This window comes from Leptosomus discolor, chromosome 1 (assembly GCF_034619465.1).
Source record: "Leptosomus discolor isolate bLepDis1 chromosome 1, bLepDis1.hap2, whole genome shotgun sequence".
NCBI lineage: Eukaryota > Metazoa > Chordata > Aves > Leptosomiformes > Leptosomidae > Leptosomus > Leptosomus discolor.
The window spans coordinates 75023438-75167616 of NC_141391.1; the positions used below are offsets into that span (position 1 = coordinate 75023438).

At 38.4% G+C, this 144179-nt stretch overlaps 1 protein-coding gene across 1 annotated transcript; it reads right to left on the minus strand.

The window, feature by feature from the left end:
- Positions 1-704: 704 nt before the first annotated feature.
- Positions 705-114542, minus strand: HERC2 (HECT and RLD domain containing E3 ubiquitin protein ligase 2). The gene is made up of 92 exons (XM_086477113.1): positions 114471-114542; positions 103406-103520; positions 95742-95879; positions 85201-85420; positions 83387-83487; positions 82429-82585; positions 81521-81631; positions 81040-81211; positions 80306-80479; positions 79506-79694; positions 78742-78893; positions 77742-77899; positions 77154-77267; positions 75524-75775; positions 74368-74561; positions 73618-73818; positions 72768-72996; positions 72569-72693; positions 71071-71249; positions 69909-70093; positions 69415-69570; positions 68977-69162; positions 67707-67877; positions 67497-67600; positions 67233-67383; positions 66427-66641; positions 65400-65532; positions 65159-65286; positions 64841-65036; positions 63698-63834; positions 63010-63183; positions 62798-62934; positions 62557-62708; positions 61922-62113; positions 60332-60519; positions 59635-59827; positions 58859-59041; positions 58095-58279; positions 56274-56421; positions 55985-56181; positions 55517-55747; positions 54698-54833; positions 53999-54142; positions 52404-52546; positions 51933-52200; positions 51628-51770; positions 50120-50218; positions 49856-50024; positions 49619-49744; positions 48579-48687; positions 48293-48432; positions 47394-47584; positions 45461-45566; positions 45199-45290; positions 44442-44617; positions 43835-43946; positions 42777-42858; positions 42537-42680; positions 41864-41954; positions 40263-40440; positions 39584-39665; positions 39330-39501; positions 37241-37385; positions 36336-36561; positions 35275-35446; positions 34527-34713; positions 33850-33990; positions 33385-33576; positions 31545-31698; positions 30741-30848; positions 29288-29419; positions 28620-28778; positions 28422-28540; positions 27902-28027; positions 26815-26970; positions 26552-26667; positions 26221-26419; positions 24807-25021; positions 23856-24033; positions 21964-22125; positions 20695-20786; positions 19661-19800; positions 18430-18617; positions 17558-17755; positions 15694-15777; positions 8439-8580; positions 7464-7658; positions 7245-7357; positions 6162-6352; positions 4220-4325; positions 2313-2525; positions 705-1703 (listed from the first exon to the last, which is right to left on the minus strand). The coding sequence occupies exons 1-92, from the start codon at positions 114540-114542 to the stop codon at positions 1431-1433; spliced, it is 14520 nt and encodes a 4839-aa protein (XP_086333239.1). The 3' UTR covers positions 705-1430.
- Positions 114543-144179: the final 29637 nt, after the last annotated feature.

A 144179-nucleotide genomic window follows, 5' to 3' on the forward strand; every position in this document is an offset into this window, starting at 1 on the left:
GAAGCTGGAATGGAAGTCAAATGCAGACACTATAAAAATGAATCAACTCCGATTTGTGAAACATTAAATATTCACATATACCTACTCTAACAAACTATTGAAGAAATGGTATGACATTACCTTCTACTGGATTTAAAGTAAAATATTAGAGCTTTGGCACAACTAAATCTTATTTTCCTACTTTGAAAAACTAGTGCATACGCTGTGTAGTAAACACGTAATACCTGCTCTAACGCCACTTGACTTCAATGAGTTACTCAAACAGGCTACTCTGGATGCACAATGTTTCGTGATCAAGCCTTGTAAAATGATCTGATTTTCTCAGAGACAATATGTTATACAAGGGTCATCATACTCTTATTCCTCTTATATATGGGCAATTCAAGACATCTGTGCCTTACACCTCCTCAAAAGCCTTTTTTTCCCCAGGTGTCCAAGAACAAATTTACCATTACTGACAATAGTAGCATTAGGAACAACTGCATACACAGAGTGCACCTAATCACTGCCACCAACGTGTTGTGTGGACTTGCTCTGAGTTTACTACAGCTCATGTTCTGTCTATGGCAATGCATCTACTATCGGTGGAGCAGCACCAGCAATGTTCGGTCAACAGCTGTAAATCGCAGAAACATTTCTTAGTAGAGCCCTTGCAATGTTCATCCCATGCAACGGCTACATTACTGTTAAAAACTACATACTACTTGTTTCTGTGGCAGAACTTTTATTTGGAGGGAAATTATAACTTTTGCATTTACATGGCACAAATTATATACAGTACACTTTCCATGAGAAGAGTTATGATGCTGTTCACAGAAAGGTATCAAATTTGAGATAAATAATGCATAAGCTAAAATATACAAACCAGGGGTGGAGGTGAAACTATTGGCCATTTTTATTATCTGTAGAAGAATTTCAAGGAATAATGTTAATTCAATGTTCAAAAATTTTTAACAAACTTCTAGTAAAGTTAATTGAAATATTTATAATACTATTCCATTGTTGCACAGTATTTCCAATATACAATCAAGAAGATGCACAGAACACAACACTTAATATGAAAAAACCTATTGCACCCACAATTTAAAGGTTTCACTGCCTTTTGGATGCTGCACTACCATATTTATATAAACATTTACAACACTTCAGTAAACACAAAGGTTCTAAATGTAGTGCAGCATTATGGGGGGGCACTTTCAGCTCTTAAAATAAATGTTAAATGCCCATGTGCTGTGCCATTTATTCTAAGCTGATGGTTTAAGCTGTAACCCTTAAATCCTACCGTGAGTAGCAAACACACTTCCCCCACGTTCAGAAGATTACCATCCCCCCGACTACATACTCTATAGAGACCTAAACTGTCCTTGGCTTCATTGTCATTTTGGCGTTTTGCCTCAGTGCTTGTGACAACTATCCCTTATATTATTTTTTTAATGTCCTGTTAAGTAGTCCTGTGTGGAATCTGAAGCAAAAGAATCTGCATCTTCGTTATCAGAATCATCACTACTGTCATCAGCCGCTGGCTCTCCTGTCAGCGCTATCCGGGCATAATCATCAGTGTCTATAGACTTGCAGAAGTGAATGGCATACTTCAGTTTTTCCTCTAGTACTTGCTTACAGGAATACCTGGGCAGCTTCAGGAGAAAGAAGCAAGTGTATGACTCAGGAAGGAAGTGGTCCGGAGGATTGTATTTATCCAATACCTGTTGAAAACAAAAACCGCAATATTTTTGATTTACTGTCCAAACCACAAATAAATATCAAAATAATACCTGAGGGTTTTTTAACAGCGTGTTAGATTTGTGAGTCTGCAGCTGAAATTTCTTAAAAGAACAATGAAGAGACCAAATACGTTTTCCCCTACACTAAGTAAACAAAGAAAGACAGACATATATGAGCTACTTTGATTATGAATATGCGGTTGGGAACAATCTAAAAAAGACTGTATTACTTCAGCAAATACTAAAATACGATTTGAAGACTGTGGTTTTTTAATTTAGCTGAAATGATTAACTGAGCTGAATGAAATGCTAAATAAATGCCAGCAAAAACAGCTGACGACTGACAGTGGAAAACTATCAAAATCCGGAGAAGCAAATGGCTGAGAAATGCAATGAATATCCACCTGCTCAAGTCAAGAGAGAAAAATATTCATAGACATTATAGGTGTCTGTCGCCCTGTGGAATCTACATTGCAATGCTGCATAAACAGTTTAATGAAATCAGCCTGTTCTCTTGTCATGTCATGCTAATACTTCTCCACTACTAGCTTTTTAAAATAAAACCCCCACACCCCATCCCATACACTTTACCTGAATAACAAAGTCCCTCCCTCGAAAGTCTGCAATAGTCCTGGGCAGCCTTGTTCTGCCCCACACAAAACGCAGGAAGAGAGATCGCTCTGTATTGGAAAAGGACTCCATCACTTCCCAGAACCACTGTATCAAGGAAGCAGTTGGTTCAATGCCTTTGTAAGTTGCTACAGATTTCAGAAGGTGAAGCGGAATATCTGGGCTTCCACACACCTGCAAAATAAAATATAGTGACAGGCTACAAAGGTCTGATCAAATCAATTACAGGTGATTTGTTCCCTCCATTCCCTTAAAATATTTAATCAGCTTTTACACTGACAAAACGAACATTCAAATACTTGAAGTGCTGTGCATAGTCTCCTATTACAATAATTCTAAATATACGTCTTCCCATCACAGGTCAGTAGCAAACTTTCTTTCATATTCCTGAATCATGTAAAAATCACATAGCATCTGATGTCATCTACCTGGACTTGTGCAAAGCATTTGATACTGTCCCACACAACAGCCTTGTCTCTAAATTGGAGAGACACAGACTTGACAGATGGACCACTCAGTAGATAAGGAATTGGATGAACGGTTGCACTCAAAGAGTCACGGTCAACGGCTAGATGTACGAGTGGAGACCAGCGACAAGTGGTGTTCCTCAAGGGTCAGTACTGGGATCAGTGCTGTTTAACATCTTTGTTGGTGACAGGGACAGTGGAATTGAGTGCACATCGACACGCTGGAGGGAAGTGATGCCACCCAGAGGGATGGGATCTTGACAGGCTGGAGAGGTGGGCCTGTGCAAACCTCATGAAGTTCAACAAGGCCAAGTGCAAGGTCCTGCACCTGGGTCAGGACAATCCCAAGCACAGAGACAGGCTGGGGGATGTGGGGATTGAGAGCAGTGATGTGGAGGAGGACTTGGGTGTGCTGGTGGGTGAAAAACCAAACATGACCCAGCAATGCGCGCTTGCAGCCCAGAAAGCCAACAGCATCCTGCGCTGCATCAAAAGCAGCATGGCCAGCAGGTTGAGGGAGGTGATTCTCCCCCTCTACTCTGCTCTCATAAGACACCACCTGCAGTGCTGTGTTCGGCTGTGGGGCCCCCAGCACAAGGAAGACACGGATCTGCTGGAGCAGGTCCAGAGGAGGGCCATGAAGATGATCAGGGGTCTGGAGCACCTCCCCTGTGAGGACAGGCTGAGAGAGTTGGGGTTGTTCAGCCTGGAGAAGAGAAGGCTCTGGGGAGACCTTATAGCAGCCTTCCAGTGCTTAAAGGGGGCCTGCAGGGAAGGTGGGGAGGGACTCTTGATCAGGGAGGGTAGGGATGAGGGGTAATGGCTGCAAACTGGAAGAGGGGAAATTTAGATTAGATATAACGATGAAGAAACTCTTTACTATGAGGGCGGTGAGACACTGGCACAGGTTGCCCAGAGAAGCTGTGGCTGCCCCCTCCCTGGCAGAGTCCAAGGCCAGGTTGGATGGAGCTTTGAGCAACCAGGAAGGTGTCTCTGCTCACGGCAGGGAGGCTGGAACCAGGTGACCTTTAAGGCCCCCCCCAACCCAAACCATTCTATGGTTCTATAAACTAAACATTTTACTGGGCGTGAATAGCTCAAATTTACCTCCTAGGTCCTTTTTTTTTGTGGGTTTTTTTTTGTTGTTGGGATTTTTTTTTTATTCATTTGTTTGTTTCTTCCAGAAATAATTCATTGCATCACTGCTCAGCTACATCAAAATAACCTTACTAACACCAAGAGAGCAAATAAAGAGTTTTTAGTCTTTCCTTGGACAAAACGTTTGACTCATAAAGCAATCACTGTGAACAGTATTTAATGTGGGGTTTGGATTAGTAAAATGTAAGTGAAGAATCTCACTCCAAGTTAGTTTGACAGAGGTAGCAAAGCAGAAATTCATACCATAGTTTCCAGTTCATATCCTGTAAACAGTGAAAGTAGAGGAACTGGATCAACACGGGCCATCCCCTCACGAACTGCTGCAACTTGTTCATCAAATTCATGAAGTCTGCAGAAACACAGAGTTTCCGTGAATGCCATTTCTAACAGTTATTTACAGCAATTACCGTAATATCAAGGAAACTTTAATCACTCTCCTCAAGTCTCCAGCTATGTACCAAGGAACATTTATAAACATTTATCACACAAGATACTTGACTTATAACAGTTTCTACACCAATTCATATTGCACAGCAAGCTCAATATGGAGAGGTATCTCCCAACGTTTAGGATATTTTGTTTCCAGTATTATTCACGTGCTGTGCCTGGCATGAACAACCAATATGCCATTTGGAAACAACATGATCTTGGGAAAAGAACAGCTGTGCTTTGAAACTCTGCCCTCATTTTACCACATTATGGTAAAAGAAAAATGGATCTGAACTAAAACATGATGTCTGAGGGGACAGTTGTTGTTGTATTTGTTGTATTTCAAGGTAGACACAGATAAGTCCTAATGTTTTGCTGCTCCAGCTGCCACCCAAGATTTGTCTTCTGCCTTTTTTTTTTTCCTGTCAAATAATTTCTGAGATGTTTTACAGAACTATCCAGAGCAGAGATTCATATCATTGACAAGTCCTGTCCTCAGGCTTGTCATCACCAAAATAAACAAAAATGTCACGACAAACTTAGTCTTTCGCATCTGCCTTTTCATACGGATCCTATACAGGTGTTAGTTTTTCTCTCAAGGGCCTCATATAATTAAAAAACTTGATATTTAATCTAAACGTTTAAATGTTTCTCCTAAAGGCCTTTTATAAGTGTAAAATGCTTTAGAATTGCTTGTGTCCTTTGAGGATAGCCAGAACTGTCAAGAGAACAAAACCGTTTCTTCAAAGGAATGTAACATTTTATATAGATACATCATTTATCCATTCCAAACAAAATTTCCCTCCACTGTCAAAAATACATTTAAGTCTTGGTTCATAAACATTGCGGGGGGGGCGGGGCGTGGAATGAAGACTGTAATTCAGTAGTTGTTGGAAGACACTATAACTACAAACTAATAAGCAAGTATATAGTGACAATATAGTCTTGCTCAAGGACTCTCTAAAGCAGCTAACTACGGAGAAGAGACTAAAACAACTATGAATTTGTTTCTCATCCAAATTATCCAAGTTCCCACATTTCAGCAGGCACTAGGCCCACTGCTTCACATAACAAGATGCCTACAGTTGCTTCTTAGATGTACTTGCCTAGATTAGCTATCTAGGTATTTAAATAACCAAAGGCCTGTCTTCTCAAATACTTAGTAATTATTTCCCACTGATTTCAGTCCAATGTTCAGCTTCTGGCACCTGTGGGTGAACTTACTTGTCTGCATATAGGTGTCAGACTTATTTTACGGTGTCCAAGGAACCAACATTCTGTTTTGTGTATTGTAACTGACATAAGAATAGAGTAAAAATTCAGCTGGGACTGCTCTTGACTGCAATCGATGATATGAAAAACTCTGGAAGCAGTAGTACTAAACCCAAGCTCTCTTCACAAACAACTTAATGATCAAGTTACTACTTTATTGTGTAGGAAGAACTAGATGGATGGGGCATTTCTCCACCTGCAAAACTGGCTGCCAAAACTGCTCTGTCACAACAGCTATTCAAACCTAGAGCCATACCTGCTAGTTTATTTTGTTTCCTAAAAATTAAGTTTAATCTTTTCTGCTTGGACAGATTAAAAAAATAATTAAAAAAAAATCAGAAAATCAACACTGTAATCGCATGAAAATATTAAAACACTTTTCTATACAAGAGGTTAAAGAAGTATATTGTTTAAAAGCTTTTATGTATTCTTTAAAAGAAAATGTTTATTCGTGTCAATAATTTGAATGACTTATTCAACAAACCTGTAGTTTATTGCCAGCCTCACATACTCGGCTCTATTATCCAGTGTAATATGGGTGTACTTGGAACTCAGCTGAATATCTTGACCACTTGCATTAGGCACAGTGAATGGGAGGCTCATAGCTTCAAACTCTTCTGAAGTAGCTTCGTTGTCTCGAATGTACATAAGCCCAGGAATAAAATCTTTATCAACCTTTTGAAAATAACAAGTCCAAGTTTACTATCACTATACGACAGCATCTCTTACATATCAAAAGCAGTGCATCATGTGTCATCTAGCAAAAGCATTGTCCAATGTCTGACCAAAACCCATCTAACAATTTCAAAGCCATAAAATAGCTTAGTATTTTACATAAAATTTCTTTATGCTGGGATGTGGGATGGTGTATGTGTTCTAGATTTCAATCCTTTTAGGGAGCATTTGTCAAGAAACTGTATTATACAAGAAAACGGATTTAAAGCTTACAAACATAATCATCTCTACCAAGTCCAATGCTGGTTTTGGTACAAATGGAATCCCCTTCTTGATAAATAAATAACTCTGCTTTCACATTAAGTACATTTCTACATAACACTATTTGGGAAGGAACTCTTCTTGATAGCTAAGATGTAACTCTCATTCCACATCTACTGAGCTCGCTAAGCAGAAACTGAAAGTTTCTGATGCTCAGTACATGCACACAAAATATTTTCAGTGTTAGTTTGAACTCATTTTCTTTTACTCCAAAACAGTGTAGGTGTGTGCACCCAATCAGTTACTGCATCTTGGCACCACAGACAGTAAAAGCTACAGAAAGATCTACTGGAAAGTAGGAGTTCAACGACAAAACATTTGTCTAATCAAATCCATGAGAAGACTGCAGAATGCTCTAGAATTCAAATATCTTATTTAACTACTTTTGAACAACTTAAATTTACAGTTTTAACATTGAGTACAAGTCATCCTTATATATTGGCTCAAAATGTGAAGGGACAGTCAAAATACAAGTATATAGAAACCAGGGAAGTCAACCACCGAAGAAAAATTTATGCTAGAGCCTGCTTGTCTTCTGTAAGTTATACGTACTCAGGACCTTCATACTTACCTCACTGAGATCAGCAATTGTTAGGTTCATTCCTGCAAGCTGTTTCCACACTGGCTCAGCCAGGTTGAGGCTCAGAGGGCTGCCAGTCCTGATAGCAATGCCCAGAAGCACACCTGTAAGTTCAAACATAAATATTTTGAATTATTTTTTTTGGTTAAGATTCCCAATATTCAGATTATGTAATGCAAGTAGAATGTCACAGTGTTGCTAGGAAATTACCAAGAAAACGAAACATGTTCATATGCAAGAGTGACTTGGCAGCAGGATTTAATAAGAAACAATCTCTGTTTGCTCCAGATTCATCTCTTCCATTTGGTGTCACAATTAACAGAGGGGTCAGCCCATTCTGAAGCTCCTCACACATTTCTGCTATTGATTCACTATATCCTCCGCCGCAGTCATCCACAGATTCACCTTGGAGAAGAAAAAAGGCTCAACATTAAATGTTCTTTCAAAAATAAATGAAGTATTGAAAGAAATTGTATTTCCTTCCACAGGGATGACTAAATAAACAAAAGTTTACTAAAAGCTACACTGTCATATCTGTTCATATGAAAACCCTTTATGTTTTGCTTTATATTTGGGTATTTACAGTTCATTGTAAATCGTATTATCTAGAATATTATACAATATATCACAGTGTCAAAAATACTATTTTGCCAGAGTGTGTAACTAACATATTTGTGTTATACACTAATCAAAATAAAATAGAATAGAGATAGAAAAAGTGAAAGCAATGTGATTCCTAAGTGACACTTGAAAGTCAATATATTTTATATATCTTGTTTACGGTAGATAGACTGGCTCTTCAATCTAAAATATTTTTCATCAAAAAGCTCAAAGTGATATGTGAATTGTAAAAACAATCCTATCCGTAAAACCAGCTAGCCAGGATTATTTACCAATTCAGACAGCTGAAAAACAGGTTTAGGTTTTGCAGAATGTTTGTTGTAAGCAGAAGAGTTGCCCCTGGAATCTGAGGAGAATTACAGACACACTTCCACTAATCTCGATTTTTTTTTTTTTTTATGAAATCATTTTAACAGGTTTTTTTTAATTTCTAACATTCCTCTGCCTACGCAGACAGATTGTTCTCCTCTATCCCCTCCTCCCTTCAGGTCCTCCAAAAAATTAAATCTCAAACAAATCTGTAAATTTAAGTGCAAACTACGGGGAGGTGGAGAATCCTCTTACCAACAAACTTGACTTTCCAAACACGATGAGGAAGCAGAAGGCTATCAGGGCTAAAGGAACTCATTTTAGCACACATTTGTCCAAACACTGACTTTGTACCATCAGGCCCAGCCAGTCCTCCTTTACTCCTAGAACGCTTTACCTATGGAGTAAGCACAGTATAAAAGTCACTGTAACGTATTTCAGCTGGCATTGCAGTGCAGATAAGACCATAAGATTCACATTTACAAAATACTAATGTGTCCAGTGAAACATCTGCAGAAGTCCCCAGCATGTCTTGTATATGTGTGACATATACAGAACCACCACCAAATGTCAAGTTACAGCACTACAGTATTTTTCATTACCTTCTAATATCCATTCCTAGATCTAGATTATCACAGACTCCTATTACATATCCCTATCCTCTCCAGGAGGATGAAAGCACTTAAAATCTCCGTCTATTAGGAGCCTATAGCTATTTCAGAATTACAGGATGGCTGAGGTTAGAAGGCACATCTGCAGGTTATCTGGTCCAACCCCCCTGGATCAACCTAGGCCACCTAGTGCCAGCTGCCCAGGACCATGAACAGATGGCTTTCAAATGTCTCCCAAGGATGGAGACTCCACAGCCTCTCCAGGCAACCTGTGCCAGTACTCAGTCACTCTCACAGTGAAAAAGTTTTTCCTGATGGTCAGAGGGAACCTCCTGTCTTTCCATTCGTGCCCATTGCCTCTGGTCCTGTCACTGGGCACCAGTGAAAAACGCCCGGCTCCATCTTCTTTGCATCCTCCCTTCAGGTATGCAAAAATATGCATTAATGACAAGCCTGCTGAGCTTTCTCTTCTCAAGGCTAAACTGCCCCAGCTTTCAGCCTTTCCTCATAGGAGAGATGTTCAAATCCCTTAATCATCTTAGTGGCCCTTCACTGGACTCTCTCAGTATGTCCATGTCTCTCTTGTACTGAGGAGACCAGAACTGGACCCAACGCTCCAGATGTGGCCTCACCAGTGCTGAGTAGAGGGGAAGGATCACCTCCCTTGACCTGCTGGCAACACTCCTCCTAATGTAGCCCAGGACACCCGTTAACCTTCTTCATGGCAAGGGCCCGTTCCTGGCTCATGATCAACTTGGTGCCCACCAGAATCCCCAGGTCCTCTTCTGCAAAGCTGCTTTTCAGCTGGGTTACCTCCAGCATGTACTGGTGCATGGGGGTTGTTCCTCCCCAGGTGCAGGAGTTCACACCTCTCCTTGTTAACTTCATGAGGTCCCTGTCAGGCCATTTCTCCAGCCTGTAGAGGTCCCTCTGGATGGTAGTATGACCCTCTGGTGTATCAACCACTCCTCCCAAACTTGCCAAAGGTACACTCTACCCCATCATCTAGATAATTAATGAAGATGTTGACCAGGACTGGACCCAGTATTGACCCTTGGTTACTGGCCTCCAACTAGACTTTGTACCACTGATCACTATCCTCTGGGCCCGGCTGTTCAGCCAGTTTTCAACTCACCTCACTGTCTGCTTATCCAACCCATGCTTTGTTGGCTTGTTTCTGATATAAATACAGGACACAACTAAACCTTAAGGAGAAAAAATTACTGGTTCCAGGACAGGCTGCACTGCAACTTCTGCAAAAGGTCCTATCTCTATGACATAGCTGTTCAACTGTCAGCGATTACTATGATTATCACTATTTATAAGCACTGCAAATTCCAGCGCCTCTAAAGAGAAGAAATTTTTCAACTAATGCTTAGATTTGCACAGACATGAAAAACAGTATCTGGTTATCCAGATGCTTCCGCTGCATGTCCTGAACTGATCTCACAATGCTGAATGATTGTTCTAGGTAATTTTTATGACCTGACGTAGTTACAACTACTTGAGGCAATCTTAGTTCAAACACAGCTGACCACAATGATGATGATTTTATTTTTTTTTAATAAAACTAAAAATTTGGAGGCTGATTATGCCTTAGTAATTTTACTATTAGAGCTGGAAACATGCAAAAACAATAGGTGTGTTCATTGCAGCTAGACTGAATGATTCAGTTGACAACCCTGGAGGCTTTCTTCCCTAGAAAAGGAATTTGATGTTCCCTCAACTACCAATACCTTACTTATCTTTAATTTCAAAGAGTTCATTGTTCATCTGTCTCTACTCAGCATTTTATCTGTTCATCTTTAAAGGAAAACGCAAACAGATGGGTATCAACGATAAAATTCATTGACAAAGTTTTCTCCCCCTATTTCTGAAGAGGCAGCCAATGCCTTAGTAAATTCAGTTTTTCTGGATTACAATCCACTTAGTTAATGCATCCTACCTCTACTCATACATTCGATTGTAACGTCTGTGTAAGTTTTTCATACCTAAGACAGATCAGAGGCTGTGCTGTTGGCCGGAAAACCAAATACTTGTTATTCTTATATTCATTAATGATAACATTTAAATATGCATCTATAATACTTACTAGAAGTCTCTAAAAATGAGCAAGTACTACCAAAATACATATGTATATATGCACAGAGCAATGTGTCTCTTAGGCACCTACAGAAAAAGTATATTTTAAGATTTGATTTAGATCTGTAAGAAATGGCACGCAGGGAAAATCCAACGTATTTTGCTGCAAGAAATGCATACAAAGTGCATAATAATACAAAAAGCATTTCGCTATTATACAGAGGAAAGAAATGGAAAGTAAACAGAAGGCTAGAGAAACACAAGACTTTTTTCGTCCTTGGTGTTCTGCAATTTATATTCTCAACCTGCCCTGACTGCAAAGGAACTCCTACAGTGCACACAGTTCACCAGTATCTGTCAGTCTGTTCATTCAGAAATAACCCAGACTTATCCCACTAATCTGTATTTGGTCCCATTTCAAGCTATAGTGCACCTCAAAATCCAGTTGCTGGGATGCTGCATACATCTGATGCTTTGGATAAAACATCCACCAGATTTCTTTCAGGTATTATTGAAAGGCTGTCAGTCTCAAGTCCTCCTTGTGTTTAAGAAGTTCTGTTATCAACACAAGCTGGTTTTAATTCAATAGATTACTAAGAAATTTGGATGCCCAAGAAGTTCAAAGCTGAGAAATAACTGAATCTTCTCATAAAAAGAGGAAAGTATGAGTAGAAGGTCTACGAAACCAGTAGTTAATTCACTGTTTTTTCAAACCTCAGACCTAAAATACAAATTAATCAAGTGACAATAAAAAGGCAAGCAATCCTGCCTGAACTGAACAGGATGGCATGTACATTTGCTATTATACATTTAATTTAGTATTTATTTAACAGCAACACGGAATTTTCATTTACTCTAATCATTTAAATGCAGGAATGGTTACAATTTGACTTTTAACAATGCAATGTAAGAACACCATGAAGGATTATTGGCATTTCTGTGAGCACCTTAACATATTGTTTGCTGACAAAGACAGATGCACATATTAAAATGTATTAGGTTATTAGCAAAGAGTAAAACACTTCACTGAAAAATGGCAAAAATTCATACAAATATGTTTAGGCCACAATCCACCACAGCTGTTCTAGCTTTTTATTGTAAAGGTCTGGAGCACAGCATCTAGCTTATGGTTCCACATTATCCCCTTTAGAGATGCAGTAAGTATCCTGTGAAACCTACTCTACTGAATAGAGTCAGATATAACCTTCACTGAATACACGCCTTATTAAAAACAGATTATGCAGCATCTCAAGATTTTACAATACAGTTCTAGCCTTCTTGCTGATAACTTTTTAGCATAAAACAAGTTACTATGTTGATTAGAGCCCAAGAAGGATTTTCATAAAACAGTCTGCCATCAGAAGATATCAGCTTGTGAAAAAACAACTATTTTTGGACCAGAGAGAAATGCAGCAGTTTAAAAGCAGCATACAGTGAAGTGTGGAAGAATCAAGTTCAAGAACTTGCCTCAGTGAATAACCACTTATTGTGAGCAGAAAGATTCCAACAAAGGGGCAGAGGCACTCAAGTCAAACTGTAATCTGGTTAAACCATTCTGAAGTGATGAAGATCAAAATTTAAGTTCTTTCTCTGAATCTGAAGAGTAAAACCTTGTATTTGTCTCAAGTAGCCTGAGAGTACCCACTGAAATTCTGGCCATCCTGCGAGACTCTCTCCAACCCACCAGAACTTAGCAGAAATGTAGTATATAAAGCCATGCACTCAGATACTGACTAAAAAGTTTGCAAAAAGATGACAGCTTATTAGTTGGAATCAGCTAAGAAAGAGAAATACGTACAGTTAATACAGAAGACAGATCTATGAAGAAGAAAACCACAATTCAAGGGTATGTCATGAAATCAATCTCCAGAAGCAGTAGAGAAGTATCAGTGCGGTAATTACAAGGGCATAGTCTCACCTGTACCTTGAGGTTTCAGTTATCTATGCTCAAACTGAAATACTACATAAAAAATACAGTATAAAGATACGAGGAGTAGAGAAAGACTATTCTACATAAGCAGGAAAAAAAAAAAAGCTTTGTTTGATCAGTGTAGGAAAGTGAAGGCTGTCACGAAACAAGTGTTCTTTAAAAGCACATTTGATAAGGGAGAAGACAATAACCAGGAAGAAGGAATGTGTTTAAACTGAAGTATAACAGTCACAAAAGAACAAATAATTAATTCATCGATACGCTTTGCCAGCTTTAAGATTAGATCATTTTTAATCATCATGCTAGTGAGATTTCTGTAACCTATATTTAATAAGGAGCCCTAGTGAGGAGGAAGAAGCTATTCTTAAAGTGGGATTTCATATATCCATACGTGTGACACTCCTCCCATGACAGTAGAGAACACTGAACCAGGACATCATTTGCAATATTACATTCCTGAAAGCAGACGTTCTCCTTACTAACTGAAATTTGTTTCCCTTTTAAAAGAAGGAAATTCTTTTCAACTGCTGTGATAATCTCATTCATCTAAAGGCAAAGATATGATTTAACAAAACTACGAATTTGTCTACCTATAGGTCATAACACGCTGTCCATTTGACACCACATGAGCTACACCCATACTTAGATACTAGGTAAACATGACCTGCTAGTAAGAGGGTCAGCAAGTAAACCTGAGTACCAGAGCCCTGTCTAGACATGTAACTGTTAGTTCACTTTCTGGCTCAGTCTTCGGCTGCTTCCATTACACCCTTCCAGAACAAGGCCCAGGTGCTATTCTGGAACATTTCACTTAACAACCACTCCCCAAAAGTAATATGGATAAAAGTGCATCAAGTTTAGTTTCTTTTACCCTACGTGGTCCTCCAACAGTGCCCCAAACTGTCTCTGTGTGTTCAAGCTTGCCCTCATGCTACATCTCAAAGCATAAAACATACTCAATTTTATGCTGTAGAAATACCAGGTGAGCTGCAGCACAGCCATCACATTGTATTTCACACGTCTTGAGCAAGAAAACTACATAAAACTACTGTGTCCTACTATCACAAGGCTCCCAACAGAAAAGATCCAGGGCCAAGCAGTAAATAAGGTGAATGTGATCTACTCTAAAGGAATGTGGCTCATGCAAAACTTGACTTCAGAACAAAAAAGTGGTGTTTGGCCTACTTTTATGCTGCAAATTAGACAGCTGTTAAGTCCAGTTCTGGTACTCTGAAAGAAACCACTGAACAACAAGGTAAGCTGAGGAAATATTTTTAAAAAACAGGTGAGTATCTGGAAAACATCTTTAAATTAAAAACTCATCTGTTTATTTTATATGAAGGAAGATTATGAAGTGAATTGACCACACCATATAATAAATAAACTGTAAGAAGAGCCTTCTGAAAGCAGAGGGATCTTAAAGCCTAGCTGTAGTTAAACTCACAACTGCAAATAAGATGAAAATTCTTAACATTGACAATTAGCTGTTTGACACTACGTAAAGCAGCTTTGAATCTTCAATTAAATATTATAAAGGGTCAAACAGTTTAAGAATCCACATTTTCATTCTCTGCAAAAGCTAACTCAAGAAATTGTGACCCGTACTTGATACTGTGTAATAAGGCCAGATCATGAACACCATCTTTTTTAACCTTCACTTGGCTAAACCTAGGACAGATTTGTGTTACAGCAATATTTCATTTCCCCCAGAAGCTATGAAGAAGGGAAGCCCTGCAGCTACCGTTCTTTTCTAGAGTTCAAGACAGATTCAAGTAACGAACTGGAATACAAGAGAAAGCCTATCTTAACTCAACAGTAGGAGGACACTAGGAAATGAGCCCAAAACCTACTCAGTAGTTTGCTGCTTAAAGTTAAATACTCACACTGCTTTATTGGACTTTACGATTTCACACACACACACAAAAAGTAACGAGAAAATCTCCACCGCTCTCTTCAGCTTCAACTTCCCAAATAATAAACTAAAACAAAACATTTAATCACATAATATTACCACAAGAAATTTTAAGTGCCCACATAAAATGGCAAAGAAGCAGAAACAGGGTCCAGCCACAACAGGATGTACTTCTGTTCACCAAGACAAAAATAGTTGGTCAAAATTTTCACAATTTCTCCATTCTAACCTTACAAACAGTAGGTTTTCTTACTTTTTTCAATATACAAAAAACCAAAACCATCACTAAAGGAAAGAAATGCATGAGGACTCTGTAAGACCAGGCTTCAGTCCATTTAAACAAAAACAATGTTTCACTATTCTACGTTACAGAAATGTCTATGGAAAAAAGACATATCTAGCCTAAGGCACAACATTACATTTTATAACGTCAGTGACAAGGAAAAAAGCCCTTTTGTATCAAAGAGTTCTGCAATCAATATGACCACATGTGATGACCAGCAAAGGACAAGAGTTTATCAGCCTGATTTTTAATTATATTCAAGTGCGCTTTTTTCTTTCTTGTCCCCTTTTCTTTTTTCCTGCATGTTCTCGGTTATGAAAGCAACAGCTGAATAATCCCTCTGACCATCTGGAAAGGTAATAAAGGCATCAGAATCACTACTCTCTCAAATTATCTAATGTAGTGAGTTTTGAAAAAGCAGTCCTTTGTCAAACAGGACATCTTTCGCTCGTTAGAGCCTGAATAATTCGCTTAGTATTTCAGCAAGTGTCGCCCACCCCCTAAACAACTACAGTGTGGATGAAAACATACTGAAAAGAAAATGAGCAGCCCTTGCTGCATTCACTTCTTCATTGTTTGATTCTCTGATAAAAATTCAACTCTTCAGTACTCTGGACGCCAAACAGCTGAAGCAAAGGGACTTGACAAATGTATAGCACTCTGGGCTAAATCAAAACTTCAACTTAAGATACCTGTATTCTGTTGAGCTCCACGACTGGCCCATGCTGACGATCTCTCACCATAGTTGCTTGCACAACTTTTCTGAAAGCTGCCTCCTAAAAAAAGGAAATAAAAAAGAAAAGTTACAATAGCAGCAATCGAGTAAGAACACTTCACATATTTCATAGATAAACACATACTTAGTCAACTCAGGGAGGAAAAAAAAAACCCGACTCCTCAGCACAATAAACTGATGCTGCATTATCCTTCAGGAATTTCCTTCTGAGAACATCACAGAACACTAGACACCTCTGAGTCTTTCTTTAGAAGTGCTAATACAATTCAAGTCTGAAACAGCTGGGATACTAAAATAAGTAAAGAACAAAGTCACCCCTCTATCACTCAAAACCATGACTTGAAAGGTTGTACTGCACCCAGATCCAGTTATTATGAAGCAACAAACATGCTACTGAGCGCAGGTACAAATTAGTCTACACCAGAATAATATATGTATATGGAGAGTAACTAAGGTCAGAGAAAAACAAACAAAAAAGCCAAAGATGAGATCACCTTGCTATGGTAGGCAGTAAATAAAAAATAAACTAAAAAAATGAACTTTTCCTGCAAATTCAAGTATCTGAGGTCCTCTCACTAAATATTTAGATCTAATTTTATACTGTCAATTTCAAGGAAGCTTTAAAAATATTTTCAAGTCTTTAGGATTTCTGAAGATAAGCCTGACTTAAACACCGAGATATAAATATGGCATCACAACTTCCCGTACTTCTGACGAACGCTTCTGACATAAAATGTGCCTGATATCACATTTTGTCTTATATCTGAAGCCCTTCTGTAACTGCTTGGCAGACTCTTGAAGTAAATTATGTTTAATGTGCTCCTGCATACCCATTCCTATACTTAACATCATATACCTAAAGTCTCCCTATTAATAGCACTAATACACAAGTGTCATGAACAGAACAGCTAGGACTTCCCTTTCTTTTTTTTCCAATTCAAGTTTTAATTAAAAATATGTGGTATTCTCCTGGTCTGTGAAGCACGTATTCTGCTGGATTTCTCTACTGCACAAGAGACCCTGACATAATACACGCTATGGAGTCTAGTTACAGGCCATGTGTCTTGCTTAAAAACATAGAACAGCACTGCAGAGGGAAACTTAACTGCTTCTCTTTAAAAATATATCTCCCAGCAGATTTTGTCTGTTTATATAAGGTTATCATCTTTTGTTAGACGAGTTACTATGACAGTGAGAAAATTCAGATACAAAACTGATGATTATACTGAAGGCAAGTCATGTTCTTAAAGGTTTTCCAAATCTGAAGTTCAGCGTAAGTGTTGTAGCCTTGAAGCATTATAATCAGCTAGATTTTCTGATGACTGACTTTACTTACAACTACAAAAATGCACTTCCTTTACCGGTTTGAGATTGAACTCCTAGGTATTTTGTCTTCACTTTTAGCCCAGTCTAAAACTCATTTGTACCTGCATAGAGCTTTGGATAAACTAATATATCACCTGATGATGACAACTGAAATAGAAAAAGCAGACAATGACCATTTCATACCTATCTCACATTTTTTTCCAGGATAGCATCTACTGAATACTCTAGAAGAATTCAGCTATACTACAAACTGAAGACTTATAGTGTAAAGTTATTTTCAAGATCAAGACAAGGAAGTGCTCCAATGAAAAACTGAGGTAAACATAAAAAAAAGAAAACATTCACAAAGCAAGAAATTTGCATAATCAGAACGCAATATTTGACACAGACAAAACAAATTGAGACATACAGTTCTATTTTCTTCAGAAACAGTTTAAACAGTACAATTCACTTAGAGTTACAAATCACTCCCTTAAAAACATTCTGATAAATACCTTTCCCTGTGATATCAGTATTCCCCGTAATGTGTCAAACCCAACTGAGGGTCCTTGGCCAGTTTCATCAAGTCTTCCTTCAAGATCAAACATTGGAATGCAAGGACAGAACAGTTCAGAAATGTGATGCAACAGCAGAAGCCTGTTTCTCAATGAAATGATGGGAATTTCCTGCAGATGATTGTACTCCATAGGAACCTGTGATAAGTCAACGACATCCAAATGTAATATAAATTTATTATATATTTACTTTAGTAAACAGAACAACAATTTATAAGATTTGCAGGTAAACTTGTATTAGAAATTCAGGTATTTGCTTATTCACACTGTCAAAACTTAATACGTGGAGTTCAGTTGTTTATAAAAGATACTAACAGTATCCATCTAAACTGAAACAAGTATTAAAAACATGACAGACTATTCTTGCTATTCTATATTTTACAATTCTGTGTATGGATAAACATAGGCAAAAAAATGGGTACATCCTGTCATCACTACACCCAGGCATTACAGCTGAAAGAATATTCAAAAAACAATCTTCTCAATGTAAAGCAAGTAATGAAAAACACCCTTGGAAGGCATAAGATTTTTCATACCTGGAATACAGAACTAAAATTCCTGCCAATTTGCAAACTGAGTTACTGTTCTGCATTGGATTAACAACTGAAGGAAGAGGCTTTCTCACCTCAGAAAACTGGAATCCTTCCTTGGAAATATGGAAGTAAAACAAAATAACTGGCTGAAACTCAAAGCCAAATCGAAGCACACCAAGCTTATGCAGGGATTTAGAAACAAAAGGTACCTACTGAAAGATGAGCAACAAGCATACTAAGTATGCTTAAAATCCAAACACCATAAGCCAAAAATATTACCTGTGTAGGGAGCTTGCCAGCATTAGCAGGTTTACTGGTTGACCAAGCTAAAGTATGTGCTGAGCCGCAGGCCACTCTGTTGATCTTTTTACCCTGAAGTGCTGCAACCAAGCGAGGTCTTTGGATGGCATTAGTCGTTCCATCTCCAAGCTGCCCTTCATCATTATCTCCCCATGTATACACTTCCCCTAAACCAATAAAGATAATTAAATGTTCTGAAGCTAAGATAGAAGCTTTTTGCCTTTTTTTTTTTTAATTAGTATTTATAAATCCTTTAACCAAATGAGGCCTTGGACTGTAATCAAGATTTCTAGGACTGATGACCATCCCGAAATCCACTATCTAGTGCACATAAATCTTGAATAACATGGTTAGGCCCATGGTCTATGTAGAGCAGCCAGTATAAGATGCATTTATTTCCTCATAGTTTTTATAACTTTAAAGTTCTGTTCCGGAACAGGAGGGAGTGGTGGAGCCCAAAAATAACAATAGACACACCAGAAACAGCCTGTATTTGGTAGTTTCACAGCAAAAAAAAGCTGGTAATAAAAAAAGAACTAGAAAAGGCTTAACGTTTTGTATGAGACAAAAGAAAAAACCCTATAATAGCTTGTATTACTAGAGAGGACATTAAAATGGGTGCTTACTGTTGCAAGATAATTAGAAAACACTTTTAAAATAGCAACCTGGTTTCCGAGCATTCATTTTTCTGCAGCTATATCCTATTTTACTAGCACCTATGAAACACTCAGTTATTGTGCAGACTTGTTAATTACATGTGGGAGTGAGTCTGCTACAAAGAACATGCAGTATCTCAACCCGCTCTGTAAGAAGCAATATTGTTTGTGTAGCGCTTCATTTAGCAAGTTAAACACGTCAGCAGGCTCAGAAGACCCTGTAAAACTAAAAAAGCAGCTAAATCCACTCATTCTACTACATAACCAATCTGTAATTACTCTGAGAGCTCTATATTTTTCTTTGACCATTGGCATTTATGAAACTTAAATTCTTTGTTTTTTATTAATTAGAAACCTTCAGTTGGTTGTATGTGATCATTTTAAAATCGGCGACATGCTTGCTGCTCAAGAAATCGCAACATCTGCAAACACAAAATATGTCTGTGCTGAAAATGTGCTGAAAACCTACCAGCAGCTGACTAAAAAATAAAGCTTAATATTTTTTTTTTTCAAATTCAGTACTGAGAATTAAGTAAATTATTTTATTTTTATACCATCTTCAGTGCAGCAAACACAATGCAAAGACCCAGTAGCAATTGCAATGACTTTCTTTCCTTGCAGTCCCTGCACTTGTCGTGGTCTTCTAACGTGGTCATCAGATCCATGGCCTAACCGATGATAATCTCCTTTGCCCCTGCACAGAGAAGGTAAAACATTTCAAAACTGTGTTTTAATTGTGGAAAAAATGGAACGACAGACTGTGTCTGATATTTGATCTGTAAATGTACTGATAAACAGTCCAATAACAAAATATTCTCCAAATATTCAACATTAATCATCCCTAGCTTCTATGACATGGATGTGATTCTGCTGATATAATAAAAATTCTTGAATCTCCAATACGCTGCTCCTACTTATTCTGTGTAGGTCCTTCTACCACTTTTGCAGGGGGTTGTTTGTTTTTCTCCCCTCTTAAAAGGGTCAAGTACAAAAAGCATTCACCTGCAGAAAAAGAGTACGTTTCCTGACCTCAGAGACTAGAACTTTGTACAGTTTAAGGATATCTCTAATGCCATGCAAACAAGGGGGCAGAAGGATGTTGGGAAGGTATTCTGCTTACTCTTTTTAAACACGTGCCTAGCAGTTTAAACTATAATATTTGGAAGAGTAGGAAAATTAAAACAATGAATGAAAATCAAATTCTCAGACTACAGCTACCACAAGCTAGACACAATTTTGATAATATATGAGAATGTTATTTATACTAGCATCTTCCACCCTGCACGACACTTCAGGCGTATACTTCTACTGACCTCCTTGGAACTTCTGCATCAGGCAGTGGTCAATGGCTGGAACGTCAGCTCTGTGCTTAGGTTTCCAAGACAAAATACTTGGATTTTTCATTCAAATAGCACTACAAAATGTTTCCCAGAGTGACAGATTTTATTACTAATCAAGACAGAGGAACTCGAAAAAAGTTTTGATGGGTGGGGCGCAGATCAAAACAGTGAAGGCAGTGTAACACTAATACCTGTTGCAGACAAGGTTACATCTAACACTGTCAAAATAACTACTATAAAGCACTTACCATGTATATACTGCTCCAGATTTAGTAAGAGCCACAGAAAATTGTGATCCACATTCTACTTTAACCACTCCAAGGCCTGTCAGGGAATCAATCTAGGAAAATAATATCAAATTAAATCGAAGTTAATTAAAGAGGCTGTAGTTTCATAGACTGCACTATCTTAAGTAAGATGTAATGTGCAAGTGTCTAAGTGTCTATATATATATTTATAAATTAAAATGTGTATGTAGATCATTTAGCAGAATTTTATTCCTTTCACCTTTCTACCATTTACCACTTAAACATGAAGTAGAAGCTCAGATTTGGCAAACTCTGGAAGATCATCTCTACTATCGCGGTTAAGAATGAACTTTGTTTTGCCAGCAGTTACTCAGCAACTGCCCCTTAGTAGAAACAGTAAGGCTCCATCTCCAAATACTCAATATTTATCATCCCTAGCTCATATGATATGGATATGATTCTGCCAACATAGTAAAAATATTTAAACTTCCAGTACACTGTTCCTATTTATTCTGTGTAGGTCCTTATGGCATTTTACAATCAATCATACAGGACTAATGATTGATGAAACATAAACAAACTGTTTTCATAATGTGTTACATCACACAATAAAAAACCCCGTTATTTGGGACAGGCTGGTAGACTTCGTCCATTCAGAAACAGAATGGGGATATTTGTATCCAGGTAATAAAGTGTGATTCCGGACTAAGAATCTAAAATCCACTGTGCATAGGTATACACAGTGACACTCGTGCACATTCCTCAAACACAAACAACGTTCATCTTCATAACAAGTGTTGGAATTCAAATTAGATGGCTACATGGATTTCATCTGTAACGTGAAGAAATTCCAAGTCAATCATGCATTCACACAAAATGTTTAATATAAAGGAAGATTACTTTTTAATCAATTAATACCCTTTTCTGGAATGAAGTTACAACTTTAGCAGTATTATGGAAATTTATTAACACAGGTAATACAAAGATTTCTTGTCAAATCTAACATTTTGACAGGAACCAAAATAAATGAGAAATATTGCTGGAACCAGCAATGTTCTCCTAAGAAAAAATCTTCAAGTGCAACTTTAGCAGTCAGCACAAAATTTAAAGACTCATCATTGTAGCCTACAAAGTTCATTCTTAACAACCATTAGAAGAATTCTGATGTCCCAGGACAGGTGCAAATTCGCACGTACTGGTAAATCTGTCTTCAGCATTCACCATCAACCTCACGGTTTCTAAAACAATGAAAAATTTACATTCAACTACCTTCATTGGTACTTTACAGCCATCGCTGCCTCCTCTCCCAAGTTTCCCATAATCTCCATCACCCCAGGACCAGACAGTATCATCATCAGTCAGGCACAATGTCTGTGCATCTCCACTGCCACAGGCGATGTCAATCACACGGTAGCCCTGGAGAGCTTCCACCTGTAAAGAAATCATCTATTTTTGTTAACAGTAAGAGACTCAGTCTTTTAGTTCCAGAAAAGATGACAGACCAAACTTGGAGAGGTGCTTCACTACAAGTCTGAAACACCACAGGAACAAGCAAATAAAGGCAACTCAAAGGGCTTTGCTCTTTTCAAACTAGCAAAATTATAACTATGTATTTTAAATACTAGATTAATCTTTTTAACTGGTTTACTAGTTAAGTTCTCCTGACTTAATAAGTCAGGGAAAACAATTCATAGAAAACACATAAGGTTATCAAAGACTATATTCTGTTGAAATAATTTCAGGCTCTCTGGGTGAGTACTGTATACATTAAGAAGAAAAAAAGACTTATTTTCAAACATTGTTTTACTAGTTTACAATTTTTTAGCACTTGTATCATAATTTAATTTAATCAACATCTTTTGATATGCTGCCATCTAGTGATGAAGTATAGGATTTGGATTCACAAAGTAAAAGGATGGTGACCCACATATATCACATCGTCCCCATCCTCACACCTACTTGAAATAGATTACAGGTATGATAATCCATCATCCAAAACAGCATGGAACGTCACATACTTCAACTCATCTACAGATTATTATTTTCATACTAACCAAGAACATGGAGGGGGAAAGATGTATAAAGATGTATAGGAAAGGTGGGTTGACCTTGGTTTTTTGGGGGACAGGGGAAGGGGGACATCTGGATATAGGTGATTAGGTCCCAAAGTGGACTAAGAACATATGATACCTCGTTCCACAAATCCAAGCACTGAAAAAAGTTAACGTTTGCGTGAATAGAAATACATGCACAGAGCTATGAATAAAAATAACAAACTAACATTCAGTATTAGGTCAACAGTTTGACTTGATCTCAGAGGTCTATTCCAACCTTATGATTCTATGATTCAACTACTGTAATCTTATTTGCTGAACTTTCAGCAAGATAACACAGGTAGCAAAATGAACTCTCATTTCAAAGGCAGAGCAGTTTTTCTTAATACCACTAGTCTAACATAAAGCTCTTACAGTCTAGTCCACAGGTCTGAACTACTTGTCAGCTAATTAGTATACTCATTCTTCCTACACTCCATACTGTCCAAGTTCTCAGATTTACCATCTAAGAATCAAATGGAAACAGTTAGCTGTTTCATCAATAATTGCTTAACTCAAATTTCTTTAGCAAATAGCAATGAAATACTTCATAATCACTTAGGTTAAATTCTTATTAACTTAGTATATACTTCAGTTACATCTCAGTATTCAACCAGGATAATTAAGAATATAATTACTACATCAGGACAAAAAGCAGTTTGTAAGTGACTTAAGTGGCTGTCACTGTAATCGCTGATATATTTTCCAGGAAGTAAACAATGAGGGGACCCAGCAGACAAGTTGCTCACCTGTTACTTTCAGAGCAAACTACTCTTGTGAAGGGGTTGAATTTACTTACTGGGGGGTGGGGTGTCTGATTTTGGGTTTTCTTTAAGTTTTCTCAAACAAATTCCTTATAAGCTGTTTAGTGACCTCTAGCAACGTTCTGCAGCTCTGCTTTCTTTTTATTCCTCCAATCCATCCCTGTTTTCTAAAGCAACTATTAATTTCTTACAAACACATGCCAACATTTTGCGCTTTCCTTCTCCATAAGCAGAAATGCAAAATATTACGAATCAGAAGGTAAGAACTGGAATAAGACTGTAAAGAACTCCAAAGATTTCTTACCAGTTTAGGTTTTAGTTGGTCCTCACTATCTCCATGCCCAAGGCGTCCATATCTTCCCTTTCCCCATGTAAAAAGGTCTCCTGCAGCTGTAATGCATGCACTGTGTGCTCCCCCAGCAGCAATGTCAACCACTTCTATACCTCTCAGAGACTCAATTACACGAGGACGATCACAAGGGCTGAAATGAAAATATTTGTGTTGACAAAACTTTTAGACTGGACCATTTATGTTCACCAATGTATGGAGAGAGATTTTTAAAATGAGTACAAGGACATCTAAAATAACTGAGTATTTGCTTTTGCTCCAGTTTAATACCATAAAGATTTATGTCTAAATAGTCATTCAGAAATATTTTGAGAGGCCTATAAAAGCTAGAAGTATTTTACCATACATTATACTACAGCATTACCGATAAGCTGAAACTACAAAACCACTTCCATTAAAATCAAGTCAAAGTTAAGCATTTACCCTCGAAAATTACTCCAATTTAAGATACGTTATCAAAATTTCTAGCATAAAATGTACGGCTTTCCCCCCTGGACTTCAGCATTCCTTTTTCTTTTTGAATCAGAACATTGTTATCTCTAACACAACAGAACTTCTCCTTTAATGTACGCAACAACGGACGTGAAGATCAGAAGTAGAAGGGCAGTTTTGTTCCCTGAAGTGCCTTGAAGTTCCACATACCTACAAGACAGATCCCAAAGGAAAGCCACTAGACTTCAGCATCCGCAGATAAGTAAGAACACAAAATCTAACTACAGAAATCAGCGTAACTGTTTATCTGAAAAGTATTTTGGGGTTCTCCAATTTAAAAACGTAATTTCCACATCACTACCTAACACTGACTTCCATAAACAGGCAGTACTCAAACAACACTTCAAACACGTAACAGCTATAGATAAGTTTCCATTAATAGTTTTTAAAAGTAACATTTCAGTGTTAACTTACCTTCGGTTTCCATGACCAAGTTTACCATCTTCTGCTTCACCCCAAGAATAAACTTCTCCCTCAGAAGACAGTGCCAAACAGTGCTTTCCCCCTGAGTTCACTGCAACCTTCTTTATAAACACATGTTGAATGGATTCCAGTAAAGTTGGAGTAGAAACTGACTCTGTTCCTCCAATTCCAAGCCTACCACCTGCTCCATATCCAGTGGCATACAGCTTCAAAGTGAAGAATAAAATTTAGTTCTGTTTGCCTCTTGAAGAATATTCACTATAGCTATAGAGTTCTTAATCCACATATACTACAATACAGTTAAAGGAAAGCCTGAAAATAAAGTTTCTTACATGCCTCTACACCCTCTTCCAAAAAAATAAGAAATATTTTGGAATATTTCACAAAAAAAATTGTGAAAAATATGGCTACATTCAAGTCAATATGAATTGTCACTGGCTTAATGGATTTCATTTTAAATCCTAAGGCTGGTTTTGTAAAAGTATCAAGAAACATTAGCTTTGTGTGATAACATTACAAAATCATCTATCACCTTTCAAGCAGCACTACTCTAGTTTTCTTTCTTCTGTGGAATATAGACACCTAAATACAGTTGCTTTTTACCCTTCCATCCTGTAAATACGGTTTTAAGTACTGCTTTCACTCTCTTTTTGTCTATCTGTATATCGTATCTATGTGATTTCTCTCAACAGAATGATGTCAAGCAATGTCGTTAATCCGTCCCTTACCCTTCTGTGAACCATTAACAAAGACAATACTGCCTGCTGAGGAATCATTACAGTAGCTCACTAGATGAATCTAACTGTTGCATAAAACTCTAGCTAAAATTCTCAATCGCATCCTTAACACAAAGCTGCCATCTGTATCAAAATTAAGACTTTTTCAAATTTGTGATTTTTTTTTTCCTCCTTTCCCCTATACCTTATGCTAAACCTCTGCATGGTGCTCCTTTTCCCGCAGGATTTAAGTGCCTGCAAATTAGATCCTGCAATATCTAACTTACAAGCACTTAGTCTACTGTGAACCATCTCAGATTCCAACTACACCTCTCCCCGTCAGAGAGCCACAATCACCATCACATTTTACTGTGCTGTTTCATGGGACTCTGTGGGCATGTTACTTGTATTCAGCTTTGTTTTCCAAAGTCTGATCGCAGTTTTGAATGGAGAACTAAAATACATGTCTTGTTTCATGCATTTAATGCTATAATACACTCAACTCCTAGACTGCACTGGGGCAGTTGCTACAGCCCAGTTTCTTTAAAAACATAAAGTAAAAACACTACTACTAACAACAATAATAAATCTGTGATAGGCACATTATTTTTTATTTAGCCAAACCCATTCTGACCGACGATGAACTATTTCAAGGGAGTCTAACAAACAGTCATTTATTGTATCCTTACTTTCCCATCAGCAGTCACTGCAAACAGAGTCTGTTCACCACCAATTAACTGCACGGGTCTAAGGGTAGCAAGAGCTTCACATGGAGTTGGGACTTTGACTTTTGCCCCTTCAATCCCACCAAGCTGCCCCCTGTGATTATGACCCCAACCATAAATAGTTCCGCTGCCTCCAGCTGAAAGTGTCCAATCATCAGGTCGTCTGCAGAAAATGCAAAACAAACAAAATTTTAAGACAGCTTTTAAGAATTCACAAAAAAAACCCAATGCAGCTTATCACTATACAACAACGAAACATCACAAGACCAAACCAATGACAGTTGAAAGAAATAACCTGTTCATCCACTGGACAAGCTGCTCATCCTGTTCTCTCTTAAAGACATCATGGCACTCATGAAGAACATCCATATTTTCACTATCTGCCATTAATTCTCGGATTTTCTTTGCCACCTGTAAAATATTTTCAATTAAACAACATTATTCGAACTATCAGTTACTCCTATTTCAGTTGGCATGATATACTTCAAACTCAGTATATTTTGTTAAGTGAAACAGTTTCATGTGTTCCATGAACCATTTAAAATATTCCTGCAGTACCTCATCAAGGAAAAGGCGAGGTAACGGTGTCCTTTTATCAAGAGCCACGGCAACCCTGGATGCCATACAGTATCTCCTGAACCAGGCCCACTTGTGCGTCTCTGCACAGCAAGGGAGAGTGTCCAACTCCAGATCACAAGCAAGAGCCACAAGCACCTGCAGACAATCAAAAACCATTTTAGAGATGTACCGAAAATGTGTAATAAGAAGTAACGTGCATTTGATGCAGTGGAACAGCTCATAGACCAGTAGGGCCTGAACATGAATCTGAGACATGTAAAGTGAAAGGGACATTAAGAGCCATCTTCATTACCCTCACTGAGGGGGCAGCATCAAGTGTACCCACACTATCTCACATGGTTATGTATCTAATTTCCTCTTCCAATCCAGAAATCTTCACAAATCCCCTGTGAAAAACATTCTTAGATTAAGTTTTCTACATCAAGTACCATGTGATGAACATTTTACCTTCTACTTCTAAACTAAGTCTCCTTCCTACAATTAGATCAATTTTCAATTTGATTCAATTTCAAATGAATGTTACCGATGAAGATTGTGAACAATGCATTACTCTGTCCCTGTATAAACTTTTACGTATTTAAAGACACATAAGCCCTCTTAGTTTAACTTTTACTACACAGGAGGCTTTTTCAGCCTTTTATTCTTCTTGCTCTTCTATAGATTTCCTCAGCTTGTTTATTTTTACTTTGACATGCAGGGTCCAAAACTGAATAGCCTTCCTTTTAAGGCCATTCTCATTTGTTCCAACTAGATGTAAATAAAACCTTCAGAGTACTTAAATAAATAAATAAATAAATAAATATGTAGAACACTGCTATTTGGACAACTCTGAAATCATTTATCAAATGTGTAGTCTGCTATACTTCCAAGATGTTTTTCTGACCTACCTACCTCTGCCTAGCTAGGTAATCCTTATTCTTTATTTGTATATTTGATTCTCCTTTTAGAAGTAGTATTCTGATTTTTTCAGAAAATGTTTCTGATAGGACTAGGTGAGCTTACCACACCTCACAAAAATAAATCCAGACCTATACTAATGAATTCTTTACTGATTGTACCCCATTACCTTAAAGAAAGGGCTGTGGAGCAATTGTTTGCCACCTCTCACAATGGGGTCTTCATAGTCAAACTGTCGCTGCAAAGCTTCTGGAAGACCTTTAACCAAAGCAGCTAAAGCACTCCCTGTGAAACTCTAGAGAAACCACAGAACTAGAAAGTTAGTCTTACTGTACAAATTACAAAGAGTACGTTATTTAGATGACTGTGACAAAATATTAATAACTTCTCAAACTACCGATAGTAACGAGAAGTATCATCATTTCCATCTGTTTCCTAATACAAAAGTATTTCTATCACTTTTTGGCAATTCCAAAACTACATCTATACAGTATTGGAATTAGCCTTTTTTTTTTTTCTAAAACAGAGTACCTTTACAGACTTGCAGACCTGTGTAAGAAGGCTATTCATTTGCATATTTCCTATTTTGCTATTAAAGACAAATGTTGTACATCAGGGCTAGCATTTTAATGCTTCACAAACATCTTAATGTGAAAAATATGAAGATAAGAGCGCCATTGCCTTCTTACCAAAGCTCGTGTTTCTCCATCATTATCCCCTAGAATCCGGTTGATGTTAATAGACTGGCCAAACTCTGTTGTGAGCAGTTTCCGTAGTCTCTGCAAGGCCCACATTCTGTGGCCAGCAGCTGAGGAAACAGAAGTTATTAAAAAACCCAACCATTTTAACTTCAAACAAATAAGACTTAATTTTAATACTACACCTACCTAAGGCACTCAGTTGAGCACAAGCTGCAAGAGAAGCTGCCAAGCGAGGAACTATACTCCTGTTGGAAGCAAAATTTAAGCGAAAATCCAACAAACACGTAACCAAATCCATTGAGGGACATGAAAGAATGCAACGATCTGAGAGAAGGTCTTTGGGGCCTGCAAGAAACAAAAAGCAAAACCAACAAAAAGGTGGGGAAGATTTATCCTCAGACTGAAATAAGAACAGAACATAGGCATGATTCAGCTGGCCACATAGAGCAGTCTAGAGTGCCAGTCTGCATCTGAGTTGGTCCATTCAACCTGCCTTTGATGGCATTAGAAGAGGCACTTTCATGACATAAATCACTTAATTCCAAAATAGATGCATAAAAAAAAAAAATAAATTTCAGGTTAACTGTGCCTCCAAAGTATCCTCTCTTCATTGATGAAGACGCAAACTAGAGTGATTACAAAATATTTTTATCTCTTCCCTATGCACAAGTGCACCTCTCAGGACCCTATTGAAAATGTTACCTAAGCATGAACAAAAATGTTTTCTTAGTATGAATGTAAATGAATTACTGAACTGTGGCATGTAAACATTATGCAATAAAAGCAACTGTAAAAAAACAGAAAAGTAAACCTACTCTCTCGCCCTTCTGTAAACATCGTATATGATACCTTACCTGCAGCTGGCATGATAGGGTAAACAGTGAATCGCCATCCCCAACCATTCACAGAGCCATCACTGATGAATTTCCACTTTAGTTCATCCCCTGGAATCCGCAATTCACTAGACCAATCTGACCACTCACGACCTGTTACAGTAGGTAATAAGAACATATTCATCTATACCTGTCCAAGCCAATATGCAAGCCATTCATCAACAGCAATTTCCCTCCATGGTTAGGTACTATAAACATCACAAAGTTATTCAAGAAAAAAAGCTATGTAAAGCACATGAACGTAACTATAAAGATACTACATCAACAAAACTTACACGTCTTAAAACAGTTCTACTTATTAGCACTGCTCAGAGATACCCTCGGTGCTTTTAATACCGCATTCAAAAGACAATTATGAGATCTTACTAAAATCCATTGTCCTATTTTCAAATTACCTTTTCATACTACAAAAATATATAACACACACCTTAAATAAAGTTTTACAGCTTTTTCCAACCAAGAATCCAACCACAAACATCTCAGTAATGAAACACACAAGCATCTGAAACTTGTCTGGGAAAAAACGGGTTAATGATAAAATCCCACATCATGACTGCTCAGAAACGTTAAGCACAAGCAGAAACTACTGAGACCTTTGCACAAGATGTAACGTATGGATAGGTTCAATGTAAAATTTGATGAGATTAAAAATATTCCTCTAAAAATTACTGCAAATTAATAGTGCTTAAAAATGAAATCTGAGATAACAGGATTTTAAAAGTGAAGATTTCATGTAGTGTCACATACATAGGCCAGAGTAGAAAACAGAGAGAGCCTAGCTATTATTTCGGGCATTCATCAGCAGAAGAGCTTTTGTCTTGACTGTATGCAAGCTCAGGTTTCTTTAAGGATTACTTGAAACAGAAAAAAGCTAACAAAAGAAGTATCCTTTTCCAATTGTGTTCCAATTTGTTAAAATATACTTTGATTACACAGAAATTCACACATGTTGGCAGGGGTGCTAAACACTGAATTTTTACACTCTAACTGCTCTTAGGAAGAGAATGACAACATGCTCTTCTGAGAGATTCTCTACATTCAAAAGTGCAAGATCACTCCTACATGTCGGCGTCTAGATCCTACATCTTTTTTTGGTTTAAAACAGAACAGGTTGCCCAGAGCAGCTGTGGCTGCCCCCTCCCTGGCAGTGTTCCAGGCCAGGCTGGATGGGGCTTTGAGCAACCTGGTCTGGTGGGAGGTGTCCCTGCCCACGGCAGGGGGGTTGGAACTAGGTGGTCTTTAAGGTCCGTTCCAACTCAAACCATTCTATTATTCTATGAATTTACATAGGTTTTCCTCTTTTTTGTATTGTCATAACCCTCACAATAAGTCAGTCACAAACAGTGGTACATTTCCTTCAGCATTTAACGGTAAATCATGCAAGACATTTTCGAAAAGCTCTAGTTCTCATCACCTGATCGGACAGAAACAATTCTGTTGACACCATCCATTATGGTGAGTGGATCATGACGCCGCTCTGTAGAACACTGGCGATCAAATTCTACCCTCAGTCCCTCAGCACCTAAACAGCAACAAAGAGTTTATACATTTCTACAGACCAATCAATACCACAGACAAATGCAGTATTTTAGAAATCCACATGAAGTCACACACAGTTGTTTGGAAGCCATAGTGCTCATTAATAAAAATAATTTCCATTGCTTTAATGGCATTATTTGTCTGCAATTTCTTCTCTTTGAAAGGTTACATCATAGCAAGCTCATGTCAGAATGGGCTAGCAGACAGAAAACTCTATCTAGAACATTCCAAACTAAGCTGACAAAAATATATCTACAGTTAAGGCAAATAGCTCTTTGTTGCCTGTAACTTTTGATAAGTACTAGGTAACATACTCAAGGAAGCACTAAGTGAAAAGACAGTGTTAAAACAAAAAAGCATTTTCCTAATGGTCAAGACTAGAAGACAGGTGTTCAATTACTGACCCTGAAAAAGACTCAGTCCTCCTCAGCTTTGCAACTAAACAGAATACAGCAATGATATGCAGCTGCAGTCACAGTCAGTGAATCCAAAAATGCATATTTCACAAGACTGAGACGTTCATACTGTTCATGCAGTACGTGTTTTAAGAAATAATTTATTATAGCAACAGGATACATAACATGGCTTTAAAAGTTCAATACACAATTTTGCAAGCTAAGAAAAAATTTTATGCATGCAGGCTTGAAATTAACTGAATTTTAGTCGAAGAATCCTATACCTGGTATTTTAACTGTGCCACTAGAAGATGTATCATCAGTGTATGGATGGCTGCTTTCTACCACCACTGGTTGTGATGAGAGGCGACCACTTTGTGAATCAGTTGCTACATCTTCTAGTTCAGTAACACACAGCTCCAACAACATATCAGCAACCTAAGAAAAGGAAAATATACACTTTACAAAAAGTAAGTTTGGTTAGTCCAAAAAAAAAAAAAAATCTAAGCCAACTACCATTCTTTCCAAATTCAAAATAAATCATTTCTTTCTGAATTCTGATTCAGAAACAGTCAAACACATTCAAACATATTTTTTGGTGTTCTTAAAGCTAGAAAAACTCCTAAAACTAAAAGCCAAACAACATAAGCTTCCAGTAAGTAAATGACAACACAAAAAAATTGTTTTCCCTTACAGAGAAAACAAACTGTAAAATCTAAACTGTAAAGCATAGGTCAAGAGATTAATGAAAGGTGTAAATATTTAACCAGTATGTAATACTGCAAAACACTGTTTAGAGAGAAAATTTTTATAGTACTTATTTTTAAAAAGCAGTTTCAAATAGAAATTGAGTCTCGAGGTTTAAAAAAAAAAAAACCCATGAAAACAAACCACAAGAAACACTCACAAATACAAAGTTGTTCAGCTACTCATTATTAATGCTAGAAGCAAAAAAAAAAACAAAACACAATTAAAGTATATGTGCATATATAGCATGCATCTAATTGGAGTGGGAGGGGGACAACTACATCTCCAACCCAGAACATGAATACACATAGCTGATCATTGCAAACTTGGGTTAAAGAAAAGAAGAAGAACAACGAAAAACAGTTTGAGTAATACCACTCAACTGCCTCTACATGAAGAGCATCAATTGGGCTCTCCCACAATACTAGTCTACTCAGACACAGATACCATAAGTTTTCATTGTTTAAATCTGAAGCTGTCCTGTCATTTATACCTTTAAAAAAAAAAATTTCCCTCAATTCAATGCACACTCCTTAGCAAAGTCATTATTCATCTTTTTAGTTAGTGAAGCCAAGTTTAATAAAAGAATACAAAAATCAACTTTGCATAATCACTTCTGATGTTTCAAATCCGTCTTTAAGCAGTGCAAAGCCATAAACTAACTACATCGTGTGAGTATCGTAAAAGAAATGCATTGTTACTCATTAGAAAAAAAATATTTAAAGGGTAAAGCTACAGGACACATTAAACAATTTTCAGTTCATTACTGTAAGCAGATATTCTATAAATAAGTTACAATTCTTTCATATAGCTGCTGGTATCCAGTATTAGAGCATTTATTATTTCTGTTTGTCAGTTGTCCCCAAAACACTCACACCAATGGATACTCTGTAAATAGCTAGAAACTTCAAAGTATCACTCTTAAAATTTAAGAATAATTACTGTATCGTTAACAATATATTAACAGCATTTTTAGACAGCAATGACTGCATCAACTTGAGAAATAAACTCAGATGCAAAACCAACATGGAAGTTTTTAAACTAACATTCCACAGATCAAGGAAATAGGGCTTGGTTAATCCAGCTTCATTCCAATAACCACTGCCACTTGTCCAATATATACAATATTTACATACATACAGTTCATTAAGCTCCTATTTTAATGTCTAATGGCAGCATGACAAATCGAGAAAGTAGTCTATTACTGACATTTGTAGCACAAAAACATTAAGGTTCACATGCATTTAAGTTCAACTCAAATTTTCATGTTTATTAAGTTTCTCAGTATGTTGAGCTGCTCTTCAAATACCAGAAAATATTCTAGTAAGCTACTAATAAAAAGAACACAGTTAAAATGCAACAGAAACAAAACCTGACCTGCGGGTAAGCTGTGCCCATACCAGACAGCACCGCCGAAAGAACATCTCTTCCCTTTTCACCTGCTCGGTTGGACACAGCAAGCTTTAGCAGGTCAACCATGACTCGTGTGTCATCTGGTACTAAGAGGCTAGTAAACTCATCCAAGTACTGTGGTTCTGGGCCAGATACTTTACTTTGACTTTCTACATCCTACAAAACAAATTGCAGAAATATTTAAACAGTGAAGATGAAACAAGTCAACTTGTTTGAAGAAGTTTAAAGGTATTTTAAAACACAATTTGTAAATCTGTGATTATACGGCCCCAAAATTAACCTAGTGTTAAACCCCTCTCCCTCTGTCTTTGGACAGATTTTAAAAATGCAGTCATTTATAGAATAACTTTAAAAGCACAAAAAAAGCAAAACTGCTTGATAAAAGCATGGTGAGGACTTAAGTTTTAAGGAAGGTATTGACAATATTACTTCTTTTGTTTTTGTCATGGTTTCTGCAATGATACTGGCAGCTCCGGGATCATCTGTCACTGGAATGAAAGGACGGGAAGAGGCAGCAGCAGCTGAGGGAGTTACAGCAGACGGTGTCACAGCATCTTCTGAAGAAACAACCTAGCCAAAATACGTAGAAGACAAGCTCTAACAATACATGTCAAATTAATAGTTTGTTAAAGGAAAAGATCTCTTTGGTAGCAAGCCTTTTCTTTTTTCTGTTTCTGTTAGCAGTTGGGAATCAACAGAGTAGAATTCCATTCAGGCCATCCTGCCTACATCAGTTGATATAAGTTTACAATTACAGTTCGTTAAATAATTGTCAAATATTCCCTTACTCTTGACTTCCCTCTGCGCCCCCTCGCCCCCCAGCCCAAGATCACTCCTGTAAATGAATTTATTATCTGGTCAAATGGTTAATATTTTCATGTTAACCCTAAAATACTACTAGAAATCATCACAATCGCATTTAGATGACAGTGCATTCTGAAAGTTCAATACTGATTTCACACTAAAATTTTAGTTTTTCCAAATCTGACATACGCAGAGTACCCACTCCTGAAGTTAGAGCATGAAAGAACCGTTTAATCTCTGCTATTATCAAACTAAACAAGATGGTATTTTTCAGCTTTACTATTAAACAATAGACACTTTACCTCCCCCCTCCTGTCCTGCCACGGGTTTGGGCTCAATCTCTCTTCTATATCTCCTATCAGCATGCATTCATCTCCATTTGCAGGGCTTCCTGTAGAAGTTGCATCAGATGGTGGGGCTGGTGATGAAGAGGGACATTCTACCGGTGCAATCATACTTGCAGGCATCAATGCACCAACAACTGCATCCCTGAAATCATTTAGGACAGATTAACATACACTTAATTATACTCCCTTGTGGAACTTCGAAAAAAATGATACTAGCTTGTCCTAAAATAAAGAACGGTTTCCAGGCTCTGGAATTTACAGAGTAGTTTATCTCCATTCTTCTTTGGGCCTGATGCTTAAATACTGTGTTTTAAGGCCACTATTTTACATACGTTCCTCTTGATAAATTTTAGCACAAATACTTGACCAACAACGAGGGCTCTGCAAAGCTTTATTGTTCTTTCCACCCTGTCCCCCACTGCCTCCTCCCTATCACCTATCATGATTTACTTACACTACTTTTACATGATTTACTTGATCATTCCTAAAACAATTTTTTCCCCAGGCACCAGGAGCTTCTGTAAAGAAAATGTAACACCATAAAGCAACCATCAACACAAAAAGAAAATTTAAATGAAGCTTAGGTCTAGCCTGAGGGAGTCCAAACTTGTGAAACAATTTATACCCGACTCAGGAGACCCTGATAGATGGTAAGCCATGTCATCTTTTACTCTGCAAAAGACAAGAATGTTTGCATGCCTACCTGGCATACATGATTTGTAACGCCATCAGTATATGAGACAACGCCTGCTGTTTGGCAACATTCCCGTCAAGCGACAGAAGAATCTTCGCGAGGGAAGGGCGATTCGGCTTGGAACTGTTCGCCCCATTGATTTTGTTACTGGCAGCAGAAGAATCTGCATCTGAAGGAACACCTGTAGTGAGGCGGGGGGGTGGGGAGAGAAGGCAAGCATTTTTTAACGGTGTAATAAGTAACTGGAATTGATTTATCAAATTTCTTGTTAAGTCAGCAAGATGACTGTGAAACTAACTCTATAGTAGATTCTCAAACTGCAGTGCCTACAGTTACAACCTTAAAGTCAATACTGAGGCTTTGCAGCAAGAGCTTTCATAAAATAGTGTTCCACCTTGTTACTTACTCATGGAGATTAAGGTAATACAGATATAAATATTTTGGTGATCAGCATCTAAACCAAGTTTTATTTACACAAGAATTCCTCACATAGCAAGAATATTTATTAGGTACTTTTAAAAATACTAATCAAATATCCTATATATGTAGTTCTTGCTCTTTTTTAAATACATTGCCTTTTTCATGAATAAGCTTAATTGGCAAAATGTTTGGTGCTTTTATATTCAACACAAAACATTGCTCTTTTGCCTTCCTAATTCTTAAGTCACCTACCTTAGAAACAAAGGGTTAACAGTAGCATCAAGGATTACAGCAAGAGGTAACGTAAGACGACCAATATTACAGTAGCATCCATCTACCATTACCTCCATAAAGCTCTATCCCATATTAAAGATTAAGTCTCTGGGGCATTTGATAAATCATGTTGCATTTTTAATTTCCTGAAGAACAATAAAAGTTCAAACTAATGCTACTTCTGAACAAGTCCTCTACAACTTCCACTTTCAGGAAGAGGTATTATTAGAGGTGTGTATGGGTTTTATTGGTTTTTGATTACTTTTTTTTTTGGTAAAGTTTTCTGTTTGCACCCTTCTATCACCTATTGAACCACACACACAACTAACTCTCCAATGGCATAAAACAACCCACCATGTAAGGCAATAAATACCAACCAAGATAAGAAGCACCTAAAGGGTCCCTCGCTGTCTGGAAAAGTACTGGTTCATGAACAGATGGTGTAGCTACATCCACTGTGGTCCACGCTACACTGTGGGAAGACCCACAAGCAACCCGAGTGATTTTCTGGCCTTCCAAGCCCTGGACAAGAGTGGGCTTCCTATTGACTGTAGTAGTTCCATTGCCTTGCTGTCCATGGTCGTTATCACCCCAAGCGTAAACCTGCCAGTAAACATTTCCACATATTACTTTGCTTCACTGGTTGCCCCATTTAATTGTTTTCTTAAAAATTCCTACAAAGGAATCTTAGTGATTTGTATTATTAATTTAGGAGACTAGAGAACCTATTGTCATGACTTTTTTTTTCCCCTAGTTAAATAATGCAGGCATTATCATACATTACAAGAAAAAAAGAAAAAAAATCAAAGCAGCACTTTATCAGATGATTCCTAAATTATTGCCGATTCATAAATTATTCAATGCTCACAGTGAACAGGAAGTTAGAAGAATTAGTTGCATAGTAATTACATTGTGGATCTGAACCGATACTATGACAATGAAAATGCTGCATCACAGCAGAAAAACCTGTCCAGGATACTTCTGCATTTCAAAAGTGAGAAGCAGGAAATTGAGCATGAGATAATACATAAACTAGGAAAATATTACAAAAGCTACTATGACAACAACATTTGAACTCCAATAATAATACGAAAGCTAATATATTTCAAATTACAATCATGCCTATATTTATTCAGGACTTTAAAAAGCAAATACATACAATTAGAAATTTTTATTCCATTTCATCAGCACCAACGTTGTTATACTCTCCTTCTTCAACAGTTTAGTTTATTCCCCTCTGGATCAAGGTAAAAAGGGGAAAGGAGTGCGATGTGCAACGTACCTGTCCAGTGTCAGTAACTGCTAGACAATGGAGTGCGCCCACAGCCACGTGCACAATCTTTTTACCTCTCAGTCCTTCCACAACTTGTGGCTTTCGTACATGTACATCTGTGCCATGGCCTAGCCTGAAGTAGTCACCCTTACCCCTGCAACAGATAGCAAACATAAAATTCCAAACAATTATATTGTTTGCACATTCTTCTGTCAATGCAGCTTCCCAAATCAAAATACTTCATTTACCACTGGGATCACACACAAGCACCAACCTGCGAATTCTTCAAATCCGAATTACAAAGGCCTAAAAATGAGGATAACTGCAGTTACATGACTCAGTAACTTTTTACCTCAGTATAGAACAGGCAATCATTATGACTTTTTTTTTGTACATAGTGCAACTGTGATCACATTTAATTTCGTCTGTTGCAGAAACACTGCAATTATAAATAGTTACAAAATTGTTGTGGTTTTGATAGACTTGGGACAGAGCTACGCCTATCAACCTAACAACCAACCCTTTAACAAGTTACTCACATAAAAAAAATACATGGGAACTAACACATCTTCAGAATTGAGTTTTTTCACACTACTGCAAGCCTTAATATAGGTTCTCAAGCCTCCATAATTTAAATTCTTCTAAAATTGTTATACACAAACTGCACTAAAAATATACCATACGCAAAAGGAATGTAAACATCTTAAAATGCCTCTAAGATCAGTAAAGAAGAAAAAACCCGTGAGATTCCTTCCACTGTTTTTAGTAATCTTTCACTCAGTTCTGCTGCTTACCACCGCCAACACCAATTTTCCTCACAGAGGTTTATGTTATGCTGGAGGTGAACAAGATGTATGGTACTGGCTGCCTATCTAAAATTGTAACACAGAAGTTGTGATTTTTCCCTCAAACCAGTACAAACCCAAGAAGAAAAGAATAGAAGTTTAGAAGCTACTCAGGCATCCTGAAGTGCAGACATGCACGGCTGAAACAGACCCAAAAATCTTCTTGTAGACCTATAATGTCATGAAATAGCTGTAGATTTTATGACTAGACATTAACAGTGTTAAGACAAACTGTAGGAAGGAGGGAATGAAAAAGAATTTGGCAAAGAGATCTTAAAGACTGCCAAATTCTCTTTTCTCTTACTCCTTTCAATCAAGAATTTAAAAGAGGTGGGAAAGCAAGAGAGAGAAATACAGGTTCCAGTGGCCACTCTGAGAAACAACATCTCTGCTAAAAGCTTTTCTCCCTTTTAAGAACAGAAGTAACTTACAACAACAGAAGTTTTGTGGGTTTGTCTTCATATCATTCATCAATTGCTGACAAATAATACAACAAAAATAACCACTTTAAGTCTTCCTAGCTTTGATGTACATCAAACAGGTCATAGTCTTATTACACAAGGATGGGGTAAGACCTTGATCTGATTAGAGCTCTGAAGCTGATCTGCCACACAGCAAGCTCTCAAATTTTACAGAAAGGTTTATAAACACAAAAAGCCACATTTACGTTCAAAACAAAGCAGAAGCAAGCAGACAAACAGAAGAAAAATAAAAAGGGTTTCTGAATAACTCTCAGTGATCGCCTCATACCAGCTCTTGCTTCGAGGCATCATTACTAACAACTCAGTGGCCTTCTGAGCTCTGTAGAGTCCGTGAGCTTCCAAGGAAGTTCCTCCCACCTCCTCTGAACTTCAGCTTACTTCCTTACTCTACTATATCCTTACTCTTTCAGTCTCTGCTTTAGCTGTAGGCTACATACTCCACACTAAGATTCTCAGGTTCTCTTTTCCCACACCACTCCAAAGTCTTGAATCAACATTTCTTTACTGCTCCCAAGAGAGGGAATGATCTTCCCCTTCCTCCACTAATTCAGTAAGACCCAGGCACCCTAACAGAGTACAATACACAACCGCATGCTACAAGACACAGTGTTAGAGTAATTGAACAGATCACATCTTGTCTCAAAGAGCTGCCAATTTAAAAGACAAAGCACACAGACAAGGCACAGGTGGACTTGAGACAGTCAAATACCAATAAATACAACACATACTTAGCAATTGCGTTGTTAATACTTTCTGGCAAACGTAACGTACCATGTCCATACCACTCCTGACTTGGTCAGTGCCAATGAGAACTGTGCACCACACTCAATCTGACAAACGCCTTGGCCGTTCAGTCTTTCAATGTTCTGAGGAATGTTGCATCCTTCACTTCCTCCTCGGCCCAGTTTTCCAAAATCACCATCACCCCAAGAAAACACCAAACCTAACAAACACCAAACTGCAGGTCAAACAATGATCACAGTGTTCCCATACGCTAGAAAGCTTCTGGAACAAGATATTCTTACCTTCATCTGTCAAAGCAAGAGTCTGAGCATCTCTGCTTCCACAAGCAACCTGAATGACTCTGTGGCCAAGGAGCACTTTAACCTACAAAACAGAGAAACTAAGCAAGACTTCTCAAAGAAATGATGTCTTAAAACCTTACGGACATTTTCAAGCTCTTATGACTGATCCTGTTCATTGGGCCTAGCCTGAGCACACCATTGAGCAAAGGATTATTAAGCTTGCTCTAAAGTTGCTCTAAATCTAAAGTCTACACTATTTTAATGTACTCCGAAGTTTATTTAAAAAAATATTTTATGTATACTCTGCAAAACTTAGGTGACAAAGCCAAAATATCAAAGCGATGAATCAATCCTTGCTCACGAAGGATCCAACATCACTCAATGACAGTAGTAGCTTCCAGCCATGTATCAAAGCAGATGCAGAACATGAAAGTTCAAAATAGCACTAGCCATTTCACATCACTTCCCAAGAAAAAGAGAGAGATTGATCTTTCTGGCCTTTCTGAAATAGTTTGCCTGTTATTAGAGGTATGTGTACCAAAACCTAATTTGGATCACTCCAAAATGATGTCTTCATACTGCTTTCATGGGTTTTAGCTTTACTTTAGCTTTATTGTATCATTTATTAAACACACAAACCCATTCACATTTCATCAGAGACAAGAAACATTTATTTTACCATCTTTGGCTTCAGCTGTGTAGTATTATCTCCATGTCCTAGCCTTCCATATTCTCCAAGACCCCACGTATACAGTTCACCACTAGAGGTAATAGCAGCACTATGGGAACTGCCACAAGCGATATCGCGGATGCGTTTGGTTTTCAACGCTTCTATCAGTCTGGGTTTATCACAGTTCCTAGAGAAAAATCAGTAAAAAACTTGTTGCATTAATTAGGAAAGAGCTGCACAACATACTCCAACCTTCATAATCCAAAAAATCTTGTGCAATAGCTAATAATAAACTAAAGATAAAATAAGATGCAACATTATGATTCCAAGGTGTACTCTTTAGTAGCACCATAAATCTAAAGTCTACACTATTTTAATGTACTCCGAAGTTTATTTAAAAAAATATTTTATGTATACTCTGCAAAACTTAGGTGACAAAGCCAAAATATCAAAGCGATGAATCAATCAGAAAGTGTTTAATACAAAGTGAAAAAGTTAGCTGTGGACACAGAGCCAGATAATAAGATTAACAGATGACACTCCCATCCCAACTTTGCTCTTTATGAGAGAGAAATTAGAACTGGAATTTACTGTTAGGCTTCTGTGAGAGTACGGGAAACTTACTATTCATATGGTTACGATATTCTCAACATGTAGGGAAGAGTTTTAACTCATTTTTTTCTAATATTGACTGTATATCAGAGCCACTATTAACATTTTATAAAATCATGCATGGTCTCTGGAAAATTTGTTCCCATGGAATGCCCAAGAGCTCCAGGTCTTATTTTTAATAAAATTAGAGAAAACATGAGGGAGGCAGTTGAACAATAAACAACAATACTGCTCTAATATGGACTGCTCTTTTCATTGATCTGGCACACAAACCCCAATGAACATTTATTTGTTGTCATGTATTAACCATCTGAGTTTGGCAATGTAATTTTTTTATGTATTCTGAGCAGGTCTTCAAAACGTATCAGAATGACAAACAAAGATTTCCCCATGGGCTATGGTTATTTTTTTTCTCTCTCAAAACCTTGTTCTATGGTGCCTACAAAGAAAAATCCTGAGACAATTCAAATTTTCCTCAAAGCTGTCCTGTGGAGGATTAAACTATATATTACTGAAAGTGTAAGAAATTTATCTCTGGCTAACAGGTTTGTGAACATACGTCTAAAGAAATGTTACAAAATACTATCAGGCTTTCATTATGAACTGTTACAGCTCAGGAACATAAAACTGTCTGGTTTCACACCTCAAGGCAACTCTGTAAACCTTACCTTATATAAGTAACTAAAAACTCTATGTCCAAAAGTGTGCCAGTTATGTTCAAGAACACTACTAAAGACTTTAACCACTAAGTATGTTCCCAAGTACTGTATTAATTGAATGTTTCCTTTTTAAATGACTGAAGACTGCTACAAATGATGCACCATAAATCGACATACACAGCTGGAATAAAAAAAAAAAAAATCTCTTCACAACACAATTTTTTATTCCCATTGTATTAAAAATCCTGTTGTTGTCAATAGTGGTGGTCAGCCATGTTATAACATGCAAAACACATATTCATTCTCCTGCTGAAAAACAGACAAATTTGGTATCCTTACATTCGACTGAAGTGACCAAGTTTTCCATCATCTCCTTCACCCCATGAAAATACCTTTCCATCAACAGTTAATGCCATAGCATGCCGGCCACCTAAAAGTGTAAACAGAAATTTGTATTTTCAAGCTTTCAAGCAGGCCCAGCAAAAATCTCAGAAATTTGACACTGCTGTACTTCTACAATGTAACTGTACAAGCTTTTCAACCCAATATATGTTACTTATTTTTATGTGATTTAACATAAAACACAAAACTTGTGTGAGAGTACACTTCCTGGCACATGAAAAAAAAGAAGTAACACTCAATTTGCTATTTTCAATGCTGCAAGGAAAAATACATCACAAAAACCAAACCAGACCCACACCATTTAGCAATAGTCAAAAATGAACAAACTTCCTTTGGATCAGACTGAAAAACTATTCAGAAGTTACTTGCTGGATGTTAAATTTGGTAAGAAACCGTGTATAGTCTAAAATAATAGATTTTAATAACAGAACCATTAGATTTAATCTGGCATTCTATGCAAGACATGGAATTTAATACCCTGTATTTATTTTTAAAAATTTTAAACATTCAGATATGCTGGAGCATCACAGCCCCCAAGAAAATTGCAAAGCAACTACTTTCAGGCTTAATATGGTATGTTTATGTACATAAGAACAGCAATAGTCAGTACCTGAGTGAACAGCCACCTTCTTTACCACATAGTTACTGAGAGCTGTAATCTGGCGGGGAATAGGCACAGTTCCACTAGATATTCCTAAACCCAGCCTTCCATTTGTGGCTTCTCCACAGGCATATACTTTACCTTCTACAGTCACTAAAATGAAGAAAAAAAAAAGTTTGAAACACCATTAATGTTTCACAAGTGGAAATCTGTTTCTGCCCTTAAATATTTATTTTAAACTTTTATTACCTGCAAAAAGGCTTTTGGAGCCTCCAGCTACTTGTACAACATTCAAGGCAGACAGGGTTTCAGAAAAGGAAGGGACCTTTATCTAGAGCAGAAATGAAATAAAGATCATTACAATACACTTTAAAGCTTTATACTTTAAAAAGAAGAGTTATTCTTAAGTGATGAACCAGTTAATCTAACAGGTATTTTTGGGTTTTTAAATATATGAAACTCCCTGTATTATTCAGACACTTCACACATACCAGTTAAGGTACGTCAGGCAAAAGACAGAAACCCAGAAAAGACATTTAATACTGAAACCATGATAAATACAAAATCTGAGAAAAAATGAAATGTGATATAAACAAAGACTTTTGTTTTACTAAAGTTTTCTTGGGAAAACCCAAGAATACTGTAATAGTTAACTTTGTTTCTTGAAAGGCACTCTACAGACACAAGACTAGACATTTTATTTACAACATAAATTGAAGAAGCACTCTCTTAACATACTTTTCAGACTACTTAAATTGACTAAACTTTCGTCATGTATCTCCCATCGTACATTGATTGTATTAAAAATTATGTGTAAATGGCTGCACACAGGGCTGAAATTCTTCTCGAATTACACTGAATTTTAGTCAAGTTACACCAAACAAAAGATTAGAATCCAGCGGGTTTTTTCCAATGACTGCATGAGCTCCAGGTACAAGTAATACATCAAACAAGCTCACCAATATCTTCATTTCATGCACACAAACTCAAAAGGAACAGAATATGTAGTGCTACACATTTTTAGAACAATTAGTTCACTATTGTCTAAACGAAATGATTAAGTGGCTGCTAAAGTCAAACTGGATTTCAGAGTAACAACCAAAATGTAAATTTTCTCCAGTTTTCCACCTTGCAGACATCTATATGTCTTAACAGTAAAAAGCCATTAAAATCTACTCTTCGTAGCTTTTGATACTGGGCTGTAAAATTGTGATTACATTTGAATTCATTTTGAGTTATGTGAGACTTGCACATTTTATTTTTAGCTGTTTCTGTTTTGTACTGAAGTACAAAACCAACAAACATACCTTGGAACCTTTTAGGCCTCCCAGTTGATCTTTGTCATTCAGTCCCCAAACAAAAACTTTGGTTCTTATTGTAGCTGCCGATTCAAGCCCAGCTGCCTTCTTTCTAACAAGGCTGAACATATTGAGGAAAAAAACCAAAGTCAGTTTAGCAACCTGCATGCTATATAGCATAGGCACCGTTCTACTGCATTTATTAATTTTACAGTTTGTAACAGTTTCAGTACTCAAACTACACCACCACAGTTAATTGGCGGCTATAACACAGAAACACAAAAAAACCCCACCCAGAATGTTTTGCTAAGCAGCGGTAAATATACACGTCCCACGTACCAAATATAAATACATTTAGCTAGGTTTTCAACTCCAAGTACACTGCAGAAGCAGAAGAGTTGTACAAAATGCTATCATCTTACCAGTGTGATAATCCTAAAGAAGTTATTTATCAATAAATGACCTACTTACAATACCAACAAACTAAGATACTGATTTCTCTTTACTAACATTCAACCTAATTAAGCTGCTGCTCTTAGAACAATCTCCCAAATTATAGGAATATATATAGACACTAAGGTTCTTTATCATTTCCCCCACCCCTGCAGTTACCTACCTCCCAGTGTTAGCTTTATCGTCATCCTCTTCCTCATTATCAGAAGCAAGGAAAGGGACAGCAGCCAGATCTTCATCCTCTGCACGTATACGGCCCAGTATGCTGAGGCCATGTATTTTACAATCAATCCCAGAGCTTCTGCACTGCTTGATTGCAATCTCAATATACCTGTGGTACTAAGAAGAAAAAAAAAAATACCAAATTGCCATCTTTTGGGTCCTATACAACTTTATAAAACATATCAAGGAATTAAAGCTTTTGCTTGACTTTGTCACTTTAACAAAATTAATCTGTAACTTTAAGTATTTGGCTTTTCAGTCCTACATAATTCCTACTTTAAGATAAATATACAGCCTCATTAATTTGAGAATTATTTCACTTCCAGTCTTCTAAAACTTTGCATTCCTCCTTGCTGTTACTGAAAAAGATCAGAACTACTACCCAAAATAAGCTTTATCCCCCTCCAAAATTATCCCCAAATTAAGTCTATTGGGATGTCTTCTTGGTTCATAGGTATATTGATTTACATCAAAAAACCTAAAACATTTTTACTACTAAGGCTATTATAGAGTTACAGTGTGATTATGGTAAAACTATCCAGATAATTAACTTTACTAAACTGCCAGAAATAGTGCTAATTTAGAGGAAAAGTAAAATACCACACTTTAATAATCAAAATAGTGCTTTTTATCCATCTCTTACAGCAAAATATTTTTCTGTTTCATGCAAGAGTAATTCTCACACAAACTTCACTTACTTCTGTACAATCACTGAGAAGAGGCACTGTGGTGTCTGTAGGATTTATATTGATTGTCTTTAGCTCTATAAGGTTATTCAAGGAATTCCCCCCTAGAAAACAAAACATGGAAAGAAAAACATTTTCAGATATGGTGTTTGTTTCATAAACAGGCACTATGCACGTTAAATAGATGACTATGTTAACTGAAACCAGATAAATACCTACTGTTAAATGCTCAAAACAAAATGTTTTGCAGACTTCTCAGAGAACATACACATACCTGAAACTACAACTAAAGAGGGCATGTAACTGCTGTCTGCAGGGTCCACTATCATCTTTAGTCTGTGAACAAGAACATCTGGAAAAATCTCCAAGCGAATCCAGTGCTAGGGGAAACACACAGAATTTCATTTTAAGATAGTATTGTCAGGACCACAGTATGGTTAACAAGAATAAATGTGCGCTGTTTTTGAAGAAAGCATGAAAAACGTTTGTGAATGGTACACAACAGCTGCAATGCATGGGAACTGGCCAAAGAAAAATGACCTTGTGAACTTCTCACCTGTCCAGCCTCCAAACACAAGGGAAACAGTGGCAGCACATGATTTATTTCACACAACAGCAACACCATTGAGAAGACTGAGAAAGCACAATATCACTGGAGGTCAAGAAATGAGATAAAATGTAAACCTTTGGCTACAGTCTGTAGACAAGCCAAAGAAAGGGTAATTAGGGATATTCTCAGCATGGCCCTCAACAGAGCATCAAAACTGGACGGAAGCCTAGCTGCAAATCCCAGTGCCCAGGCTGGCCCCAAAGCAGTGCTGCAGGCCAATAAAACTGGTAAACCATAAACTAAGGAACAATGCTTTTTATAAGCTGGACCAGGAGTCAAATCTACATTAAGCAAGTTTGCTAATGACACTAAACTAGGAAGAACTATGGACTCCCTCAAGGGAGAGGCCTTACAGAGAGATCTGGATAGACTAGAGAGCTAGGCAACCACCAACGTGGGAAATTTAAGAGCAAGTGCCAGATTCTGCACCTGGGACGGTGTAATCCCGCTTGTATTTACAAATCGAGGGACAAGAGTCTGGAGAGCAATCCCATGGAAAGAGATCTTGGGGTTTGGGTCGATAGAAGTTGAATATGAGTCAAGAGTGTACCCTTGCAGCCAAGAGGCACAGCCATGTCCTGGGGTGCATCAAACACAGTATAGCCAGCTGGTCAAGTGAGGCAATTGTCCCACCCAACACTGCACTGGTGTGGCCCCACCTCAAGTACTGCGAGCGGTTTTGGGTGCCTCAAGAGAAGAAGGACATCAAACTATTAGAGTGTGTCCAGAGGAGGGTGGCCAAGATGGTGAAAGGTCTCAAGGGCTAGACTTATGAGGTCACTTGGCCTGTTCATCTTGAGGAAGAGAAGGCTGAGGGAAGAACTCATCACCGCCTACAACTTCCTCAAAGTGGGCAGCGAAGGGGGAGGTGCTGATCTCCTCTTTCTGGTGACCAGTGATAGGACAGGAGAAAATGGAATGAAGCTGCATCAAGGAAAGTTCAGATTGGACATTAAGAAAAGGTTCTTCACTGAGAAGGTGAACAGTCACTGGAACAGGCTCCCCAAGAAAGTGGTCATGGCACCAAGCCTGTCAGAGCTAGAAGATGTGCTTATTCATATCGTTTAGTTTTAGGTAGCCCTGTGAGGAGCAGGGAGTTGAACTCTGTGATCCTTATGGGTCCTTTCCTTCCAACTTGAGATATTCTATGCAAGTGAGAGAGTGCTTGGAGGCAGTTTTAGCTAGTGACAGCATACTTGCTTTTTGCATTGCAACAAACTCGCTGAAGTAAAATATAATCAATGTGATTGTTAAGAATAATTGCCATCAGTTATTACACTGAAAAGGCAACTGTAACCATATAAGCAACTACAGAATAGAACAACTACTCTGTAACAAAAAAAAACAAACCAAAACAAAACCAAAAAAACCCCACACAAGTTCGTTACAATTCACATGACAGAATCAGAAAGATGAAAAGCAGATTCAAAAAAATAGGCACATTTACTATGCAGAAACATAGTTTTGTACTGCCGATGTCTTTTTTACTACTCTTCTATCTTACACGGAGGTAACAAACAAGTATTTCAACAAGGTAAATATTTATCCTCTTAAGAAAAAAGTATGCCAGAATAAATCAGTTGTGGCTTAAAGTTACCTTTCCTTGTGAGCCAGAAGACTGCCAGCACTGCTCACTACCATCAATAAGACGTGAAGCCTGATTCACAGAGGACGAGACATTCAAATTTTTAACTATTCTTGACCAGTCATCCAGTAACATTCCCCGCTGGCTACTATGCCGTCTCTTCAGCTGCTTTCCAGAACGCCCACAAAACACCGGAGACTGGCCTGCACAGTTAAGTGAAACGTTAAGCACGTACCTCCCAAAGAAAATTGCTTTTTTTAAAACAAGCAATGTGAAAGGAAATATAACAAATCAAAGATTTCAGATATGAAGTCTAGCAGTAGAACACAGAAGCATGTCACATAGGTATGGTAATACCACTCGCACTTAAAGGATACAGCTCTATTTTATTTTATAATTTAGCTTTATTTTTATTTTAAGATTATTTCTTTTAAGGAGTTTCAAGCACTTTACCTGACTACAAGTTTCCATGCCTGTCATTTAGGATGGTCACACTTTCTGTTCCTACACTTACGACTGATTTGTTCTAAGAAACCAAGCATAATTTAGTAAAAAATAAATATTAAAAAATTTAAGAAAAATTACTCTCTTCAGGAATATAAGACACTAAGTGTAATTTCTAAAATTGAATTATAAAACATTACAGGGGCATACAGTCTTTAAACTGACAGAATCATTAAAAGACTAACATTCTTCACTAAAGAGCCACTTGAAAGGGTCCTTCCTTTTGAAATACAAATCAAAATTTATGATGATACATACTTCAAATGACAAGCCCACAGGACATAAGATTTTGTACACCACCACAGCAGATGAAAAATATGCAAACAACGCTCAGCAAAAATCATTTTAAAAACAAATTCAATGCATTTTTAATTAATCTAAGAAACACTTTAGGTTCCAAAACCTACCTGGTTCATTTATTCTGCCAAAAGTATGTCGGGTGTTATGCTTCCTAGTTTTAAAACAGGTTTCACAAAAGTCAAAATCATCACAGTTTCTGCATTTGAATCTAGGCCCATTGATAGGAAACATCTGACAGCCATCACACCTGATTTCACAAAAGAACAAATAAATGTACTTCTAGCAGTTTTCATGGTACAAGTAAATTGTAACATGAGTCAAGATAATGGAATCAAGACCGCAAGGCTGACGTATAACTCATATGCATTAAGAAAAATGTACGTCACCACTTACGTGACTCCAGGATGAATGCTGGGGACCAGTTCCATTTCTGACAACAATCCAGTCCAATGAGACTGCTGAGGAAAGTCTACAATGACATCTTTTCCATTGGCACTAAAAGCTGTGACAAAAAACATGCAGAAAATACAACACGTTGCAAACCTCTATAAAATGAAGCAGCAAGTGTACAGTGCATCAGAGCAGAAACACGTAATAAAAGTTACTTTCAAAAGTAATCTTTTATTTTAATGGAACTATGTATTAACCTTAGAAGACAGTCTGGAAAGCGGCAGAGGGAAAGGGAGTTCTAAAGAATTTTAAAAGATATATTTTATTCTATTCAATTTCCTTGACACTATTTTTTCTTTCATTTATTTGTTTAAAAGTTGCCAAAGGAAGAGAGTACTTCTAAACACAAACATAGTATGTCCAAAATCTGTACCTCTTCAAAGAATCTACGTCCCACAGATCACTTCTGTAACATCCCTTACAGCTTGACACTACTGCACCCCACTTTCTCCTCACTTCATAGAATCATAAAATCATTTTGGCTGGAAAAGACCTTTAAGATCATCAGGTCTAACCGTTATCCTAACATTACCAAGCCCACCACTAAACCATGTCCCTAAGCACCACATCTATATGTCTTCTGAACACCTCCAGGGATGGTGACTCCACCACCTCCCTGGGCAGCCTGTTCCAATGTCTAATGAAGTCTTCAAGTTAGATTTAAAGGAAAATCATTTGTGGTTCATCCAAAGTATAAATGAGAACTACAATATGAAGCCGCACAGATTCTTAAAGATGTTTACTGTATGTGAATGGAGTGGCTCAAAAAGCAGATGAACACACTAACAAAACAGGCTGCCACAGAGTACCTGTCTATAAATGAGTCACAGACATCAAATGCATTCTGCACTCTCTTATCACCATGCAATATTCCACAAAACAGTGTGATTTCTAAGTGTGTCTAGAAGATTCTCTCCTTAAACACTGCAGAAAGTCTGCGTGGTTTCCAGTTTTATGACCTCCCCATTTTGAATTTACATTACCTTTGACGACTCCCACGCTTCGGTGAGTAACTGATCCCCATTTGTATTTGGGTGTGGTAACAGAGCTTTTCACACGCACTTTGTCACCTATCTTGATGTGAGAGGCAGAACTCTGTGGTGGGAATCCTAGAAGTTGCAAGAATAAATGCATGGTGAGTGGGTTTCTTCCCTCCAAAACCAGATCTCCCTTAGTGTGTAATTCATTTTTTTCTAAAAAGCAGTTAGTAGTCAACTTACCTAAAAGCTCAACATGGATATATCTGACCCAGTAAGTGCCACCCTTTTGTTGCCAATCACACTGTACGTTCAGGTCATGCAATCCATCTCGATCCAACTTAATAACTTTGCCTACGTCTCCTTCACAAACCTCCTCATAGGTTCTGCAGCATCTAACCATCATCCCCACCTAGGTAAAAGGGACAACAGAATACCACATCTATGCAAAGATTTTTGTACCGGAAGGAAAGTAGTTTCAATATAGCTTTTGATCATCATGTTTACCTGAATATTCTCCCTCACATACACAGCATAGTCATCATTACTTAAGAAATCAGCTCGCTTCTTATAGGTTTGGCTCTCTGTTACAACAGCAGCACCTGACTGTAAAAAAATAATAAAAAAAAAGTTACAAAATTTGTTTTCAATTCAGACAAAGGTAATTGTTAGCAGAAACTGAAATAACCCAACAAAACCAAAACACACATAATATCCAAGTTGCACACCAAAATGTGAAAAATCTTCAACAGGTCAACTCACTATAGGGCTAACATTTATGATCTACTTTAAAGTTTAGTTTCCAAAATTACTTGCCAAGGAATGTAGCTGCAAATTTTCAAAATGTGTGAAACAAGGTGCAAGTTGCTTTTATGAAATCTGCTTGCCAAAGAAAATTAGAACAAAGAGAATTAGCCTTGCAGATATACATTCCACTTCTTAGGCTACTTGTTTGGAGATGGGGAAAAAAAAAAAAAAACACCAAACAGTGGTGAATGGCAATCTCCTACCTGAAGTACACTACTAACTTTTTGGTTATATAATACAATGGGATTTATAGTATTCTCTTAGAAAAACAAGCTGGCGAAAAAGATAAGACTGTAGTTATCAGAAACTATTCCTTTCAAGATTTTATTAAGTTAAATTTTAAGAGAACTATTGCATTCCAGCTATAATGAGAATTTTCAGAAAATTTTGTTCTGTTTTGAGCATTAAATGCCTGGGGTTTTTTTTTCATTCAAGGCAACATATAGCACAGTTTCTCATTGCAATACTGATAAAGATATAAGAACTCAATGTCCAGTTGATTTCCTTCAAAATATAATGCATTTCTTTCAATGACAAAATCCCACATGTGCCAGAAAACTCAACATAACTCCTTAAAACATAAATAGGAATATAGAACCCATATCATTTTACTGTCAAATCCTTACTGAAACAGATCCTGAAAGCCAATAGAAGACTAATATAAATTCACATTAAAGCCATCACACTCAACAGGCATTGTAAAGGTTATTTTATAACTAGTGAGTGAAAATAGTTTTGATAAGGAAATATTTCACTGACATTTTTTTGCTAATTATTCATTAATTCCTCAGTCATTCCTTGTAGCTAACATACCTTTGGTTCTCAGACCAAAGTAAGGGAGGAGCAGGGAATAAAAACCCGCACCAAAACAAAAACAAACAAAAAGGAGTCCTTTACAAATACTACACTATAGAATTGACTATTTTAGATAAAACTCTGACCAACTATCAGGGATACTTACAGCTACCTCTAGTGAAACATCTACCTGCATTCCACTTTTCCCTGTGCTACCAATACATAAATATTTACAGATTATTCTCGAGTTCTTTTACGACAAGCCTTAGAAACATATGGCAAACGTGGTCTTCATTATAGTCCTGAAAGCTTGGGACAGAAGAATGCCCTTGTACTCTAACCAAGTTAATAAAAGGAAAGAATTACAAAATTTACAGCCAGCCTGACTTGGGTTTTAGTAAGTTGATACTTACCACAGGGCAGGCAGCTTCAGCTTCTTCCACTTCCTCGGCTATTTCCTCATCTGAATATTCATCGGAGATAGTATCAGCATCAGAGAGATCCGTAATTTGAACATCAGGGTGATCCAACAACCAGCCAACCAAGGCTTCCACTCCTAACACAGAAAACAAACTCAATCTGTCTCTAAGGGACTCTGACATTCTTAAAATAGTATCAAAAAAAGAGAAGTAACAATTGCTCCCTTGTAAGTAGCATTTTAACCTGCTCACAACTTTCCTTCTCCTTCTAACATCATTAATTTAACTAAATTAAATACCTGGTAATCCAGAAGCACTTCCAGAGGTTCCAGACAGAGATTTTAGTGCAAATTCTATGTTTTTCCTAGGAAATCCCATTTCCATAAGCTGAACTACAATGGGGAGGGGTGGAATTGGAGATTGCTTGCGTTTCTTCACTTTTGTGGGTCGGATATGTTGCACTGTGATGGGTGTCGTAGCTTCACTAGAGCTGCAGTCTTCAAACACTGGAGTTGAAGGATGTGTAGACTCTACAGCCAGATACTGGCATACTGCCAAAGCAGCAGCCTAAATGAGAACAAACAAATCAGTCCAAGTAAAACAATCATATTTAGTATGTTTTTGTGTTTATGCCTGAAATTAGAGGTTATTCGCCAAAAAGGACTCAGTGTTACTTTTTTTTAAAAGCCTATAGCTTAACAAGTTTCAACTGGAATGTGAATTAGAAACACTTATTTATTAGGTTACTTAGCAGAAAGCACACACTTTACCTCAAGCTCTTGTTTGTCAAATATGGCTTTCACAGGTGATGGTTGCGTAGCAGCTGTCAAAAGTTGCTGTAAAAGAATCATGGGAGGCTGAGGTCCTTCAGGAGACATATCTCCTATGTCGGGAGAGGCAACTGCTCCATCCTCTTGAAACAAAAACATTAGTTTAACCAAAAACATGTAATATAAGTCAATCAGGAGACTTATTTTGGGGCCTATTCATTTATCAAACATACTGTTGTTTCTCCTACACTTCTCCACAGGAATCATGTGTTTAAGATTGAATTGTGTGTGCAACAATCTCCATACAAAAAAGCAAATAAGAAATTTGTAGATAAACAATACTTTTCCTAAAATATGTCTAACAGAAACTGTTCAGTGGACTGTGAATTTGCACAAGTATCTTCTGAGTTCACCTTTTTACAATAAAATTACTATAAAGAGGTCCTTCCAGCATAAACCACTTTATATAGAAAACCAACAACTTCATTGATCCCCAAAACCATAGTGCATACTTTCTGGATTGAGTCATTTCCCCCTCTAATACACTTCTTGGGAAGAGCTCCCTATAGATATTCATTGCCTCTTCAACAGAGTACACCTTTTTTGAATCAACTGGCTCACAACTCTACAGCTTTTATATTTGATTTTGCATTTCTGTTGGCATAAACATTCATGTTTCCTAGATCTTTACTGTGGCTGTCTCAGGAAAGTGTTCTCACTCTTCATTTAACTCCAACAAAAGGAAGTTCTCATATTTGAAATAATTAGAAAACAGTTAATAGCTCTTGTGTATGCATGCTGTTCCAGTTGTTTAAAAAAAGAAAAAAAAAAATTAAAAACTGTGTGGGTATTTCCCCCCCTGCCCCTTGAAAAATGATGGTAGAAGTAAAACCAAACTAATGGTAGAAGTAAAGCCATGTTCCACTCCCGGGAAAAAAAAAAATATTCTGTTGACTTAAAATTTGGTAACTGACAAAAACCGCCAGAAATATACAAATAAATCAAATATATTAATATATATTTAAAGACATTACATGCTTCAAAAATGCCCAAAGAATACATATAAACTGTTAGAGGATCAATAGCTATCCTGAAAGGTGACCGAGCTATTTTATTTTTGTATGTAAAATGAATTACACAGAGAATTAATTCAAATTATCGTTTTCAAATTATGCTTAAGACACTGTATACTGGTACTTATTTCATTGGAAACTTCAAAATGTTTGAAGTAAAAGGAATAGCCAAATGAGAACTCAGACTTTAAGCTCTGAAGCAGAAACAGAATCTACTGCAAAAAAACCACAAGTTTTTTAGAAATACTTACAAAGCTTATACCTACAGAAGGCTTACAAATTTAGCTAACTCAAATATTTCAAAATTCAAACACTTGATGCACCTAATCTTCAAAATCTAAGTTAAAAAGTGAAAATGCTTTTAATATCTAAGGTTAAAACATGCTCAAATTTTAATTTTTAGTCTTTAGAGGGCAAACCTAATTTCTACCCTCCAACTGCCATTAGCAAGGGTTACCTTCACATACTCTATCCATCATCTAAACAAACAGCAGCACACACTCAGGTTGCATTTCAGAATACCTGCAGGATTTAATGCACACTCCTGAACAGCTGGCTGAGATAAGATCTGCCTTAGTGTATCCTGGTGAGAAAGCAGAGCTCTGCCTGCTTTCAGTATGTACAGCTTTAATTGCTGGCATCGCAGTAGATCCAAATCCACTTGACCTATCAGAAATATTAAGCAGCCGTTAGCACTAGGAATCTCTTGTATCAGAGAAGAACTATCACTCATACAAACTCAGCCCAAAAATCAGTTTATATCTTAGCTCGCTGTGTGAAAGCTTGTGAAATACTGATGATATGAGGTAGTTTGAACACCACCCGGATAAAAAGTCTGCACACGTTCTATGACCCATTATATTAAAAACATCACCTTCCTACTTTTCACTCCCTGGACAATCATACAGCTGATATATAAACACAGTAAGTGCAGTTAAGATGTTATATGGATCCAATATTTTAAACAATTCAATACAAGAAGTCCAGACCCAAACCTTATTTGAATTTTCTCACCAAAGTAAAAGCAGTATTTCACTTACAGTGCAGAGCAATGCATCTCCTAGCTGAACTTGCCTCATAAGTGCATATTATTCAATGTTGACTAATAAAAAAGGCAAGGTTCCAGAAAACAGTTTTTCTTACATATGTTTGTTACCAGTATTTTTCCCAGAGTACACCCAACTATTTAAAAACAAAACAAAAAAACAAAACCAACTGTACCTGAAAGACCCTGATTGGGAGACTTCATTCTTTGTTTTTCTATTTTACTTCCAGCCAGATTAACTAGTTGAGCCCAAATGGATAGCATAGGTTCAGTAAAAGGCAAGTTGTTCACATTAAAAGCCACAACTGGAAGCTAGACAGTGAGGGAAGAACCAGACAAAAAAAAAAAAAAAAAAACACCCAAACAAAAAAGGTAAGCGTTTTCCAAAATTTAACAAAATCATTCAAAAGTTTCAATGGTTATTAGCTGAAGAAAAGAAGTAGCAACATTCGTCTCTTTGCTCTTGACCAGGAACTGGAAAGGATTTCTATTCCCTACATAGCTCCCAAGCCTGTACTTGTACCACACAACTGCAGGTCTACTTGGTGAAAAAGCAAGACAGAGTCACAGCAAGGAAGAACTGCAGTCCCTGAAGCAGACCAGGCGCTCTGTCATTTCATTACAGCCATATTAAGCAACTTGAGATAGAGTCAAATGAAAACATCCAAGACTTTCTACATCAGTTAGCAAATCAAGTTAAATACAAATAAGCTCCTCTCATGCAGGAGCTATAAATGGCATTGTCATGACTTGGGATTTTACCTCAAGTCAACTACTTCAACTAAAATCCCTACTCCTTTCACTTCCTCAACAAATGACAGGCTTTAAAGCCCCTACAGAGGTTCACATGAGTATCATCTTAGATTTACATTCAGAGCATTGTATGTGTTGAATGTCAATGTATTTGCCCAATGAAGAAAAAATATTTTCTTTGCACCATATCAGTCTTTAACTATACCCTTTCCTGCACTAAAACCTCAATAAAATGAACTTACTGGTTTTAGTTGATTCAGAGGGCACACTCTACATGTTCGCATGTCATAGAACTGTACAGTGATTTTCCCTTTTGGGGTGATGCGTGTCACTGTGCCTTCTCCAAATTCATCATGAACTACTTGTCCACCCAGTCTCAAGCGACTGTCTATGCCACCGATCACCGCTAACACTGCCATTAGGCCTCCCACCTCCGGATTCTCAGTGTCAGGAAAGTAGTCATCCAACACAGCCTAACAAAGAACAATAAAATTAACTGTAGGGAGAAAAAACATACTTCTATCTGCTTTAAAATACAAAGTTAATCACATATACTCAGATTTTAAAATTACAACACATAAATACATATATATAAAAATAGAAAAATGGTTTCAAAATTAAGCTTTATATTGTTTACAAACATTAAATATTTATCATTTCAAAATAAATATTGCTATAAAAATGAGCTTATTTTAAAACGTGGAAACTACCCCTTCTGACTGTTTTCCTGCAAAGATGTGGGTGATGGAGGTTAGCTGAGAGTTGATGTACTTGTTTATGAGTCCATTCCACTGGCTGAGCGAATGGAGCGTCCTCAGCAGTGCCACTATCTCTTCTGCTAAAGTACTACTGTGAGTGGCAGTTAGAGATGCTTGGGGCCTGGCCTTTCTCCTTCTCAGAGTAGATTCTGGAAAGACAAAGCAATTGCACAACATTTATGAATTTAACACATACATTTTCTATACATAAAAATAAGCCACTGAAGGAAAATTCCGCTACCTCTGAGTAGTGGGATATCTGAAGAACAAGTACTAAGCAGGCTGCCTAAAAATCCAAACAGTTTTTCCACAAGAAATTTCATGTCTCTCGACCTTTCATTTTTATCCCAGGATGGAAGTACTGCTTTCAATAAATGTACAGCAAGGATCTAAAAAGAGAAGAAAATCAGTGTTAATCCATTCTAAGTCACCAAATATTAAAGAAATTCTCAAACATATTAAGTACAGAAGAAAGATATTGTAAAAGTTAGCCTTCCTTCTTAGCTCTTTCTATAATGCTGATTTCTTTCTGGCTGTGGAAATCATAGCTACTGATCTTCTGTTCAGTTTGGTAAGGAATATTTTAAAAGAAGTTGTTCAAAGTCATTAACAATTTTATTGGCACATTATATTAGTGAATCCAGCCTCTTCAATACTCAGAACATGAGACAAACACACACCAATAAACAATGTAAATGACTAAAACACACAGGAAAAATAGGAATATAGAATGGGAAGGTTCGTTCAAATTCCAGACTCAGAACTCAGCACTAAGATGTATTTCAGAATGAAAGTTTCCAAGTGTTTGGGAATGAAGGTATGATAATTAAAAATGATGAGACATAAAGCTGAATGATCCAAGTAGGTAGAAAGCAACCACAGTGACACCCAAAAGTAGTTACTGTGAAACAAGGGCCTCCGACAGTACAGAAGGAACAGCCTGGCATCTCTAAACCTAGACACTCAGTGCAGGACTGACGAGGAACACGGGAAGGCACAGCGCTGCAGTATCGAAGAGCAGATGCACTTGCACATTCAGAGTATTTCAGGTTTTGAGCTTCCTCATCTTCTACCCAGAAGACCAATACAATACAAGTGATCAATAACACTGAAGAGATTTCTCTTCTTGTAAACCTCTGTCAATAACATGTCTTCCTAAAACTTCACGGTCTCATCTTTCTCTTGTTATTAAGTTACATACTGCTACATGAGGAATGCTCATTTCTCCCAAGCATTCCCTGAACAGTACAGATGACTAAACACACTAAGTCCCAGATGACAACAGAAGTCTCATCATATTAAAAATACTGGCAAGAATTTGCTGGAAGATAACACAAAAATGCACAGGCCTTTATGATACAAGGCTTTAGTTAAAAAATGCTCATGCCTTATCAAGGAAAAGATTAAGATGATCTTTCGATTCCCAAGCATTAAAAGTTAAGGAAGAGTTATTCCATAATACAGTTGCTTTTCAATCTCATGGAAAAGGCACTACAAGATGCTAAGGAAAGGAAAAAGAAAAAAAGCGGGGGGGGGGGGGGAAGAAGAAAAAAAAGATGAAAGGGGACAAGAGAAATATGATACCAAAATAAGATGCAAAGATGCAGCTTCTTAAGAGAGACTGTAATTAAAATAATAATAACAGTTTACTGTGGAAGGAGGGACAGTAGATAATAGACAATTTGATAACTTTAATTGCACATTTTTCCTAATCACCTTTTTGTTATTTTTTTCTTTATTCAACTACTAGGAAACATTATATGGGAGTTTTTGGAATACATTTTTGGAACACTGTTTTGGCCTCTCATCTGTACAAAACTTTCAGGCTTTCAATAGAACAAGGGAGTCTGTAGTGCCCTGAAGGCTCAAAAACTTACAGATTTATGTTTAAAACAATGAATCCTGAACATAAGAAGGCATGTTATCTTTTTTCCAATTAATTAAAAACTTATTTAACAACATTTCATATCTGTTTTTTAAAATAGACTTTTTTTTTTTTAAAGACAACTGAAGTCTACTAAATTCATTGCCTATCAAAGTAATTTGGAAATACACACATTACCTGTCTCTGTAGTGAAGCAGCAGTGAAAGATTCATGCCCCTCAACAATTTTCATTAGCAAAGTTATCCACTGAGATGTACTAAGAGTGCTGCACATCTGAGGCATGAGTGCTATACTTCGAATGAATCCCAACGTGCACCAACTCCTATGCTGTTCTTTATAAACTAATTTATTTGGCAAGGAAGCTAAAAACAAAAAGATATATACATATAACAGTTGACTTTTCTGCCAGTCACTTAATTCTCTATACACTGCATGGGGCTTTTTTTGACAAACTGTAACACTGAGCTACTCCACTGTCTCTACATGAACTATTAACTTCAGTTTTAAGAGCCTGTCATTAATTTTATTAAATACGCCTTTAAAACAATTCTCATCCTTACACTGTTTCCTCATTTCAAAGTAGTTAACAGCATTACTTCCGAAATTGCAAAGAAGCTATGGAAACAAACATGACATACCCAGTCATATTGTTGTCCCCAAACAGAAAAAAAAACTGCTAAGAAATTCATTGTCCAAGCCAACCATACACATCCTGATACTCCACATCTCATGCATTTCTCCTGCTTTTACTGCTTATGTTCTAAGAATGCTCAAAATCACATTGCCTTTGCTAACAATTAAGATGTTAAAAGCTCTGAAAATTTTCTAGCCTTTGGACTTACAGGTTTAAAAACCAGTAAGAAAAGATTTACAAAGTTACAAGACAAGAAAGCACAAAACAGAAGCACACAGCTGAATCAGACTGTTTCTGTATATTATACCTGATTTATCTATTGTTCCACTCTCCACAAGCATACGGAGTAGACCACACAAAGTCCTAGTAGCATCACTTTGCATGACTTCAGCATGGACACCAGCCGAGAGACACAGCGTCTGCAACAGGTTCACGGTACTTATCAGCATCATGGATGTAGGGTGGAGATTCCTTTCAACTTGTTCTCCTTCTGGAGGGAGAAACCAAAAGCAAAGGAATACATTAATATTGAGTTAATCTATTTCACAAAGAGTTCTGAAACAAACACAACGCGAGAAATATTTTCTCGAACATGATTTGACATGAACAAGATTCCTTATTTTCAACTGCAAGAGCAGAACAGAAACCAGGTATTTTGTGCGGATGTTTTCAAGTTATTCTCTAGCACTACGCAACTTAAAGGAAATTCCAAATGCAGTGCCAAGAATAGGGAAGCATTATGACTAGATGTATAATTAGGCCATATAAAAAACACACTTCAGAATGGCATTAACATACGTTAAAATGTATACCTCTTGGTATCTGTAACTGAAACCATTTCAGTTGGATAATACTGTTTTCTTTGGTCCATGAATATGCAATAAATGTGCTACCACCCTTTCTATCCTCCTTTCTCACAGTAAAGCTATCTTAAGAAAGATCTGATCAGAAACATATACCTATTAAACTTCTTTGATGAAGCACTTTCTCCTGCAAAAGCAGCTTTTTTCATATTATAAGATATGGATTTGGGAATTCAACTAAAACTCTGCCTCCACTTTTACAAAAAAGTTGCTTTTTTACCAGAGTCATCCTCAGTGTCTGAATCCTCTGTTGTGGGCTGTGTTGCTGGCGGTGGCTCAGCTAGTTTGAGATCATATTTTCCCTCCTTCCCCATTCTGTAAGAATTTGTACTTCCGGTGTCCCACTGCACTCTAATCCAGCCATCTTCTCCCAGTTCTCCAATCACACGACCCAAACCAGGAGCGGGTCCATCCTGACAAAAGACAGGCTCAAGTTACACGATCAACAATGCTAATTTGTATCCAAAGTTCATAAAACACTAATGCAATTGCTCTTTTTTGTTGCTAACCTAATGGTAAGGCAGTAAACACTCAATAATGTTTCAAAATCTAGCTTAAAGTTGGAAAGCATTTCACAATCTTCAAAAGAAATCACCCCAGTAAACTGCTGCACCTCTCATATTTAGATCTGTTTTACTATGTACTACATAAGTGCCATACACACCTACTTGGAAGTGTATAGTAGCAAACAAGCGATCCAATTTCCTGTTAAATCGTGAATCAGAACAGTCTCACTAAAAAATAATTTTCATCTCCAAAAATTAAGTTAAACAAATAATTAATATGTTTTGTGTTAATTCTCCAAGTCTTTGAAACATAAAATGACCTTTAAAGTTTGAACATAAAATTCACAGACAGTCCACTGAATAGAAACATCAGATTGTAGCAGACCCAAACCTGTATGAAATAAGTTGTACCTGATCACCCCATTTCCAGTCTACCCCTCTCACCACTCTGGTACCAATTTTCATCATGGCTGCCAGCTCTGGTCCAGAAACAGGGAGCTGAACAGGTGTAGTTTCCTTTCTTGACTCTTCTAGGACTGTGGCAGAAGCTCCATGAGAAGAGGTAATCATATCTTCTTCAATGTTATCAGAACTAGGTCCTAAAGAGGAAAATATACGAAAAAAAAATTTAAAAGCAGCTACAAGTTTTTATACATAAGCTTTGTCACATTTAAACTTTAAGGCACATAAGATTTGCAACATAAAAGCAGTAACAAATAGGAAAGCTGACTCAACAGGCTATACAGTCAAATGAGCTTTTTGGGAACTACGACATAATGGTTTCAAATGCACAGGACTTTAAATACTTACTTTTGAAGGAAAATAATTGACAAATAATAGAGACATTATAATGACAAGTCCAGTGGCTAAATGGTTCCACTAACAGATTTTTTTTTTAAAAACTTATAAGTACTCCAGTTAAGTACAAGCCACGAGGACAAATATTTACTGTTATCTAAGAAAACCAAGAAAGAAAAAGCAGGAGAACTTGAATCATGGGAAAAAGAGACTGCATCTGGAATATTGTGTGAGACTGCATCTGGAATATTGTGTCCAGTTCTGGGCCCCTCAGTTCAAGAAGGACAGGGAACTCCTTGAAAGAGTCCAGCGCAGAGCCACAAAGGCGATTAAGGGGGTGGAACATCTCCCTTATGATGAAAGGCTGAGGGAGCTGGGTCTCTTTAGCTTGGAGAAGAGGAGACTGAGGGGTGACCTCATTCATCAATGCTTATAAACACAAAAAGGGCGAGTGTCAGAGGATGAAGCCGGGCTCTTCTCTGTGATGGCCGATGACAGGACAAGGGGCAACAGGTGCAAGCTGGAGCATAAGAGGTTCCACATTAACAGAGGGAAAAACTTTTTCACTGTGAGGGTGACAGAGCACTGGAACAGGCTGCCCAGGGAGGTTGTGGAGTCTCCTTCTCTGGAGACATTCAAAACCTGCCTGGACGTGTTCCTGTGTGATCTACTCTAAGTGGTTCTGCTCTGGCAGGGGGGTTGGACTAGATGGTCTTTTGAGGTCCCTTCCAACCCCTAACATTCTGTGAAAACACCACCACAGAACTCCTTATAACAGAACAACCAAAGGAAGCTTCCAGCTTAAACATGCAGACTAAGAACAGTTTTAATACGTAGAACAAATGAAACTGAATGACTCGGCAGCAGTCAGTGTTTAAGGTTTTCTTTTAAATTCTCAATTTTTAATTTCTTTGTAGTGTTTCCACCAAAACTACGCTACCACTCCTAAATTCTAGCAAAGGATAGTCAAAGCAAGGGCTTGGGAAAAAAAAAATGACTGAATAAAGGCCACAGTCAAACTAACTTCCTTCTCAACTGTCCTTACAGATGTGGGGTTTGTACCAGTGTAAAGGTAAATAGCATTAAGTACTATCTTTAAGCAGCAAAGTCATTTTGTAGTTTGTGTACACCAACAGGTAAAAAATTCAGGAGATTTACGAAACACGTGCTTTCTTCCAAACAAGAAACAAGAAGGTCTTGTACCTATCAGCCGCAGCGTTGTTTGCGTCAATGCTAGCATGCCAGAATTAAGTAGGAGGCTCAAGGTATTAGCACCGTGCTGCAACGTCAACATGTTGAGCATGACCAGCAGAAAACGTGCTTGTGGAATAGTTCCAAGACTTGGTCCTGCTGGATTCTCATTAGTAATTGTTTGTAGAGGAACAGGCTGCACACCTAATTCAAAAGTAACATAAATAGCAAAGTCAGCTGACATTTGGGAGCTACAATAAAATAGGTTATAGATTTGTTTGACTGATAAATATTTTTTTATTCCCTGCTTGGCTTTAAGAATTTACAAGCTGAAGTTCCAAGAAACTTTTTATAATTTAGATTTTAATGGTGAAATGTTACTAATAAGTAATGAATCACCTGTTGCTGGGAAATCCACAACATTCTCTTAAAACACTGAAAAGTGAGTTAAGTGGAATCAGCAGTGGGGGCAGGGGGGCTGTGGAACAACACATGGACAGACAGAAAGTCAAAGTAATTCTCAGCACAAACCAAGGGAACTGATCTTAGGATTCCAATTATAGGGAACTTGAAAAAAAAAAAAAAAAGCAGAAACTTTCATTTAAAACAGTTTTCTCCCCCGCCAACAGCAACAAAATGAGATTCACCTAGTTCTTTAAACTTTGCATTAGCATCTAGCAAGATGTTCCGGACATTCTGAATAGCCCATGCATACAACTTTCCAAAAGTTACTTCTAGCAGCATTCTGTTAAACGGTGGGATCAGATCAACATCCTTCAAGCAGTCGGTAAGAGGTTCCCTTCACAAAAAAAAAAACAATAATGACAAAAGTAAGTACTTTTTTTCTTACTGAAGAATTGTGAAAGCAAAAGCAACAAAAAGTTTTACCCTATATTGGCTCCTTCTGGAATCAGCCTCTGCCATCCACAGAACATAGCATACTGCACAGATGGGAGCAAAAAATTTTTTGCTGCCAATTTCAGAATGGTATCTATTCCCTCCAGACGAACTTCAGCTCTTTCCAACTGCAAAAGAGAAAAATAAATTGTCATACTTATGTAAACCGCTAACACATGCAAGCCCATTTTCAACCATTTTACCTGTTTTAATAAACACTTTCTCATTTTTTCTACATCCACTGGCTCTTCTTTAAGTGCAAATTCAACAATGGTGTTAAGGAGGGCAGACTGCGGATATAGGCCTTGGACATTTTGCTTCAGCCATTTATACTTGTGGACACCTGTAACTGTACTCAAAAGTGGCTGCCACTTATCCTGCAAAACAGGAAGATAGCATGTTAAAACATTTTAAACAATTTAATTTGAAATTACTGAAATTGTAAGTTATTTCATTTAAAACCATCTCCAACTTTAAAATACTGGGGGGGGGGGGGGGGGCAAGGAAACTTCTTCAAAGCCAGGAAAGAGCTTAGTATTATTCATAACTTATCATCTTGTTTTGCTACATAAAATTTCAAATGCATTAATATTCAAAAAAGAGGAAGTAACCCATCACAACCTTGTATATTAAAATGAAGCTTTACCTGAACACTTCTAAGATTATCAATAATCTGAAAATTAGAGAAGGTATCATTACATATTCTAAATATGCAGTACACAAGCTTATTTTTAAGAATTATTCCAGGTTTCACTAAAACAATGTGCCATACTTAATTATATACCCCAAATACCATTTTTAAATATTAAATATCAAGTTATAGCAATAATGCTTTAGCTCGTATTTTTTCCTCTTGTTATGTTTATTCACAAGGATAATCTGATTTCCTACCTTGGGTGATTTGATTGGTATAGGCCTTTTATCTATAGGTACAGGACTGTGAGATACCACACAGGATTCTTCTAAATCACTCTCTTCATTTCCAATTTTGGATTCTTCCACATCAGCAGATTCAGATTTTTTTGGCACTAGAAATTAAAAAAAAAAAAAAAAAAAAAAAAAATTCTTTGGGAGCTGGATCTCTTTCGCTTGGAGGAGACTGAGGGGTGACCTCATTAATATTATAAATACATAAAGGGCGAGTCAGGAGGACGGAGCCGGGCAGTTCTCGGTGATGGCCGATGACAGGACAAGGGGCAACAAGTGCAAGCTGGAGCATAGGAGGTTCCACACTAACAGAGGGAAAAACTTTTTCGCTGTGAGGGTGACAGAGCCCTGGAACAGGCTGCCCAGAGAGGTTGTGGAGTCTCCTTCTCTGGAGACATTCAAAACCTGCCTGGACGTGTTCCTGTGTGACCTACTCTAGGTGGTCCTGCTCTGGCAGGGGGGTTGGACTAGATGATCTTTCGAGGTCCCTTCTAATCCCAACATTCTGTGTTTCTTTCATGTAGTCTGATAACATTTTACAGTGTCACATTTTTAGGTTTGCATGATAACCTAAGCATTCAAAATGCTTAAGATCTGCTTGTAATAAAATTGAAATATATTCTTGGTGAATTCTATGTCCAACTATTGTCCAATTAGCTCCAGTAATACCTGCAATGTGTTTTTATCTTTAAAGACCAACTTCAAAAGCACTTTACTGTTTGTTCACCACATCAATTTATCTCCAGTTAAATAGCTCTTTGACAACACTGCTTTAATAAAACATGATTTTTAATAAGATGCCACTTCTAGTTAAATCTAGTTAAACTTTACTAAAACAAATTCAGAGGGACTGATATTGATGGATCATTTTTGATATGCTGGAACACAAAGAAGCATGTCTCACCTAAACTTGACTCTCCTGTCTGCCTGTCCTTGCTGTACAAACTGACACATAACCATTGATTTAGAAAACTTCAGGAAAATGAAGCAGAAAGCAAATGACTTTGATGCTTTAGCAAACAAGAGTCTCAAATACAGAACAGCAAACCTTGGAATGAGATTGATTTTCACTGTTTCAAAGAAAATACAACATTAACGTTGTCTTACCTCTTTTTTTCCTTTTTTCTCTAATTATTTTCTGAGCTACCCTCCGCCATCGGGGCAAGGAACTCAGAAGTTTAAATTTAGACATTATAGAGAGATCATTGCAAACTGCAGGACGCAGTTCATTGAATAAGAATCTCAGACGCTCAATGACGGGAGCACAAACTTCCTTGTAAGAACGTCCTTGTTCTTGATGGGTCTAGAAAATGCATTCAAAGTTTAGGTCACTGTTTAATATACAAAAAAATGAACAATATATAACTTTTTAATAAAAGATGTCAAATAAAAAATAATCTAAGCTTCAGCAGGAAAGAGGCTTACCTTAATCAGTGAGCATTTTGCTTGGTAGACAACACGACACACATCCACTACAGATTTCGGTAAGGTTTTGTGCTTTACCTGGTCAACTCCAAGGGTACCAGGATGAACAAGAGACAGTGCTATGTGACCTTAATGGGAAAAGACAACCTTTGAATACGCATTTCCAAAAACAATCATCCATAGCAGAGTTTAATCTGGTCCAAAATGTATTCTAGGACAGCTATACCACAAGCCTACCTACCCAAATCTTCGTGCTTCAGAAGACAACATAATAACAAACGTCCTACTTCTTCCACAGGATGCTCAGGAGGGAATGTGATTGGTGTTGTTAAGTGACACTGTTTACAGTATCGCTCTATTTGACACAAGAAGTCCTACAAAAACACACAACAACCTCTATTTAACTTTGGTTTTAAATACAATGAAAGGACCCAAAATACTGCAGCCAGCATTTAAATAACCCTGAATAACCTCCGCAATCTGAACTAACATCCAGAAGTGAGATACAACGCTCAGTATGCACTATTTAGTACACAGCAGTTACAACCCAACACTACAAAGAATAACCTGTATCATTCTTCTTGTATGAAGAACAACATGGCTCAAGGAACAAAGCTACTACTGCTTTTATCTCTTCCTGAGATAGCCAGGTCATCTAACACAATTTTTAATTGTCTTCTCTTGACTCATCATTATTGCTACCCTATCCTCCCCCCAAGGACTTATTTGCGTTCTTTTGATAAATGAACTGAACTCAAAAGGTTAGAAAACCTGAAGGTATTACAGAATCTTAGGGGTTTCCATGATATCCACAATTCCAACTAGGTGAAACCTGAACCCCAAGGCACAAAGGAACTTTAAGACAAAGGCATACCTGCACCTGACACACAAAATACATTTGCACTTTGACAAAGAAAATTCTATCTTGGTTCAACTAGAGGTGAACGGGGTCTGTCAACACTACCAAAACTTGACAGGGAAAAGTAAAGTATTGTCAATTATTTTTTTTTGGTAAGAATATATTAAAATTTTTAATTCTCCCACTCAAAAATTCAAAAGAAAAAACTGTACTGTCATGATATTAAACGAAATACACAAATTTTATCCATTAGCAGTACTCAACCAGCCCCTTCATAAAAAGTAATCCTGAAATAACTTTTTCAATTCTTTTGCTGTTACTTTTGGAGAATTTTCACCAACAAAAGGGTTTCGGCCACCACTATCACCCTTAGCAACATTTTTTGTGAACAGCACTCCTGTGGGCTTACCTTCACAGTGTGATCCTGAATATTATTATCTGCAATGGCTTGGAGAAAAGGTTGTGAATGGTCACTCAAAGTTAATCGATGTGTATAGAGTTTTGATTTATTTGGGGTAGTGTTACCAGGTGAACTGCAATGGTCTTCATCTTTTTCCTCATTGTAACTGTAATGAATCTGACTAGTTTGCAAGCCTCCAGAAAAGATAGATGACTTCAACCATTCTAAAAGGAAGAAAATACAAATGTATATTCTGATGAAAAATTAAGCTACCAAGACTCAACAATTACCTCAAATGAAATGCAGTGTTTCAAACAAGGTTTAGCTGCTCTTCCATTTGCTGAAACTTTGTCACAGAAAAAAAAAAAGGTTCTGCAACTAAGAAAAATTAAATAACAGGGCAGCCGTCACCTGTTTAGAGGTAAGAGAACCTTAGCTATTTTTCTGCGATTAAAACTGAATTATACCCTGTATTCACCAACACCAGATGCTTCAGGTACTCTTAACTGAACACAAATGAGTGAGATAACTGTGCTATACAGTCTCCTTTCTCTTCCAATATTCTCTCTATCTTGCATATTACAAAACTCTGGATATTTAACTGTTCAAAATTATCTAATCCCCATTCAAATATCGCTAAATTACTGGACATTGATGAGTGTGGTAATTAACACTAGAATAGAGAACTTCTTTAGAAGACAGCAAGATTAAAGAGGTGATAGATTTCCGATTAATTTATTTGGCCTGTGTCTTTTTCTTGCATGCTTTGACAAGTATTTATCACTTATTTAAGCTCAAAATGAAGTTCTGCTTACTGGCACATTCAACTTCCAGAGGAGAAAGTGGTGTGCTCATTGCCAGGTAGGAAGCGTGCAGTCCAAGGAGAAGACCCAAATTCCTTTCTGTGTCTATTAGAGGTGATGACAAAGTACTGAGGTCTGGTGTGGTAATCACTTCCTGGTCAGGCTAATTAAAAGAAATAGGAGTTGAAAGCTAGAACTGAGCTCTGACAAGAATTTTGAAAGCAAAGTAATATTTTACTTTAGAAAGTGTGTATCCACAACATAGAACATTTTTACCTCCATGTACTGGCCAACACAAAAGGCATGCATTGACTCCCGCGTGTCCTCAAATTGCAAAGCAGCTTCCAAAGCAACAACTGGGTCCTCACCTGCAAACTGAGCTAAAGAAAGAATGTAGTCGTCAGTATAATATCTAAAAACCTGTTTATGCCATACAGTTTTGAAACACAAGTAATTTGTGTCTTCAATTCAGTTGCTGATTCTCACCAAGTATACTATTGCCAGTTAAAGACTGGGTTTGGAAGTCCTTTATGTCATACACTTTCCCATCAATCACTGTCCAAAATCCTCCATCTTTGTTGTGGTTCTCTAGATCAGCTTTACGTATAAGTGTCACTTCCTCATTATTTCTGCAGCTCTGGCCAGTAAAAAATGAACCTACAGATATACAACAGAATAGCAAATTTATCAACAGGAAAACAGAAACTAAAGTTTTTTCTGAACTTCTTTTTAATAGTTGCCTAACCAAATTCTTCACTTCTGTTCAAAGCCTGCTTTGCCTTCCAATATGCTCAAAAGTCAAAACAGTTATTAATATGTTCCCATCTACATCTTACGCAATTAAATTCTCTGTATGCTTTATCCTTTTATGCACTAATCTCCAGCGTCACACTGCCAAAGACCTAGCATTGCTCAACTATACGGCTGTTTTGTTTGGAGGTGGAGAAGAACAATCAGCGTTCTGACAAAATCACTGCTCTAGTCAGTTGTCCCTAAAAATTACTACAGTTTTATTACATGCTTGCCTGCAAGGCTGTATATTTAATTTCAGCCCAAATCCAGAATTTTTTAAAATAAAAGAAGGAAGGTTTGAACTGTTCCAATCTACGTATCAGTAAACTATTTCAAACTAAAGATAATTTCATCCAGGCAAGTAACATCAGAGTAACGTTTGCACACACGCGTGTCTTCACATCAGTCTGCTCTGTTAGACCAGCAGGTGAATTTTCACATAGGTTTTGCTCTCCCCAACACACTATTGTCTAGCAGTGTGACCTTTAGCTCTCCTGGGTTATGCCAAACATGTTTCATTCCTCTCTCCACCTGTAAAACGCTGACAGTCAGAAACACAGGTTTTCTGCTTCCCTTTTCACCCCAGACACCACTCATATTACCAAGTGCCCTGGGAAAACTTCCTTATTTCAAAGCTTTCACATTACTCTCCCTTTATGTTATTGATAGAACTTAGTAACAAAATGCTACTCACGTTTTCACTGCAACTTTTCACACTCAAAACGCAAAATGATGTGAACTACTTTAAGAAGTTGCATTTGTGCTCTGCTTAATCCTACCTCTGTACATAATTTCCCTAAGAATTTATTGATCAAAATAAATACTGCCATATGAATTGATTAATAAAACTTTGTACTATGAAGTAGAATTCCCTTCCTGAGAGTCATTTGTGAACAGTCACAGTTTTTTATATATCTACTTTACGAAAACATAAATAAACAGTCCAGATGCTACTAGTACATACCCATTATTCCCGGCCATGCTAAATCCTCATTGTCATCCCTTTCCTTTCCAGGGGCTAAATGGTTAAATCTGTCCAGATGTTCTAGCAAGCCAGCCAACAGAGGGATAGCACCAGCTTCCTGCATTAATCCAGCATTTTTACTGAGGAGTAGCACTATAGAAACCACCAATTCTGGAAGAAGAATGCCTAAAACACAGAAGATAGAGTTTTAATTCAAGACCTATGTTGGAAATAAATCACCAAGCAATACACTCTACCTTCTATTACTGCTTTAGTACAAAGCTCTTGCCTTCCTCATCAAATTTGCCCTCCTTCTCTCCCATTAATCAAAATATTAAATTGACTCTTTTTCAGTCAGTTAGAACTTTCAAGAACATCTACAATAACTTTGCAATTTCATGGAAGGGAAGGGAAGGAGAGCAGCAAAGAAAAACCTACCTGTTAAATCTCCATCCACAACATGAGATACTTCTGCAAAATGCCTGTGACTAGTAGAAGCAATGCTGGTTGCCACAGGAAGTATATCACCAATGTGAGTGCACAGAAGAGCCGTGTATTTCTTCAGTAAAGAACCAACACCTAAGAGGTCAGGGCCTGTATAAAACAGAGGAAGAGCACAGAAAACCACTCCATAGTCATATTTAAGAAACAAATTTCGAAAGCTGTCAAACTCTTCTGAAATGCAGCCACTCAGTATTAGCACTGAATTAAGAAACCACATCTTTTCAAAAATTTTGTTATCTGGATCCTGTTAGCTTCCAAAGAGAAATTTTCTTTTACAGAAAGCAACTCAAAAAAGCTGCTTTCAAAGACTTCTCAGACAGACTCAGCAACTCAGCTGATAAATGAGACAAGATAAATTAAGAGGTATTACAAAAATGCTGGGAGGGGCTGTTTTGGTTGTTTGGTTGTTTGTTTTTATAATAACTTACTGTATGTATTAGGGACCTGCCCAACACAATCTCCTGGGTAAAGTTTACTAACAAGCAGACGCTGAAAACGGAGCAACAGGTCCAGAGAAGCGGATCTCTCTTTGCTACAATGTTCATGGTCCATGCAGGAAGAAATGCGACGAGCAACATCTTTCAGTTTGGCTATCGTCTGTGAAGCGATGTTCCTAATTGGTATAAAAGTATTGTAAACTACTTAAAGGGAGCCGATAGTGAAGACAGTTCACAGAAACACAGGTTAAGCTTTTGCTAGAATTTCACACAACGTTATAAGAAACCTATGCGAAGTTTCTTTGTAGGATGTTCCCTTGTTTGCACCATAGTACCCAAAACGTCAATGGTTTTTGTGGAGGCATTTTGTTTAAAGGATTCATAAATTTTTTTTTTTTTTTTGTCATCACTCACTACAAAAAAACATAATCTGACAATTTTCAGTGAAGGGCTGCAATGAAAGTCACGGCACTATTAGCTCAAAAGAGTCTCTGTACCGATTAAATTACATGGTTACCATCAGAATTAAGTGAAAAAGCACAATAAATATCTTAATAATCTCCTAATTACTTCCTGGTACATATGCTACATATTAAATACTGCTGTAGCTGACAAAGAAGTTTTGTTCTTAACATCCTATTGGATCCTATTGGTCATGCATTCACAGTTCTTTCTCAGTGTCAAGAATTTAAAATTCAGGTTTCTTCCTCACTTACAGCCCTGGCTACAGTCTCCTTGAGGCAAAATATTCCATTCTAAATAAACAGGTCAAAGCACTCAGTTCTAAAGAAATCTAGGCTGATTCTCATACTTTGTAAGGAGAGGCTTTTGAATGTTTGTCCTGTTATTTGTTACACAGACTTTCAGACTACAGGAAGAAGTATCGAAACTCATAAAAGCAAGGCAGTAAGTCTTTCTAAAATCAGGTAATTAACTATAGAACTTTGCTCCCTAGCAAACGTAAAACGGCAGAACTATAGACCAGCTAGGAGAATGATCAATATTTTGAATTCGGAGGAGTTAAAATGCTAGCAGAAGACTACTTATTTACTAATCAAAATTAGTCATCCTTTAGTTGACTAGTACATAAAACTTCTAAACAGATCTCCTGTATAAAAATAAAAGCAAAAAGTAAAAAATTCAAAGCAATTACCTTAGTAACTGCTGAATTAACTGAACTAATGGCAAACTTTGTTTTCCTGCAGATTCATAGATTCCAGTATTAATAAGGTCTTTGTCCAATGGAGTCCTGCTCCTGTGAAGTGTTGATGCATTTGCTTCTTGTTCATCAATTTCTTTTTCTTTCTGTGCTTCTTTTTTTGCTTCAATATCCTAAAAAAAAATCAAATCAAGTTAAAGAAAACATGCAAACTGCTACTGTCATTACAAAACATTTTACTAACAATTATCCAGGGTAACAAGATAAAATTACTTTTACCTATACCAGAAATAACACAATTCCTACCAGACAAATGTGTATGGTATATTCCGTAACAACTGCATGGGCACAAGTTTTTTTAAACAATTATAACATAAAAAGAAAGGGGAGGCTGGGGGTGTGAAGGTAAACAAGAGGAGACAAACTCCACAACTCCACATTCAGTTCCCAACAAGCTAAGTTAACAATTGATTTCTGTTCTATGTATGTTTAAACATGCCAGTAGCTGCTGCACAGTTCACAACTGAAGACATGTTTACTCTGTATTTATAAAAGTAACAAATACAGCCCACTGCAAAAGAACCTGGGTTACATTTGCTACTGAGCTATAGTCATACAGCACTCTACGGAAATTAATTCACCCAAGTTTTAGACAGCATAAATTAACCTGTGCGGTGCTGTACGCTGACACCTAGATCACTTTCAGCATGTATCAGAAGTTGGCTCCAGCATATCTGACCTACGCTGTAACATAAACATGCCCCAGGAGACTTGGTTAAGAACCAAGAGGTCCTGCATGTATTTAAATACAACAGCAAATGCTAATGCTAGTCTATGTATTAAAGCAAAACTTAATATATGTATTTGCTCTGCCTCATAAACCTCCCCACTTATCACCAGTGGACAGAAACCAAGAAGAAAATGTATTTAGAAGAATCAGACAAATGAAGAGGCAAGGGAAAAGCATATTTTTGTTTCCACAGACATACATAAATATGGCAATTTAAAGCAGTCTGTGCAGAAGATGTCCCATCTCCTGGAGGCTAATAAAGACAGTACACGCAGAATGTTTCTTTCATCCTTTGTATAACTAGTCAGCAGCTGTTAAACATCTGAACCAGTTTGAAATGGAACCTATGGAAATTTGTGATGCTGCAAAGAATTCATCCATCTTGAATTTGTAAGTAATATGGATGAAATTTCTGCTGGAGAGACAGGTGAAATAAAGAATCCCATAGAAAGGTACACAGCGCTTTGTAAAATTTTTCTATTAAAGGGCTTTTTGAAGAAGTTTGTTACTGTTGTTAAAATCACCACTCTAGCCAACAAAAAGAAACACTCTACTAAAAGGAGAATATGATTCATGCTTCCATACAAACACTGGCTCAAGTTTCAGGTCAAAAGAGGATAACATCAATCCACAAACTTCAGAAAACACTTGATAGATTTTCTTCTTCTGTTTATACAGAACTGCAAAGCTGCTGAAACATACCTGAATTTCTGCAGTGATAGCAGCATTCAGCGCAGACTCTAAGCCTCCATCAGCCATCAAGCTGCCCACCAAGAGGTCAATCATAAATCTACGGCCTGGACTTACATTCATTTCATTTCCTGAAACTAAGAATGGAAGAAGCTATTAATGAACTAGAAATGCAAGCACAAAACAAATAGGTTTAAGTCTTAGGACCAACCTGCACTGGGTAAGAGCGCTGAGAGCGCCCTAGCCCGCTCTTCTGCTGTTGGCAGTAACACAGACCATCCACTCTGCAGCACTGCTTGAGCGGCCGATTGCACAGTATTAAGAACACCAGCATTGCTTGCTAATGTTACCACTGTCTGTTTCAGGCTATTGAGCAGGATACTGCCCAAACCTAAGCCAAGGCATTCCGGATCCACCTGATGACTAATGGCAGCGTGAAGCTGAAAAGAAGAAAGGGGGAAAAAAAAAAAAAAAAAAAAAGTCAATCCTGGAGCAATTGAGTAAGTTCACTGACCAAGACACAAACTTTCATCTGTAAATTTGTAAAAGTAAAGGGAAATGCTATCTTGCCCAAACCCATATTGAATTTAAGCTAATACTCAAAGACTATGAACTATATTTAATTACATCCCCTAAAACTCTGAACTATAACCACCTAAAAATAACCTAAACTGTTTCTGTTTTATGACAGCATGCTAAAAGTAACACATCTTCAGTGACTGTCAGATACCCTCTAAAGAGGACATCCACTCTTAAAAATGCCATTTAAATTTCTTAGAAATGCTCAAAATCTCTCAGTGTATGGGCTTATTGAATGACTACACAACACTTAATCCATTGACATTTTATTTTTATAGTTATTTTTAATGAGATCCAAAAAGCTGTTGAGAAGAAAAAAAAACACTAGCTGACAAATTTCAAAGAGTAGAAAGTGATATTATACTTATTTTATTTTCTAAACCAATAAAAATGTTTTAAAGCACATTAAATCCACTATTTCCAAGCAATTTACTGAAACATTTAGCTTAACGACTGCTCAACGTGCAAGAAATTGAAGGTACCTGAAGCCTTAGAAGGTTTAATGTTGCCACAGCCATACACTCCTTTTCCTGAGGAGGGGGCCAGTCAGAGGAGCCATCCATCCCCTCTGTCACTTGTCTTAGTAACAGATCTAGCTGCTCAAATGTCATGGGGCAAACATCCACCACAAAAGGCACTCGCAAGCCTATTGACCATTCTGAACATGATGACCAAGCAAAACTCTATAAATGGAAACAATATATGAAGTTCAACAGTTATTTCCCAAATAGAAGATGACACTGATTAGAGACAGGCGTCTAAAGCCAACATCTGCCTTCGAACAGTAATAAAAGATGTAGAAATAGTATCAGCACATCTGCTAAAAGAACCCTCCACTTGCACCCTTGTAAACATACATAAAACCCCACCAATCCCAGAACAGAACTCTTATCACATTTTCCAAAGTGCTGGTATGCCAGTCCAGATACCTCACTATCTTTGCTGCAGGAAACATTCTGCTCGACAACTCTTCAATTGCTGTACCAGATAAAAAACAAAACAGGTAAACAGCTACTTCTCAGAATACCCAACAGAAGGAAAGTCAGTCGTCCCTTTTTGGCAGAGAAACTGGACAAGATTTGTTTCTTCCAAGCCTTCATTTATTGAGAACAAGAAATAAGAATAAGAAAAGTCATGTAAACACAGAAAGAGGAACCGGCGTTAGTGTACAGAACTAGTGTCAGTGAGAGACAAAGACAAATCGTAATTAACAATTCAAAAATAAAACTTACCTGAGCAGGCCCACAAGCAATTCCAACGATATGTTTTGTGTCTAGTCCTGGGAGTGCTGCAGGCTCTGGTTTGGTGATCCGCAAAGTATCAAAATGTTGACACTGATCATTGCTTCCCCAGCTATGCACTTCGCTATCTTCAGTCAGTGCTAAACAATGAGTAGATCCAGCTGCCACATCTACCACTTTTTTTCCTGATAGAAAAGTCAAATATTGAAAATATAACTTAAAGATTACAATCACTGAAAGAAAAATATCAGGAGGCAAGGAAAACTGTGCTAATTACAACCATACTTAAGTGTGAACACATTATGGATGTCAAGAGTCTCACCTTTGCCTTAGTAGTGGATTGGAAGAGTACAGCAAAAGAAAAACCAAGGAAATATTTAAAGATTTTTAAAAGACAGCTTAAGTAAGTTTACAAGTTTAAAAAAAAAAAATCTTCTATTTTGTATCCCTTCTACTTAGACACTTTTTCAGGAAAGTTTTATTAAAAGATCTCCCCAACTATGAATAGAGACTGTAAAGTTACATCATAGTCATCAGTTCAGAAGTTACTTTCAGTTAGATCATTCATCATATATGAATAACAATTTTAGGAAAGACAGAGCAATAAAAGTTTTCCTTCCTCACCCTCCCCTACAGAACCTCAGGTTTCTCACAAATGCAAAAAATAATCTTCACTCTGTTACAAACCAGGCAAAAGTACTGGCACAAACACAACTGTAATGACATTACTTGCTGCCTGTGATTTTCATTCATTTCACTCACATGCCTTAATCTAAGCATACATATAGAATTTTATATTTTTATATATATATGTATTTATTCACTCATTTGCATGACAATGCAAAAATATTTAAATAAGCATTTCTGTGAACCTAATAGAAGAAAAGCAGTAAGAATAAAGAGAACACAAGACAAGCAGCATTTAAAGTAGGCATAACATTGGGTCTCTTAAGTCTGCTAGAATTTTAAAGGTTTAAATGCAGAAGTGACGGGAAATGCGAACTATTATCTTTTTCAATGCAACCAGCATAAAATATGACAGAGTGCATGGCATCATCATTCTTAAAGTTGATACCATTAGTGTCTAGTAAAAGATTCCAACAACAGCAAAAAGAATTTCAAGAGTATTTCCAGCCCTTATAATTACCTTTCAAGCCTTCCAGGAGTTTGGGATATCGAACATGCTCTTCCGTTCCATGCCCAAGTCTCTGATTGTCACCTTTTCCCCAGGTGTAGACCTGGCCATCTTTGGTTAAAGCAATAGAAAACTGACTGCCGCAGCGTACTTTCACAATGTCCAGATCTTGAAGTTTTTCTATCAACTTGGGAGTCTTGCAACCATCACTGCCTCCTCTTCCCAGTTTGCCATAATCTCCATCACCCCAAGACCAGACCTGGCCTTTAAATCAAGAGAAAGAAAACAAAAAATATTGCATTGCTTTCTCATGTATCTGTTTTGACAAACAAGTTCTTAAAACTCTATAAGTGATTCTATAAGTACAATTTTCAAATTGTAATTTAAGAATAGCCGTTACAAATTAATTTCTAACTGTTCATGAAAATAAGAAGAAATCAATTTGCAAAGTCTTCATGTTGATAGAACTAAACATAAAAAGTGTAACACAACACACACTGAAAATTCATCAGTGTACAGAAAGTCCTTCTTAAAAACATACGAAGTACAGGATTTACTGCAAATGAATCCTGTAGTATGATCTTTAGTTAAAAACTCCCTTTTTTATTCTAAGGTGTTATGAATAAAAACTTGCAAAATCTTTTCCCACATCAAATGGCCAGTTGTCTGCGAAATCTGTTTTAATTTTCAGTTCTTGTCGTTCAACCATTTCACAAAATGAAGTTGAAAGTGCCATTGTCTATCATGTTGTTTTGAAATGCACTACTAAACGTAAGCCCTGATGTAGGAACTTAGAAACAGTCAGGTCATTCTGCATCTGCGCTAAATAAAATTATGGTTCAAGAATGGTAAACCCATGCACATCCAAAAAAGAAAGTCTTATTTTACATTCGGATGCATTTACGTTCCCTACTTGCATAAGCTAGTCTAAGGTACTCTGATAAGCAATAGAAGCATGCAAGAAGGAGACCAAGGCAGGCGTGGGGGGGATTAAAATCTTGGTTTCCACTTCCTGAATGAGTAAATCTTTCAGCTTTTAAATACTGCACATAACCATAACCAGCTATATTTTAAAAGAACAGCTAGCTTCCAAGAACTATCTGCTTTCTAAGGGATGACTTTGGGGCTTAACCTCACACAGTGAAATTCAAGTTTTGAATCAGTCTCACCCTAGGCACCTCGCTCATGGATGCTGAGAAGCAGAATTTCAATACAGCCTCCCTTTTATCACTTCGCATGGGTTAACACAGACAACTTTACTGCTCAAAATTCTGGCTGTCGTGACAAAATGAGTTATTTGCACTTATATAATAATGAATAAAATTTAGATGCGTATGTACACATATGTAATATTTTGTGTGTGTATTATACATTGACATGTGTATTTTAAATATATATGCCATAAATTGAAATGTATGTTTGCATATTTGTAATTAATATACTGCACATTATTCATGGAAATATATATGCATACCTTATATGCAAAAGGTATAAATGCACATATATACTTCTCCAAAAGGAATTTTAGCTTCAAATTCTTACAGAATTCAAGCCACTAGAAATAAGCAGCATAAATAACTTCAGAATGAAAGGAAGAAAAGGTAAGCTCACTTAAAGGGTCAAGTTGTATTTTGCTACTAACCATTTTCAGTAACTGCAAGAGTCTGAGCATCTCCGCTCCCACAGGACACATCAATAACTTTGAGTCCTTTCAGCCCCGTGACCAGCATTGGGATGGTCTGATCTTCACTGGAACCTTCAAAACAAAAGTAGTTCTGTGAGAAGCAAAACCAAAAAGGCCTAGTAGGTTCTTTTGGTTTGTTTTTGGTTTTTTGTTGGGGTTATTTTTTTTGTTTGCTTTTTGGTGTTTTGTGGTGTGGGAGTCGGCGGGATGTTGGTTTGGTTCTGTTTTCAGATTTGAGCATCATGACTAAGCTCCCATATGGTTTCTTAAGTACCTAACATGGATTTAACCCATGAGATAATCTTTGCTTCACAAGGAAGGGAACAGAGACCAGTGTAGATTTTTCTTCTCCATCCAATTGCCTATTTTCACATAACTCAGAAATTTAGTGGTTTTGCGACAATCCCTCCCATAACTATTTCAATCCAGGTGAAACCACACACGGTTCTCAAATCAGCTTTAGGTAAGTTGGATAAAAGATCATTTGAGATAGGCATTAAACAATTCTTTGACAAACAACTATCTTTAAGATATCAAGGAACATACCATGACCAAGCCTGCCGTAGTTTCCTCGTCCCCATGTATACAGCTCTCCTTCTGCAGTAATGGCTGCACTGTAAGTGCTTCCACAGGCAATATGAACAACATGTTTCCCAGCTTGCTTTCCAGATAAAGCAGATATCATCTTAGGTTCCTCCAGAGGGCTATTTAAAAAGAAGACGACATATTTCACAAAAGGTGATCTGATGAGTAGATAGTAAGGTGTGACATACTTGTTAGAAAACAAATTGCTGCAATTCTACCTGCAAACCTTATTACTAGTCTGAAACATCAAGACGTAAATAGAGCTATAAGCCAAAAATTAAGTTCAGATTGTTCCACAACACAAAAACCACTGAAGGAATGTCTGACAACTATGATTTCTATTTCAAATTAAATTAATGCAGCATTTGTTAAAAAAAAAAAATCTATTATAAAAAACCATTATCTTTAACGACTATATTTTAACAATTATTTCATTACACTGCTAACCCTTGTGTAGTAACTTCTTTGCTTTATAGGGAATTCAGCATTGGGGGATGACAACTAAAACGTCTAAAATATATTGATGTACACCCGCTACAGAATACCCCCGTAGAAGACTGCTCCTACACAAAAGCAGGACAGTAATGTATGCTACTGTTTAACACAGGGGAAAAAAAGGAATAATATATTCAAAGAACTGCATAGCAAATGATGACCCCACACCTACATGTGAGTCAATGTTTCTAGACAAAATGTGTTGTGGATTCATAAAACCATGAATAAAAGAGTTAATAGCAGTGCAGCCACTACTACATGCTCCATCTACAAGCATTGCAGAAAGCAGCATTAACACAGAACTGGGAATATTACAGGCAGAGAAAACAAGCAGGGAGAATGCAACTTCTATTCACTAACAGAGATGAATGTCAAATGCTGTATGTGCTTATACACACAACTAAATAGATTTTACTATGAATTCAGAACACTGGCAAATAAATGTTACGGTATTTTTACTACATACACTGTATCCCCATGGCCTAGTCTTCCACCATCTCCACAACCCCAAGAGAAAACTTCACCATTTGCTGACAAAGCAAGATAGTGATGCCCATCTGAATGTGCTGCTATCTTCACAATATTCCTAGAAGCTAGACTCTGCACCAGTTGTGGTCCCTGTGAACCAAACAAAAGCAACACACTTACAAAAACTCTTTATATTTTCTATCACTTGCCTACTTACAGAATAACTAAGTACAGTTTTCCTAAGGTTTTACCAAAACTGTGCAATCAAATTAATGAGGTGAAGGTACAAAGAACAAAAAAAAAAGGTCAAATCCACTTTCAAGTCTGACAAAGTCAATGCCTTTTTTGTTATCATCCTTGTAAGGTCTCCAGGATATATGAAAATGATGTTTATCTTATTCTTACAGTCAATCTTAGTGCCAAATGTTTCTGTTACAGTATAGTTTTGTTTGAGAAACTACACAGTTTGGGCACAGGCTTACATCACTGAAGTAAAATCCATTTCATATCTGCCAATTTCTAAAGTTGTTACCAAGGCCAATATACCAGTGAAAGCAATTACCATTGTATTCATAACTTCTAGCCTGACAGAAATTATAGAAACCAGATGCATTTCATTCAATCCATACAAGAAATCAAAACCATTATTTCTGAAAGTTCAAAAACAACAAAACAGAAGCTCATAAAAATCAGCATGTCTCCATCTACTCTTCCAAGATACTGTAAATACTTAAAGGAGCACATTTATTCTATGATACTCACCAGAGTATCGCTGTTGTACGCTTGTGTATACACTCGTCCATTCCTAGATAATATTAGAAAACGTTTCTCTGCACAGGCAACCTGCACAACGCCAAGATTGGCGAGTCCTTCACATTGAATTGGACCACTCACATTAGCATAATATTTCCAACCTATTAAACCCCAAGCAATAACCTCTTGCAGAGATCCCTAGAAAATAAGAAATTCTGTAAGTACGAATTTTGAAATATGCAACTTAACAAAATGCATAGAGCAGATTATTTTTTAAACCTTTATATGCCAAATATACTCAAATTTGTGACAGTCATTACTGCCAGCCGTCAATAAAGCTAACCTATTAGAAGATATTAAAAAAAAATAAAGACTTGCATGCATCATATTCAGTTTAGTCTGGTACTGAAAAAGCTATAAATACCTACAGTAAGGGTCCAGAGATTTTTCAAGTTGGGAAGTTTTAACATTTCCTTTTTTCTTTCTTTTAAATACGTCAGACCCCAAATATTTATAAAGTCTGGTCTTGAGCCTTTACTCTGATAAACACAGGGAACAGCTCAAACTATGGCAGAATTAGCCATAGCGTTGCGGTAAGAAAGAACGGTTCACAAGCCATATAATTGTACTCCAAGGCTGACCGGAAGAGGGCCAACGTAATAAAAGATACCAAATTATGGCAAACTTAGGCAACTCAAGATTACCTTGTGAAAATCAAAAGGAAATTTGAAGAATCTTAGGAGTCGTTTTCCTTCCAAATTGAAAATCAGTTACGGTTTTAGGAAAAATTTGACATTGCAAACAGTTACCTTATGAGACGTAGGAGAGCTACACTGTGGAGGCATACATGGGGTCGCCAGACGATCTAAATGGGCCATGATCACTACAGCTGTTTGTCTCAGATCAATCGCTAGCTCATTGTCCTGTGGTAAAGTCAGATACCTTAGAAAACTTTCATTTGGACTCAGAGGGTAAGTCAGGAGCTAGAAAAGAAAAAAAAACAGTCAGACGAATATTCAAGTTATTTCTATGCCACTACATGTACAGATACACAATATATTGTAGACATACTGAGTATCCACACAAGTTTAAGAGAAATCAAATTAACTCTGCACATTCCTTTTTCTGACAGTAGAGGAAATTCCAAACACGCATTGGGAAAATATAGTCAGATTGTGGATATAATAAAAACTTACAAACATACTAAAACGCACGTTTTATCAACCTCAGTAATATTCACTAGGAGTCATAGTTAAATTCAACTAAATAAAAACAATCCCAATATGCAGAAAAGTTAACTGTCCACATCTCACAAAAGCATTAACTCTGAAGCACAATGCTCACCGCTAACCGTACCATGACATTCCTCCTCCTAGCTCAAGAAACTCAAACGAACACGTGAAAACCAAACAACAGTTGTGTATACACATCTTGCATGGAAAACACCACTGCCAATTTGTTTGGATAACTTTATAATTGTTTTAGTCAGCTAATTGAAATTTGATAACATAATGATCCTTTCAAATAATCCAACGGTAAGTACCTGAATTTCTTCCTCAGTATTGGGCACATCTTTATTACATATTATACTCTGAAATCTTTGTAGCAAAGGCAGAAGGGGTGCACTTGTTCCTTGTGCAGATCGCTCATTATCAGTTTCCCTCGTTCCATTATCCCAAAGTTGAAGCAACAACATAACTGCGGACAACATTTGGCTGAAAGAGAAAGTTTACATCTTCTATCAATAAGCATTGCTAAAACACTATTTTAGGTTATCCATACAATTCACTTTCTACATTTTTAAGTTTAGTAATATCAGATGTCACAGCTTTCCATTTTAAACAGATTATCGAAATACCAAAAATAGATTTTGCAATCTAGCCACTGCATTACAGAAAAGGTTCATATGCTTTGAACAATAATTATTACATTAAACTTAAACCCATGAAAACTGAAGACAGGCACTGCTCAGGCCGTTTCAACAGACAGTGATGGTTAAAAATCAGCATGCTTACACGTCTTACCTCAGCGTACCCCTCTGCACTGCCAGTTCTAGCAATATGGCCAGTGCCAAGTGCTGGTCTTGTAACGGAATGTTTCCTGGCCCTTTGGTACTGGGAGCTCCATGCACATCTCTAAGTCAAACAATATACATTAATTAAGAAGTAATTAGAAACAATATGCTTACCAAAAGCATCTACAACACACCAAGAACCACTAAACTGACCAAAAAATACAAAATTGGTGATGAAAGCAGCTGAGAAAAGCTGACGCATTCTTCACAATACCAATCTTTAGAGCGGCAGTTAGGCTTTCACAATTGCCCGAAGCTTCACTACCTACTCTATAGCTCTATTAAATATGCTAAGAACATGAAAAACATTTTTGACAGTGAAATTCAATATTCTTTGTGATTTTCACTATAAGGATGTAGTTCCAGTATTCAAGAGACAATTAATTTCTGGTAACTATTGTAAAGTGGTAACTTTAAGCCTCCTCAATTAACAGGGAAAAGTGGGGGAGTGCTCTAAGTCCAATATGAGCGTATTTTCCCCTCATATGCACAGAAGTCTGCATTATTTTCCTATACTAGAAATGCACAATTAAGTGTACACCTATATTGTATTACCACAGCACTCTTCATACGGATTCAGTCTACAGTAGTGAAACACTATTTTTCAGGTAAGTCTACATGCAGCAATTCCAAATAGTCAAATTCCAATTCTTCTGAAACAATTAAAGGAATTAAATCATTATTTAAAGAGCATCATTTCAACCGTTCATGTATTGCATGCTTGCTTGTATGAGGTTAGAAAAGGAAAACAATCTTTTTAATCTTCCATAAACTATTATGTTTATACCATCAGCTGCTACGAGATGCAAGTTTACCATCTAACAGCTACTTCAGCGAAGCTCAAAAAAAGAAACTTACCCAGTCACAACAGACCTTAGGAATTTAGTAGCTCTTTCCACCACTTCCAGCCATACAGAAGATACAGTCCCTTCATCAAAAAGTGATGCCTCTGGTAGAGCTCGTAGTGCATCAAGTGATTCCTGTAACAATTCACTGCACAGGTCTGCATCTTCACCTAAGGAACGCAGTAGTCGTAGTTACACTGCCATCTTTACAAAAGTTACACAAATTTTCATATACAATGTTTTATGGATTCTTTTACCCTCAAGCTTCCAAGTTACTTAATAACATGTACAAAGTTCTCAATTTTCAAATGAACATTTTGACTGCAAGACTTCTGAAAAACTGCTTAACAAAAAACATATTCAGAAAGGTGACAACTCTTAAACCAGCTCATCCCACTATGCACCTGCCGAGGAAATCAGAAGAACAACTAGAAAGTGCTAGGCAAAGAGGGAGCCAAACAGCTGCCATCTGAACAAACAGTGCAGACTGATACAAACAGGTAGGTTAAAGTGGCACAGATGACAAGTGTGCCAAGCTCTGCAATTTGACAACCACTGACAAGTACACAAACTAAACACAATTTTCACACTACTGCTCCAAACTCCTTTTTTAATCTGCTACTGTCATGTAGTAATACAGCGGATCTACCCTGCCCAAAGAATAAATCTAACTTTCCTGAAACCTGGAATTAGAAATACATTCTCTTCATGAAATCTCAATTTGCCTTCCTAAGCATAAAAGTATCCCAGCACAACACAGCGTTTGTATTGGCTTGGATGGTTGGCTTCAATAGCTTTGATCAGTAACAGCACTGTTGGGCATAATACCACATAAACATAAAACACAATTATGCAAATCTAACATTTATAACTGTGTAGTTCTATGCAAATATTTAATACACACACACGCTTTAATGAATCAACTGTCTTCTAATGAAAAATGCATGCAATATGCTACAGATCAAACCTACCTGACCTCCAGGCTCTACGAAGGAACGCAAATGCAAATGAAAGTGCTGCTCGGGATCCAACACGCGCAAGTCCTTCTACGCCTTTGCCTACAGGTCTTGGGCTAAATAAAATTACATACTTATTGTCTCAATACAATTTATGTAATAATAATAATATATAGTTATATTAGTAATTATTTGTATACCTTGTATATTCAACAATTTTATAATTTAGCTATGTGTACGCATATATAATGATAAAATTTTTATTTGTAAAGAACTGTAATTGTCTCTTGAAAATGAAGGTGACCAAAATGTCAACAACCAAAATTCATCTTCAGCTGCTTCAAAGAACAACCAACTCAACCCTCAACATGACAAAGCTTCACAGAGGAAAAACAGACTAGACTGACATCACTGCCATCAGAAAGACGGCTGTAGTTACTCAGAGTGAAACTATGGTGTATTCAAAATATATCTTACAGATGTAAGACACTTCATGTACTCATTATTTACTCAGGAAGTTTATATTTCTAGTTAATTTGGACTGCATAAGCTACGCTTACAGGCATTTTTTATGACTCCTCAACTACCAATAATTAGTTCCATCAATTTTTTCATTTCTTATCTTTCCATTCAAGTATCAATATTACGAATCTCTCTTTGCAGCTTCTATATTGGTGTGTGTAGGGAAGTGTCAAGGGTTGAGGCTGGGCTGGCCACTAACATATGAGTTACACTCTTAGTAACCCCTCTCCCCTCCCAGAAGGGGAAGAGAAAGAGAATAAGGGAGAGAGACAGACTTATGGGTCAGAAAACTAAAACAACAGCTTTAGTGAAACAATTACAATAAAAGAAATACCAGTAATTTTTAATGCAAACAATCACATGAATTTAAGTAATCTTTCCTTTGTACTTAACAGGCAATTCCCTACTGCTTACTCTCAGAAAGACACCAACAATTCTGTTTTCTTTTTAATCTCACATCAAAAGAAAGTGAACTGCTTAGGACTTTTTCAAGAAAGAAAAAATTTAAACTCTTTTTAATTAGAACTGAAAAAAAATTTTCAGAGAACAGACTATTCAGAGAAAGATACCATTGTCAGAACTACAATCCCATAATAACTACTCATGATATCTACTTACTATCTCCTTCCATTTTTGAAGCTAGAGACAATTTAACATAAAAATCTCCCTGGCCAAATTGCTTGTTCTGTCAGACAGCAACCTTGTTCAGTTACTGAATAGCTTCTTTAATGCCTCATCTGATAAGATTTCTCTATTTTTAGGTCAATAAACTATCTAGACATGGAAAGTAATCAATTTCTTATTCAGTTAGCTCTCTGTAAACAATTTCATATAAAATGTACAATTACAGCATTTCTCACCCAAGCTAAGGAAAACTATGTTCAACTTCTATGTATTTGTATTTTTTAATTTCTGTGCCTCAACTGAGCAAATATTGACAAAAAATATATTAATGTTATCAGAACTGTGCAACCTACATCAGCATCATTTCTGAAATAGGCTTCTCCATACTGTCTAGCTGAGTAGAAGAAAATTAATATCTCAATAAAAGTATATTTAAAGCTCAAAGAATAGCACCTACAGCAATGTAGATCAATAAAAACAGTACAAACACAGACACTACAAGCAAGCATCAGCCAAGCAGGACGGCAGATAACACCACATAAAACCATCTTAAAAAATAAGAAGAGTTTCTTTGCTGCTTATGTTTCACTAGGAGGAAGAAACCACATTAAGCTCTCACACACAGGTTGATAACCTTTGTATATGACCTTCCTAATGTATTAACCTGTTCATGCACGTGTTACCTTTTCTTATCCACAGCTGGCAGAGGAATACTACTGCTTTTCCACTTAACTTTGACATTCTCTTGAAGAACTGTTCTGTTCAATGCAATGAAGTATCGTTCCAGGATAACCAGCCTCTGCTTTAGCCTCATAGCTGAAAGAGCTGTTGTAGCAGTTTGTGTGGCCAGAGTTTGCTGTTCCTTCACTAGTACGTGAAGGCACTCCTTCAACTCATTCACATCTGAGAATCAGAGAAAGATATTGGTTTATGGGTGTTCACCTTTGTTATATAAAGTATCAAGAAAAATGAAGACAAATTGAAAACGGTGAACTGACCAGAAGTCTGAAGCTCAAAAACCAGCAAAACTCCCTGTTTCCGTATTTCATGGGCACATTTCTAATCCACAGTATTACATACTCAAAGTCATACTTAACAGGTGTTTAGACAAAGGTTATCATCAAAACTGGTTTTGGGTGCACATATCTGAACCTTCGTATTTCATCTCTGAAATTAAAACGTCATAGGAAATATCTATGCATTTCAAAAAAACAAGTTAGACAGCAAATTCTTATCATTACCCGACCTCAGAGTCAGGCTTCTCTTAAGTGCAGGCAACAACCTTCCAAGTCCCCACAAGGATATGCTTTCATTTTGCACTGATACACATTATCTTAAGTTTCTCAGAAGTTATAAAACTACTCTCAGAAGCTCTAGGATCACTGCCAAGAGCTGCTAATCTTCTGGAACAAATCATGTCAGAAATTTAAGATGCTTGCAAGTACGATTAGCAAATAAAAGATCTGACTTATGTACCAACACTAGAGGATTAATTCTTCACTAACTAGAAAAAGCAGTCAACAGCCCAAAGTCCTAGAAATCTAACAACAGATGGTAACAAGCACACAATCAAAAAGGGGAAAAAAAAAAAAAAAAAGGGAAAAACCAACACCACAACCACAAAAACACAGGGAAAAAAACAAACAGGAAAAAAAATTAAAAGTTAAATAAAAATTCGGAAATTGTGCATTTTTACATTCTGTGTAGCTTTAATTCCTAAGATAAACATCAACAAAGTGTGTTTTTAGACGGGTTCTTTTCTGTCCCTTTATTAACAGTCTGATCACTGGGCCATCCCACTCTGCACTGAATCACTGTACTCGTCCCTAAGCCAACTACTGTTGTTGCCTGGCTGCTACAGAAGTACCTTTGTTGTAACTGACACCTGACTAATGGGTACAAAAAACCCCCCCGTCTGTCTGCATATATGTAACAGTGTTTGTGACAAGATGGACACAACCTTAAAAACAAATAATAAAACACATAACCATAAACAAACCCTACAAAACGAACACATTTTTTGGAACAGCTGCCTCCAAGCTACTGAAATTTAGACACACTTAATGGTAGTCTCTAGAGTTGAAAATTTATCAAACGAGGCAAAACATTTTTTGCAATTGTAACTGTACAAAGTATTTCAAAGCCTTGTCCCCACTCTGTCATGCATCTTTGCGTACCCAGCAGAGAATTCAAGTGGCCTTCTTTGCCAACGGATCACATTGCATGGTCACTTACGGTTTGTTGTCAACCATCACCCCAGCCTGTTTTCAACACTGCTACTCGCATTTCACCATTTCATAATGTATTAGATTGCCTTCCCTGAGGCAATTTACAACTTTCCACCTGACTATGAGGAACAACTTATTTTTTCAACGAGTAAGAATAGATTAAAAAAATATTCCTTGCAGTCTGGACCTTAAAAAAAAAAGTAGACAAAAGCAATAGCAGCTATTATACACATTCATACCTTGACTCAAACAACAAGAAACATGACAAAATCAACAAGAAATACAACAAAAAAGCCACACTGTCCTTAATATCAGCCCTATGAAATTCCCCAAAGAACTCTACAGCACAGTCAAATATCAACAAATTACATACATACAGCTACTTCAGATCACAATGTAAAGTAACACACGAAATAAAACAGATGTCTGCCAAAGGCCCTTACATTATGGCCATATAGAAGTTTACTCAGGTTTAATGGATGACTGTATTAGTACCCTGTATGAAGCTCAAGTATACCTCCAGGTTGATTCAACTAAAATTTTGTTTCATTAAATACCACAATTTTGAGGGAAAAATCTCAGCCGAAAAGTGTTAGCATTACACAGAATACCTAAGCAAAAATTTTTACGAAATATAAACTACACGTTCTGAGGCTGCTGGTCTTACCTTATGTGTGCCTTAACATTTATTCTGTAAGCAAAAATATATATATAAAAAAAAACAACCAACTTGCAGCACACTGCTTTTGCACTTCAGATTACCATAACAGAGCATGGTCAACACTGACATATCAGTTTCATGATCAGTGTAAACAAACCATCAGAAGAGATAAAAATCAGGGGGTTTTCCCTCCCTTCCTGAACACTGAAGTCCTATCAACCTCTAAATACCACCAGAATACAACAACGAAGTAAGGTATGACCACACTCTCCACTTCACAAAGACCCTTTCCTTAACATTGATCTTTTTGTCAACCGATTTCTTTCTGCAGACTCATTCCCAACATTACAATCTCATGAATCTATAGGAAAAGTAAAGAAATAGCAACGCAAAAAAATAAAACAAGGCACTTAATTAATGCTTATGTTTGGGGAAGAGAAAGTCTATGTTTGGCGCTACAGAAATCAAGTACTAGGTGCCAGACTCAGCAGAGTCTATGAAGTAATACAGAGCTACAGCATTCATCATTGCTTCCTGGCTGGCAAGTTCTCTAAATGTGGACATCCTCTAAAATTATTCCTGAGAGTTGAAGAATTAGATGAAAAAGCCCTTCATTTCAAAGTAACATGCTTATTGAATATACATCATGGAGACTACGAGGAAGAAACGCTTAGGACAGGCAGAGACCACCAACAATTCTCCAGCCATTACTTTACAAGGAACTTTCCCCAAAAGTCTACAACTGCTTGCCTTTCAAACCACTATCAGCCATAGTAATGCTGTTACCAGCATCCCAGCCATCCTAATGCAATAGGTGACAAACTGCTGGATGAACTCTGAATGCACAGAAAACAGAATCCTACAGAAGCACTTACAATGTAAGCACATCAAGCAGTACCAGTTTTAGAGCTGGCCATTGCATATGCACACGGTATTGTGTGTCTGCAGAAAAACAAAACAAAAACAACAACCAAAAACCAAACCAACAAACAGTTTTGTAGCAACACCTACTAAATTAATTCCTAATGGTTCAGCTATACATCCTGAGGGTAACCTGTAAGATAAATCAACATCCTACCCAATGATCTGATAGGACAATTGGCTCCAAATGGCAACAAAAAAAAAATTAACATTACTGTAGGTTTTAAATACCTCAAAGGTTCAATTCTCTTTTAATACAAAACCAGTCCATAGTTCCATGGACTACGCAATGCTTCACAAAACAAAACTTCAAAATAGCGCTTTCTAAAATAAGGGATTTTACAGTTATTTTGCTTTCCTGTCAACGAAGTCAACATCAACAAATAAAGTCAAATTAAGACAATATAGAAGATAGAAAAGGAATCAACTAAACGCCTTTCCTTTTTTTTTTTTTTAAGAAAAAAGGGCTGGAAAGAATTCCATTTTCAAGTTATCCCTACAAATCACAAAGTATTTATATTCAGAAACTAGTAGTATGAAGAACTGTTCAGTTACAATACACTACTTTCAAATACTTAAACATTGTATGCAAAAATATTTTTTCTAATGGAAAACATGATTTAGCCTCACTAAGATTCGAACTATATAAAAATAACCTGCATGAAGCATAAACTTAGGTTTACTGAATTCTGTTGTAATAAAATTATTTTCTTTCCCCCTTCTCACCTTGCCTTCACAATCTCAAATGCCTACAATTTTAGGAATGCCTTCTACCAAAACTAAATAATTCCACTCTTAAATATTTTATATATATTTCAGGTATGTTTGTGGCTGCAGCAGAGATAGGCAAGGGGTCTACGATCTTCTGTTAAAATTCATTACATCTCTCCGACCCCTCAACAACTAACATAACTACATGTCTTCACTTCTTAATTCCTCCTGCCAGAAGTTCTCTGCATTGGAAGGAAAAATACTGGTAAGCATTTAACCCAGATCATTTGACAGAACAGAGCTGAGAAGTGACATGCTGTTTAGGTATGCTAGCAGAACTCGGGGAGGAAGAGCAAAACAAGCAGCTGAAGACAGTACCTTCTTAAACCATCTCAGCCACAGCAGGAACACAAACCTGACATGAGTCTAAGGTCTAAGACAGGCAGCCTGTCCAAAGGCATGTTTGCTCCTGTTTTAGCAGCTCAAGACAAAAAAAAAAAAAAAAAAATTAACATACTAAACGGTTTCTTAACACTTGTTTCATTAGCGCTAGTAGGGAACACCACAGGCTTCTAACTGCTAAGTTAAGGACCTTAAAAATGCCTATATCAAACTAAAAAGTTTTAAAGACTTTGATTGAGTCACAAGCTTTAGTAAAGGCAAATATAGATGTGGAGAGATATACACAGTGTGGCGAGATTTCAGATCTAAAAACTCAAAACACATTTAAAACACAATTTGGCAAGAATTTGCTGTTATAATGAGCACACATTCCTGTCAGCAGCAGAACTAATGTGCTCTAATTTCCTAGAGATTTTTATATTTTGTCTCCTCTTTCCCCTTTCCACTGGACAAAGACCAGATAGAGGATGCAGCTGGCTTGGCTTAACAGGCATCTAATGACCCTGCAAGCCACAGAATGAGTGGATTCAAAAGTTAGAGGGAAAGACAAAAACACAATCACACACACATAATTTCTTTCAGAAACAAAGCTAAATATGCTCCCAAAATTATTTTACACAAACAAAGAATACCATTCCTAAAGAGCATTTAGCTTTTAGCTTCCTTCTGTCTGCTCCCCTATTCAAAAGACGACGGTCAGCAGACCTCCCCTTATTAGTATTCAGCAGGAGAAATAACAAATAGTGGCATGAACATTCCGAGTGCGTCTCATTATGTGGCTGGGTGCTTAATTTTCATAGTCTTATACGGTGAACAAAACTTGTTTAAATTGATGCTCAAATACTCACACAGAGAACAAAATAGCAAGAACCGAGCCTCATGTGTGTGTGTAAAAATATACACACAAACGCACATACCCCTTAAGAGCATAAACAGCAACCAAACAGATCTTGGAGATGGACAACAGCTTTCAAGGGCAGGGGGGAGGGCTGGAGGAGGTGAGTTAAAATCTGTTCCAAGTGGTAAGAAAGTACAAGAAAAAAAAAACAGGGATGAAGGCGTTCCGAGAAATGAAAAACAGAGGAGGTCAAATTTCAGCCTTTGACTAAACCATTCATTTAACAGCATTTCTAAGTCTAACCTTAGAAGTATTGATCAAGAAATTTTACTGAAGTAGAAATGCCACTATAAAGGAGGTTAAAACCCAATTTTTTTCAATGCCATGACTGCTTTTAGTTACTTCTGTACACAGTACAATTTTAGATTTAATCGTGTAACTAATAGCATTACAGGATGAAAGTTCTGCAAGTCTCCTCTCTTACAAAGCAAACACAGAAAGATTCGAGTTCTGTTAGTAGTGACATGTATCTCAACAACATCTTACTGAATTCACATGGGTAATTTTAACCTGCCCCCTTCGGCATTGCCTCTAAAGCATTTCTCAGTGCAATCAGCTATACTAACAATATTGGAAAAACAAGATGCGGCACTGTCTGTAAACAAGCTCTCACTCAAGCATGAGGAAACCCCAGAAGTGCTACATCATGACACTGATTTACCAGCATAATACTTCAATTCACTACTAATATAAATCAGATCTGATGACACAAGAAAACTATATTCCCACTTCAACTGTATATTGCTTATTCATTTAAGGATACTTGCATTACGATTATTTCCTCATTTACTTTTTTGTCCCACAGGGGAAACAGGACAGTTGCATTCCTACTGAAACTGCCAAAGAGAAAGTAGCACTTTCTAGTCAGAGAGCAATTAAGGTGAATTTAAACTACCTTTGTCTGTAAATATGCAGTATTTAGTATCCTAAAACACACAAAATGAGATCAGATCACAGTGAATTTGAATCTAAATCTATTCAATAGATTTTAAAGTTAAGTTTTTACATACACAGTTGTTACACCAGTTGAGCTGTTTATTTTTTTTTCAAGAAATAAAAATTACTTGACCTCAAGTGGTATTAAATAAATACTCAACCACACCCACAGTCAAAGTGAGCAGCTCTAAAATTTTAAGCTTTGCAAAAGATTTAGCTAGTGCTTTTTCCCTAAGACCAAGCAAGAAGAAAATCAAAACCAACCACAAAACACAACAACAAAAAAACCAAACAGGATTCATCTTAAGGGAAAATGCACTTTTGCATGGAAGTCAAAAATACTCGAGTCTCTCAGATTTTATATCTGGGTGCATTGAAGACATTTCTAAACACCCAATAGTGACATATGCTAAATGTTAAGGGTTCGAGCCCTTAACACTTACAGAGAGGCATATGGAATGCATCAAGAAATATGAATAAATAGCCGTATACACTTAGGAGCAACAACAAGTCCCACAGAAACCTGTGTAAATTCGTCTGCTGTTTCATATACGCATAAATTGTGTGGAAATGAAGACAAATATTTAGGTCATTAAGTCTGTTGGTACTACATTAATAAACATGACAGTCAACTGCAAAAATATGCAGGCAATTAAGTAAGCGAGCAATAAAACAGCAGATATACACTGATGAGCCAGGGAAACAAAATCCTAGGTTTCCTGTTAAAAGGGCTCCAATCAGCCTTCCACACAGGAATGAGATCTTGGCGCTACAGCAGGGTAGAGCCAAGAAGAAACTGGTCCACTTTCCATGAACAGCTGGAAAAACAGGGTATCAAGACAGACAGAATGAAAACCAGAGATCATTACACCACTTCATGAAACCCATGAAGTGCCCCCAGCTGAAGTAGTATATGCAGTTCCCAACTCACCTTCCCTGGCCTAAAAATATGGGGGACACGCACAAACACGACACAACACCCACAGAGGGAAGAACTATTTAGAAGGTTTTCCACATGCAAATAAGTTGCATGAAATAAGACCTTCAGTGAGGGAAAGATACAACTGGGGGGTGATTATGACAGAATTCTTAAAACACAAAAACCCCACCCCACCAGTGCTGAGGAAGACAGGTCAGGAACAACCACTCATTGCCTCTTCCAGTATAAGAACAACAGGGCATTAGGTGAAACCAACAAATGTCAGAATCAAGCCAAGGACTAGTAGGAAATAATATTAATGGGATAAACAGTTGAATTACAAAAGGTCCTTGCTACATATAGCTGTGGATGCTAAAAGTTCAGAATGTTCAAAAGGGACTAGACAAATGAATGGGAAAAAAAAAAATCAACATCAAAAATACTGAAGCCTATTAAGTTATGCCATGCACACATACACTCCAGCAAAATAAAAGGGGGACGAGGAATCCAAACACACATTCATATTGCCCCATACCATCACCTCTGGCTTAAACTCCATAGGCTACAGGTAATGAATCATAATAAACACGGGACCTAATTATTCACTTGGCTACTGCTATTTATGCTGTTGCTGTGAAGACATCGGACTAGAGTATCCTTTGGTTTGACTCAATATAGCCAACCTTAAGCACGTCATGACCAAGAAAAAGAAGCCCAAAGACAATTAAATACTACTATATTTTCTGTAGGTTTTGAACTGCTTCAAAGGGTTTCTTCCTTTTCTCCCCACATCCAAGGCTGAACACCCGGACTTCTCTCCAGATCGTAAGAAGCTAAAAATCAAATATCTTCAGAAAAGAAGACTGACGAAAGTAGTAAACAAAGGTTTTTAGGAAGAATCAGAAGAACTGATTAATGAACACACAACCTGGTGAGAACAGGATAGGAGGAAGATGTTTTAAAGAAGCACTTATGTAAAAAATGAGGCCTGAATAGTTCAACACTAACATCAGTTAAGAGCTGAGTATGAAATGGATGAATACGAAGATGAAAGAGAGAAGGAAAGCCACCTTAAAATCAAACAATGACATACCCATGTATTTATTACTATCTTATACATTTTTATAGTAGTTGGCAAAATAAGACTATTCAAAAAAAAAAAAAAAAAAAAAAAAAGCTATGACCTCTTTGCCCTGTTCTGGCAGAGTAGTGATCTCAGCATAAATCAGAACTAGGGAAAGCATTTAGCTTCTCTGAACTTGTGCCAGGATGACAAAATAAGCACACGACTGGAGAGGGACAAAAAGTACTGTTTCTCAACACATTCTATGAACAGGTTTTTTTGTGTGCTCTCAATCTCTCAGCCCTCATGGGCGAGTGATCTCACAAGGCCCACTGACCTGGATAAGCCTGTTGAAGTTCAATAGCACAATCCTCCACACTTCTTGGCAAAATAGGATTGTATTACAGCACTCCTAAAACACACACACTGTCTAATGTCTATATAGTATTTTCATAATGTAAGACTGTAAATCATTAAAGTTAGTAGAAATAGTTCAGGGTATTTTCCTGAAACAGACTTCAAATGCCGCTTCAGTTCTTTTTGTAAAGAAACTCCAAGCTCACATCTCCAAACTGTATCTTACTTGTAAAGGAATAAAAAAATATAAATGAAAACATAGTAACCCTTTAATTCTTACTTGATCAACAACAACGTATTTAAGAAACCATTCTCCTTTTCAAAAGTTCCTTCATGCTTCTGACAAGCAAATGTTCAAAGGTTCATTTTATTTTTATGAAGCATGACAGAAGAAAAGCTTGAAAGTTTTCCTCATTTTATGAAACACACAAAGTATCAAAATTGAAGTGATTCTCTGTATTTTTTTTTTTCAAAATTAATTACCAAGCCACAAAATCTAGGGTGGCTCAAAAGGCAGCTGTTAGCTACATTTCTGACAAACACAAAACAGAAAGTTACCTACAATTGCAAACAAAAGCCACCTGTAACACTTCTACAAACAAACTTCAAGTGTGTTTGTAGTATATAAGGATTTGTATGTCACAGCTAGGTAATGTAAACTTCAAGCACAAATGGTAACACAGACCAAGGAATACAAATTTATTACATAAAGTCTTTATAAGTTATTTCTAGAATAAGTATCTGTATGTGTGCCAATAAACCATACTATACACAAGCACTAAAAGTAAATTCAAGAGAGTAAGTTCGTTTCTGAAAACTCCAAACATACACACATCTCTTTTTCTAAACAACTGTTTGTTCAATTTTTACGAAATAATGGGAGGATGAGCTTAAAGGCCAGGTCTTGTCCCAAACACCTTGGTCAGTTGGGAGAAATTTGGCAAGATATCTGGCATTTAGATTACCATTTTGTAAAATAGTTTTATTTTACTCTTCAGCAACAAACACTAAAAAAATATAAAACAAAAAGGATGTGACCTTCAGGTTACATCTCTTTAACCCATGCAATTCTCACTCCCTCTTCCCCTGTAGAGGCAATTCTTTTCCTTCCTCCCACACTGCAAAATTCTGTCCCACTACTAGAGTGACAGCAAGTCCATCTGTCCTCCTGTCCTTAAAAAAAAGAGGGCAAGGTGGCTGGCACAGAGCAGAGGACAGCAGACTGACAGCTGACCTGTGGCTCAACAGAAACAAATATCTTCCCTAACAAACAGGGCAACACAGATGCGGATTCTGGTGTTGAAGAGACAATACTTTTCCCAGTAATCTTCAAGTGCTTCTGGGTGAGGTGAAAGGAAAAGGAGCACAACAGATGTCTCCAAAGTTTGTATATGCCAACATCCGAATCAGGCAATATCATGCACAAGAACTGTAAAACAAAGCACTGAGGTGAAGCTTCTTTTGAGCTGCTATTTCTAAACATGGACCATTTTAGACAATGAATGGCTGCTGTCCAGTAATAAACAGCCATGAACTTCAACCACCATTAGTATCAAGATCTGTATTTTATAGAGCCATACATCAAGATGTGAACACACAAATCATTTTTCCACTGCTGCAATCAGTGAGATTACTGTCAGCAAAGGTCAGGACAGACAGTTAATTGAATAACCATTTCAACCTTCCTCCCATGATTCTCTCAAACGTATCTACCAGACCATGAAAACAAAACGAAAAAACACCTATTAAACCTTTATTGCCTGCAGAAAAGTCAGGCTTCAGAAACTAAGCAATTTCTTTTCAGTGTCTGCAAGTGAAAGGAAATATTCTGAAGACATTGTAACATTTCATGGTATAACTCCATTTGTTCCAAGTCAGTTTATCATTCCTTCAAGCAGCATGAAAGGTGCAAACTGACTCTTCAAGTCATGAGTCTAATTAATGTAGTAATTATAGTAATTGTTTAACTTCAATCTCAGTTAACCACTTATCCAACTTATTCCACTAACCTAACAGATGTATCTGTCAGCAAGTACATTTGATCCAATTGCTTCCTGATGCTACAAAAGTAGTGATCAATAAAGAATACATAACACTTCAGTGAGCATGACCAAAATGGCTGTAATACCTGGTTGTTTGCCCCACACCCAACTCTCAACAATTGATTTGGCCCTGTAAGTGGGCAGAGGAGTCTCTTCTTCATCTTTCTTTTCTTTGTCGTTTTGCTCTTCTTTCTTTGATGCAGTTTGGCATTCAGTGCTATCATCTAAAGAAAAAAAAAAAACGGAAAAAGAGATCAGTTACGCTACTTCCCCCTTGAATTCAGTTCTAGGTTAGAAATGTAAAGGTGAAATGCCCAGTCCACAAGTTTACAGCAATATTGTCTGTCAATAAGAGTACAGAGCCGGGGGAAGTAGTATTTTACCATGCTAACTGTCACAGGTGCTAGATCTCATGTTACATTTCATAAGACAGTGACCTTAAAATCCAGAGATCACTGCTGTAACCTCCCAGGGAGGAAGAACACTTAATATCAATACCATCCTGTAAGACTTGCAAAGGATTCGCAATATACAGTATCGCAAACGATGCACTTTAAGTCAGATTTTGCTCCCAAGCACCCATATTTCTATAGTATTTACTTATTTTCATGTTCCATTTCCAACAGAGAAAATAAAAGAAAGATAGCAATTGCCTTAATTTCAATATATATACACACACACACATATATATACATATATAGATAAATATGCATTTACACTCATTTTATGCAGCTGTATTTCAACATCCATAACATATCTAGCATCTTAGTAATCACCGGCAAGTAACGAAAATAATATCACTGCTTTCTGCCCAAGCAACAAAACAGCATTTGCAATCCTTTTGAGATTACTTTCATAAAGACAGAATGAGAAGTTTGTCACTTATCTCTGTAACCGAAGGCTCCATGAAAGTCTCAATCTTCTAAACACAGTAGAACTAGACAGCTGAAAGTCTCTCTTTATTCATATTGGGGATACGGATTTCCATATCCACACCTCCAGTCAGTTCAATGCACGAGATCGCCTTGCAATTAAGGGCCACGTTGGCAACTGCTTTCCTCACCCTGAACTTCTTTTCCAAAAATATCCCCCCAAATTTCTCATTTGCAACTTACCCACAAAGAATTTATTTTCAGCCATTTTCACCAGGCTCTTAAATATGACTGATCTTCCATTCCTATCTGCCAATCTAGTCTACAGAGACTCCCCCCTAAATGTCCCAGCCACAACAAGCCAGACAAGCACTAGAATTTTGTCTTTTTTCCTACCTCGCCCCACACACTCAAAACATATGCATTTGTACCAGCATATTTCAAAGGACATTAATAAGTAAGAGGCTTACAGCTGTAGCCAGGCACAGTACATCTGACTGTGGCCTGCCTCAGACTCGCCACGACTCCACTTGGACATCAAAGGCTCTCATTACCTCAGAACATACAAAATACACCTATCATAATGGACAAAAACATTCAACTATTCTTTCCATCTGGCCTGAAAAAACAATGCAGGCCTAATCTGGTTGTAACTGGATCTGTGAATGACTCTTTGTTAGAAACGTTAGACTGTAGACAATAGCATCTCCCAAAATAAACCTTTTTAAGGTGCCTTTACTATACAAGTTTTCAATTAAAGCCAATGTTTCCTAACCTATAACACACACTAGTGCTCAGGAGGTGGCAGGTGAAGACTGAAGGAGAACAGCGAAAAAAGAAGGAGACATAACCGCAGCATGATGCTGTAGCTGAGATTGTGGGCTAAGGGATAGCAAAGTCACTTATGAATAGGAAAAAGCAGTTTGGATATCCCACTTGTAAGTAGTAATCACAGAGTATAATCGTTTCTCTCAAACACCAAGGAACAGCCAATAGTACAGCAGTCATCAGCATGATAACACATGTCCAAAGTGTGACTGAATATATCTGTTTCTATTCTAATGCACAAGCAAATAATATTAAAGGCACAGATTCCATTGTAGAACTAAATCAGTGACTAAGGACCTTGTTTAGCCCTTGTAGTTCAGAATATTCCCACACTAACACCGTAATCTCACTGTTCCTCCACTCACTCACACTTCTAGAGACACACTCTGCAAGGTCTGGGATCTTAGTGGGTAGAAGGGTGCTGTGCCAAGACTATGTTTCGCAGACAGCTGTAAAGAGAACTTGTTACACTTTTTAACAGATCCTTGGCAAAGGATAACAACAAAGGGCTACGAATTTAGTAATTTTGCCCAACTCCTCCCTACAAACAGAGAAGGTCCCATTCCAGGTGGGAACTTAAGCTTTGTACTGTAAAAAAAAAAAAAAAAAAACAACCACACACCAACAAACCACACACAACCTTGACATGCAAATCCACAAGGAGGATTTTTTTTTTTCATTGCCTGTATGAATAGAAAAGGGGAACGATGAGAAAAGTGGGAAGGAGACGAACTAAAGACCATATTAAAATCGCATGTCAAATTACTCCACAAAAACTTTTCACTATACTTGCAAAAAAACCCTTGCCCCGTAAGGGACAAAGTTGGTATCAGTCTAGATTGAAAGCAGCAACACAGACATCATAATTGTGGAAGCTCAGTTATGCCTAACACAAGGGATTTTTAAAAAAGGAGCCCCAAAGGTTTTTCAGAAAGAGGGGCAGGGAGGAAATAATCTTGAGTGAAGCCAGCAGAGGCCAAAGTAACAAGTTTTCAAAACAATGCACGCAAAACCACACTGCAGTGTGTGTGACAACCTGTTTTAACCTTCATTTCTCAGACTGAAGTGTGAATATTGTGGTGAGGGAAAAAACCCGTGTAACGTTGCTCTGAAATAACTTTCTCTTAACTATGTTTTGGTCTACAACCTTAAGCCTGCAAGCTGAAGGAGGTACGCTTAGCCTGTCAAAACTGAGCAACCAAAGTAACCACCCTCAATTACAAGTTAGCTCCCAAACTCAAGCACAGTAGATCATCATGTGTGCTCTGTCTTGCACAGCAATAATCTAATCCAGTATAAACAGAAGACAAAAACGAAGCAACTAAAGGTGGAACTTACATTCAATATTCAATGGAGAAAATAACTGACACTGTATAGTCGCCTCAGGCACCTGTTACAGTATGACCTTGTGCTGCTCTTAAATGCCAATGCACTGATATAGCTGGGAATGCCTCAGTAAAAAGAAAAAGCCTGAAGCAGTTTCCCAACAGATGTTGCCATTCACACGGCAAAAAGTTACACAATGTGCTTTAGGCAAGGGCTGTATTTTACAACCACTCTAAAATGGTATTTGGTAGTCCCAGATCCAGGAAGCATTTCAGCTGCAATACAAAATAATTTCTTTTCCGTCAGAGAGCTTTTCTTTTACTTATATATACACATATATAAACCTCAATTGATAGCTATTTGTCAAGGAAGAATGAGTGCCTAACCATTTGCAAACTATGTTTACGCAGCCTTCCAGGTGTAGAAGTCCAGATGACAAAAGATTCTGATCTCCTAACCCTAATCAGAAATAAAGTTTCTTTTCTTCCCTGGTATACTATTTTTTAGAATGCATTCTTTAAATTATCTGTTGAATATGCAACAAAGCATTTTACACTTACAAAGTCAAACTGACCAACGGGGTGACTACAGACTTCCCTCTGCCCTGCAAAGAGAGTACGATAATCCATAGCTGAGTACTGAGCGCTTGAGCCACTGGGTACAGCCAGTATGGCTGGGTTGGGGGAAGCAGAAAGGAGGGAGAGAAGAGAGGCGCTTCCCACTTTTAACAAGTTCCTTCTTACACACAAAAGGAGGCTCAAAACAGGAGCCAGCCTATACGACTGCTCGCTACTGAGTGGGAGCCACCATAAGCAAATCTCCCATCATGTCATTCTTATCATAAAGATTTAGTTTCTGCCAGCCTCTCTGGAATCACTTGTGGCATTTGGACTTTATTATCTACTTGCAGGTATAACACTGAATGAGGTTTGTGGATTCAATGGCATGAGGCTGACAAAGGCCCAACATTCAGGAAATGGGGAACAGAAGAGAAGAGGAAGCCCACAGTCTTTACCATAGGCAGGACAGAGGCATGAAGCTGACTATTTTATACTTTTGCCCTAGAACTTAAAATAGCTAATTAAAACAGAAACTGCCACCTATACAGGAGTTTGAGGAATCAAAATAACCCACCAAGAAAAAAAAGGAAGAGACATCTGCGTAGTTAATTGGTATGTCTTAAAAATTTACAGTAATGGTTCTCTAACTTAAAAACTTAGTAAGAATGATGTTATTTAATACTTTTCATTATTTTCAGTACATAGCTTCCAGTATACAAGATAGTAATCTCATGCAAATTTCCCAAGGGCAGCCTGATTATCTTTTAAGTACACACCACGCTGCAAGTGCACCTGTATTTGGACATCACTACTGTCACAGCTGTGTCCTCAGATGATACTTGGAAACACGCAAACACGTTCTGCTGAACACATTTAGCAAACACATTTCTCTGAAAGTGCCGTGAAGAAAAAACAAAAGAGGTTATTCCTAACCAAATATACTTGCTAACAGCGGAAAAAAAATACACAATTTGCATATTCTTCCTAGAGAGAAAAGGAATGCTTTTCACTATCAATAGCATGTTCTCCCAGTCTATTGCCACTGCTGATATTCACTGAAAGAATGAAGCGCCTCTTCTGGGCAGCCCGTCAGCATCAGAGAGCTACAGCACTTGAAAAGAAAAGGGAGTTACAATGGATGGGCACAAATCTAAACTTCTTAAAACAGACTGAATAAAAAGGACTACTTACAGCAACCTCTCTTATTTATCTCCAAATCAGTCAATTTAGCAGCAAAATCTGAATATTGAGTTTAAAATACATTGCTTTTATATTAAAAGCACTGGGTTTTACATAAATCTCATTATTCATACATACTTTTCCCTCTCCTCTTGAATTACATTTGTAGATAATTTACGCAAAAAAAGTAACTACCAACTAAACAGACTGAAATACTCCAGATTTTAATTTCATGAAACTCATCTTAAGATGCAAGTTCAGAGGTGCAAACTGACCATCAATTTTTCTGGTTCCATGATCACTTCCGCCTAATGGAATCAAATATACAATCAGATCAACATCAACCAAAATTAGATGCTGCTTCTCAAAGTTCAAGTCTAGTAAGAAGATGGTTGTATTTCACCAATCCTGTAGGCCAGCACAATGGCATTTATGAAGACTAACCCCACTGAAAAGAGAATTCATACATTAATTCTAAGAGTTAAAGAGCCTGAAAAAAACTGTATTTAAATTTCTAAACTACTAAAACATCTATTTCTTGAAAAGTTACATAAGGATCTATGTAGAAGAACATAGACACTCCAGTTGTGGAAGGGAACAGATGAGGCCTGTGCTGTGTAATACCTACACCTAACCCCTCAGAAGGAAGGGAGAGGGGAAGGCGCTGTTTTAATTTTTACCTTTGTTATTCACTATCCAACCCTATCTTAATTGGCAATAAATTAAATTAAATTAATTTTCCCCATGCCAAGTCTGTTTTGCCCATGCCAGTAACTGGCAAGTGATCTCCCCAGTTTTATCTTGACTCACAAGCTTTTCCATCTTATTTTCTCGCTCTGTCCTATTGAGGAGGGGCAGCAAGCAAGAAGCTGTGTGGGCAGCTGGCTAAGGTCAATCCACCACAACACAATACGGGAAACAACAAGTTGTCAGTCTTGCTTTAACAACAACCGAAAAAAAAAAAAACACCACCAAAAAAACCCTACGGATATAAGAAAGCTTTCAAAAGTCCCATCACAGGTTGGACCACTGACATTTCAAGGTAAAATAAATGCCTTACTTCTACAGCACACCATCAGAATTTCTGTATTTTTAACTAACAGTATCCTACAACCTTTAACACTTTATACCTTTTTGATCCTTCGAAATCATGTGTGCATACATACATCCAGCATTTAAAAAAAAAAAAACCCACAACAAAACACAAACAACTTCACATCCTTATTCAGATTAGGTGTGGATGAACATGAGAAGTCATAGATGATTGATTTGCTTGGCTCTTCTGGTTTTCCACTTTATACCACTCTCTACATTTTAGATCAGAACTGACAGCTTGTATTTTCCTACTTGATGTTTCAATGATTGCTCTGAAAACAAAACCAAATTATACTATGACATCTTTCTATAAGCTGCCTCAGAATCACTGAAAGCACTACAGCACCATAACTAACAAAAATCCCAATTCTCTGTGGCTACTTAGCTATAAAGATATCGGAAGAATAGTTTTCTGTCAGACCAGCACAACTCAAAGAACAATGTGTAAGTATCTGCCACAAAAAAGAGAAAATTGCATCAAATTCATTTGTAAAGCATGTGTACACTTTTTTTTTTTAATTATTATTATTATTATAGATGTTTGTTACCTTTTTACTTCACGAGAGTAGGATGTGCTGAATCTTTATACCACGACCCTCACAACACCTCTATCACGAGCTGTCAGTGAATGGCAAAACACTTCACACAGTTCATTTAGGGGATAACCCTTCCCTTCATTGTATCAAGTTTATGATGCCTTTTAGTAATGTACATGAAACTAGCAATCCTAAGAAAAAAAATTACACTACCTCCATTCATTTCATGAGCAGCTGCTGTAGTAGCCTCTCTGATAAGATCAGCTGTATTTTCGTCCAATGTAAACAATATTCAAAAGGGCCAGCAGCAGCAGGACAAAAAAGTTTTCTAACTCAGAAATAGTCAGGAGCATAACTCTAGTCCTTACTACAGCATGCAGCTACTCACAACCTACAAAGCTTATACTCTTGCAAAAAATAACATATCATTCGGTCTCGTCTCATAAACTATTTATTTATTAAGATTGGTCCCCTGCCCCCAATTTTTTTAAAGACGACAAATCATATGTACAAAAAAAATTCCCTCCATAAGGAACTGAGCATTACTGGTTTGAAGTATCACATTTATCCAACAGTACAGTTCAGGAAGTAACAGAAGCTGAAATAATAGTTCAGTGCTACCAAAGGCAGTATTTCCATCCTTCTCCTAGACAGCCTCATTTATTTGGGGGTCATACAAATTACTGACAAAATTTATCTGACCGTCTGGTGAGTCCATTTCAGTCAGGTTCGGAAACACATATGCTTTCCCTTTTCTGACCTGTTTAATTTTCTGTTCAATAAGGAGCCAAAAGACCACCACAATCAGAAGGAAAAAAAGCAAGAGTGGAATCACTCAATTTTGGCACAGCCTATTAGGAAACAAAACCCACCTCCACCAAAGTAATCTCTCTAAATAGATGCATTACTCTGCCGTTTGCAGTGTTTGAACTGCTCTCAACTACATTAGAAGACCTTTTAGCTACTTTACGAAGACTGTAAACAAAATTAGGAAGAGCAGTATCAGCTCTACCCCATTCCTCAATTCACTTTCTTTAAACAAAGCCTTTGGCTGTAAACAGACCAAGCACACCAAACAAAAGGACACTGTCAGGCATCTCTCATAATAACACGCCTAGTTATGAAGTTCAATTTCAAAAGGCTGGAACAGATTTAAGTCTTCAGCTGAGGGCTTAGAAGTTACTTTTATGTACAAGTTTCAATTGTATTTAATTCAAAACACGAACACCTGCAAGTTGTATAGACACGTAACAATAAACCAAAGCTCTGTGACAGCATGGAGTTTGAATTCCATCTTCATCGTTGCAATCAAAGAAAAAATGAACAAAGAAAAAAATAATTTAAAAATACATACCTTTTCTTGGAGGTAGTTCGCCACTTTGTGTTAACTCTGTTCCAGGATACACAATCTCCCCATCTTTCACCATTTCATTCCACAAGCCACACAGTCCATCTCGTGTAAAGGCAAGCTGTTAAAAATGACACGTGATATGTTACACACACACAATCTTCTCTCAAGCCAACTGAAGCTAACATTTCAAATACATCATATTTTATAATTTCTCACAGAAAAATAAAAAAAATCACACATGTATCACCTCACTAGTATATTCATTGTGTGTGTATATAGGGATTTAAATGATCTTCAGGATCGCCAATTCTCTAGCTACGCTATTTTCAGACTAACAGCACAAAAGAGTAACTTTTAGATAGGCTCAAATACAGCAAGAAGAACTTCCTTTTGGTGAAAGATTCTCATCAAAAGCATGGTCATCTCAGAAGCATCCATCCATTCAAGATGACATCACGCAATAATCGCGTGGGGGCCATGGAGTGTGGTGTCCTTTTTCCCTTCAGGAGAAGCTATCCAAAGTCAAGCTGCATAAAGTCACCAAACGGGGAAGCATGAAGAAAGTCTGTACAGTCCCCTTTCAAAACCAGCAACTGAAGAGATGGGCACTCAACCAGAACACACGTCATCAGGGCACAGATTCATAAACTATTTAACCAGTTCAAGCTGGTCCTGCTGTGCAAAGCACCTCTCACAGCCCTCCCTTTCTTCCAGCTGCTACAACACCTCCTCTCGCATGCAGGCTAATGCACACGTGTGACCATCTCATATGGAACCGACCAAGAATAAAACCAGCTGCACATGGGGAAGCGCAGGGGAGAGCCTCAGCCCAGATCAGTTCCCAATACGCCATATGTGCCATAGCACACTATATAGTCACGACAGAACAAACGGCAGGACTGTGCTAGCTGGAAGCGCTCATGAAAGCGCTGGCTGTAACATGACTCTCCTAACGATTTATGAATTTGGATCTCCCTAGAAGTATCCTAATGACCAGGATAACTTGTCTTCTACTGATGTTGTTCTCTGCTTTATGAAACACTGCAAGATAGGTGTCAATATCCCAAGCGAACACCATAATAACCAGGCTATGATTTGCAACCGTATAGCATAAGGAAGGAAGGGAGCACACAAAATTGAAAAACAGAATACCTTTAGCCTACCAAAGTGCTGCAGCAGAGACATTGAAAAAAAAAAAAAAAAAAAAAAACCTGCTGAAGGCTTATCGAGAAGCATCTTTGTGTTACGTAACCAGTATTCAAATCCAAAGTGTTTTAACTGAGTGATACAAAGATGCTACTTACACAACCGCTGCAAAATATTTACCGTTATACACAGAAGTCCGTTTGTACTTTATTTTGATCTACTTCCTTAAGATATTTTAATGATTAAAGACTACAGGTTGTAAGTGACAACCACCAGCAGGGAAGTCATTTGTTGATCTAGGTAACCTCAGTTAACATGAAGAATTAAAGACAAGTTGCGTGTTTTGACACTGCTGTAACACGCTAAATTACCACACTAGTTTCTTGACTTCACATTGCATACTTCAGAAATTCACTCATATTAATTAATTAACACATTAATTATTTCAATCATTGTTCTTTCAGCATAAAAATGAGCTGATACATTGTACGTATTTCCTACTTTTTCCTGATCTCAGGGTGATAAGAAGTGTGCTCACAGAACACTGAGCCAGACATTCAATTTATCTGTGATTTATCAATTGTGTGGCACCGAAATTACACCATGACCATGCCTTACTGAAAGGTACAGTCCCAGTTCAGAGCTAGACAGCAAGCAGAGCTTTTGCAAAGATTCTGGTTTGCTAAAAGCTTTACATTTGGCTTTACTTCAGACTATTCCAATTTTTAAAAAGTTAAGTTGCATTCCAACAATGCAAAAAAAAAAAAAAAATCAACCATTCACCATTGACTGAATTCTTGCATTGTTCTCAGTCTATAAATATTTCAAAAATAAATGTCATTCACTTTCTCCTTCATCAGATGTGGTTCTATATTTTAGTGAGGTACTTAAGGAATTTAGTTTTCATTAGTTTTTCTTGGAAAAATAGCTAAACACGAGTTTCACTATTTGGGGCTCATATGTCACAGAAGATTTTTTTTTTTTAAACATTCACCTGTCGAATGCTAACCAATGCTAAAATACAAGCTTGAGAAACAGGGAGCGAGGCAACCCTCCAGACGGGTTGCATAACAAATTATGGTTTTCACAAAATTAAGATTTTTGTCTGATAAACTGTCTTTTCATACATTTTATTTTACATTCTCAAATCACCTTGGTATGGAAAATTATTCTCTCAGCCCCTAAGCTTACAATATAAAGGCCTACAGGCTTTGAATTCAAGGTTCTTCATAACGCAGCATTGTTTTATTTCAAAAAACTTCCCACTTCTGTAAGCATTGCCTTAAAGTACAATCAAGAATCATTTTCTCCATTTTAACCTCTAATGCTTTCACATAGCAGAAAGTTCACTCAAGCCTTCAGAGCACCTAAAAACTGAAAAAGTAAACAAAATTGCTTCTGCCTTGGGTTTCAAATTCTTATCAAAGTCACTTTCCTGGTATGTTGCATAAAGATAGAGTAACCACCAAGATTATAGGTCAGAGAGAGTTCCCCCTCCTTCTCTAAACACCTCATGTGGAAGCTTACACCATAAGCAGCCTTCAGATAAACAATTTTGCTTTTATTCGGCTTGTAGTTAACATTTTGCCAGTGGTGTATCTGTTGGGAGAGGGGGAAAAGGAGACATGTAAAAGTAAAGGAACGCTGGACTTTTTGTAGCAATAATCAAAGCAACCAACTGAAAGGACAATTAAGAAACTATTTACAACCACTTCACCTGTCATAACTGAGGGAACTCAATTTCCTCTCAATTCTGTAATAAGTTCATGATTAATCTACTTGACTTTCAGCATATTCAACAGTGAATTGCCGCTATGATAACCAAATGTGAAAGAAAAGTCTGAGTTTTAAGTGATGAATTATTCAAGCAAATTTATTTTCATGATACCAAAATTCTACAGCCATAACAGAAGCTTCACAGTTCCCTTAAGAGAAATATTTCACTTAACCAACCAAAACTGGGAGAAGTGACCAATACACCAGAGGGTCGTGCTGCCATCCAGAGGGACCTCGACAAGCTGGAGAAATGGGCTGACAGGAACCACAGGAAATTCAACAAGTGGAAGTGCAAAGTCCTGCACCTGGGGAGAAACAACCGCAGGCACCAGTGTATGGTGGGAGCTGCCCAGCTGGAAAGCTGCTTTGCAGAAAAGAACCTGGGGGTCTTGGTGGATACCAAGTTGAGCATGAGCTACTAATGGGCCCTCACCATGAAGAAGTTTAATGGGTGTCCTGGGCCACATTAGGAGAGTGTTACCAGCACGTCAAGGGAGGTGATCCTTCCCCTCTACTCAGCACTTGGTGAGGCCACATCTGGAGTGCTGGATTCAGTACTGGGCTCCCCAGTACAAGAGGTGTGGACATATAGGAGAAAGCCCAATGAAGGGCCAGAAAGATGATCAAGAGACTGGAACATCTCTCCTCTGAGGAAAGGCTGAGAGACTTGGGACTGTTTAGAGAAGAGAAGGCTCTGGGGGAACTCATCAATGTATATAAATACCTGAAGGGAAGGTGTAAAGAACATAGAGCCAGGCTTTGCTCAGTGGTGCCCACGGCAGGACCAAAGGCAATGGGCACACCTGAAAGACAGAAGGTTCCCTCTGACCATCAGGAAACACTTTTTCACTGTGAGGGTGACCAATCACTGGCACAGGCTGCCCAGGGAGGTTGTGGAGTTTCCATCCTTGGAGATATTCAAAAGCCATTCGGACATAGTCCTGGGCAGCTGGCTCTAGGCAGACCTGCCTGAGTAGGAACGTTGGACCAGATGACCTCCAGATGTCCCTTCCAACCTCAACCATTTGTAATTCCGTGAAACTAGTAGCTGAAGCTAACAGTAAATCAACTGCATGCTAGAAAAGTCCAATAGCTGCTTTGACTACACAATCCTGCTCTTCTTTCTTTCAACATGTTACCGTCTTCTTTTGCTCCCACCAATACTTCTTGCATTCAGTCATTTGCAAGGAGTTTATCAACACATCCAAGTGCTGAGACAGGAGAACCAGAACTTTGTTCAGAACAAATTTGGAAAACAGGTCTCTCCGACTTCTACTGACTTTTCTTCATAAATATGGCTGCTCTTCCACTCAAGGCTCTTTAAAGAAAGTTCCCAAGGCAACCAATGGTGCAGCACAAGAGAGGGAAAACACATTCAGTGTCTTCATTGTTTCTGGCATATTGGGGTTGCAAGGACAAGAGTACCTACCTGTGTTTTGCTAAGTCTAACAGTCACTACATTGCTTGATTTACATGGGCATCTTTCCCGCTAATAACTTAGTAACTTCATTTGTGAATGTTTAAAGGAATGAACTTGACAAACTCAAACAGTTAAGAAATTAAGAATAATTAAGTTTTCACAGAACTACTGCAACTGGCAACAGTGCCAGAGATTTACACTTGTAAGGCACGTATCTCACCAAATTCTTACTTACACACAGACCTAAGTCTCAGCCTTGCTCACTTACCCCCAGCCAAAAAAGCAAGGGCCTAAGCAGACTTCAAAGTGAACTCCTGCTGTACTGTAAACTGGACAGTGGACAGACCCCACTCTAATCTTTCGCTAGTCTTATCTCTGCAGTTAAACTGTAATTTCTTCTGCCTGGTACAACACTTAATTTTAAGTCAAAGGGATATCCAATTTGGTTGCTGGCATATGTTGCTGCCATCCTTCAGCAGGGCTGGCAATGAAATTCTTGTCCATCCCCACCAACTCTAGAGAATAAGGCATTGGCGTTAACATTTCCTTACAGATCAAGAAAAATAAACCCTGCCACCATAACTGGATAAAGCTTCTGAGAATTCTCAAAGCACCACTACAATTTTGCTTTTAGTAAGTAAGTTATTTTAAGAATAATCCACAGCTGTGATTTTTGTTCTGAAGTCAACTAGTTTAAGTCAGACAAAGCTTATTCCATGTGGTACAGCAGATCATGTTCTTGATGTGGTTTCATAAACCTTCCTGCAGAAAGCATAGAAGCCTCCGTTAACTCAAGCTCAAGAAAAATGAAATCAGGAAAAGAAAATGACACAAAAGGACAAGGGTTGATTCAGGTAGGATTCCTGATTACATAACTGCACTGGAAATTCAAGAAAGTAAGTTCATAATCGCAAAATGTCAATATGGATTTAAAATATAAGCTACTTAAATAATCTTCACCTCAGAAATTCCAGCAGGGGGGAGAGGGAGAGAGTCTGTTCTTCCATTCAGTGACTTGTGCATTAGCCATTAGCTGTATTTTAAAGACTGCATTAAAAAACATTTTTCTTTAGAAATAGGTTAAAAAAAAAACCCACAACTTTTTCAGCGCAGTAATGGTGAAGAAAATCACAGAACAGCAAGTCCTTTCTGAAATCTCTCTGTTGTTTTCACTTTTTTGAATGCATTAAATTTGTGTTTCCTTTTTCATTGTCATCATCTTCAGTATTTTGTCCTCAGTTTCTTCCTTCCCTGCACACCCTGAAACCACAGCTGCTTATCACACCTATGCAAAGCATAGCGAAACATCATTAGATCTAAACATATCGCTCTAAAGCTCTGATAGCAAAGACAGAAAATTCAGCAGCCCTGCATTATTTCAACAGATTTGGGGTTAAACTAGAAACGTCCCCATAACAGTCCACTGGTCTTCCATTTGTTGCAAAAGTTTATTAACAGTTAATGGTCATATGCAAAGAAAAAACATGCAATTCCCTCAAACTTGGAAGAGAAATTCTCTAACTTTCTCCATTCACAGAACAGTAGTTCTGTTTGAGCCCAAAATATTTGCATAAACATTAAATTTAATTTCTCTAACCTATCACTTCACATATGGTCCTCATCCCTCCCTCAGGAAATCACTTCTTTTGGAAGGACAGCATTACTTCATTTTTTAAATAATTAAAAAAAAAAATCCCTATTGCAAATTTCACTTCCTTCAAAAATGTAGTTCTCATTTGCAGTTTGCTACAAGAACTTCCACATAAGCCCTTAATTTTTTTTAATCAGAAAACCAAAACTAAGAAGAAAATTAATAGGAAATCAACAAAATGGAGAAAGCGACTTCTTGCTTTTAATAGCAAAGACATAATTTATTTACATTATCTTCCTACAAGCCAAGACACTGTTCTAGATGCTAGAAGACTGGGATTTTCATGAAAATCAAAATGCCGAACGTAACGTTGAAGTGAAGATAAAAAGATTTCAGACCAATGCAACTCTTACAGGTGGCTGTTTCATTTTAAAAAGCTCACTCTCATCTCTGTGGCAAAAGAAGATGACAGAAATCACCTGCCAACCATGAACTCAATGAAAACTGATGAAAATGCATCATATTCCTCTTGTAGACAGCTCTTGCACCTTGACTGTTGGCCGAAGTTTTTTTCCATGCTACAGGAAAATGGATGTTTTTCACCTCCAACCCCTGCTATTAAGCACAACAGTTCTCTGCAGGATCCAGAATAAGGCGGCTAATTAAACACCATTCAAACACACACACGCATCCCAGTAGCTGACAGCAATTCTAGTTTCTCGTTATGCAGCCATCACTAATTAAAGTTCTCTGCATAAGGTTCTAAATTAGTAGTACAGTACATCCATTTAATCAGAATTATTTTAAGCACAGTTTGATTCAGCAAACTGGGTACAGGTTTAAGTAAACAAATTTAATCTTCCATTTTGTATACAGTTTCATACTTTCCTTTTTTTAAAAAAGAGGATGTCTTCCTTAGGAACAGCTATTAAAACACAATCTCCCATTACACATAGATTTTGGTAAAATGTGACGGTTTCTGCTAGTAATAGGCATAAATAGGTAGGTGGTTTTAAATGTATTAATTCAAATCTGAAAAAATAAATTGGAAATTTAAGTGATACACTAACCTTTCTAGCAACTACATTAAACATGACCCTTGAAAAAGTGGCCTGTACTAAAATCCACCTGGTTTATAACTTCATAGCATTATTTTATTAATGCTGATGTTATACACTATTATTGGTATATGTAATACGAGAACATGTTACATATTGTAATACGAGAACATATTACATACCGTACCACTGATGCTACCCCATATTGAGCTGAACTATCCTAATTTTTCAGTTGCTCTACCAGTTTGTGGGTTTTCAGACAACATAGAATATCTTAATTTTGCTCCACCAGGAAATTTAGATTTTTAATAAATGTTTTAACCAGCTCAAAATTACACTAGCAGCTGTAAATCATAGAATAATAATAGGTCAATAATTACAAAGTTAGTAAAAAGACATGGAATAGTTACGGGGTGCACTTGGGTCATTGTTGAGCATTTTGGTTTCCTATAATAATATCAATTAGTTTCAGATAAATCAATATAAGCAAAAAAAATATCGTCAAGATATAGTTCCATTAACACTTCACACCGCTTCAGTTAATCCTGCAGGCTAGAGTCTCACTGCTATTACAAAAGGGCTTGTGTCTTTGATAATTCTCTTAAGAACAGTAATAATATGCTACCTCACACTGGCTTTGTCTCTTAACAGTAACATGCCAAAACTGAATAAGAACATTTACATTTGGCCTGGATGCCAGCTGGAACAGTGACGCACGCAGGTGATTAAACACAATCCACACTAAAATCTACATGTCATTCTTTTCTTATTAATACCACTAATAATATAGACTTATTAATGCACATAGTATTATAATATTGTGTATTACATTATCAACACAACATTGTCTTGAGCTAAAGCAAAAAATAATCCAATGACTTGCAGAGATTCTACTGGCTTAATCCACAATAACTGCCACAGTCATCAAGTCTAAAGAGCAAACTCTCTGGCAACAGTGAAAAAAAAAAAAAAAGACAAGTCAGACTTCAGACTTTGGAGACTACCAGTTCACGAAATGAAACATTTCACTTCCAATTCTAGCTATACTCCCAAAATTTTGCAGCAGCAAAGAACTGAATTTAAAAACAAACAAAAAAAAAGTTATTTTTAAAGACTAATCAATCTGTTTGTCTCCAAAGGTAGGACTTCCCCAGTATAATACTGCTTCTCCAAGGTCTTTCACCTACCCACTCTTGGATCGATGTACAGTGAAAAGTTAAAAATCTAGCTGCGAAGTGAAGAGTTTCAGGGTCTAATTCCAAACAGTAATTTGCAGTCAGCTTGATTAATTCACATAAATTAGTGTGTCTTTCTTCAAACCTCTCCTTGGTACTACACTCATCTTTTCAATTCCTGTTGACAGTCTCTTGAACACCAGCACTAAAGCCCCTCTATAGTTAGCTGGTAAAAACATACACAGTAGGAAATCCACATATTCAGCACACAGAGAACTCAAAGGATTAAGAGACAGGATTTATACCTATAAAGAAATCTCACACGCAGCTAGGACACGCTAGTCAACCAGTAGCTAAAATAGTCAATCACGCAATAGAAAAATTCCCCAGAGGCCAAAACGCCTTTCCTTGACTGAAGACATCTGCCATTTAATACATTTACAAGGAGTAATTTAAGATTCACACAGACATTTTTTAAAATACTGAACACATACATCCAGACAGAGTTCTGTGATGAGGACCTGTGTAATACCAAAACCAGTCAACCTAATAAGAAAATTATATTATACCCAGGAGGCCTGGCTAGTTTTCAGATTCCAGAGAAGCGATATTTGCATCCAGCAGATCACAAATGATTACTGTTCTCTTATTTCATTAATCTCACTATTTTGACTACAGCATGATTGGAAGAAAACAAAGGGAGTACACTGGCAATTAGAGTCTAACTTGTTATTACTCATAAAGAACTTCTATATATAAGAAAGCTTATTCATAGAAATTTGTTACAAATTGAGATTTTTATTATTGAAAAGAATTATTACAACACACTAACTACACAACAGTCTCATAAGAGACAAATATTTCACTGCATTTATACACACTCAGCTGAAAGTAATCCTTAAAGTTTGGGTGGACACTGAAACCCTCTTGTCGAAAGTTTACGTAAACAGAAAAAAGGACATAGAAAAAAAGGCACTACAAATGAGAAGAAAAATCTGTCAAATCACATGAACAGTCACATTTTTCACCCCATATAAAACAGAAGTAACACAGGCAACGCATAGTCAGCAGCTGTTACAGATCAACACTTTTTCAGCTAAAATTTTCCCTTATTCGATAATCATTGAAGCAACATAACTGTAACTCAGAAGCCAGCCTCCAGGGAACATAAAAATATTACTACATTTCTTGATACGCTTATCTTCAGATTGTTTTCTAACACATTTATTTACCACGTTAGCCAAAGCATCTAACTTTGGATTGACACTTTTACTTTGGTAAGGATAGAAGATGAAAATATGACCAATCTAGCCAAATGAAGAGCAAGCCCTGACATTTTATAGCATTTATATACAAGACCTACTAAATAATGTAACCTCTAAGGCTGTATCTGTCACTTCTGATTCCGATTTAGTTTGTTCAATGTAAAATACTGGAGAAAGGCTGCTTTTGGATCACAACTGCATGTGGAAAAACCCTTGTCTAACCACAAGAACAGCTGAACTCAACCATTCAGGCTATCAATGTGTAATTTAGAATAAAGTCAAGATACAATTTTAAAAATTTTTAATTATTATTACTGATCTGTAATAAAGGAATAACACTGGCTGGCCCATCCCAATAAGAGTATCAGAGTTTTGAGCAGGAACTTGGAAAGGTTATTCAAAGTAAGGTATCTATATGCAAGATCTGGGGGAAGGAAGACGACAGACAAGGACCTACTCTAGTTACCTGTTTCATCTGAAACAAATGTAACTGACCCAAACCACTCCACTTGTCTTTATTTTCCACTTAATTTTCGGACCTGAATCGGGAGAACATGACAGTATCCTCATCCCTGTATCAAGCAACTTTGATAAATGAACAGATGCTACAAAGGGCTACAAAGATGATTAGGGGGCTGGAGCATCTCCTATGAGGAAAAGCTGAGAGACCTGGTGCTCTTTAGCCTGGAGAAGAGAAGACTGAGAGGGGACCTTACCAATGCTTATAAATACCTAAAGTGTGGGTGTAAAGAGGACAGGGCCAGGCACTTCTCAGTGGTGCCCAGTGACAGGACAAGGGGCAACGGGCACAAACGGGAGCACAGGAAGTTCCACCTCAATATGAGGAAAAACTTCTTTACTCTGAGGGTGACAGAGCACCAGAACAGGCTGCCATTGGAGGTTGTACGGTCTCCTTCCCTGGAGATATTCAAAACCCACCAGGATGTGACCCTGTGCAACCTGCTCTAAGGGAACCTGTTTTAGCAGGGAGTTGGAGTAGATGATCTCCAGAGGTCCCTTCCGACCCCGACCGTTCTGTGATTCTGCAACAGATCATCTTCCAACACAAAAGAAAATTTTTACCAAACACAAGCACATTTCAACAAAGACCAGTTCCACTCCAACCACATATCTTTGACAAAAAATTAACTCCCTTCAAAAAGGACGGAATTTAAAGGAAGCCTATACCCGTTATACAAACAACTACAGTAAAAGCTAATCTGAATTCTTCAAAATATGTTAGATTTCCACCGCCTTTTGCTTCAGTCCTCTTCTGCACTAAAGCTGCTAGCTCATATGCAGGCACGAAGTTTAGCAACAGCCTAAACAAAGAATTTAAAGTGCTAGCAGTAACGCTACATACTCAGCTATGTGCTCTGACACTCTGCGAAGATAACATATATAGGTAGCCCAGCCTGTTTCTAAGCTGAAGAGACTGGACTGACAATACAGATCTATTTGCAGCTCAAAATAAGTTAGCATTTCTTCAAGATCAATTTTAAATTAGCATACTCAAAAAACCTATGCAACTATCTCGAGAGCAATGCTGCAGTCTTCTGTTTGTCAACTATTTAGACTAAAAGCATCCTTGATCTGCACCTGAAAGGTCAACGCACTACAACTATCTAACTCCTTACCTGTAAGTCTGTCTTCAACCATTTGGAGTCAAACCTAGCTTGAGCAGCCAGACAAAAAGGTTCAGAAGACATGTTTCCTTCTCCAGCCTTCTCTCCAGGCTGGCTGAGCAGCCCAACCTGCCACAGAAGGAGAAAATAGCATGAAATAAACCAACACACAAGGTTATTTTTGCTCAGACTAGCATGGCTTCCACTGGATCTTTAAAAAATTACCGTCAATAAGGACCTCCCTCGTTTGCATCCCCTGAAATTGCACAGGGAGAGGAATCATAAAAGACGAATTCATAGGAAGATGCATTAAGAACAGTATTTGGACCCCCCCCCCCAACGCCTGCTGCCCTCTCCCGGTAACACCTGCGGAGGGAAGCCTCCCCTCTGCCGCACTAAGCCACATCAGAGGCCTAACGCTGCCCCTCAGCCCCATAAGTGGTGCATGAAATAAATAATTGATCGCAGATTACGCAAGCCGCAGGCCAACATAAAGCGATTATCAGGGTCACCCGCACCCCCTCCTCCCCGCCGCCGGCAGCCGAGGCCTGCGGGGTCCCCCTCGCCGCACGACCCCCTCTCCCCGGAGCATCACCCCCCCACCCTCACGGCCCGCTGTCACCGCCACCAGCAGCGGCTTTAACGCACCCCGGGGGAGAGGGCGGCGGGGCGGGAGGGGGCGGCCGGGACCTGGGGCGGCGGAGGGGGGCCCGGGCGGAGGCCCCGCCACGCCAGGGGTCGCTGCACACGGCGCGGGGGCTGCACCGCCCCGCCCCGCCCCTCCCGCAGGGCTCCCTGGCTGGGGGGGGGGGGGGGGGGGGGGGGGGAGGCCCCTTCCCCCGCGCCGCCAGACCAAGGCCGAGCCCCCCCCCCCCCCCGCCACTGCGGCCTGCTCCACCGGGCGAGGGCGGGGGGTGCTCCCACCCGCTGTCTCCCCACCACACCCCTCCCCGCCGAATAGATGGAGGCGCCGGGGAGCGCGCCAGGCTCCCTCGCACTCACCGGCCGGCCGCGGCGACAGCGGCGGCGGCGGCGGCTCCTCGCCTCGCTCTACCGCCGCCCGCTCGGCCCCGGGTAATCCTCGCCCCTCCTTCCCCCGCCCGCCCGCCCGCCCCCCCCCCCGCCCCAGTCCGCCGGCAGAGCCGCTCGCCGGTCCCTCCCTCCTTCCCCCGGTACTGGAGACGGGGGAAACTCGGCCAATTCGCGGCCCAGCCCCCAGTACGCCAGCACGGCTCTCGGCCAATCAGGAGAGGAGGGGGAGGCGGGACATCCTGCCCCGGAAGAGGCCGCAGCGGGGCTGGGCCGGGCCGGGCTTGAGGGGAGGGGGGAGGTGTTGGTCCGCCTCACGGAGGTGTCTGAAATCGAGCGACCGTGACAAAAAACAGTCTGCTTTTAGGTAGGATGCAGAGATTAAATTAAAAAAAAAGAGGGTTTGGCTTTTATTTTTAGAGTCTGCAAACTTACCAAAGTTACCATATAAAAAACATGTACCCACCAAATTTTCCAGAGAGAAAAGTATGTCTGGTAGAACAACATGTATAAGTCCTTTGATAACATTATTAAAAATAAATTTGTTTTTACGAATAATCAGGGACCATCTGCAAGCCACACAAAATAATTTCTAGAAAAAAGAAGCTTTTAAATATTTTGGAGCAGAAAGGTCAATAATGAGACGTTCAGAGGCAAACAAAATGGCAGAAAGAACCTGAAAGAGTCAAGGCTGGAAAGGGGTGAAGGATAGCACTGCGCACATGGGAAGAAGGATGCTGGGGGAGAAAGTGGGGACTTGCTAATGGCAGGCAGTGATGGGAGTCTGGAGGGAAACGTAACGCGCTGGTTGCCTAGGTGAGAAACTGTACTGAGAGGCAAATAGCCGTGCTTCAGCATAACTTTGTTGGGGATGATGAAATATATCAGTAGTTTGAAATTCAGATTAACCAAATGTAAAGTTTTTCACAATACTTAGGCTCCAGTTCCCCGGCAGCTAAGGGATTAGGAAGGTAGGAGCAAGGCTTGGCAGGTGGGACTGTGATTGGCTTTGGCCAACATCAAGCCACAGACTGTCAATGAAATTATAACAGAGCTGAGACCATTTGCTGGCATTTAGGCAAAAATACACAACATTTAGTTATTATTGTTTAAGAAGCATTGTAATAAAACACAGTGAATTTCATACTCCTTTAAGTAACTTAAAGCCAAGAGGAAAATATTTGCATTTAAAAGGTTCATTTTCAAAGTAACAAGTGCAACCATGACCTAACGGCTCAGCTGGTCACTTACCACAGACCTCTCCGGGACCAAGTGGTCGCTTTAAGTAAAATACTGTACAAAATTTATGAAGTGCCTGAAAATTTATATAAAAAGATAGAAATACATTATTTCCACAAGTTGCTCCCTGAAACTTTAAAATATGAACCTTCAGAAGTAGTTTCCCTTCAAAAATCTGCCCAAATGCCTACATGCCAAAAGCTTTAAGTTTAACATGAGGAGGCTGAAAGTTTTGTCATGCGTATCATGTTGTGTCTATTCTGACTATTCAGTCCATGTCTGAGCAAGAGCTAGCACACCAGGATGGGAAGTGTTTTAGTCTCTTCTTACCTAGTAGACTGGAAATAAAATAACGCTGGCACAGGTTGCCCAGAGAAGCTGTGGCTGCCCCTTCCCAAGGCCAGGCTGGATGGGGCTTTGAGCAACCTGGTCTGGTGGAAGGTGTCCCTGCCCATGGCCGGGGGGTTGGAACTAGCTGGTCTTTAAGGTCCCTTCCAACCCAAATCATTGCATGATTCCATGATTCCACAGCAGTAGTCATATTGTCATATTCCGAGTAGGAATAAAAACCACATTGCCATGTATGGAGCCCAAACCACAAGGAATTAGTAAAACTTGGTTGAAAGCACAGTGCCCACTCGTTGTGCCTACTGCTTGCGTAAGTGATTTGCAACTCAGATCTAAATGAGATACTTTGCGTGTGCAACATTCACTGCCATTTTTTGTTTGGCTCTCCACGAGGAATATCTTTAGACAATCTGCATTTATTTCAGAGAGTTTTCTTACTTTTATGAAATAACAAATGGCAGTAGCCTTTTGCTGGCACTCTTGATACGCATAATTTTGAAGAGTGCATGACTAGCTAACTTGTTAGACTTGAATCACGGGCCCAATTAGCAGGAATGCATTCGCTTCAACAAAAATGAAAACGTATTTGGGTGCAGTAACCATGGAAATTCAAAGCAAGAGATACTGCTGAAGAATTTATGGATTATTTTGTATTTCCAGATTTAGATTTCACTTCTGATGAATAAATTTTGTTTGCGTTTGAAAGGCACCTTGTAATAGCATGGTGCAATCTCAAATGGCATTCTCATTTATAAAAACATGTACCCACCAAATTTTCCAGAGAGAAAAGTGTCTGGTATGTCTGGTAGAACAACATGAATAAGTACTTCGATAACATTATTAAAAATAATTTTATTTTTACAACTAATCAGAAAATTCAAAGATTCTGGAACCTGAAGTTTGTCTCTATACACAGTATTTGCACTATTATGTCCCTCAGTAACTGTTATTTTGATGTTATTTAAATAACAATGGCATGTTGTTTCACTTCAGACTGACCGAGGTAATAAAGATGATGTACAGGTCTGATAGACTTCAAAAGGCAAGTTCAAGCCAAGCAGTTGAAGTTTTACCACTCCGAGCCTTGTGCTCCACTCTTCTGAGGGATATTTCCATCTTAAAGCAGGGTTATCTGATCTTGCAATCAGTTCTCCAGCCATCATCCCGTGTGCCCCAGCTTGCTAAAGTAACCTACTTTACACCCAAGAAAAGCATTAAGTGGATCTGATGGCCCTGCCTTAGAGACATGGACATCCTCAGAAGCTGCAGGGTAGACTGCTGGTGAGGTGGAAGTAACTTCAGCTCTCTGCTTTCACTGCAGGTCTGCCAAAACCCTCACACATCTTTTTTTGCTTCCTCTGGAGAAATGTCTGGACATGGGAAAATCTAGTTTCTGTGGACAGACACAGTCAATCATTTACATGTATCCACTTCTAGGCATAAGGTCAAACCGCTATTATTGTAGATTAAAGCAAAAGGTAAATACATCAGAATGAAAGGCACACTAAAACCAAGGGGTCACATTTTCTGGTCCACCTCTTGGAGCACCTGCAGACAATGCAGAGTGCTCTAAAAATGTCTGTCTCTGGGCAGGAGACCTCTCTTTTGTTGTAAATGTGGCAGAGGAGCCATACTAGCTGCCACAAGAGAAGAGGCGCTGTAGAGGTGCAGGACGAAGTGGAAAAGAGGGATAGTGATGCACATGGGATCAGTGTAAACCACAAAAGGCTGAAGAACATAGGGTTGGTAGCATGAGTGGTTCCTTCCCCTCACCTCCGTGCAGCACCAATTTGTAGCGCTGTCAGGCTGGCCTAAGGAAAGGAGGAAGAACGGACACTAATTGAATAAAATAAAACTATCACGGTAATCTAGAGCAGAACAGGCAGAAGGAAGAGAAGTATCTTTGGACAATCTCGGCAGCACCATGGTTTTTTTTTATTTCACTTGTGACAATGGGGTCATAAGTACTGACAAGATCAGTCTCAAAAATTGAAGCAATTGCATTCCCAAGTAACTAAATCCAAAACCTTAAGAGTCAACGAACAAATGGTGAGAATGAACTTTTTTTTAATCAAAAAGACCCAAAAATAAGCAAGTATATTTTTACATAAAAATAGTATATCTAGTCCTACCTGCAGGCCTTCTAGGCATGAGCATGAAATCTTTAATAATTATTTTAAATGGGTGAGCTCTAGGGAATCCATTCTAGTTATAACAGCAGTGGAATGTGGGACATTTTTTTCTCTCATTAGTGAATACCAAAAATTGTTATGCATGCAAATGGGACACAAAACCGTCTCTGTAAGAGCAGTGCCTAACTGTTCACTGCAAGACAATGCCTTTTTTGTTTGTAATTTTTTTCAAGAGCCCTTTGTGTTGAGCTCTCCCACTGAGTTTGGAAGCCTTTGTGTTTTATTATCCACAAAATGCAAAATCGAGTCCACTCTGGGCTCAAAACAAGTCTTAAAGAATTTCCTGGCTTACTCCTCAGTGATAAAGGCTTTCCCAAAGAAAGTGAGAAACTTCTACAATTAGCCTTTATTATTTTAATACCCTCTGAAGTGAACTGTTGCCCAAAATTTCAGTTTTGTACAATTAGAAGTTCATGATGAGGCCCGTTGTTTATTATATTATTTGCAAAGAATGCCATCCGTTCAAATTGGTCAATACACATTATTATGCCACACCATTGCTTTCTACAGGAGGAAAACAGGACAGTAAGGACATAAGAGGATTCTTCTCCTTCCCACATACACTAGTGTTTCCAAATAGTCACAATAGCACTTTCTACTAGCCATTTTTATTACTGAATAAATATTATTTACATAAGGAGAAGAACAAACAAAGGAAGCGTCTTCCATGTTCAAAAACCCAAGCCTCTTGCAATCAATATCCTAATCCTCTTTCCTCATGCCTCCTCAGGACAATGAAACAAGATCTTCTGTCTCCGTGCACAGCTTCCTGCTCCTTGCTCACTTTCAGTGTTGACAGCCCTGCTACTTCTCATCTTTTTCTCTAATATATCTGTGTTCCAACCTCTATCCTTCACATTCATCCACACTTCCAAGGTGATTTCACTCCTACCTTTACTGGGCAGTGATACATATCTTTTCTAGCTTGGAAACTGAATTGTTCCTCCATTAAACAGAATTAGGTTAACCCCTCCCTGCCTTTTTTTACCCTGATTTCAAATGACGAATATTGCTTACACCCAAAATTGCAACAAGTTCTTCTCTGGTGACAATTTTTCTTTGCAAAAATAGTCTTGTGTGAATCACAGTATATTGTACAGCTGACACAGCTCAGTTGCAGAGGTGGTGTTGGAAAAGCAATTCAGAGTACAGAGAACTGAAAAAAAAAAAAAAAAGAAGAAGGATGAAGCAACTAAAAACTGTCACAATAAAGCCACAATCTCCACAGGTAGCTAATTAGAATCCATTGTTAATTACATTTTGCATAGTTAATTATTTTTAAAATTAGAATGAATCCTGTCCTTGTAAAAGCAAGCAGTAACATTTTCACCTACTTGGTTAAGCTCGGAAATTCGTCCTCATATATCCTTTATTTTACTCGTCCAATGCCAACCACACTAGTGTTCAGTCTCCCAGAAAAACACAATCCCAAAAGCTGGCTTTCCAGGTTGTGCCTTCCGTTACAGAGAACAAAGGTTGTTTTGCTTCCCCCAGGCCAGCCCCAGTGTTTCTATCCAGGGAGTCTCTTGCTTTACAGCCCAAACCAGTCTGATCTGATTTCATCCTGCATCTCTGAACTCAACAACAATAATGAATTCTCTGTGTCTGTTCCTGTTATTTCTTTAAATTATCAATTCAAAATAAACACGTGATAAAATATTCGAGATGGATGTTGTTCCCTGACTCGGAAAGTATCTTTGGAAATGCCAGCTTGAGTATACTCACTAGAGAGATCTTCAGGAGACTTTGGAAATAAAAATCTACATAAATATTCAGATATCCATTACAGACCTGTCAAAATTAAAAACATTTGGTGTACAGTAAGGGATATTTCAGAAATTCAGATGGAAAAAATATGTATTCCATATGATAAAAGATAGTAACCTCCATAAGATTGCTGTCATTTTGAGATTACATACGATTATTAACTTAAAGCCAAGAGGAAAATATTTGCATTTAAAAGGCCTTTTCAATTACAGGAATATTCTGTATAAGAATTGCTAATAATACCATCTAAAGATATATTACAGTACTGAGCTACCTTCATAAAACTGTTTGCCTACAAATACTAGATTTGTGAAATATTCAAGATATAATTTAAAAATCCACCTAGACACCAAGGAAATGCTAAGGGTAGTAAAAATCAACATGGTATTACACTGGAAATTGAAATATATCCTCATTATTGCACTAACCTACATGTTGAAGGCAGAATAATTCTGTATTGTCATAATACCATGCAGATAGAGTATCAGTATTCGAATATATTCTGTCTGACAGGAGGCTAGTTGCCTAGTTAACGTTTACAAATTAACCCATCAATGGGCATTGCAACACGATTCACAATCACTTCACGTGATGGAGGGATGTGGAGCAGGCACTTTGAGCAGCGAGAACACTTCGAATTTTGAGTTTAAGCACATAAACAAGAATGTTGCATTTTTTTCTAAATTATTATGCAGAGCATAGCTCTTTCCAGAAGATTGAGAAATGAAATGGAAATTATTTGGCAAAATGAGAAAAGCATTAAATCCATTAGATCTCTGAAATAAAAAAGTCTTATGCCCTTTAGTTAAGGTAGGTGGATGCAGCAGGAGGAAACTTTACTAGATGGAGATGAGAACAGTATCCTTTAGCCAATAATCAGAGCATGAGAAAAATCTCCTAATATCTGAGAAGGAAGCATGATGCTAATTTTAATTCTTTCCATTTAGAAGCTACCAAGTATTGAGTTTCTTCTAATGCCTGGAAGGTGGCCAAAACCACTTTAGCTTTTATACATTGCTTAATATATAGGGAAACACTTTATGAATGCTGATGGAAATCTTTACTCATTTAAGCAGGAAAGGAAGCAGTATTTCTATGAACGATTTGTTAACCTAGAGCCATATGGTATCCTTTCATACAAAAACACTTCATAAGGGAAAAAAAAAAAAAAAAAACCTTACTTTAAAAAAAAAGTTAGAACAAGTTGGGCTTATGCCATGTTTTGTCCTTGCTGCGGGGTGTTGGGAGAGGCATTAGCAGCGGAATAGAAAGGTCAAAGGCAAGTTGCTCGAAGCAGGAGCCAAGGGGGGGGGGGGGGGGGGCGGGGGGAGGGGAGGGAATCAAGACAAATTGTTAGGTCTGTCCTTAACATGTAAAATGAATACCAGCCCCAAACACCAGTAGTCTGCTTGGCTTATGAATCGTGTGACTGTCCACAGATGTGTAAAAACAGTTGTGGAGGATCTCTGCTGTGTTTCTCCAACATGGCCCCTTACAAAGGGAGTTTTTTGCATCTCTTCTGTTTTGCCAATCCCCACCCCTCGTACTACAATTTCAGAAACTGTTTTATCCTCAAGGGAGAATCGCGAGGTGCTTCAGATGTGCTAATGTACATTGCGCCCTTAAAGTTCGGGGAGGGGATGCCGACAAGGTCAGTGATCTAAAATGAAGTAATTAGTTCAAACAGGAAAGAAAACAATCTTCCAAGACAATGCGCTTCAGCTTGTTCCAGTGCTAGTCTTCTGTTGATTTTGTGGTATATTTTCTGCAAGCACAATAAACTGTTCCAACCAACAGCATTGCACCTGTTATCTTTCCTGCTTTCAGTACAAGAGTATTAACACCACTAAATACTGTGTAGCAGTTGGTCCCATCTCTTAATGCTTTCTTCAGAGCCGCAGTTTTGTGTCGCCTCTCAGCCAGACTACAGTTTTCTCTCTATGTCATGTCATTTCAACATACCGGTTACCAGTATTTTTGAAAAATCAGGTGTTGAATGTCTTTTTTGTCTTGTCTTGTTCATAACCCTTTGCAGAAAATTAGAGCCTGGGAAATTGCTGCTATGAATCCTGTCTTCCATGCCTATTTCAGATTACCGCTCCATTTACAGACAGTCTATAAGTTTTTAACAAACATTTATGAAACCTTTGCTATAAGGTTGACTGACTGCTCCACTATGATAGAAAGCTGTGATGTGTATGCTGTGGTGGTAGGACTCCAACTTTATTACAAAGAAGTTCAGAGTCCTTCTTCAACAGGACCACTGCCAGTCACAAAATGGCCCCTAGTAATTGTGTGCACTTTTCGCTTTGTGTACACAGGCATCTCAAAACCCTAAATGCATGTCACCCTTCTCCACCACCTGGAGAGTCTGATTCCTGCTCCTACTTGTGTCCCAGATGGACTCTAACTTTCAACTTTCAGCAATGTTTTTTAAAGTTTTTAGGCTTCGTTGCTCCTACCATCAGCCCTTCTGATTACTGATGGCATATTAAATTCTTTTCAGTTGCTTGTTTATTCTCTTTTATTTTTTATACTATTGTTTATTAACATAGCCTCAAGAGAGCCTGAGAAAATCTGAGCTGGCTTTGAAGGTAATACGCTACATTTAAAAGCAGAGCCAAAAGGTAAATCTAGTTTTACAGCCTGTCACATTTATAGTGAACTAGTTCTGAGGCTGGCATTGCTTAAACTGTTTATTAATGTGTTATTAATGAAGAACATTTCATAGGTAAAAAGATCCCTTTACTTTTATGAGTTACGCAAATCATTAGAGCTTCCTTCCTGTTTTGAGGACAAATAGCTGCAATCCCATTTGAAATCTGCAAGTTGTATTTACTTCTTGCCTCGGAAATACAACTGTAGACACAAAGTTTGATGAAGAGTAAATCAGGTATAACTGATTTACAGTAGTATAAACTGATACTGATACTGATAGATGTAATTGGAGAGGTGTCACCAGGTTTTTACCTATAAAATAAAAAATGTCAGAAATAATCCTCTAGAAACTTACTATTTTTATTATAATCAGTGACCTTAATTCTCCTTCCACTTACACAGTTGTAAAATACAGGTAGGATTCACTTTGGCTAGTATTATCCATTCTAAGTTAGTCCTTTGGACTACTTCTAGTGCCAGTGACAAGGGACAGGCACCTCAAGCACAACTCATTCCACCCTAAAGCAGGATGGAGGAAGTACAGGCATCTCGACACTCAACTGCACAGGAAAGAAAGACAGTGAAGTGAATTCTACAGCGAGATAATAAGGCTGAAAGCATGGACTTACAGTGATGAGAGTAAAATCTTCTCTTGGCTCTTTCAATGATCTTTAAGAAAAATATGCAATACTTTTTGCTTTTTATAAGAAGGAAGGTCACAGGACTCCAGTCTCATTTCTAAAATCAATTCTGATAATCAGTTAACTCCACTCACTCCAGTTATGTTAGTCCTGTTACATTATGTTAGAGCTGGCTTACTCCCAGGAAATTACAAACTGGATTCGGTTAGCATTTTATGTGTTGACAGTAGAATTCTCTGTTCAGAAAATGCTAGTTCAAAATTGTCACTACGACTTCCCTGAAGTACCAGAATAGTTTTCCGTGAGAGAATTATGCTACCCAAGTTTAAACAAATTTTATTAACCTAAGCCACCCCAGCAAAAATAGCAATACAAATGCAATGCTTCTTGTCATGTTAAATTTTCATTGTTTAATAGTAAAATAACAAGCTAGGATAAAGTAGTTCACATCTACATGAAAAACAAGTTAGGAAAAAAATAATACCTAAATATGAGATGACAATATATTTAACAACAGTTACTCAATCCACTTGGGAACCTACTAGGGAAAAAACACATCCTTTAAGCCTATAGCCACAAGTCATCTGTTTTCTCAGACCTTCAAGCTGACACGTGTTTCACTAGGAGGTACCTTTTACTGAAGGCTGTTCTAAAGTGAGATTTTTCTCTGGTGGTGATTCTCCAGCACTGAGGAGAAGCATCAGAAACCTCCCTTTTGCAAATTACTTTAGCACATTCTGACCTTTAACTCTGGCATGAAACCGTGTCAGATTTGGACATTAGAGCAGATTGTTCTCTAGAGTCTTCCTGCTTTCTTCATTCAGTCTTTGGATACAAAAGGAGGCTGCAAACAGCAGCGTCTGGTGTCTATTTTCATTAGTCATCAACTGGTTAATTAGTAGTAATTTGCTTCTATCTTTCTTTCTGGGTACCAGATACAGCAGTTATTCAGATCACAGTCCAAAAAGCCCTTTAGGTCCTTTTAGGTCATTTTACAAAGTTCGGGGGATTCCTCCACCATTTAATGCAGTGGCCTCGCTAGAAGAAGAAACACTCCACAGAGTCAAACACACAAGATGATGTTGGGCTTGGCTTTCCAGCCCGCAGAGTAAATGAGATAAAACTTGACTGTCACAGAGTGAAGGCAAATTGAATTGGAAACAAAAGTGAGGAGCTCAAAAGGCCTGCCCATGCAAACGTTGCTGCACATCAACCAAGTCATGCCTTAATTTTCCACCTTTTACAGATTGTCTGCAGTATTAGAGACAATGCCGAGGTAACACCCTCACCACTATGTCAAACCCCCGCCTGTAAGTATAGTAAGGTAGGAGATGCTGCACATACATGGCTGTATGTATTCTGGCAGATTTTTCACATACTCAGAAATTAGTGTAAGTTTTAAGTACCTTCAGCATCTTGCATAAACGTATTTTACATCTGATTTTAACATCTTTTGCTGTTCTGTGGGAGAGTTGCACACTGTCTTCGCTACAAGTTGGCTTCCCTGACCGAAGCCAATGGAAGCAAAATTAGCCAACACCTTAGCTCTTTAGTAAGATCAGCGACAGAGTTCCAGCTAACTGACATACCTGTCGTAAGTGGCTTCACAGGTGATATTCTTGGGTGGTCAAAACTACATAAGAGTAGTTTTGCAGACTTGCATTTATACGAACAGCTGTTATTTCAGTAACTAACACACAACTGATTGCTCTGCATGTAACAAAGGCTTGCTGACTGCTGACTCTGGTCAAGTGGCGTTTCAGTAGCAATGAGGGCATCAATATAGCTTTAATATTTCACTACTCTAATACAAAAAAGAAATATTTTTAGCCCCAGGTCTTTTACAGCTGCTTCTGTATTACTAGACTACATTTTGGTAAATTGGATGTATTTTAGATTACAGTGATCACAAAGACAGACAATTTGGATAGATACTAAGTGATGCTTTGCCTTACTTCACTGGCATATAGTGCCTGCTGTTAAATCTGCATGACAGTCTTGTTAGATTAGTTTAGCTAGAAAGGGCTGCTACTGGGCTAAATTAAGTGAGTTAGAGTTCGATCCTTAAAGCATTAGTGTCCATCATGTAACTGCAATACAAATTAACATGTCAGTAATTTTAGTATGTCTAAAATATTACTACAACAAAATAAAGAATATAATAATGGAAGAAGTACAAAAAAAGTAACTCTGCCAATGAAAATTACTTTGCATATATTAACTCAGCTCTGCTGTTTAGTTTGTTTCAGAATGGTGCTGGTGATACAGAGTAAATATGATTTTGCACTGTAAGACATTTTTGCCTGTTATGCAAACATTACATTCAAATTTATCTCTCAGCAGCATCCCATGTTATTTCCTTGACACACCCACCTTGGACGTGAAAAGAAGTGACAAATGGTGTACAGTGAGTCTCCGTTAACAACCCCACTGGTAAATAAAATAAACAATCCCTTTTTTCACTCATCAGTGACATTTATAATGAAAGCATCTTGCAGAACCATCTTAAGTACTTAACAGAATCCATCCTCTAAGTAAAAGATTACAACTCCTGTTGTAAAGTGTTGTCATCACTATAATGTATAGTAATTTGTTGTGGACTTCAATCATAACGTATCAGCCAATTTTTTTAAAATTTTTTTTGTGCAATTCTGAACTAAAATTGTATTCCCAGATTTCCTCTATTTGTGTTGCAGACATTAATGTAAACATCTATTTTGAAAGGCATTCAAAATCCAATGTATTACCAGAGAGCACCAACAAGGTTAAGAAAAGTACAGAACAGCTGTACCTGATCATCAGAATGGCACTAAAGGAAACCCAAATATTAGAACTGAGCAACACAGGCCAAAACTTCTGAAAGGAAAGCAGGTTGGTAGCCATCCGTTTGACCATTATCCACTTGGATGAGATGTTACAGACTCTGCCTTCACAAGTCACATCATTCAAACATTTTCTGTCCTACTGTACTGATGTGTCATGGCTAAGTCTGGAACAGTTTTATTTTTGCATATTTTGAACAGAACCTCTCATAAATTACTTAGATTGCTAAAAATATTCACTAGGATTTACGGTACACTGCATAAGCAGATGAATGACCTCCAGAGTACTTCGACAAAAATCAATTAAAAATTTCTGAGCTGCAGCAACCAAATGGCTGAAGCTGAGACCACGTCTGGACTGTTAAAAGTTTTAAGCATACCCTGTAAGCATACAAAAATATTACGAGAAAAATCTCAGATGATCTCAATGAACTTGAAAAACCCCTCTCCTCTTCTAGAATAGGCTTATTGGAGTACAGGATCAATGCCTGGGAGAAAAGCCAGAGATTTATGCAACCATTGCATTTGAAACTGTACAACAATTAGGGTTAACAGCTTTGCCTATTTTGGAACTCATCCACTTCACCATACCCAGGACATTGTGGAGATCAAGGACAGGAGAGAATGATTTTTACCCGCCCTACTGTTATTGGATTGAAGAAAGATTTTAGGAGCTGCAGCACTGGCTGGGTGCCTTACAGATAATTAGATTCTTATTTCCAGTACTTTACCCTTATATTTAGAGGTAGAATTACACTGCATCAGTTAGAAAAAAATGCACTAAATAAATATACATCGCAAAAGGCCTGTTAATTTCTGGGTTACCTGAGAGACCCCTCATCATGATGAAACCAGGATATTTCTACTATAATCATAAAGTCATTCTTTAGCTTCAAACGGGTAAGAGGTATGGTGACTAGAACCCCATTTAAGTAGTTGATTTAATGTCTTTCTTGTACAAGAGGTCTTCTGCCTCTCCATGCAAAAAGAGCAGCTGAAGCGCTCACCTTGTGTATTTTTATTAGAAAGGGTCACAGCCATAAGTTTCCTGGAGTTCAAGTATGGCCACTTTTGCTTCTCTGTCTAAGGCCTGTTTATGTAATTTAAGGGATGCTGGACTAGCCCAAGCCCTGGCTCAGAGGTGGTGTCGCATGATGCAGCTGAGTCTGTCAAGAGCAAAGACCCAACAGCCTGGAGTACAGCCAACGCACTGAATAAACGCCGCCTGAGAGCAGCCTGGAGGACACAAGCTCTGGGGAGCTGAGCGTTCATACACGCAGTGGGAGATGCTCTGGGGGAAGTGGGCTTCTCTGCAGCAGAGGCAGAAGGAGGATGTTTGCCAGCATTTCAGGGCGGCCGTGAGGTGGCCAGAATACTGGGAGGTGGGATCGAGTGACTTGGGTGCTGTGGTCCATGAGAACAAAGCTACTGAAAATGATGGAGCAGGAAGGAATAACACAAACCAAGAAATGGCAATGGACTACTGGCCTTAGAAGCAGAAAAGCCTAACATTGCAGATTCTAACAGGATGTGAATTAAAATACTTCCGTGCAGTTAAGGACCAAGAAAAGGAAACTGTGCCTGTAATTACTGTACTAACCACTTGCATAGCTGAACAAGAGAAACTGGCCAGATACAAAGGTTCTTCTTCACTAAATGTTTTATGATCAACTCACACAGTGTGGCATTATTACCTTCCACATCTTAAACAAACATACCTTCTACAACTTGCTCATGAATACAATTGTAGACCCTAATTTCAGAATTATTACATCATCCAGTCCGTTTTTCAGTATAGCATAAGATGTAAAAATTTGTGCTTTTGGGATCAAATACAGATGGCTTAAAATATGTACCCAGCCTAGATGTGAAGCCATCAGGAGGCAACGGTCTTCCCCAGCTCCTGGGGGTTTGGCAGCTTGGGCTCCAGGCTGCTCTGTAGTGCAGCTGTCCAGCCTTGAATCAGAACTGTAAGAAGACTTGGTGGTGGGTCACTTCTCCTCTCTCAAGAGATGCCTTTAAGATGATACTCTTGCCCTTGGTCTCAGTCTGAGCTACACGGCAGCTCCACTGTGCCTAACATGTACCAATGATCCAGACCTTGACTTTCTGTCTTGTCTTCCAGACCTGATTCACCACTTTGGATTTGTCCAGTCATCTGGACTGTTGGATGAACCTGGTTACACTCACCCTACTATGGGACTGCACCCCTTCTCACTCCTCCTACCTGCCCTGCTGTTGCTCCTGGCTCCCCTTGCTTTACTGGGCAGCTCACGATTGGTGTTCCCTGACCAGATCTTCTGTTACTTCCCTTGAGAGCTCCAGCAGGTCATCACCACTGCTAAACAAAATCAAAGAAATACACCCCTTTCTAATGAGTAACTACACATTCTTGCTGCTTTTCCCACTGAACTGAAGAACATTAATACCCCCTCACCATGAAGGAAGAGATTATATGTTTTGATCAAATCTCCCTTTGATTGGCTGTTGAGATGTAAAACAATTTCTTGAAGTTATTCACTCTCAGACATTTTCTTTTATCTCTCAAATAATTTACAAGCTTTTCCTACATCACTAGCTTTTCAACATGCTTTTAAAACATTGAGATCAGAGATACACGTCCTATTTCAGTACGCTATATACAGTACATCATACAGAGATCCTATTCTGTGTCATGTTACCTATTTCCATGAGTCCTCTTTGCTCTGGCATATCAAGATTGCACATTCAGGTGCTTGTCCACTTATGTGCCTAATCCCATTCACAGCAAACTGCTTTTCGGGATACGCTTCCCCTTCCTCTTCTTCCTCAGCTCCCACCCTGCTTCTGGAACTGTTAATTTGCCTTCCTTCTTCTTTGGCTGAATTTGACAAAACCCAGATAATGTGACACTGCAGGTTTCTCTGCACAATGAGAGCAGGGCACTCTTCCTGTTCCTGTGTCATCTGCAAGGTTCGTTATCTGTGCATTGGGAATAGTGCAGAGCCCCACTGGAGCATGTCTGTTCAGTGATTTCACAATAACAGCCATGGTAGTGTATATTCATGACCTTGGTATCTCTCAGTTACCCCCCAACTCTTTCATCTGATATGTACTTGCCCAATGCTGTACAAAACTCATTTCTAGTCAAAACAAAGTCTAATTTCTGAAGGCAGCTGTGTCTGTTAAATATATACAATTACTTTTATCAAATTTGTCATCTCAGCAAAGATGAAGATCTGTTTTGCTTATCAAGGAAGATTTCCAAATCTCCTTACATCAATCCCTTCTCTTTTAACTCTTTTGTAATGTAATGCTGTATCCGTTTTTCCACTGTCATTTTGCCTAGGATCGATGTCAATCCAACAAACCTAAATACCAAAAAAGGGTAGATGAGATGCCCTAAGGCCAGACCAACATTAACACCCCGTCTTTCTTTAATTTCCACAGTATTCCCAGACATATTAGCACAAGCAACGCAGTGATCATCTCAGATATCTCTGTGGGAAGTTACTTAGACCTGCTGAGTCCAAAGTGTCCACAGAAAGGTGGTCTAGAAGACAGCTTAATTCTACATCTTTTGGCTCCTGAAAGAGAAGAACAGGGATTTTAATGATACCATGAGGCCAGAGGGGTACTGGAGAGGGCATACAGCACGATGGGACACACACTGCTGTTGGCTGGAACTGCTCATATATGCTGTACGTAATTGAAAAACTACAGTTTAAGTCTTCAGCCCCAAAGTGCTGAACATATGAAGCCTGTAAGACAACAACTTCAGATGATTATACACCTCATGTCTGCACCACTGACAGGCTGACACCACAAGGCTTGGGCACAGAGTCTTCAAAAGCTATAAGTAGGAGACTGCCAAAGGCTGTGCCGCCTTTCCTACACGCATTATGAAATTGTTACACAAGAATAAATGGCTTGTGTGGTATGGTGGAGATCTGCAGGTAACTCCTAAGAGTTTCTTCTTCGCGCCAGAGAATATGGAAAAGGTGTGGCTGCACTAGCCCCTCACCCATGGCATAGCAAGAAAGTGCCTTACCTACTGGATAGAGACAGGGCTGAGTTATCCCCTCCTGTTGCCCAGTATGACTTAGATTTGCACTCATAATCACAATGAAAAATAGATTTAAATTATTCTTCATAATGTCAGAAGCTCAGCCTATTTCCCCCACCCATCATCCTTCCAGAATCCCTTCCACTTTATCAAAACACCCACACATTTACACTTCAGACTGATTTATTTCTTAATATTTCTTTCAGCCTCTTTGAACTACATTTCTGGACCAATGCCAGCATCGGCTATCTCTCTAAGGAAATGAATTTAAGACATATCGCATCTTGTCCTCCTGCTTTTATTTCTCTATCATGCTTTTCAGAAATACGTATTCATTTGGGACTCTTTTGAGAGCACAGTGCTCTCTGAATTTAAATCTAGCTGTTGTTCATCTTTTCCTGGTCTCATAACTGCAGCTATTCCTGCAACAGCCTTTAAGAGTTAATCAAAAAAGAACAGCCTTTTATAATTGCAAAATTCACATCGAACATTGTCCTAATATTTGTTAGCCTCAAACTAAATCATATTTTATAGCGGATGAAGTATTCTTTAATACTGTCAAAATTTTATTGAGCCTCTAAACTGGGAGATGGTGTATCCACTTTTGATATGAAGGCAAAAAAGCTCAAGATCTTGCCTGTTGCTCCTCTGGCCGGCTGGCAATGTAAGATGTCTCTAATAGGAGCAAATGTTTGCCCCAAAGCCACTCTGGAGCTGACTGACCGATCTTTTTTCCCAGAAGGGGCCTCAGAAAGGGAAGGTACCTTGTTCTCTGGCTTGAGGAAGGTAACAGGCTTTATCCTTGCCTTTTCTGAAGGGGCAGAGCAGAGAGCAGCATGTTAATCCCAGCCCAGCTGCTGCTCTGGGCACCTCTCGTTCACGGTTCATGCTTCTTGACTCTACAGTTGTTGCTGTAATGCAGTGCATTTTCAGCAGCATCAGATACTGCTCCTGCTTCATCACACTGGACATCAAGCCAAGAAATTTAATTATTCATTTACATGTAGGATACCGCTGTGAGCAGGAAAGCAAATAATGCAGTGCCTCTGTCAGCATTAGTCTTACTAAAATTGTTGGATGAATTAATTTTTTACCTCCATCCTCTCAGAGACAACCAGCTCCTTCTCCAGTCCAAGAAAGAAGAGAATTTTTCTAGCAAAAGAAAAAAAAATGAAAATTCAACTTCTTTTTGTACTTGTAATTTAAGGGGAAAAAAAAGGGGGGAAAAAGAAATTATACAAATGGAACAAGCATTTCTCCCTTTTTACTCTAATGCCTTAGAGTCAATTAAGTCTCGTTTCCAAGTCATCTACTCATACAATAATTTTACAGGGACAGGGGTTTAGGGGGCAAAGACAGACAGTTCCTGTGAGGAACAGGAAAAGGACTCTTGCCTGTGTTAACAGGGATTATCCTCAAGCTTTATTTTTCCTAGGGACGAAAGGTCTATTAGAGATGTGAGCTGACTCTACCTTCCAGTAAGAAGCACCAAGGGCCATAACTGGCTGCCCTTCTAGGCAGCGTGGATCCCCCACGTTGTGCTATCAGGGACTCACCTGCCTGTGCTAATTTTAGCTTCTGCTATAGATAGACCTAGCCACTCAAGGCACATCCGTTCTCCTCAGCAACATCCGCTCGTTTACTAAAAGCAAACCTCCTGCAAATCCTGCTCCTCAATAAGCAAGCAAGTGCTCCAGAAGAGAATTCAGTTTCAATATTTACTGCCAGCAAAGAGTGCTTGAGCAGTGAGGGGATGATTAATTGTCATCTAACCCCGCCTGCCTTTAGCCTCCAGTCTCCTTCCTGCTGACTGTGTTCTGCGCTTCAGGGAAGGGCCTGAAGGGAACCTGGACAAATAAGAATTCACATTTGACACTTACTTTCCTTAAATCTTTTCCCCTTAGGCTTTAGGAATAACAGGCTATACATATATTTGCACATAGGTTATAACTATAAGGAAGCACGTGTATTTGATTCTGTCTCAGTGTCTGATGTATTAATATTCTAAGCCTTAACTCTGTAACAATACAGGTCTTCTGTTAAGTTTTCTTTAAGGCAGACGTGGCATCACAGTAATATTGCAAATGGTTAAATTCTCAGTAGATTCTCTCAGGAATCTGTATAAAAATATAACCCTCTAACTTTAACTCAGTCTTCCTTGGGTTGAGACTGACAATGAGAAGTTTGAGCTGAAGCAAATCGTTGAAAGTTACAAGAAAGTGAAAAGTGATTACTTTGCCTACATCTTAGCAGTTGTATGAAAGATTGCATGGCTGATTATTTTTTCAGCATAGACTAGACCATAAGCATCTTGCACAGTAGCAAGCACTTCCGCACAGTGAGTGGTAGAATTAGGAACACTCCTGTCTGTTTTCATAAAGATTACTCACAAAAGTACTAGTTAAGAGCAACAGCCTACCCAGCCTCTCCTTGAAACAGAGCAAAAGCCCTAGAAGGCAGCAGGCACTGTAAAGCCCTGAAGCTCTTTTAGTAGAGGAACAAGTAGGTCCTTTGCTCTCCTCCAGACCTTTCGCTTCTCACAGCTACATCTAAGGGTTTATGCCCCATCTGAACTTCAATGATGTTTGCAGTAGTATAGTTTCACCAGTTACAACTTCCAGTGAGTGAGAAATCCTTGGAATAAATGGTATTGATTTAAGCATTAGTAGGGTAGTTGAACATAAAATATCTGACTTACAGTGGCCTCACTCTGCGTGCAAGGTAGATAACAAGCCGTAGGCTCCCCTATCTTCATATAAATGGCACCACTTAAAATAACAGGGTAACTACAAGTAGAATTGTGGTTTGGTATGGAGATTCACGGGATTAGGAATGTGGCTGTAGACCGTGCACTGTCTAGAGGCCACACCTTTCTCCATGGGTCAGAGGACCTTGAGTCAGCCAAGAGCAGTGGTGGATTTCTCTTCTTCCTCCCTTTCTCCTGAAGTAAACAGGCCAAAGGGCTTCTGTGTGAATCTTGTGTGTTGCAGTAAAGATCACCCAGCCTCAGATCTGCTGGGGGAGCCATATTAAAAAGACTTGAAAATGTGTCCTTTGAACCATGGGGTCCCCTCCAGTTCTCTGAAGTCTAAAAGTTGGTTGGAAGTCTAGAGGTTGGATTTTGTGCTAACCAGGCGCAGAGGGACCCAGGGAAGAGTATATGGAAACTCTTTTCCATGACCTCTGAAGCATAGTTGTAGGCCTGCCTTCTGCAGAGACAGGCTCCGTGTTACGACCAGAGTTTCTCTCCCCTCTTCGTACTTACTCCCCTCTTGCTGACTCCCCTTCTCCCCACTTTGCCAGCGAGTCCGTTCTGCTGGTCCTTTCACAGGAGCCATGGGCTCTCCTGCCTCCCTGCCACAAGGTCCAGCATGAGCAAAGCTCAGCAGCTGAGGAGGAGGTAAACAGGCAGCTTTTCTCCCTGATGCCCACTGACACGACTTTTTCATAGGTATACCACATGCAATATTCCCACGTTGAAGCATAAGCCAATTAAAAATAATTCTGTCATGGGGATACTACTTCGTACTCATACTGGCGTCCTCCATTTTCACAGCCACATAGCACAAGATTGAAACACATCAAGGCTTGTGCAACAGCCAAAATCTTTCAGACTCCTTTCTAAGGAGTAATTAATGGTGTAATCAGTCTACATAGGTAGAGTAAACCATGTAATACAGGGATGACCACCGACCTAAGTAAGTTATCCTGAAATGTCTTCCAAATGAGATTTGTCAGGGTTTGGGGTCAGCTCTTGCCTTAGCTCCAAAGGATTTTAAATAAGTTATCTCTCTGAAAGAAACATAAAGTGTTCCTTTCAGATGTGCATTCAAGAACTTCTTTTTTGCATATTTCACAAGAGCTGCCTGTATATTTGAGCTTCTGAGCTTTCCAACATCTTGCCCTTGAGTAAGCCGTAATTTACAAAAACCCAGTTCGGTGCTGAGCAAGGAAGGGAAAGGGACCCTGGGAACCAAGGGCTGCAACCCTGAGATCTGCAAGTGTTTGCCTGATGCTTTGCAGCTCATTGCTTATGTTAAACATTAAATTTCCTTCACTAAGTGAATAGAAAATCATTTAAGGCATTAGAACAGAGTGTTAAATATAGCACTGCTGCTCTCCTTTTTAATAAACAGCCTTTCCTCCAAAATGATGGCCTACTGCCCAAGAATTTACCATGGCATTTCTCTTCAGTGCAAATTTAGGATTTACCAGCCCATCCTCCCATATCCCTGGTGAGAGAGCTCCACATTGTGGGAGGAACATGCACAGCGAGCAACAAAAATAAGGGATGCTGAAAAGAGAAAGTATTACACAAAATTTACTGTGTTATTTCACTGATGAGATTTTCACAGAGGAAGTGTTGGGCAAAAACTCTAATCTCTCTTTTTCAAAGGGGATGGACTTATGATAACAACATTGTTTTACTCTACTCTTCCGAAGCATGTCATTGCTGCTAGAGAAAGATACAGCACAGAAATGGGGAAAGGGGGAGTCATCCCTATTCAACAGGCTATTTAAATACATACCAGCTAAGCTGATGGTAAGTTTAGATGTCTTGGAATCACAGGCACAGATCAGCATCCAGAAACCACTAAATCTGAAGCTAAAAATGTTTTAATCTTGCTGAAGTGATGATTTACTTAGGAAGTGCATGTACTAGAATTTTCTATGCTGTCATTTCATACCTGTTTATTTTCTGAATCCATTTTAGACATTACAATCTAAACTGCTTTATTCATGTGGTGTTGGTAGAGTTAGGACAAAGGTTGGACTCAATGATCTTGAAGGTCTCTTCCAACCGAAACTATTCTATGATTGTGAGGCACATGCTTACCTCCCTTATTTTTAAGAAAAGGTGATAAAGGAGGCACTATTAGTTACCTGAAATACAGGATATGAGAATCAGAGTGCCATGACCTTTAAAAATGAAGTTGCTCAGTACCATGATATTTTATTTGTGTGAGGTGAATGGGTGACATTTTGTTGTGCCAATTTTGTACCTGGCAAAAAAATTAATTTAAAAAAAAAATTCTTCTACCCTGTTGGTCACCAGTGGCCAGCCTATTCCCTATGAGGCCTTTTCTCTTGAGGCTAAATTCTGCCACTTCTGGGTAGCTGTGGAATACTGGGCTTGTTGGTGTCCAATACAGAATGACCATGAGTCGAATCATATCACGGGGGTTAAGTTGAGCAAGAGCACAGGTTGAACAATGCACTTACCTTGCCCCATTAAGCACCAACAATACCGGACCTGAACGACAAGTACCAGACAGACCCAAACAAAGGCAAGGGCTGAGCAACTGGCTTATCTTGCAAAGAACAGGACCGATGCGGCACTGGTGGTCTGTTCAAATCAACGGAGTGAGCCTGGGGTGAGGCGGAGGCCTCACAGCCCAGCGTTGCTTCAGTGAAGCCAGAAAGGACCCCCCAGGTCTGTACAGAAGATCTTTGCTCTCCAATACTCCCCCCCACTTTGTTTTCTGATCAACAACACAACAAGCCTTGATAAGAGCCATCCAACACATGTTAATTGACTCAGTCCCACCTTGCCACGAGTATAAATCTGACATTTTAAATCCTCTAGTTTGAGGGTGAGGACTCCAACTACCAGACAGGTCAACAGGCCTGGACCTCTCTCCTCCCCAAGCAGGGTGAGAATCACGATAATCTATTATAGTGCTTACTTAATCTATGCTCATTTATTGTAGTGCTTACTTAATCTATGATTGCTTATTGTAGTGCTTACATAAACTATGCTCACTAGTGCTTACTTGTTATAGTGTATGTATAATTAATGGTAGTCAATAGAGACATACCTTAATATTTTGGGATGACATTTGTATTTGTGTGAGACAGTGCATTTATCAACAACAATTCCAAATTTGTTAAAAAATTACTTATTTTTGCAGCTTTGCGAAACTTTTTCAGTGAAAGGCCCTGAGAGGGCTCTGACAGGCAAACGTTGACTCTAACATGGGGCTAGTGAAACAGTCCCAGTCAAAATCCTTTGAGGGTTCTGGGGTAAGATTAATAACAAAAGGAAAAGGAGTGTGGAAGTCATACATAAACATTACATATACCTTTAGACATAAACCGCCAAAAAGGTCTGGGACTAGGAGTGGATCTAACCTCACCTCGGCTCCTCTCTGAGAGGAGTTTAGAGAGCAAGGGGGTTGACCCTGAACCTCGTAACTGGACAGGAGAGTCTCCCTGATCACATAACCAGCTCCTGTCCTTACCAAGTACGCAACGGAAGGGCTCCCCCCGCCGCCCCCCCACCCCAGCTTCATACTCTTTTTGCAACAGTAATGCACAATTTTTTATCTCAGAATCACACCCTCTTGTTGCCATTGCTGACCTACACTTTTTCTTGCTGGTTTTGAGTCTTGCTTCTTTGGCAGTTGCCAATCTAATCACCTCTTTCCTGCTCACAATACTTTCCTTCACTTACTGTTGACAAGCCAGCCGTCATTTTTCCTATCCTTTAATATTCCCTGGTTTTACTCTATCGAAACTTAGCGAGTGATAAACCTCTCCTTCCTTCCCACTCTGACACTGCAGCTTGGGCCCATCTCCTTGTCACTTCATATTGTGCTTAGATGCTGAAAAACAGATACTGAGGCAGCATCTTACAAATAAGATGAATCTTTAAGGAAAGAAAAAGTTTGTATGAGGAAGGTTTGCCTCAGTCAGGCTCTTAAACCAGAAATATGATGTTATATTTTCTCCCAAAAAAAAGGATGATAGCTTTAAAATTATCCAAGAATCAGTTGACTTTCACAGCTACTTAATTTAGTCTAATATTATAAACTAGCAAGCTCCACAGGGACAGAGACCCTATCCTTCTTCTTGACAAGATAAGCATATGGACCCCAGCAAGGAAAGCAGGGGGATGGATTAAACCATGTGCCAGATTGCCCTTGAGTTACTCTGCTAATTCAGAGAGCAATAAGGCATAGATATGCCTAGAGGGCACCTCCTTTCCTGTCATCGTATCATTGGGGCAGTCATACAGGCAATGGACTGGTAGAGTTTCTACCAGCACAGGAGCCCTTCTCACCTCTTCTTTCTATCTGCATCCTGCCTCTGCGACGAGGAGTGAGGTTGGATGACGATGACACCTACCTCTATGGGCTCCTCCCCTGGGGGTAGTAAGGGAGGACATGGCAAGGGTCCAGGTACAGTCCTCTCTGGTGTAGCAGTTGCCACTGCTGAGCAGCTGGTATCATTTGAGCGGGTCCCTGGGTAGGCAGTAAAAATTAGCTGCATCTGACTAGTAACTTCCTATATCCTTATGTTTTGCACCAGGAGATGCCAGTCCATGATGATGCCAGCAAGAAAGTCACTCAGACTCTGTAAATATAAAATCCTATTTATTAAATCTAACACTATAAAGAAAGAGAGAACTGTATAGATAATCTTACATCCCTTTAGATGCTGGAAACCCTGAGTCACGCAGCATTGAATGGGTCTCTGATCCACATGCAGCACACTGCGCAGACCCCATCTGTAGAAAAGGTTACACCATTTTGATCATTCAAGCTGTTGTGGGATTTCCTCACGAGAAAACAACTCTATTCATCATTTCTACTGTCAAACAGAAAGGGTGCTTACATGGGAACTTCTTGCTGCACTGCTAGACAAGGGCAAGGATGTACAGGTGGTGTAATCACCAGTACAGAGTGGGAGCTGTTGCAGGGAGCTGGCTGAGGTTATCCAGGAGCCAAGGGGTATGTGCAGCAAAGCACAGACCTGGGACTATTCAGGTTAACTGTTATGTGGATCACTAACTCTGTGGTGTACACTGATCAGGACCACTACACCTTGCCCAACTCCTGCTGAAGGGTTCAAGGAGACAGGGGACAGAGGTTGCTTTGGGTGCAGGGGATGTGAAAGAAACCTGATGGGCTGCTGTCTGCTTCTGCATGCTGACCACAGCTTCCTGCAGGCTTTGGAGGTGAGCCAGGAGCAACAGGAGGAACCATGAGGGCAAGCCTGGGAGACAGCGGGTAAGCTGCTGGGGACAGACTGTGGCACAGCCTGGGGAACAGGCTTCACAGTACTCAGCTCCAGGCTCTGGAAGACCTGAGCTAACTGCCAGGGAGCAGCAGCAGAGCTGCTCTAGAAGGGAAGGCAAGCCAGGAGCTGAGGGTGACCACAGCACAAGCAGTGCTTTCACCAACAGGGCACAGTCCCTGACCTGGGCAACCAGGGCAGGGAGGTGACAGGCAAAGGCAAGGCGACAAGTCAGGTCTGAGATGAGTCTTGGAGATGCAAACAACAGTTCAGGTATGTCAGGGACCTGGCTGGGAGCACACGCTGCCATGACATAACTTATATCCAGTCCCGAGCTTCAGTGGAGCTCCTGTGTCAACAGGCAGAGAGTGTGGGTGGGGGTCCCAGCTGGGGCTGGTCAGGGAAAGTCACACCTACAGGGCCCTCATGGCCCTGACAGCAATACAGTCCAGCCGTCCCACATGGTATTCAGTTGTTGAAAATGACAGACCCCTCCATCTGGACCCCTAAAGTCATCTGACATCTTTCAACTTCTCCAGGAAGCTGAGGACCTCTGCCCCATAGTAACCTCCTTCCTGACTTCTACCCTTCTTGTACAGGTACAGTGATTCATAGCTTTGTGATACAATATTGCTGTATCAGCATATGCTTACACTAGAGGGCTGCATTAAAATTGCATGGGAAGGCTGAATTTGGGCATTTCTTGTCTGAATCATCGTTTTAAACATACTTTCTGTTTAATCGACATGGGCCACCTAAACTGACTGGATTGTCAAACTAACTGACTATAAAAGTACACATGCTGCAGTTAAGTTGCTGATTCAGCTTGCAAGTGTTCCTTATACTGAAGAAAAATAGTTTCACAATGAGGACTTTGTTCATTTAATTCTAGCATATAAGTAGGGGGTCAAAGTGAATTATTACTGTTGCATAAAAGTTCCAAGAAACTATCTTGATTTCCCATTTCCCCTACACTTCATTTCAGTGTAGGAGATCTATTGCAGTAATAGTTAAGTGTCTAACTGGAAAGGAGATAGAAAGCACAAAGTTTCAGCCCTTCAAAAACATTAGTCTTTGGAACATAGGTGAGCAACCAGTAAATACGTAGAAGAGTAGAACAGGAGAAGAGTTTGAAGTTTGGAAAAAAAAAATCCAATAACAAAAACCCACTAAAAAAACAGCAGAGAAGGAACTCAAGAGAAGGAGAGGGACTCTGTCAACACTCAAATAACAAGTAAAAACCAGCAGCCAAAATGACAGTTTTCCAGGCTGTTAGGTTTTGTATGAATGATGCAGATTATACTTCTTGTCACGTGATGACAGGAGATGGACCTAAGGCTCCCTCTGATGGAGGGAGCACCTCGGAGCACAACCCCAAAGGACAGTGGGAGCTTATCAACAGCAATGCACTGAAATATTTACACCTAAGTCACTGCTAGGCAGGGCTAACAGGCTGGACAACTGCCTAGAAGGGCCAGAGAAGATGGATGGATGCTACCTGCTATCTCTTTAGAGTGAGCATCTGTCCCCACAGGTTCCCTAGCTCTTCCCCTGGGAGCCATCCATACGCTAGCATGACTCGGGCCCTACAGAGATATTTCCTGTGCCAAAGGAGAAACCCTTGTCATATATGCACACAGTGCCATTTGGGCATTCAAATGCTGTCCTGCTATTTTGGGATACAGAGAAGTGCCACTTCCTCCTCGGCAGTGTGGGAGGAGATGCACCGAGCCAGCAGTCCTCAGATTGCTTTTCTACATCCCCCTCACCATAAGTACATTCTGGATTTTGGGTGCTCTTCCCACGTAGAGTTGCTTTTGGTTTGGGTGGGTACATTGGGAGCAGTGGCTGGAGTGCAGCAGGGAAATGGCAAGGAGAGGGCAGAGGGAGAAGGGGGTGAAGGAGCTCTGGACAGCCAGGATGAGAAATGAAGCAGGAGAAGTCTGTAACTACTGCAAGCCACAGAGCCAAACCAGCACCCCTCAGCAGGGACACCAGGACCAGAGGCAACAGGAGAAGAAGGCTTTTCCCAACACCTCTCAAAATCCACAGATTGCCTCAGCCATGCTTCTTGGTGCTGCCTGTCTCCTCATCCACAGCGAACCTTTTAAGCACTTCTTCACCTCCTGGCTCTGGTCCCAGACCATCTTCTTGCTTTCCTCCCTCCCCTACTCATCTTTCAGCAGCTCCCGCAGGGACAGGCCACCTTCCCTCACTAGGAGATGTGTTCCCCAGGTCCCTAATGGAGCAACCATTACATCAGTTTGAGAATAGCTGTGCTAAAATGATGTGTCCTCTCCAAAGATCATAAACAGTAGCCCATAGACCAGGGTCAAATTAATTAATTGTGTGGCTTTACTGAAAAAAAATTGTTGTCAGGCAGTGAGAGAGCCAAACAAGATAAGAAAAGCACACACACACATACAAAAAGTTAAATTGTTGACTCATACTAGTTATTAACTCAAGGCCTCAAGAGAAAACTGATAATGTCAAAGTTAGAAAACTGAAGAAAAAAACCCAGAAGGTAGTTAGAAGACAGCAACTCAGCAAGACAGAGGATTAGCCTGCTCCGAGGAGCAACAAAGACTGGTGTTTTCGTACATGACTGATAATTGTGTGGCCAACGAGAACATGGCGCCCTGGAGTGCTGTCTTGCATGCTAAGCATGTTAGACCTGGCTATCTTCTGTGTGCTTTCACCAATGAATGATCACTGTAGACTCAAAAACCTGTATACTCCTGCTTGCAATCCTCTGTGCATGGAAAAAGATGCCCAAACACGAGTGAACAAGTAGAAAAGGAGGCTCACAGCCCAGACACTCGGGTGGCATTTAGGTGAGCCACTTCCCGCTCGGCACGCTGGTGTTAATAGATCCATGTGCTTGATCTTAAATGTTGAGAAGAGCTTAATACTGAATCTCAGAGGTTAACTGCAATGTGTTCATTTCACAGTTCAGATGAGCAAGTGTCTACATGTGTTTGCTTTAAGCACTACTGCAAATAGCAGGCTGTTTTCTTAACAGAAAAAAAAAAATTCCATCCACTTTGTCTCAGCATCTCAGCCATACTGGTCGTTTCCTCAAGCTGCTGCGTGGCTGTAGCCTAACTTCTAGCAGCAAGGCAAGCCATGGCTTTGATTCTGCTACTACTGTTTTTCTCATTATTTAGATCATTTGATAACAGTGCCCAGGCTCTAAAGGGAAGAGCACTTTTACATCTCGCTATTTTGTCAGCAACCACTCGGCCGCGCTCTCATTGCAAAGGCAGAAGGAAGAATGTGCTAATGCTTGGTGGTCCCCCATGACATATGGCCCCCCATGATGACTTGTGCAGGGTAGCTTATATGCACAGTAGTCCTCAGCCATTCCCACAGCAGGAAGAATTGTCATGGGTATAGGAACCTGCAGAAAGAACCAGCCTCTACCCAAAATGTGTCTTCCTCCTAAGCCAGGCAGTAGTCCAGGGTGCAGTGCAGTATTAGTGAAGTACACTTCTAGTTCCTGAGCTAAGATCTGTTTTCCTACTGGGTACTGCAGCTGGTGTGTTTTCTTCTCCCTACACATCTGACTAATGCCCATCTCAAAATCCAGCTGGCTTTTTGCTTTTTGAGGAGAGGGAACTCTGACAATGGTGATGATTGAAAGCCTTCCCTGCTCTCGCCTGGAAGGTGTTTCTGCAGCTATCATTGTCCCTGAGCTCAGAGTAGGGCAGAAGCTGTTAAAAAAAAAATGAAAAAAAAAAATGAACAAACAAAAAAAAACCCAAATAGACAAAACAATGATTTATTTAAGGGCCAAAAGAGGGAAGTCTCCCAAATATTAATTTTGGAAGTTGGTGAAACTGAAGTCAGCCAAACAGAGTCCAAAAGAAACATTAAGGCAGAGGATCATTCTGTTTCAGCTCCTGGCTAAATCACAGAGAGGAAGGAGCTTCAGTTCCTGCTGTTTTATTGCTGAAGTAGCAATTATCTTATCTTCCTTTCACAGTGCTATTATGCAGTCAGCCTCACTTGAAGGAAAGATGACCTGAGACAAAAGATATAAAAATACTCTTTTGTTCGCAGGTTCCTTTTAAAACGAGTTGTTTTGTTCTGTTTCTAAGTCATATTTATTTGACAAAGGAACCTCATCATTTCATTAAGATTAGATCAGTTGACCTGAGACACTATTATTTGTTACAGTCGTCCATGACTCTGAACCACAAGATCTTGTTTTAGCAGTGGTTATCATTAAAGTCATTGTTAAAATACTCTTAATCGTTAAAACTAGAAATAGTATGATGTACATTAAATACCACTTTATCTCTCTCTAGTCTGTACATAGGAAGACTTGCCCTGAAGTTTAACGCTACCCATAATATTTGCTGGACATCTCATATAGCCAGTAAATGTTTTTAGGCACTTTGAAGTTAGTGACAGATAGCACAGGGATTCCTGTTCTTGGATCTCGTTCTGACAGTGTAGCAACCCTAATGCCTTTTGTGTGCAAGTCAGTTGTTGTCAGGGTACCAGTAATCACAATCTCCATATATCCAGGATGAACATAACGCTGTGCCAACTAGCAGTAGAACTGTAAGACGGAATGACTCCTTTGGAGTAAGCATTTGAGGAGCAAACACTATCAGAGAAATCTTTAAGACAGGTTGTATGTCAGAGAGCCCAAATGCGTAAGCAGAAGAGCTGAAATAAGAAGAAACTCAGTAATTCAGTCTAATAATTGTCCTGCAAACCTGGTACCTCATCTGCTAAGGCCCAATTTCACCGAAGTTAGTTAGTATTCCTGTTGGCTGCTTTGTGTGAACTCAGACCAAATTCAACCCAAGCATTTCAGTCATCACTAAAACCCACTTTATGTTAGGATCCATGACATACAACAGGGCATTAATATTGACCTTTCAAGTAATAGGCACCTTAACTACTATGAAAAGTGACTTTTCAGCATAGACATTGCCAGGATTAAGAGA

What these genes read in the sequence shown, in the direction of transcription:
- HERC2 (XM_086477113.1), bottom strand. Translation starts at nt 114,542, where the DNA reads ATGTCTTCTGAACCTTTTTGTCTGGCTGCTCAAGCTAGGTTTGACTCC. An exon ending in CCCTATCATGCCAGCTGCAG is followed by an intron (nt 28,779 to 29,287) that starts GTAAGGTATCAT and finishes TGTTTCTTGCAG; the next exon opens with GCCCCAAAGACCTTCTCTCA. An exon ending in CTTGTCCAGTGGATGAACAG is followed by an intron (nt 26,420 to 26,551) that starts GTTATTTCTTTC and finishes CATTTTCTGCAG; the next exon opens with ACGACCTGATGATTGGACAC.